Raw genomic sequence first — 127,525 nt, forward strand, 5'->3', positions numbered from 1 at the left:
CGGCACAGGATAATAAATAGAATTAGGGCTGATGACGTAAGCAAATGGCTGAGCTACTGACTGCACCAGCGCGTTTTCTGAACTGACCTATCATTTACATATTACAGGGCAAATGCTACAACATCTGCAAAACACCTTTCCAGTGGAGCCCTACAATTTAAAACCAGCATTTCAAAGTACTCAGCAGCAGCTTCTGGCGCTTATCAAAAGAACCAGCCTTCCAAAATGTCAATTCTAAATTCCCAATTCAAGTACACACCAATTTATCCTAAAGCTAATTTTCCTCTGAATCGTGGTTTTATCGTATCGAGTGTAGATACGTTCATATTTCGATCCATTTAACCCTGAATCCACATGGCTGGTGTGGAATCCGTGTCTCCCTCTGAAATCAATAATAAATGAAACACACAAAACTACACAAACTAAAAACGCCGCGAAGGCAAAGCAAATATCCGGGCTCACACTTGTCTTCCTTCAAAAGCATCGCAGGCAATTGGTGAATACAGAATAAACAATTTCAAAAGCTTCCATCTTCTCATGCTGTAACCATCCATTACCTCAGTCTCCATGCTTCAGTGTGTGCAAGGACAGAGGGATAAAACAGTATCAACGACTTTCTAGATTGGTCGGTGCTGTGGGACACTGAAGCTCTAACCCAGACATACAGTCAGACAGCCAGAGGAAAGCACTGCACAGAAACAGGGTCTTCAGCCTGTCCAGTCAGTGAGGAATTATTTAAACTGCCTACTGTCATCGACCTCACCCGGACCGTGGCCATCCATATCCCTCTCATCCGTGTGCTCATCCAATCACTCCTTAAACGTTGAAATCGGAATCTCAATTACCATTTGTGTTGGCAGCACTGTCTACACTCTACCGACCCTCTGGGTGAAGAAATTTCCCCTCATGTTTCCCTTAAACATTTCACATTTCACCCTTCACCCAATGATCTCCGGTTGTATTCTCGCCCGACATCAGTGGAGAAAGCCCGCTTGCATTTACACTGTCTATACGCCTCATACTGTTGTATACCTCTATCAAATCTCCCCTCAGTCCCCTACCCGCTCGGGAATAAAGTGCTAACTTATGTAATATTTCCTTTTAATTCAAAACATTCAGTTCCGGCAATGGCCGTGTTGATTTTTTAAAGCTTATTTGCATCTTTCCTTCAGGTAGTTGAGCCCAACCGCACACAATATTCCAAATTGGGCCCCAATAAAGCCTGAAACCATAACAACGTAAGATCCCAACTCCTGCACTCAGTACCTTGGTCTATGAGGGCCAAAGTGCGAAAAGCTGTTTTTACGACCCTGTCTAACTGCGCCGCAACTTTCATTGAATTTTGGACCTGCATTCCCAGATTCGTTTGTTCTATCGTACTCCTCAGTGCCCTATTTCTCATTGTGTCAGACCCACCCTGGGTGGTCCTCACAAAGGGCAATATCTAACAGTTGTGTGTGTTAAATCCGATCTGATAATTCAACCCATTTTTCCAGCTCTCCAGATCCCGCTTCATGCTCCGGTACTCTTCCTCGCTGTGGCCTATACCCGTAATGTTGCTGTCATTGGCAAATTTGCTGATCTAGCTAACGGCATTATTATCCAGATCATTGATATAGATGAGAAACAAGACGGACGCAACAACGATCCCTGGGGCACTCCGCTCATCACAGGTCCCCAGTCAGAGAGACAACCATCCATTACCACACTCTAGCTTCCCCAACGTACCCAAAGGCCAATCCAATTTACTTCCTCATTGTGAAAACCGAGCGATTGAATCTTCTGAAGCATCCTCCCACACGGAAACCCGACACATTTTTTCAACCGCATTGCGGGTAACTACCTAGTGAAGCTCTGTGAGAGTCGTTAGACATGACCTACTACGCACTGGCCCAGACGGACTATCGCTAATGTTCCTGTTTGTCCAAATACTTCCCTTCATACCCCATGACTAGCGTAGTCCGAAAACCGAGAGCAGCAGGAGCTCAGCGGTATATTTGATGCGATACTTGATATTCTTCATGATTGGTCAGGGCTTCAAAGGATATGATGAGAAGGAATGTTTATGGGTCTGAGTGAGATCCGGGATCAGCCATGATGGAATGGCAAAGCAGACTCGATGGGTTGAATGGCCTGTTCTGCTCCTGTGTCATCTGGTCTTAGGTGTTCAACGGTGGCAAGGGATTTTCCGGACTGTTGGCGTTGGTGTTTCCTGTGATGGAATGGGCTGTATCCAAGTCTTTTATAGACAAAATGCTGGAGGAACTCAGCAGGCCAGGCAACATTTATGGAAAAGAGTACATTCGACGTTTCGGGCTGAAGGCCTTCTGTACGACTGGAGAAATAAAAACAGTTGAGGAGTAAGGTTTAAAGATCGAGAGAGGGCAAAGAGAAACTCAAGGTGATAGGTGAAACATGAAGGGGAAGGGAGAAGGTAAAGAGCTGGGAAGATGATTGATGTGATGGGCGGACAAAGGGATAAGGTGGGAGAGGGAAAGAGGGATGTTAAGTGGTGAAGGGGGTGGTATTGGGCATTACCGGAAGTTAGAGAAATCGATGTTGATTCCATCAGTTTGGATACTACCTACACGGCATATCGATAGGGTAAATATGAGCGGACATTTTCCCTGGGGTTTGATTAGAGAAAAACGAAGACTCATAAGTTAAGAAAGAAAGGTGAAATATTTCGGGGCGATACGCTGCGGAACATCCTCATACAGCGGTGAGAGTGTTGTACGAGCTTCCCGAGGAAGTGGTGGATGAGGTCCGATGTCAACATTTAATAGGAAATTTGATACAACATGAATGCGGGGGGCGGGGGGGGGGGGCGTTATGGACGGCATGGTCCAGGTGCAATCTCCATGGGACTAGGGCGGGTGTTAATTCGACGCTGACGGATGATCAGAAGAGCCTGTTTCAGTGCCGTACTGCTCTATGATTCTCTGCTCTGTGACTCTGACACCAAATGCAACCGCGAAATGATCTCCAGAGGGATAAAGATCATCTCAATTGGCAAAAACTAAATATTTTTTCCAAATACGAACTAGAAATTACCTGCTGAATTTGGTGTCTCCTGACTTGGCCTTGAGCAAGCCCGCCAACTCATTTGGTTGAATGTATGAGGAACCGGGACGACGCTGAAGGAACCGAACATGCCGGCAGCATCTGTGGGGGAATATCGACCTTTCTGGTGGAGACACTTTATCTTGATTAGTCCTACAATTCATGATATACAGATCCTCGTGGAGGGGGATCGCTGAGCACAATTAATCATTTTATTTTCATGTCCGTACAAAGGGGTTCGACAGTTTCTGCCCGACTGCTCCCGGATATACCATTAATCCACTTTCCCGGCACGCAGATATTTAAGCAGCTGTAATTTCAAGCCACTGCACAGACAGAAGCTCAGCTATTGATGCTGGTTTCACAATGCTGCGTTCTTTCGAATGCGACTCTCACTCTGTTCTTAATGCTGAATTGACGCAGAATTCCTGTTGTAAACTGATGTTTCATGAAATGTCAAAGACCACCCGTCCCCTGCTTCTGCATGTTCCTCTGTCTAAACACGATGAACAGCATGCTTCAGGAATATTTCGCATTATATATCCTGATGCTTTACTGTGCACCTGAATTATGTCCCATTACACAGTCCATCTCTGTTCAGCAGCTTAATACACACGTTATCTTCTTCCCTCAGTTACCTTGTCAAGTCCAACTTTCGAAATTGTCGGGTAACTCAATAACATATTAAATATCGTTACTAGCATTGTTATGCATTAAAACCAACGTTGTAGAATGTTTTCTGTTATTTTCCCTGTCTCTGGGAGTAAACGCGACAGCAGCGGTGGAGGATCGGGTCTGTAATACAGGGTATTTATTTTCTACCTCGGGCCGCATACTTGCCAGCATCTGTGTTTTCGGCTGACTCCGGGAACAGCGCAGACAGTGACGGTTTGCGCCAATAACGTTAATGTTGATGTGTCATATCGTGAAAAATTTATCACCGGCAGAAAGAAACAGTGAATCATATTAAGGATGCGTGATCACAGAGAAACAAGGGAGTGCTGACTTTATTGTTCAATTAAAGTTTCGATCATTTGCACCGGAGCAGAGTCTCCACTCGCAAGGTTAGAGTGGAATCAGCGCTGAGGACTCACCCACAGGATTACACACTACTACCTGCTCTGATAACGTCCTGTCATTACACCGGAGCAGAGTCTCCACTCGCAGGGTTAGAGTGGAATCAGCGCTGAGGACTCACCCACAGGATTACACACTACTACCTGCTCAGATAACGTCCTGTCATTACACCGGTGCAGAGTCTCCACTCGCAGGGTTAGAGTGGAATCAGCGCTGAGGACTCACCCACAGGATTACACACTACTACCTGCTCAGATAACGTCCTGTCATTACACCGGAGCAGAGTCTCCACTCGCAGGGTTAGAGTGGAATCAGCGCTGAGCACTCACCCACAGGATTACACACTACTACCTGCTCAGATAACGTCTTGTCATTACACCGGAGCAGAGTCTCCACTCGCAAGGTTAGAGTGGAATCAGCGCTGAGGACTCACCCACAGGATTAAACACTACTACCTGCTCAGATAACGTCCAGTCATTACACCGGAGCAGAGTCTCCACTCGCAGGGTTAGAGTGGAATCAGCGCTGAGGACTCACCCACAGGATTACACACTACTACCTGCTCAGATAACGTCCTGTCATTACACCGGAGCAGAGTCTCCACTCGCAGGGTTAGAGTGGAATCAGCGCTGAGGACTCACCCACAGGATTACACACTACTACCTGCTCAGATAACGTCCTGTCATTACACCGGAGCAGAGTCTCCACTCGCAGTGTTAGAGTGGAATCAGCGCTGAGGACTCACCCACAGGATTACACACTACTACCTGCTCAGATAACGTCCTGTCATTACACCGCAGCAGAGTCTCCACTCGCAGGGTTAGAGTGGAATCAGCGCTGAGGACTCACCCACAGGATTACACACTACTACCTGCTCAGATAACGTCCTGTCATTACACCGGAGCAGAGTCTCCACTCGCAGGGTTAGAGTGGAATCAGCGCTGAGGACTCACCCACAGGATTACACACTACTACCTGCTCAGATAACGTCCTGTCATTACACCGGAGCAGAGTCTCCACTCGCAGGGTTAGAGCGGAATCAGTGCTGAGGACTCACCCACAGGATTACACACTACTACCTGCTCAGATAACGTCCTGTCATTACAGCGGAGCAGAGTCTCCACTCACAGGGTTAGAGTGGAATCAGCGCTGAGGACTCACCCACAGGATTACACACTACTACCTGCTCAGATAACGTCCTGTCATTACACCGGAGTAGAGTCTCCACTCGCAGGGTTAGAGTGGAATCAGCGCTGAGGACTCACCCACAGGATTACACACTACTACCTGCTCAGATAACGTCCTGTCATTACACCGGAGCAGAGTCTCCACTCGCAGGGTTAGAGTGGAATCAGCGCTGAGGACTCACGCACAGGATTACACACTACTACCTGCTCAGATAACGTCCTGTTATTACACCGAAGCAGAGTCTCCACTCGCAAGGTTAGAGTGGAATCAGCGCTGAGGACTCACCCACAGGATTACACACTACTACCTGCTCAGATAACGTCCTGTCATTACAGCGGAGCAGAGTCTCCACTCGCAGAGTTAGAGTGGAATCAGCGCTGAGGACTCACCCACAGGATTACACACTACTACCTGCTCAGATAACGTCCTGTCATTACACCGGAGCAGAGTCTCCACTCGCAGGGTTAGAGTGGAATCAGCGCTGAGGACTCACCCACAGGATTACACACTACTACCTGCTCAGATAACGTCCTGTCATTACAGCGGAGCAGAGTCTCCACTCGCAGGGTTAGAGTGGAATCAGCGCTGAGGACTCACCCACAGGATTACACACTACTACCTGCTCAGATAACGTCCTGTCATTACACCGGAGCAGAGTCTCCACTCGCAGGGTTAGAGTGGAATCAGCGCTGAGGACTCACCCACAGTATTACACACTACTACCTGCTCAGATAACGTCCTGTCATTACACCGGAGCAGAGTCTCCACTCGCAGGGTTAGAGTGGAATCAGCGCTGAGGACTCACCCACAGGATTACACACTACTACCTGCTCAGATAACGTCCTGTCATTACACCGGAGCAGAGTCTCCACTCGCAGGGTTAGAGTGGAATCAGCGCTGAGGACTCACCCACAGGATTACACACTACTACCTGCTCAGATAACGTCCTGTCATTACACCGGAGCAGAGTCTCCACTCGCAGGGTTAGAGTGGAATCAGCGCTGAGCACTCACCCACAGGATTACACACTACTACCTGCTCAGATAACGTCCTGTCATTACACCGGAGCAGAGTCTCCACTCGCAGGGTTAGAGTGGAATTAGCGCTGAGGACTCACCCACAGGATTACACACTACTACCTGCTCAGATAACGTCCTGTCATTACACCGGAGCAGAGTCTCCACTCGCAGGGTTAGAGCGGAATCAGAGCTGAGGACTCACCCACAGGATTACACACTACTACCTGCTCAGATAACGTCCTGTCATTACAGCGGAGCAGAGTCTCCACTCACAGGGTTAGAGTGGAATCAGCGCTGAGGACTCACCCACAGGATTACACACTACTACCTGCTCAGATAACGTCCTGTCATTACACCGGAGTAGAGTCTCCACTCGCAGGGTTAGAGTGGAATCAGCGCTGAGGACTCACCCACAGGATTACACACTACTACCTGCTCAGATAACGTCCTGTCATTACACCGGAGCAGAGTCTCCACTCGCAGGGTTAGAGTGGAATCAGCGCTGAGGACTCACCCACAGGATTACACACTACTACCTGCTCAGATAACGTCCTGTTATTACACCGAAGCAGAGTCTCCACTCGCAAGGTTAGAGTGGAATCAGCGCTGAGGACTCACCCACAGGATTACACACTACTACCTATTCAGATAACGTCCTGTCATTACAGCGGAGCAGAGTCTCCACTCGCAGGGTTAGAGTGGAATCAGCGCTGAGGACTCACCCACAGGATTACACACTACTACCTGCTCAGATAACGTCCTGTCATTACACCGGAGCAGAGTCTCCACTCGCAGGGTTAGAGTGGAATCAGCGCTGAGGACTCACCCACAGGATTACACACTACTACCTGCTCAGATAACGTCCTGTCATTACACCGGAGCAGAGTCTCCACTCGCAGGGTTAGAGTGGAATCAGCGCTGAGGACTCACCCACAGGATTACACACTACTACCTGCTCAGATAACGTCCTGTCATTACACCGGAGCAGAGTCTCCACTCGCAGGGTTAGAGTGGAATCAGCGCTGAGGACTCACCCACAGGATTACACACTACTACCTGCTCAGATAACGTCCTGTCATTACACCGGAGCAGAGTCTCCACTCGCAGGGTTAGAGTGGAATCAGCGCTGAGGACTCACCCACAGGATTACACACTACTACCTGCTCAGATAACGTCCTGTCATTACACCGGAGCAGAGTCTCCACTCGCAGGGTTAGAGTGGAATCAGCGCTGAGGACTCACCCACAGGATTACACACTACTACCTGCTCAGATAACGTCCTGTCATTACACCGGAGCAGAGTCTCCACTCGCAGGGTTAGAGTGGAATCAGCGCTGAGCACTCACCCACAGGATTACACACTACTACCTGCTCAGATAACATCCTGTCATTACACCGGAGCAGAGTCTCCACTCGCAAGGTTAGAGTGGAATCAGCGCTGAGGACTCACCCACAGGATTACACACTACTACCTGCTCAGATAACGTCCTGTCATTACACCGCAGCAGAGTCTCCACTCGCAGGGTTAGAGTGGAATCAGCGCTGAGGACTCACCCACAGGATTACACACTACTACCTGCTCAGATAACGTCCTGTCATTACACCGGAGCAGAGTCTCCACTCGCAGGGTTAGAGTGGAATCAGCGCTGAGGACTCACCCACAGGATTACACACTACTACCTGCTCAGATAACGTCCTGTCATTACACCGGAGCAGAGTCTCCACTCGCAGGGTTAGAGCGGAATCAGTGCTGAGGACTCACCCACAGGATTACACACTACTACCTGCTCAGATAACGTCCTGTCATTACAGCGGAGCAGAGTCTCCACTCACAGGGTTAGAGTGGAATCAGCGCTGAGGACTCACCCACAGGATTACACACTACTACCTGCTCAGATAACGTCCTGTCATTACACCGGAGTAGAGTCTCCACTCGCAGGGTTAGAGTGGAATCAGCGCTGAGGACTCACCCACAGGATTACACACTACTACCTGCTCAGATAACGTCCTGTCATTACACCGGAGCAGAGTCTCCACTCGCAGGGTTAGAGTGGAATCAGCGCTGAGGACTCACGCACAGGATTACACACTACTACCTGCTCAGATAACGTCCTGTTATTACACCGAAGCAGAGTCTCCACTCGCAAGGTTAGAGTGGAATCAGCGCTGAGGACTCACCCACAGGATTACACACTACTACCTGCTCAGATAACGTCCTGTCATTACAGCGGAGCAGAGTCTCCACTCGCAGAGTTAGAGTGGAATCAGCGCTGAGGACTCACCCACAGGATTACACACTACTACCTGCTCAGATAACGTCCTGTCATTACACCGGAGCAGAGTCTCCACTCGCAGGGTTAGAGTGGAATCAGCGCTGAGGACTCACCCACAGGATTACACACTACTACCTGCTCAGATAACGTCCTGTCATTACAGCGGAGCAGAGTCTCCACTCGCAGGGTTAGAGTGGAATCAGCGCTGAGGACTCACCCACAGGATTACACACTACTACCTGCTCAGATAACGTCCTGTCATTACACCGGAGCAGAGTCTCCACTCGCAGGGTTAGAGTGGAATCAGCGCTGAGGACTCACCCACAGTATTACACACTACTACCTGCTCAGATAACGTCCTGTCATTACACCGGAGCAGAGTCTCCACTCGCAGGGTTAGAGTGGAATCAGCGCTGAGGACTCACCCACAGGATTACACACTACTACCTGCTCAGATAACGTCCTGTCATTACACCGGAGCAGAGTCTCCACTCGCAGGGTTAGAGTGGAATCAGCGCTGAGGACTCACCCACAGGATTACACACTACTACCTGCTCAGATAACGTCCTGTCATTACACCGGAGCAGAGTCTCCACTCGCAGGGTTAGAGTGGAATCAGCGCTGAGCACTCACCCACAGGATTACACACTACTACCTGCTCAGATAACGTCCTGTCATTACACCGGAGCAGAGTCTCCACTCGCAGGGTTAGAGTGGAATCAGCGCTGAGGACTCACCCACAGGATTACACACTACTACCTGCTCAGATAACGTCCTGTCATTACACCGGAGCAGAGTCTCCACTCGCAGGGTTAGAGCGGAATCAGAGCTGAGGACTCACCCACAGGATTACACACTACTACCTGCTCAGATAACGTCCTGTCATTACAGCGGAGCAGAGTCTCCACTCACAGGGTTAGAGTGGAATCAGCGCTGAGGACTCACCCACAGGATTACACACTACTACCTGCTCAGATAACGTCCTGTCATTACACCGGAGTAGAGTCTCCACTCGCAGGGTTAGAGTGGAATCAGCGCTGAGGACTCACCCACAGGATTACACACTACTACCTGCTCAGATAACGTCCTGTCATTACACCGGAGCAGAGTCTCCACTCGCAGGGTTAGAGTGGAATCAGCGCTGAGGACTCACCCACAGGATTACACACTACTACCTGCTCAGATAACGTCCTGTCATTACACCGGAGCAGAGTCTCCACTCGCAGGGTTAGAGTGGAATCAGCGCTGAGGACTCACCCACAGGATTACACACTACTACCTGCTCAGATAACGTCCTGTCATTACACCGGAGCAGAGTCTCCACTCGCAGGGTTAGAGTGGAATCAGCGCTGAGGACTCACCCACAGGATTACACACTACTACCTGCTCAGATAACGTCCTGTCATTACACCGGAGCAGAGTCTCCACTCGCAGGGTTAGAGTGGAATCAGCGCTGAGGACTCACCCACTGGATTACACACTACTACCTGCTCAGATAACGTCCTGTCATTACACCGGAGCAGAGTCTCCACTCGCAGGGTTAGAGTGGAATCAGCGCTGAGGACTCACCCACAGGATTACACACTACTACCTGCTCAGATAACGTCCTGTCATTACACCGGAGCAGAGTCTCCACTCGCAGGGTTAGAGTGGAATCAGCGCTGAGCACTCACCCACAGGATTACACACTACTACCTGCTCAGATAACATCCTGTCATTACACCGGAGCAGAGTCTCCACTCGCAAGGTTAGAGTGGAATCAGCGCTGAGGACTCACCCACAGGATTAAACACTACTACCTGCTCAGATAATGTCCTGTCATTGCACCGGAGCAGAGTCTCCACTCGCAGGGTTAGAGTGGAATCAGCGCTGAGGACTCACCCACAGGATTACACACTACTACCTGCTCAGATAACGTCCTGTCATTACACCGGAGCAGAGTCTCCACTCGCAGGGTTAGAGTGGAATCAGCGCTGAGGACTCACCCACAGGATTACACACTACTACCTGCTCAGATAACGTCCTGTCATTACACCGCAGCAGAGTCTCCACTCGCAGGGTTAGAGTGGAATCAGCGCTGAGGACTCACCCACAGGATTACACACTACTACCTGCTCAGATAACGTCCTGTCATTACACCGGAGCAGAGTCTCCACTCGCAGGGTTAGAGTGGAATCAGCGCTGAGGACTCACCCACAGGATTACACACTACTTCCTGCTCAGATAAAGTCCTGTCATTACACCGGAGCAGAGTCTCCACTCGCAGGGTTAGAGCGGAATCAGTGCTGAGGACTCACCCACAGGATTACACACTACTACCTGCTCAGATAACGTCCTGTCATTACAGCGGAGCAGAGTCTCCACTCACAGGGTTAGAGTGGAATCAGCGCTGAGGACTCACCCACAGGATTACACACTACTACCTGCTCAGATAACGTCCTGTCATTACACCGGAGCAGAGTCTCCACTCGCAGGGTTAGAGTGGAATCAGCGCTGAGGACTCACCCACAGGATTACACACTACTTCCTGCTCAGATAAAGTCCTGTCATTACACCGGAGCAGAGTCTCCACTCGCAGGGTTAGAGCGGAATCAGTGCTGAGGACTCACCCACAGGATTACACACTACTACCTGCTCAGATAACGTCCTGTCATTACAGCGGAGCAGAGTCTCCACTCACAGGGTTAGAGTGGAATCAGCGCTGAGGACTCACCCACAGGATTACACACTACTACCTGCTCAGATAACGTCCTGTCATTACACCGGAGCAGAGTCTCCACTCGCAGGGTTAGAGTGGAATCAGCGCTGAGGACTCACCCACAGGATTACACACTACTACCTGCTCAGATAACGTCCTGTCATTACACCGGAGCAGAGTCTCCACTCGCAGGGTTAGAGTGGAATCAGCGCTGAGGACTCACCCACAGGATTACACACTACTACCTGCTCAGATAACGTCCTGTCATTACACCGGAGCAGAGTCTCCACTCGCAGGGTTAGAGTGGAATCAGCGCTGAGGACTCACCCACAGGATTACACACTACTACCTGCTCAGATAACGTCCTGTCATTACACCGGAGCAGAGTCTCCACTCGCAGGGTTAGAGTGGAATCAGCGCTGAGGACTCACCCACAGGATTACACACTACTACCTGCTCAGATAACGTCCTGTCATTACACCGGAGCAGAGTCTCCACTCGCAGGGTTAGAGTGGAATCAGCGCTGAGGACTCACCCACAGGATTACACACTACTACCTGCTCAGATAACGTCCTGTCATTACACCGGAGCAGAGTCTCCACTCGCAGGGTTAGAGTGGAATCAGCGCTGAGGACTCACCCACAGGATTACACACTACTTCCTGCTCAGATAAAGTCCTGTCATTACACCGGAGCAGAGTCTCCACTCGCAGGGTTAGAGCGGAATCAGTGCTGAGGACTCACCCACAGGATTACACACTACTACCTGCTCAGATAACGTCCTGTCATTACAGCGGAGCAGAGTCTCCACTCACAGGGTTAGAGTGGAATCAGCGCTGAGGACTCACCCACAGGATTACACACTACTACCTGCTCAGATAACGTCCTGTCATTACACCGGAGCAGAGTCTCCACTCGCAGGGTTAGAGTGGAATCAGCGCTGAGGACTCACCCACAGGATTACACACTACTACCTGCTCAGATAACGTCCTGTCATTACACCGGAGCAGAGTCTCCACTCGCAGGGTTAGAGTGGAATCAGCGCTGAGGACTCACCCACAGGATTACACACTACTACCTGCTCAGATAACGTCCTGTCATTACACCGGAGCAGAGTCTCCACTCGCAGGGTTAGAGTGGAATCAGCGCTGAGGACTCACCCACAGGATTACACACTACTACCTGCTCAGATAACGTCCTGTCATTACACCGGAGCAGAGTCTCCACTCGCAGGGTTAGAGTGGAATCAGCGCTGAGGACTCACCCACAGGATTACACACTACTACCTGCTCAGATAACGTCCTGTCATTACACCGGAGCAGAGTCTCCACTCGCAGGGTTAGAGTGGAATCAGCGCTGAGCACTCACCCACAGGATTACACACTACTACCTGCTCAGATAACATCCTGTCATTACACCGGAGCAGAGTCTCCACTCGCAAGGTTAGAGTGGAATCAGCGCTGAGGACTCACCCACAGGATTAAACACTACTACCTGCTCAGATAATGTCCTGTCATTACACCGGAGCAGAGTCTCCACTCGCAGGGTTAGAGTGGAATCAGCGCTGAGGACTCACCCACAGGATTACACACTACTACCTGCTCAGATAACGTCCTGTCATTACACCGGAGCAGAGTCTCCACTCGCAGGGTTAGAGTGGAATCAGCGCTGAGGACTCACCCACAGGATTACACACTACTACCTGCTCAGATAACGTCCTGTCATTACACCGCAGCAGAGTCTCCACTCGCAGGGTTAGAGTGGAATCAGCGCTGAGGACTCACCCACAGGATTACACACTACTACCTGCTCAGATAACGTCCTGTCATTACACCGGAGCAGAGTCTCCACTCGCAGGGTTAGAGTGGAATCAGCGCTGAGGACTCACCCACAGGATTACACACTACTTCCTGCTCAGATAAAGTCCTGTCATTACACCGGAGCAGAGTCTCCACTCGCAGGGTTAGAGCGGAATCAGTGCTGAGGACTCACCCACAGGATTACACACTACTACCTGCTCAGATAACGTCCTGTCATTACAGCGGAGCAGAGTCTCCACTCACAGGGTTAGAGTGGAATCAGCGCTGAGGACTCACCCACAGGATTACACACTACTACCTGCTCAGATAACGTCCTGTCATTACACCGGAGTAGAGTCTCCACTCGCAGGGTTAGAGTGGAATCAGCGCTGAGGACTCACCCACAGGATTACACACTACTACCTGCTCAGATAACGTCCTGTCATTACACCGGAGCAGAGTCTCCACTCGCAGGGTTAGAGTGGAATCAGCGCTGAGGACTCACCCACAGGATTACACACTACTACCTGCTCAGATAACGTCCTGTCATTACACCGGAGCAGAGTCTCCACTCGCAGGGTTAGAGTGGAATCAGCGCTGAGCACTCACCCACAGGATTACACACTACTACCTGCTCAGATAACATCCTGTCATTACACCGGAGCAGAGTCTCCACTCGCAAGGTTAGAGTGGAATCAGCGCTGAGGACTCACCCACAGGATTAAACACTACTACCTGCTCAGATAATGTCCTGTCATTACACCGGAGCAGAGTCTCCACTCGCAGGGTTAGAGTGGAATCAGCGCTGAGGACTCACCCACAGGATTACACACTACTACCTGCTCAGATAACGTCCTGTCATTACACCGGAGCAGAGTCTCCACTCGCAGGGTTAGAGTGGAATCAGCGCTGAGGACTCACCCACAGGATTACACACTACTACCTGCTCAGATAACGTCCTGTCATTACACCGCAGCAGAGTCTCCACTCGCAGGGTTAGAGTGGAATCAGCGCTGAGGACTCACCCACAGGATTACACACTACTACCTGCTCAGATAACGTCCTGTCATTACACCGGAGCAGAGTCTCCACTCGCAGGGTTAGAGTGGAATCAGCGCTGAGGACTCACCCACAGGATTACACACTACTTCCTGCTCAGATAACGTCCTGTCATTACACCGGAGCAGAGTCTCCACTCGCAGGGTTAGAGCGGAATCAGTGCTGAGGACTCACCCACAGGATTACACACTACTACCTGCTCAGATAACGTCCTGTCATTACAGCGGAGCAGAGTCTCCACTCACAGGGTTAGAGTGGAATCAGCGCTGAGGACTCACCCACAGGATTACACACTACTACCTGCTCAGATAACGTCCTGTCATTACACCGGAGTAGAGTCTCCACTCGCAGGGTTAGAGTGGAATCAGCGCTGAGGACTCACCCACAGGATTACACACTACTACCTGCTCAGATAACGTCCTGTCATTACACCGGAGCAGAGTCTCCACTCGCAGGGTTAGAGTGGAATCAGCGCTGAGGACTCACCCACAGGATTACACACTACTACCTGCTCAGATAACGTCCTGTTATTACACCGAAGCAGAGTCTCCACTCGCAAGGTTAGAGTGGAATCAGCGCTGAGGACTCACCCACAGGATTACACACTACTACCTGCTCAGATAACGTCCTGTCATTACAGCGGAGCAGAGTCTCCACTCGCAGGGTTAGAGTGGAATCAGCGCTGAGGACTCACCCACAGGATTACACACTACTACCTGCTCAGATAACGTCCTGTCATTACACCGGAGCAGAGTCTCCACTCGCAGGGTTAGAGTGGAATCAGCGCTGAGGACTCACCCACAGTATTACACACTACTACCTGCTCAGATAACGTCCTGTCATTACACCGGAGCAGAGTCTCCACTCGCAGGGTTAGAGTGGAATCAGCGCTGAGGACTCACCCACAGGATTACACACTACTACCTGCTCAGATAACGTCCTGTCATTACACCGGAGCAGAGTCTCCACTCGCAGGGTTAGAGTGGAATCAGCGCTGAGGACTCACCCACAGGATTACACACTACTACCTGCTCAGATAACGTCCTGTCATTACACCGGAGCAGAGTCTCCACTCGCAGGGTTAGAGTGGAATCAGCGCTGAGGACTCACCCACAGGATTACACACTACTACCTGCTCAGATAACGTCCTGTCATTACACCGGAGCAGAGTCTCCACTCGCAGGGTTAGAGTGGAATCAGCGCTGAGGACTCACCCACAGGATTACACACTACTACCTGCTCAGATAACGTCCTGTCATTACACCGGAGTAGAGTCTCCACTCGCAGGGTTAGAGTGGAATCAGCGCTGAGGACTCACCCACAGGATTACACACTACTACCTGCTCAGATAACGTCCTGTCATTACACCGGAGCAGAGTCTCCACTCGCAGGGTTAGAGTGGAATCAGCGCTGAGGACTCACGCACAGGATTACACACTACTACCTGCTCAGATAACGTCCTGTTATTACACCGAAGCAGAGTCTCCACTCGCAAGGTTAGAGTGGAATCAGCGCTGAGGACTCACCCACAGGATTACACACTACTACCTGCTCAGATAACGTCCTGTCATTACAGCGGAGCAGAGTCTCCACTCGCAGAGTTAGAGTGGAATCAGCGCTGAGGACTCACCCACAGGATTACACACTACTACCTGCTCAGATAACGTCCTGTCATTACACCGGAGCAGAGTCTCCACTCGCAGGGTTAGAGTGGAATCAGCGCTGAGGACTCACCCACAGGATTACACACTACTACCTGCTCAGATAACGTCCTGTCATTACAGCGGAGCAGAGTCTCCACTCGCAGGGTTAGAGTGGAATCAGCGCTGAGGACTCACCCACAGGATTACACACTACTACCTGCTCAGATAACGTCCTGTCATTACACCGGAGCAGAGTCTCCACTCGCAGGGTTAGAGTGGAATCAGCGCTGAGGACTCACCCACAGTATTACACACTACTACCTGCTCAGATAACGTCCTGTCATTACACCGGAGCAGAGTCTCCACTCGCAGGGTTAGAGTGGAATCAGCGCTGAGGACTCACCCACAGGATTACACACTACTACCTGCTCAGATAACGTCCTGTCATTACACCGGAGCAGAGTCTCCACTCGCAGGGTTAGAGTGGAATCAGCGCTGAGGACTCACCCACAGGATTACACACTACTACCTGCTCAGATAACGTCCTGTCATTACACCGGAGTAGAGTCTCCACTCGCAGGGTTAGAGTGGAATCAGCGCTGAGGACTCACCCACAGGATTACACACTACTACCTGCTCAGATAACGTCCTGTCATTACACCGGAGCAGAGTCTCCACTCGCAGGGTTAGAGTGGAATCAGCGCTGAGGACTCACGCACAGGATTACACACTACTACCTGCTCAGATAACGTCCTGTTATTACACCGAAGCAGAGTCTCCACTCGCAAGGTTAGAGTGGAATCAGCGCTGAGGACTCACCCACAGGATTACACACTACTACCTGCTCAGATACGTCCTGTCATTACAGCGGAGCAGAGTCTCCACTCGCAGAGTTAGAGTGGAATCAGCGCTGAGGACTCACCCACAGGATTACACACTACTACCTGCTCAGATAACGTCCTGTCATTACACCGGAGCAGAGTCTCCACTCGCAGGGTTAGAGTGGAATCAGCGCTGAGGACTCACCCACAGGATTACACACTACTACCTGCTCAGATAACGTCCTGTCATTACAGCGGAGCAGAGTCTCCACTCGCAGGGTTAGAGTGGAATCAGCGCTGAGGACTCACCCACAGGATTACACACTACTACCTGCTCAGATAACGTCCTGTCATTACACCGGAGCAGAGTCTCCACTCGCAGGGTTAGAGTGGAATCAGCGCTGAGGACTCACCCACAGTATTACACACTACTACCTGCTCAGATAACGTCCTGTCATTACACCGGAGCAGAGTCTCCACTCGCAGGGTTAGAGTGGAATCAGCGCTGAGGACTCACCCACAGGATTACACACTACTACCTGCTCAGATAACGTCCTGTCATTACACCGGAGCAGAGTCTCCACTCGCAGGGTTAGAGTGGAATCAGCGCTGAGGACTCACCCACAGGATTACACACTACTACCTGCTCAGATAACGTCCTGTCATTACACCGGAGCAGAGTCTCCACTCGCAGGGTTAGAGTGGAATCAGCGCTGAGCACTCACCCACAGGATTACACACTACTACCTGCTCAGATAACGTCCTGTCATTACACCGGAGCAGAGTCTCCACTCGCAGGGTTAGAGTGGAATCAGCGCTGAGGACTCACCCACAGGATTACACACTACTACCTGCTCAGATAACGTCCTGTCATTACACCGGAGCAGAGTCTCCACTCGCAGGGTTAGAGCGGAATCAGAGCTGAGGACTCACCCACAGGATTACACACTACTACCTGCTCAGATAACGTCCTGTCATTACAGCGGAGCAGAGTCTCCACTCACAGGGTTAGAGTGGAATCAGCGCTGAGGACTCACCCACAGGATTACACACTACTACCTGCTCAGATAACGTCCTGTCATTACACCGGAGTAGAGTCTCCACTCACAGGGTTAGAGTGGAATCAGCGCTGAGGACTCACCCACAGGATTACACACTACTACCTGCTCAGATTACGTCCTGTCATTACACCGGAGCAGAGTCTCCACTCGCAGGGTTAGAGTGGAATCAGCGCTGAGGACTCACCCACAGGATTACACACTACTACCTGCTCAGATAACGTCCTGTTATTACACCGAAGCAGAGTCTCCACTCGCAAGGTTAGAGTGGAATCAGCGCTGAGGACTCACCCACAGGATTACACACTACTACCTATTCAGATAACGTCCTGTCATTACAGCGGAGCAGAGTCTCCACTCGCAGGGTTAGAGTGGAATCAGCGCTGAGGACTCACCCACAGGATTACACACTACTACCTGCTCAGATAACGTCCTGTCATTACACCGGAGCAGAGTCTCCACTCGCAGGGTTAGAGTGGAATCAGCGCTGAGGACTCACCCACAGGATTACACACTACTACCTGCTCAGATAACGTCCTGTCATTACACCGGAGCAGAGTCTCCACTCGCAGGGTTAGAGTGGAATCAGCGCTGAGGACTCACCCACAGGATTACACACTACTACCTGCTCAGATAACGTCCTGTCATTACACCGGAGCAGAGTCTCCACTCGCAGGGTTAGAGTGGAATCAGCGCTGAGGACTCACCCACAGGATTACACACTACTACCTGCTCAGATAACGTCCTGTCATTACACCGGAGCAGAGTCTCCACTCGCAGGGTTAGAGTGGAATCAGCGCTGAGGACTCACCCACAGGATTACACACTACTACCTGCTCAGATAACGTCCTGTCATTACACCGGAGCAGAGTCTCCACTCGCAGGGTTAGAGTGGAATCAGCGCTGAGGACTCACCCACAGGATTACACACTACTACCTACTCAGATAACGTCCTGTCATTACACCGGAGCAGAGTCTCCACTCGCAGGGTTAGAGTGGAATCAGCGCTGAGCACTCACCCACAGGATTACACACTACTACCTGCTCAGATAACATCCTGTCATTACACCGGAGCAGAGTCTCCACTCGCAAGGTTAGAGTGGAATCAGCGCTGAGGACTCACCCACAGGATTAAACACTACTACCTGCTCAGATAATGTCCTGTCATTACACCGGAGCAGAGTCTCCACTCGCAGGGTTAGAGTGGAATCAGCGCTGAGGACTCACCCACAGGATTACACACTACTACCTGCTCAGATAACGTCCTGTCATTACACCGGAGCAGAGTCTCCACTCGCAGGGTTAGAGTGGAATCAGCGCTGAGGACTCACCCACAGGATTACACCCTACTACCTGCTCAGATAACGTCCTGTCATTACACCGCAGCAGAGTCTCCACTCGCAGGGTTAGAGTGGAATCAGCGCTGAGGACTCACCCACAGGATTACACACTACTACCTGCTCAGATAACGTCCTGTCATTACACCGGAGCAGAGTCTCCACTCGCAGGGTTAGAGTGGAATCAGCGCTGAGGACTCACCCACAGGATTACACACTACTTCCTGCTCAGATAACGTCCTGTCATTACACCGGAGCAGAGTCTCCACTCGCAGGGTTAGAGCGGAATCAGTGCTGAGGACTCACCCACAGGATTACACACTACTACCTGCTCAGATAACGTCCTGTCATTACAGCGGAGCAGAGTCTCCACTCACAGGGTTAGAGTGGAATCAGCGCTGAGGACTCACCCACAGGATTACACACTACTACCTGCTCAGATAACGTCCTGTCATTACACCGGAGTAGAGTCTCCACTCGCAGGGTTAGAGTGGAATCAGCGCTGAGGACTCACCCACAGGATTACACACTACTACCTGCTCAGATAACGTCCTGTCATTACACCGGAGCAGAGTCTCCACTCGCAGGGTTAGAGTGGAATCAGCGCTGAGGACTCACCCACAGGATTACACACTACTACCTGCTCAGATAACGTCCTGTTATTACACCGAAGCAGAGTCTCCACTCGCAAGGTTAGAGTGGAATCAGCGCTGAGGACTCACCCACAGGATTACACACTACTACCTGCTCAGATAACGTCCTGTCATTACAGCGGAGCAGAGTCTCCACTCGCAGGGTTAGAGTGGAATCAGCGCTGAGGACTCACCCACAGGATTACACACTACTACCTGCTCAGATAACGTCCTGTCATTACATCGGAGCAGAGTCTCCACTCGCAGGGTTAGAGTGGAATCAGCGCTGAGGACTCACCCACAGTATTACACACTACTACCTGCTCAGATAACGTCCTGTCATTACACCGGAGCAGAGTCTCCACTCGCAGGGTTAGAGTGGAATCAGCGCTGAGGACTCACCCACAGGATTACACACTACTACCTGCTCAGATAACGTCCTGTCATTACACCGGAGCAGAGTCTCCACTCGCAGGGTTAGAGTGGAATCAGCGCTGAGGACTCACCCACAGGATTACACACTACTACCTGCTCAGATAACGTCCTGTCATTACACCGGAGCAGAGTCTCCACTCGCAGGGTTAGAGTGGAATCAGCGCTGAGGACTCACCCACAGGATTACACACTACTACCTGCTCAGATAACGTCCTGTCATTACACCGGAGCAGAGTCTCCACTCGCAGGGTTAGAGTGGAATCAGCGCTGAGGACTCACCCACAGGATTACACACTACTACCTGCTCAGATAACGTCCTGTCATTACACCGGAGCAGAGTCTCCACTCGCAGGGTTAGAGTGGAATCAGCGCTGAGGACTCACCCACAGGATTACACACTACTACCTGCTCACATAACGTCCTGTCATTACACCGGAGCAGAGTCTCCACTCGCAGGGTTAGAGTGGAATCAGCGCTGAGGACTCACCCACAGGATTACACACTACTACCTGCTCAGATAACGTCCTGTCATTACACCGGAGCAGAGTCTCCACTCGCAGGGTTAGAGTGGAATCAGCGCTGAGCACTCACCCACAGGATTACACACTACTACCTGCTCAGATAACATCCTGTAATTACACCGGAGCAGAGTCTCCACTCGCAAGGTTAGAGTGGAATCAGCGCTGAGGACTCACCCACAGGATTAAACACTACTACCTGCTCAGATAACGTCCTGTCATTACACCGGAGCAGAGTCTCCACTCGCAGGGTTAGAGTGGAATCAGCGCTGAGGACTCACCCACAGGATTACACACTACTACCTGCTCAGATAACGTCCTGTCATTACACCGGAGCAGAGTCTCCACTCGCAGGGTTAGAGTGGAATCAGCGCTGAGGACTCACCCACAGGATTACACACTACTACCTGCTCAGATAACGTCCTGTCATTACACCGGAGCAGAGTCTCCACTCGCAGTGTTAGAGTGGAATCAGCGCTGAGGACTCACCCACAGGATTACACACTACTACCTGCTCAGATAACGTCCTGTCATTACACCGCAGCAGAGTCTCCACTCGTAGGGTTAGAGTGGGATCAGCGCTGAGGACTCACCCACAGGATTACACACTACTACCTGCTCAGATAACGTCCTGTCATTACACCGGAGCAGAGTCTCCACTCGCAGGGTTAGAGTGGAATCAGCGCTGAGGACTCACCCACAGGATTACACACTACTACCTGCTCAGATAACGTCCTGTCATTACACCGGAGCAGAGTCTCCACTCGCAGGGTTAGAGTGGAATCAGCGCTGAGGACTCACCCACAGGATTACACACTACTACCTGCTCAGATAACGTCCTGTCATTACACCGGAGCAGAGTCTCCACTCGCAGGGTTAGAGTGGAATCAGCGCTGAGGACTCACCCACAGGATTACACACTACTACCTGCTCAGATAACGTCCTGTCATTACACCGGAGCAGAGTCTACACTCGCAGGGTTAGAGTGGAATCAGCGCTGAGGACTCACCCACAGGATTACACACTACTACCTGCTCAGATAACGTCCTGTCATTACACCGGAGCAGAGTCTCCACTCGCAGGGTTAGAGTGGAATCAGCGCTGAGGACTCACCCACAGGATTACACACTACTACCTGCTCAGATAACGTCCTGTCATTACACCGGAGCAGAGTCTCCACTCGCAGGGTTAGAGTGGAATCAGCGCTGAGGACTCACCCACAGGATTACACACTACTACCTGCTCAGATAACGTCCTGTCATTACACCGGAGCAGAGTCTCCACTCGCAGGGTTAGAGTGGAATCAGCGCTGAGGACTCACCCACAGGATTACACACTACTACCTGCTCAGATAACGTCCTGTCATTACACCGGAGCAGAGTCTCCACTCGCAGGGTTAGAGTGGAATCAGCGCTGAGGACTCACCCACAGGATTACACACTACTACCTGCTCAGATAACGTCCTGTCATTACACCGGAGCAGAGTCTCCACTCGCAGGGTTAGAGTGGAATCAGCGCTGAGGACTCACCCACAGGATTACACACTACTACCTGCTCAGATAACGTCCTGTCATTACACCGGAGCAGAGTCTCCACTCGCAGGGTTAGAGTGGACTCAGTGCTGAGGACTCACCCACAGGATTACACACTACTACCTGCTCAGATAACGTCCTGTCATTACACCGGAGCAGAGTCTCCACTCGCAGGGTTAGAGTGGAGTCAGCGCTGAGGATTCACCCACAGGATTACACACTACTACCTGCTCAGATAACGTCCTGTCATTACACCGGAGCAGAGTCTCCACTCGCAGGGTTAGAGTGGAATCAGCGCTGAGGACTCACCCACAGGATTACACACTACTACCTGCTCAGATAACGTCCTGTCATTACACCGGAGCAGAGTCTCCACTCGCAGGGTTAGAGTGGAATCAGCGCTGAGGACTCACCCACAGGATTACACACTACTACCTGCTCAGATAACGTCCTGTCATTACACCGCAGCAGAGTCTCCACTCGCAGGGTTAGAGTGGAATCAGCGCTGAGGACTCACCCACAGGATTACACACTACTACCTGCTCAAATAACGTCCTGTCATTACACCGGAGCAGAGTCTCCACTCGCAGGGTTAGAGGGGAATCAGCGCTGAGGACTCACCCACAGGATTACACACTACTACCTGCTCAGATAACGTCCTGTCATTACACCGGAGCAGAGTCTCCACTCGCAGGGTTAGAGTGGAATCAGCGCTGAGGACTCACCCACAGGATTACACACTACTACCTGCTCAGATAACGTCCTGTCATTACACCGGAGCAGAGTCTCCACTCGCAGGGTTAGAGGGGAATCAGCGCTGAGGACTCACCCACAGGATTACACACTACTACCTGCTCAGATAACGTCCTGTCATTACACCGGAGCAGAGTCTCCACTCGCAGGGTTAGAGTGGAATCAGCGCTGAGGACTCACCCACAGGATTACACACTACTACCTGCTCAGATAACGTCCTGTCATTACACCGGAGCAGAGTCTCCACTCGCAGGGTTAGAGTGGAATCAGCGCTGAGGACTCACCCACAGGATTACACACTACTACCTGCTCAGATAACGTCCTGTCATTACACCGGAGCAGAGTCTCCACTCGCAGGGTTAGAGTGGAATCAGCGCTGAGGACTCACCCACAGGATTACACACTACTACCTGCTCAGATAACGTCCTGTCATTACACCGGAGCAGAGTCTCCACTCGCAGGGTTAGAGTGGAATCAGCGCTGAGGACTCACCCACAGGATTACACACTACTACCTGCTCACATAACGTCCTGTCATTACACCGGAGCAGAGTCTCCACTCGCAGGGTTAGAGTGGAATCAGTGCTGAGGACTCACCCACAGGATTACACACTACTACCTGCTCAGATAACGTCCTGTCATTACACCGGAGCAGAGTCTCCACTCGCAGGGTTAGAGTGGAGTCAGCGCTGAGGATTCACCCACAGGATTACACACTACTACCTGCTCAGATAACGTCTTGTCATTACACCGGAGCAGAGTCTCCACTCGCAGGGTTAAAGTGGAATCAGCGCTGAGGACTCACCCACAGGATTACACACTACTACCTGCTCAGATAACGTCCTGTCATTACAGCGGAGCAGAGTCTCCACTCGCAGGGTTAGAGTGGAGTCAGCGCTGAGGATTCACCCACAGGATTACACACTACTACCTGCTCAGATAACGTCCTGTCATTACACCGGAGCAGAGTCTCCACTCGCAGGGTTAGAGTGGAATCAGCGCTGAGGACTCACCCACAGGATTACACACTACTACCTGTTCAGATAACGTCCTGTCATTACACCGGAGCAGAGTCTCCACTCGCAGGGTTAGAGTGGAATCAGCGCTGAGGACTCACCCACAGGATTACACACTACTACCTGCTCAGATAACGTCCTGTCATTACACCGGAGCAGAGTCTCCACTCGCAGGGTTAGAGTGGAATCAGCGCTGAGGACTCACCCACAGGATTACACACTACTACCTGCTCAGATAACGTCCTGTCATTACACCGGAGCAGACTCCCCACTCGCAGGGTTAGAGTGGAATCAGCGCTGAGGACTCACCCACAGGATTACACACTACTACCTGCTCAGATAACGTCCTGTCATTACACCGGAGCAGAGTCCCCACTCGCAGGGTTAGAGTGGAATCAGCGCTGAGGACTCACCCACAGGATTACACACTACTACCTGCTCAGATAACGTCCTGTCATAACACCGGAGCAGAGTCTCCACTCGCAGGGTTAGAGTGGAATCAGCGCTGAGGACTCACCCACAGGATTACACACTACTACCTGCTCAGATAACGTCCTGTCATTACACCGGAGCAGAGTCTCCACTCGCAGGGTTAGAGTGGAATCTGCGCTGAGGACTCACCCTCAGGATTACACACTACTACCTGCTCAGATAACGTCCTGTCATTACACCGGAGCAGAGTCTCCACTCGCAGGGTTAGAGTGGAATCAGCCCTGAGGACTCACCCACAGGATTACACACTACTACCTGCTCAGATAACGTCCTGTCATTACAGCGGAGCAGAGTCTCCACTCACAGGGTTAGAGTGGAATCAGCGCTGAGGACTCACCCACAGGATTACACACTACTACCTGCTCAGATAACGTCCTGTCATTACACCGGAGTAGAGTCTCCACTCGCAGGGTTAGAGTGGAATCAGCGCTGAGGACTCACCCACAGGATTACACACTACTACCTGCTCAGATAACGTCCTGTCATTACACCGGAGCAGAGTCTCCACTCGCAGGGTTAGAGTGGAATCAGCGCTGAGGACTCACCCACAGGATTACACACTACTACCTGCTCAGATAACGTCCTGTTATTACACCGAAGCAGAGTCTCCACTCGCAAGGTTAGAGTGGAATCAGCGCTGAGGACTCACCCACAGGATTACACACTACTACCTGCTCAGATAACGTCCTGTCATTACAGCGGAGCAGAGTCTCCACTCGCAGGGTTAGAGTGGAATCAGCGCTGAGGACTCACCCACAGGATTACACACTACTACCTGCTCAGATAACGTCCTGTCATTACACCGGAGCAGAGTCTCCACTCGCAGGGTTAGAGTGGAATCAGCGCTGAGGACTCACCCACAGTATTACACACTACTACCTGCTCAGATAACGTCCTGTCATTACACCGGAGCAGAGTCTCCACTCGCAGGGTTAGAGTGGAATCAGCGCTGAGGACTCACCCACAGGATTACACACTACTACCTGCTCAGATAACGTCCTGTCATTACACCGGAGCAGAGTCTCCACTCGCAGGGTTAGAGTGGAATCAGCGCTGAGGACTCACCCACAGGATTACACACTACTACCTGCTCAGATAACGTCCTGTCATTACACCGGAGCAGAGTCTCCACTCGCAGGGTTAGAGTGGAATCAGCGCTGAGGACTCACCCACAGGATTACACACTACTACCTGCTCAGATAACGTCCTGTCATTACACCGGAGCAGAGTCTCCACTCGCAGGGTTAGAGTGGAATCAGCGCTGAGGACTCACCCACAGGATTACACACTACTACCTGCTCAGATAACGTCCTGTCATTACACCGGAGCAGAGTCTCCACTCGCAGGGTTAGAGTGGAATCAGCGCTGAGGACTCACCCACAGGATTACACACTACTACCTGCTCACATAACGTCCTGTCATTACACCGGAGCAGAGTCTCCACTCGCAGGGTTAGAGTGGAATCAGCGCTGAGGACTCACCCACAGGATTACACACTACTACCTGCTCAGATAACGTCCTGTCATTACACCGGAGCAGAGTCTCCACTCGCAGGGTTAGAGTGGAATCAGCGCTGAGCACTCACCCACAGGATTACACACTACTACCTGCTCAGATAACATCCTGTCATTACACCGGAGCAGAGTCTCCACTCGCAAGGTTAGAGTGGAATCAGCGCTGAGGACTCACCCACAGGATTAAACACTACTACCTGCTCAGATAACGTCCTGTCATTACACCGGAGCAGAGCCTCCACTCGCAGGGTTAGAGTGGAATCAGCGCTGAGGACTCACACACAGGATTACACACTACTACCTGCTCAGATAACGTCCTGTCATTACACCGGAGCAGAGTCTCCACTCGCAGGGTTAGAGTGGAATCAGCGCTGAGGACTCACCCACAGGATTACACACTACTACCTGCTCAGATAACGTCCTGTCATTACACCGGAGCAGAGTCTCCACTCGCAGTGTTAGAGTGGAATCAGCGCTGAGGACTCACCCACAGGATTACACACTACTACCTGCTCAGATAACGTCCTGTCATTACACCGCAGCAGAGTCTCCACTCGCAGGGTTAGAGTGGGATCAGCGCTGAGGACTCACCCACAGGATTACACACTACTACCTGCTCAGATAACGTCCTGTCATTACACCGGAGCAGAGTCTCCACTCGCAGGGTTAGAGTGGAATCAGCGCTGAGGACTCACCCACAGGATTACACACTACTACCTGCTCAGATAACGTCCTGTCATTACACCGGAGCAGAGTCTACACTCGCAGGGTTAGAGTGGAATCAGCGCTGAGGACTCACCCACAGGATTACACACTACTACCTGCTCAGATAACGTCCTGTCATTACACCGGAGCAGAGTCTACACTCGCAGGGTTAGAGTGGAATCAGCGCTGAGGACTCACCCACAGGATTACACACTACTACCTGCTCAGATAACGTCCTGTCATTACACCGGAGCACAGTCTCCACTCGCAGGGTTAGAGTGGAATCAGCGCTGAGGACTCACCCACAGGATTACACACTACTACCTGCTCAGATAACGTCCTGTCATTACACCGGAGCAGAGTCTCCACTCGCAGGGTTAGAGTGGAATCAGCGCTGAGGACTCACCCACAGGATTACACACTACTACCTGCTCAGATAACGTCCTGTCATTACACCGGAGCAGAGTCTCCACTCGCAGGGTTAGAGTGGAATCAGCGCTGAGGACTCACCCACAGGATTACACACTACTACCTGCTCAGATAACGTCCTGTCATTACACCGGAGCAGAGTCTCCACTCGCAGGGTTAGAGTGGAATCAGCGCTGAGGACTCACCCACAGGATTACACACTACTACCTGCTCAGATAACGTCCTGTCATTACACCGGAGCAGAGTCTCCACTCGCAGGGTTAGAGTGGAATCAGCGCTGAGGACTCACCCACAGGATTACACACTACTACCTGCTCAGATAACGTCCTGTCATTACACCGGAGCAGAGTCTCCACTCGCAGGGTTAGAGTGGAATCAGCGCTGAGGACTCACCCACAGGATTACACACTACTACCTGCTCAGATAACGTCCTGTCATTACACCGGAGCAGAGTCTCCACTCGCAGGGTTAGAGTGGAATCAGCGCTGAGGACTCACCCACAGGATTACACACTACTACCTGCTCAGATAACGTCCTGTCATTACACCGGAGCAGAGTCTCCACTCGCTGGGTTAGAGTGGAATCAGCGCTGAGGACTCACCCACAGGATTACACACTACTACCTGCTCAGATAACGTCCTGTCATTACACCGGAGCAGAGTCTCCACTCGCAGGGTTAGAGTGGACTCAGTGCTGAGGACTCACCCACAGGATTACACACTACTACCTGCTCAGATAACGTCCTGTCATTACACCGCAGCAGAGTCTCCACTCGCAGGGTTAGAGTGGAATCAGCGCTGAGGACTCACCCACAGGATTACACACTACTACCTGCTCAGATAACGTCCTGTCATTACACCGGAGCAGAGTCTCCACTCGCAGGGTTAGAGGGGAATCAGCGCTGAGGACTCACCCACAGGATTACACACTACTACCTGCTCAGATAACGTCCTGTCATTACACCGGAGCAGAGTCTCCACTCGCAGGGTTAGAGTGGAATCAGCGCTGAGGACTCACCCACAGGATTACACACTACTACCTGCTCAGATAACGTCCTGTCATTACACCGGAGCAGAGTCTCCACTCGCAGGGTTAGAGGGGAATCAGCGCTGAGGACTCACCCACAGGATTACACACTACTACCTGCTCAGATAACGTCCTGTCATTACACCGGAGCAGAGTCTCCACTCGCAGGGTTAGAGTGGAATCAGCGCTGAGGACTCACCCACAGGATTACACACTACTACCTGCTCAGATAACGTCCTGTCATTACACCGGAGCAGAGTCTCCACTCGCAGGGTTAGAGTGGAATCAGCGCTGAGGACTCACCCACAGGATTACACACTACTACCTGCTCAGATAACGTCCTGTCATTACACCGGAGCAGAGTCTCCACTCGCAGGGTTAGAGTGGAATCAGCGCTGAGGACTCACCCACAGGATTACACACTACTACCTGCTCAGATAACGTCCTGTCATTACACCGGAGCAGAGTCTCCACTCGCAGGGTTAGAGTGGAATCAGCGCTGAGGACTCACCCACAGGATTACACACTACTACCTGCTCACATAACGTCCTGTCATTACACCGGAGCAGAGTCTCCACTCGCAGGGTTAGAGTGGAATCAGTGCTGAGGACTCACCCACAGGATTACACACTACTACCTGCTCAGATAACGTCCTGTCATTACAGCGGAGCAGAGTCTCCACTCGCAGGGTTAGAGTGGAGTCAGCGCTGAGGATTCACCCACAGGATTACACACTACTACCTGCTCAGATAACGTCTTGTCATTACACCGGAGCAGAGTCTCCACTCGCAGGGTTAAAGTGGAATCAGCGCTGAGGACTCACCCACAGGATTACACACTACTACCTGCTCAGATAACGTCCTGTCATTACAGCGGAGCAGAGTCTCCACTCGCAGGGTTAGAGTGGAGTCAGCGCTGAGGATTCACCCACAGGATTACACACTACTACCTGCTCAGATAACGTCCTGTCATTACACCGGAGCAGAGTCTCCACTCGCAGGGTTAGAGTGGAATCAGCGCTGAGGACTCACCCACAGGATTACACACTACTACCTGTTCAGATAACGTCCTGTCATTACACCGGAGCAGAGTCTCCACTCGCAGGGTTAGAGTGGAATCAGCGCTGAGGACTCACCCACAGGATTACACACTACTACCTGCTCAGATAACGTCCTGTCATTACACCGGAGCAGAGTCTCCACTCCCAGGGTTAGAGTGGAATCAGCGCTGAGGACTCACCCACAGGATTACACACTACTACCTGCTCAGATAACGTCCTGTCATTACACCGGAGCAGAGTCCCCACTCGCAGGGTTAGAGTGGAATCAGCGCTGAGGACTCACCCACAGGATTACACACTACTACCTGCTCAGATAACGTCCTGTCATTACACCGGAGCAGACTCCCCACTCGCAGGGTTAGAGTGGAATCAGCGCTGAGGACTCACCCACAGGATTACACACTACTACCTGCTCAGATAACGTCCTGTCATTACACCGGAGCAGAGTCCCCACTCGCAGGGTTAGAGTGGAATCAGCGCTGAGGACTCACCCACAGGATTACACACTACTACCTGCTCAGATAACGTCCTGTCATAACACCGGAGCAGAGTCTCCACTCGCAGGGTTAGAGTGGAATCAGCGCTGAGGACTCACCCACAGGATTACACACTACTACCTGCTCAGATAACGTCCTGTCATTACACCGGAGCAGAGTCTCCACTCGCAGGGTTAGAGTGGAATCTGCGCTGAGGACTCACCCTCAGGATTACACACTACTACCTGCTCAGATAACGTCCTGTCATTACACCGGAGCAGAGTCTCCACTCGCAGGGTTAGAGTGGAATCAGCGCTGAGGACTCACCCACAGGATTACACACTACTACCTGCTCAGATAACGTCCTGTCATTACACCGGAGCAGAGTCTCCACTCGCAGGGTTAGAGTGGAATCAGCGCTGAGGACTCACCCACAGGATTACACACTACTACCTGCTCAGATAACGTCCTGTCATTACACCGGAGCAGAGTCTCCACTCGCAGGGTTAGAGTGGAATCAGCGCTGAGGACTCACCCACAGGATTACACACTACTACCTGCTCAGATAACGTCCTGTCATTACACCGGAGCAGAGTCTCCACTCGCAGGGTTAGAGTGGAATCAGCGCTGAGGACTCACCCACAGGATTACACACTACTACCTGCTCAGATAACGTCCTGTCATTACACCGGAGCAGAGTCTCCACTCGCAGGGTTAGAGTGGAATCAGCCCTGAGGACTCACCCACAGGATTACACACTACTACCTGCTCAGATAACGTCCTGTCATTACACCGGAGCAGAGTCCCCACTCGCAGGGTTAGAGTGGAATCAGCGCTGAGGACTCACCCACAGGATTACACACTACTACCTGCTCAGATAACGTCCTGTCATTACACCGGAGCAGAGTCCCCACTCGCAGGGTTAGAGTGGAATCAGCGCTGAGGACTCACCCACAGGGATTACACACTACTACCTGCTCAGATAACGTCCTGTCATTACACCGAGTAGTTTGACAACATCGTACTTTGTGTTGCCGTCCCAGCATCGGCAGTCCCTAGAGGCTTCATGACAGGTGCTGCGTTTGCATCTACTAACTAAATTGAGTTATTTCCCCATTGACATTGCGGCTTGCTACAGCACAGAAAAAATTGTTAATTAGCGGTAATTGTTGCCAGTCACTGTACAGGTTGTTGCCATTATTGGTAACAGATTATTCTATAAAAGAATGTCATTCCGTGCTTCGACTCCACTTAGGACGGAAACATCCAGACGCGGTGGAATTTCAACGTCTGATCTGCGAAGCATTTTACCCGGCAGGCACAGAATATTGTTTCTGTGAGCCGCTTTCTGCGTTAAAATAGCTGCTGAATTTTCTATATACAAAAAAATACTGAGGTATGCACATGTGCTTGCAGAAACTGTTATTGGCACTGTGATTACCCTTAATGCCGTGCATTGAAAGTTTCGCCGGCGCTGAAGCATCGATGATATGCGCAGGCGTCAAAGTTGATGACGTTGGCGAATATCACGCATGCGCGCAGTTCCCAAAAAGGCCTCGGCAGCGCGGAAGCTGGACTCGGACGCAGGTAAGCGATTATCTCGGGGCGACTGTCTTAAACACCGAGTGAGGGTCAATTGCTGTGAACTGCGGGCACCGTGGCCCGCAATCCCGGCGCAGTCCTGCTCTCTTCCCTTTCTCTCAGCCCCACGAACCGTATACGGGCCCCGGGGTGCTTCCGGCCGCTGAGGAAATGGGAAGCGATGGATCTCTCAGACAGAGCTGAGCTCCAGCTATCTAAAAGTAAGAATTAGGAACTCGGAGAAAGGGAACAAAATCTTTTACATCACCAGTTGAGAAAATCACATTTGTTCCACTTCCAATCACAAACAAGAGAAGATCTGCAGATGCTGGAAATCCAAGCAACACATACAAAATGCCGGAGGAATTCAGCATTAGTACTCTTTTCCGTAGATGCTGCCCGGCCTGCTGAGTTCCTCCAGCATTTTGTGTGTGTTACTTGAGCTACCTCCTTTTGTTTTGGACTTTTCTACCCGTGACGACATGTTTTGACCCATTCTGTCTGGGAAGATAATGATATCAAAAACCGTTGGCCTGGGCAACAAGTAGCTTTCACATAACAAATGTGCCGGAGCCTGTTGGTCCTTTTGCTGTGGTACCGTTTCCTGGATGGTAGCAGCAGGAACAGTTTGTGGTTGTGGTGAACTGGGTCCCCAATATCCTTTGGGCATTTTTACACACCTGTCTCTGTAAATCAGGGGTGTCAAACTTATTTTAGGTCACGGGCAGGATTGAGCAAAATGCAGCTTCATGCGGGCCGGATCAGTCGGACGCGTGCGAACGCAGCTTTCGCTGCCTCCGTTTTTTCAGCCTGCTGTCATGTGTCTCAGTCTCTGCTATAACTACAAAGTGTTTCACTTTACAAATTCCGTTTCTTATGAAGAAGACTGCCAAATAAACACTAAAAACCCTGAAAACCTGGTACCTGAATAAACTCAGCATTAGCCATATCATACGCCATATGCGCTTCGATTACTGGGGCCAGCTTTAATAGTAATTAGATATTATCTCGCGGGCCAAAGATAATTCCACCGCGGGCCGGATTTGGCCCGCGGGCCTTGAGTTTGACATATATGCTGTAAATGGATTGAATAGTGGGAAGTTCATATCTGCAGATGCACTGGGCTGTCTGCAGTTTCCTGCGATTGAGGGAAGTACAGTTCCCATACCAGGCAGTGATGCAGCCAGTCAGGATGCTCTCAATTGTGTTCCTGTAGAAAGTTCTTAGTATTTGGGACCCCAACCCAAGCTTCTTCAGCTGTCTGAGGTGAAAGAGGTGCTGTTGTGCTTTTTTCACAACACAGCCGGTACGTATACACGAGGAAATCTGCAGATGCTGGAAATTCAAGCAACACACACAAAATGCTGGTGGAACGCAGCAGGCCAGGCTGCATCTATAGGAAGAAGTTCTGTCGACGTTTTGGGCCGAGACCCTTTGACAGGACAACATATGAGATCCTCGGTGATGTTTATGCCAAGGAGCTTAAAGCTGTTCACCTTCTTAACCCCAAATCCATTGATGTCAATAGGGGTTAGCCTGTCTCCATTCCTACTGTCGTCCACAATCAGCTCCTTTGTTTTTGTGACATTGAGGGAGAGGTTGTTTTCTTGACACCAGTCAGATGTGGTTCAGAGCTCAGATAGAGTCAGCAATCAAATGTTTGAGCATGGTGCGATGAATGTGCTGAGCCGTGTATATCACAATGCAAGAAGCATCGTAGGAAAGCCAGATGAGCTCAGGACAGGGAATTATGATATTGTAGCAGTTATTGGGATTTGTTTACACCCAACAGTCTGAGGGATTTAGAGGAACAAATTTGCAGAGAGATCACAGACTCTGCCAAGAAACAAAGGTTGAGATTGTAAGCAATTTTAACTTTCCATATATTGACTGGGACTCCCATACTGTAAAAGGACTAGATGGGGTAGAGTTTTTCAAATGTGCCCTTAAATCAGTACATAGAATTCCCGACGTAGAAGTATGCAATAAGCTGTTAGGAAATGATCAGGGCTAGTGACAGAAATTAGTGATCTTAATGCCATGAAATTCAAAATAAGGATGAAAAAGAGAGGTCTGGACCATGGGTTGAGATTCTATATTGGAGAGAGGTCAATTTTGATGGTATCAGAAAGGATCTGACAGGTGTGGTTTGGGACAGGCTGTTTTCTGACAAAGGAGTACTTAGTAAGTGGGAGGCCTTCAGAAGTGAAACTTTGAGGGTGTAGAGTTTGTATGTGCCTAACAACGTAAAAGTTGAAACGTAAATGGTGCAGGGAACCTTGGCTTTCAGGAGATATTGAGGTCCCGGGTATTTTGTTCCTCTAAATGCCTCAGACTTTTAGGTGCTATCAAGACTCATTAATCATCATTCCACGCCCTGAGCTGATCTGGCTTTTTTTTAGTTGTCTTCTATTGGTTTCTAAAAGCTTCCCAATAGTTTTTGCTCTTTTGTTTGCCCTCTCTTTGGGCTTTTTATGTTGGCTTTGTCTTCTCATTCCAGCCACGGTTGTGTCCTGACTTTCCAATGCTTCCATTTCTTTGGGATGCATCGATCACTCAGCTCCCGAGTTGCTCCCAGAAACTCCAGCCATTGCTGCTCCATTGTCACTCCTACCTTTTTCCTTCCAAACAAGTTTGGCCAGCTTTTCTGACATAGAAACATGGATAAGTTCAATACAGAAAGAAGCTATTTGGCCCATCTAGTCAATGCTGAAAAAACATTTAAGCTATGCAACTACCTGCACCAAGACCATCGCCCTCCATACCCCTACCATCCAGTCTCCCATCCAAACTTCTTTTAAATGGTGAAACCGAGCTGGCATCTCATTCCACACTCTCACAACCATTTCAGTGAAGAGCTTTTCCAAATATTCCCATTAAATTTTCACCTTCCCCACTTACCCATGACCTCTGGTTTTCATCCCACCCAACCTCAGTGGAAAAAGCTGCTTGCATTTATCCTATCTATACCCTCATAATTTTGTATACTTCTGACAAATCCTCTAAGCAATGTATAGTTTCATTCTTTATGTTTAGAGCCTTTTTTAGGTGTATAAGATGATGAGGGGCATTGAGCGTGTGGATAGCCAGAGGATTTTTCCCAGGACTGAAATGGCTAACACGAGGGGGCATAGTTTTAAGGTGCTTGGAAATAGATACCAAGGGGATGCCAGGGGTAAGTTTTCTACACAGAGAGTGGTGGGTGTGTGGAATGAACTGCAGGCTATTTGTGTGAGTGTGTTTTAGTTACTGTGGGGCCAGAAAGCCATGCAGCTCAGCAGGAACTTTATACTTTATACTTTATTGTCTCCAAACAATTGATACTATAGCGTACAAGCATCACAGTGATATTTGATTCTGCGCTTCCCGCTCCCTGAAGTACAAATCGAAGTAAATATAACAAAAAATTAAATTATAAATCATAATTAGAAAATGGAAAAGGGAAAGTAAGGTAGTGCAAGTCAGGTCCAGATATTTGGTAGGTACGGCTCAGATCTGGGTCAGGATCTATTCAGCAGTCTTATCACAGTTGGAAAGAAGCTGTTCCCAAATCTGGCCGTATTAATCTTCATGCTCCTTAACCTCGGGGAGGGAAGTGGGACAAAAAGTGGGTTGGCTGGGTGGGTCGTGTCCTTGATTATCCTGGCAGCACTGCTCCAACAGCGTGTGGTGTAAGGTGAGTCCAAGGATGGAAGATTGGTTTGTGTGATCATGGAATAATATGGAGCATGGAATAATACCAATAGAGAGAGTGAAACTGAGCCAGGTGACACATTGGAGATGGCAGAAATGCCCCATTCTTATAGAGACAGGAAGGACATCAGGGATTTTAACGGTCGTTCCAAATACCAGCACTGTGCCCAGTTAGAAGATGATTTCTCTCTGCAACTTGTGGTGAACTTCACTGTAATAGTGTGATGTCAGATTACACCTTGACAACTCAAGTGATCTCATCTGAAATGTTGTCTTTCACCCATTGATGGAATTTGTAAATCTTTTTACAGGTTACAAACAACAAGGAATTTGTCTACGGGAATCTCGAACACAACACGCCAGTTTTGCTGTCTCTGTCCAGATATTTAAGAAGTGGAGTAAGGGATTCACTCGATCATCCTTCCTGCTCAGACTGTCGAGAGGGATTCACGCTATCAACTGACCCACTGGCATGCCCGTCACTTTACACAGGCGGGACCTGATCATCTGCTCAGACAGTGGAAATGCATTCAGTCAATCATTTCAACTGAAAGGACATCAGCCAGTTCACACTGGGACAAGGCCATTCAACTGTTCTGTGCGTGAGAAGGCATTCAGTCGGTCTTCCCACATGTGGACACACCAGTCAGTACACACTGGGCAGAGGCTGGTCATCTGCGGAATTTGTGGGGAAGGATTCTCTCAGTCATCTGACCAAATGGCTCACCAGTGAGTTCACACCGGGGAGCGGCCGTTCACCTGCTCGGACTGTGGGAAGGGATTCACTTTGTCATCTTATCTGAAGGTACATCAGCAAGTTCACACTGGAGAGAGGCTATACACTTGCTCAGACTGTGGGAAGGGATTCACTTGGTCATCTGACCTACTGGTACACAAGTCCGTTCACACTGGGGAGAAGCTGTTCACCTGCTTAGACTGCGGGAAAGGATTCACTTCCTCAACTAAACTGGAGGAACATCAGCGAGTTCACACTGGCGAGAGGCCATTTACCTGTTCAGACTGTGGGAAGGGATTCACTTGCTCGTCTAAACTGATGGTACATCAGCGAGTTCACACTGGCGAGAGGCCGTTCACCTGCTCACACTGCGGGAAGCGATTCACTCAGTCATCCCACCTACAAGCACACCAGTCAGTTCACACTGGGGAGAGGCCATTCACCTGCTCGGAGTGTGGGATGCAATTCACTTGCTCATCTAAACTGAAGGTACATCAGCGAGTTCACACTGGGGAGAAGTCATTCACCTGTTCAGAATGTGGAAAGGGATTCACTCGGTCATCCACCCTGTAGAGACACAACTCAGTTCACACTGGGGAGAGGCCGTTCACCTGCTCAGACTGTGGGAAAGGATTCACTCTGTCATCTGAACTGCTGGTACATAAGTCAGTTCACACTGGGGAGTGGCCATTCACCTGCTCAGACTGTGGGAAGGGATTCATTTCGTCATCTAATCTAATGGCACACCAGCGAGTTCACACCTGGGAGCGGCCATTTACCTGCTTGGACTGTGGGAATGCATTCACTTCGTCATCTTATCTGAAGGTACATCAGAGAGTTCACACTGGAGAGAGGCCATACACCTGCTCTGACTGTGGGAAGGGATTCACTTGCTCATATAAACTGAAGGTACATCAGCGAGTTCACACTGGAGAGATGCCATACACCTGCTCGGACTGTGGGAAGGGATTCACTTGCTCATATAAACTGAAGATACATCAGGGAGTTCACACTGGGGAGTGGCCATTCACCTGCTCAGATTGTGGGAAGGGATTCATTCAGTCATCCCATCTACAAGCACACCAGTCAGTTCACACTGGAGAGAGGCCGCACACCTGTTTGGAGTGTGGGATGCAATTCACTTACTCATCTAAACTGAAGGTACATCAGCGAGTTCACACTGGGGAGAGGCCATTCACCTGCTCAGAATGTGGGAAGGGATTCACTCGGTCATGCATCCTACAGAGACACAAGTCAGTACACACTGGGGAGAGGCCGTTCACCTGCTCAGACTGTGGGAAAGGATTCACTCGGTCATCTGACCTACTGGTACACAAGTCAGTTCACACTGGGGAGAAGCTGTTCACCTGCTTAGACTGTGGGAAAGGATTCACTTCCTCATCTAAACTGAAGGTACATCAGCGAGTTCACACTGGGGAGAGGCCGTTCACCTGCTCAGAATGTGGGAAGGGATTCACTCGGTCATCCACCCTAAAGAGACACAAGTCAGTACACACTGGGGAGAGGCGTTCACCTGCTCAGACTGTGGGAAGGGATTTACTCGGTCATTCAGACTGAAGGTACATCAGCGAGTTCACACTGGGGAGCGGCCGTTCACCTGCTCACACTGCGGAAGGGATTTACTCAGTCATCCCACCTACAAGCACACCAGTCAGGTCACACTGGGGAGAGGCCATTCACCTGCTCAGACTGTGGAAAGGGATTCGGTCAACCATGGTACCTACTGATACACAAGTCAGTTCACACTGGGGAGAAGCTGTTCACATGCTTAGACTCGGGGAAGGGATTCACTTGCTCATCTAAACTGAAGGTACATCAGAGAGTTCACACTGGAGAGAGGCTGTTCACCTGCTCACACTGCGGAAAGGGATTCACTTGCTCATCTAAACTGAAGGTACATCAACGAGTTCACACTGGGTAGAGGCCATTCACCTGCTGTGTGTGAACGTGTGAATGGATTTACTCAGTCATCTAAACTTATTTCACTTTTGCATCGGCTAGCTGCTTAATATAGGATTGATAGCCCCCCAGCCTGGCCAAACTTAAGAAATCTCGTTTGGGTGGATGCTGTGCAATGCAAATCAGCACCCCAAAATAACAAACGGTACACAATATGTGATTAAATGACTGAGATGCATAATTCTTACTTTGACTATAGAGTTAGTGAAGAAAACAAAAAAAAAGAAAAGGGTCCCACTCTCTCCATTCACGTCTTCTCATCTCTCCCCAGCAAAAGACCACAAAATCTCTCTTCCAGACTCACAAGAAAGAATATTTCTCTCATTGGATAGCCCCACACTCCAAAACCCTGTTATCTCTAGTCGTAACCTAAACATTGCTGCTACGGAGAAACCATTACCTCAGCAGTGAAACATTACGGAGAGGCCATTACATGAGCAGTGAAACCTTACAGCACGTTACACTTGTTAATCACTACAGGGTTCACACTAGGGAGAAAGTTTCAATAAGCTGCATGCTGGATATTTGTCCATCACCGTTGCTGAATGCAATTTCGAGAGTGACTGTCGGTGCTGAACTCTGCAATTATTGCTGCTGCTCACCACACCCAGTTCTGCACCCTGGTCACTGGGCATGGGAGGAGTTTCTTCTGCTGCACATTCACCTTTAATGGGAATGGAGTTTAATATTCTGGATCTGAGACAAATAAATCAGTTCTGTTTTAAACTCTGTCTCAGGTACTTGGTGAATTTATAACACATAGTGTACAGTAGAGAGTCAACTCAGGCCGGCTGGACCTGGCCAGTGATTCTGTTCCAGGTCAGTCCTTTTCAATCCTTCCCTGTTGTTCATCTCCTGTTCCCCCTGTGGTGATGGGTTCCAAACAAGTCACCACTCTGTGGGTGAACAGGTTTCCCTTGAATTCTCTGCAGACGGAGCAGGGTCAGAAACCCGAGGGGGGTCTGCACAGGGTAGAGTTTGGGGCTCTGGACGATGGTCGATGTAAGAATGTATGATAAGGAGAAGGAATCAGCAGCGGGGCGTGGCAACGAATGACAGAGCAGCAACGTTTGGAAGCTGATTGGCAGAGAAAATCTTTTGGTTGTCAGACTGATGACACAAACTATACCCGTGGTGACATCTGTGTGTTGGGTATGGTTTCAGCTATCGAGGGAGTTGTTCCTGCTTGTTTATCCTGTAATATGCTATCCAGATGGTTATTATGGATTGTCCTATCTGAAATAATGTATTATAATTTGTAAGATTTTGACTCTAAAACTGGATCAAGCTTGAACTTACGGTGCCTGTATGAAGTGATGGAGGGCAATCATGAGTCAGTATTTTAAAGCAAGAATTTAGTGAATGATATTGTATCTTTATAAATAATCAGATTGAGTTAAATTCCTGCAGAATCCGGGAATGTGTTGGACTGTGTCTGGTTTCTCTTGGCATTTTCTGCACTTACTGCCTTGTTTGTTTGTATCTCATGTTTTTTTTCCCCTTTTGTTAACAGCTTTGTCCTGTATTTCTGCAAGGAACTCCTCTGTTTCTGGGAAGAGGTCTCCAACTCTCAGTCAGGTGCTCGATGCTTCTTTGTCACCATCTCGTCTGCTCAGATCGTTGGGATGTCTCCCGTGGAGGGTCATACTCATTCCACTGGTTAATGTTTTCTTCCAGAGTGATGATTCATTTTTCTGAGTTGACCTCTCATGTACGTGTTCTGGTCTGTATTTCTTATCACAATTGCATATACACACATGGAGTGCTGAATCCTGTTCAGTTTTGATGAAAATATATACTTAGAAGTTTTATCTGACTGTTGTGTGTTTTTTTTTTCATGTTTGTTATTCCTCTTCCTCCTTCTGTCCAAGGTCGTGTTTCAGTGTCGACTTTTCTAAAGTTTTCTAAATTTTTTAGAATGTGTTGGATTGTGTCTGGTTCTTCTTGGCATTTTCTGCACTTAAAGCCTTGTTTATTTGTATTTCATGTATTTTCGATTTTTTTTTCTTTTGTTAACCACCTTGTCCCATACTTCTGCAGGGAACCCCTCTGTTTCTGGGAAGAGGTGTCCAACTGTCAGACAGGTCCTCAATGCTTCTTTGTCCCCATCTCATCTGCTCAGATCATTGCGATGCCATACTCATCCCACTGGTTAATGTTTTCTTCCAGAGTGTTGATTCATTTTACTGAGTTGGCCTCTCATTTAATTTTTCTGATCTGTATTTCTTTTTACAATTACATGGAGTGCTGAATCCGGTAAATTTTTCTTGAAAATATAGAAGTTTTATCTGACTGTTGTGTGATCTTTCCTCAAGTGTGTTATTCCTCTTCCTCCTTCTGTCCAAGGTAGTGTTAATCTAAGTGGGTTTCAGTGTAAATACTCTTTTCTAAAGCTTTCTTGTTCTTATTGACCTTTGTAAATTTTACTGATTGAAATGGGACCAATATATTTTTTTATTAAAAATAAGTCAATGCCGGTATTGATGAAAGTGTTTATTGCCTTTGTTGTATTTGTTAACTACTGAGCTTTGTTTGGCAGGGCTTTTTAAGCCTTGAGCTAATTTTTTTCAAAGGTTTTTCCTATTTCGCACTACTTTCTATTTTATTTGCTTGTTGATATTCCAGATACATGGGTATCATCTGTCCTGATGAAGGGTCTGTCTTGACCCAAAATGTTGATTCGCATCCATAGATGCTGCCTGACATGCTGAGCTCCTCCAGCACTTTGTGTGCAGTTCTCAAGATTTCTAGCATCTGCAGGTCCTCCTCTTTCCCAGATACTTATATGTTTCTTGAGAGAACAAGCTCTGTTGGTAAAATATTAAATACAGTCATTAGAAAGAGGTGGCATCGGGTAGGAACATGTAGAATCTCTGTGGGTAGAATTAAGGAACAGCAAGAGTAAAAAAAATTTCTGATGGGAATTGGGTGGAGACCTCCAAACAGTAGTAAGTATGTGGTCCACAAATTAAAATGGGACATAGAAAATGCATGCCAAAAGGGCAATGTTACAGTAGTCATGGGGGATTATCATGCAGGTGATTAGGAAAATTAGGATGGTGTTGGTCTAAAGAGGAAAAATTCCTAGAATTCTTTTTTTAGAGCAGCTCGTGGTTGAGCCAACTTGGGGATCAGCTATTCTGGATTGGGTGTTGTAATGAATTAATTAGGTCACTTAAGTCCAAAGAATCCTTAGGGGCAAGTGATCTTAATATGATCAAATTCACTCTGATATTAGAGAAGGAGAAGCTAAAGTTGATGTGGAATAAAGAGAATTAGAGAGGCATGAGAGAAAAAATGCTCAAAATTGATTTGAAAAGAACATGGGCAGGGATGAAAACAGAGCAGCAATGGCTGGAATTTCTGGAAGCAATTTTGAAGGCACAGGATACATCACAAAGAGGAGGTACTATTCTAAAGCTAAGTTGACAAAACCGTGGCTGATAAGAGGAACCGAACACAACATAAAAACCAAAGAGAGAGCATAGAGCAAAAAATTCCAGGAAGTTAGAGGATTGGTAAGCTTTTAAAAAACAAACAGAATACAACTAAAATAATTAAGAAGGAAACGATGGAATACTTTGGTGAGCTAGCCAATAATAATAAAGAGGATACCAATTTCTTCTTCAGGTACCTATAGTGGAAAAGAGAGGTGGAAGTAGTTATCAGAACACTGGAAAATGATGCTGGAGAGGTAGTAATGGGGTGGGGGTGCAAGGTGATGGCAGATGAACAGAATAAATGTTGTACAAGCCCCATTTCCAGAAAAATTGGGATATTTTCCAAAATGCAATAAAAGCAAAAATCGGTGGTATGCTAATTCACATGAACCCTTATTTAACTGACAAAAGTACAAAGAAAAGATTTTCAATAGTTTTACTGACCAACTTAATTGTATTTTGTAAATATACACAAATTTAGAATGTGATGGCTGCAACACACTCAACAGAAGTTGGGACAGAGGCATGTTTACTATTGTGTTACATCACCTTTCATTTTAATAAGACTTTTTAATCATTTTGGAACTGAGGATACTAATTATTGTAGATTTGCAATTGGAAATTTTGTCCATTCTTGCTTGATATAAGACTTCAGCTTCTCAACAGTCCGTGGTCTCCGTTGTCTGATTCTCCTCTTCATGATGCGCCATACATTTTCAATAGGAGATAGATCAGTATGGCAGCAGGCCAGTCAAGCACACGCACTCTGTGTCTACAAAGCCATGCTGTTGTAGCCCGTGCAGAATGTGGTCTGGCATTGTCCTGCTGAAATAAGCATGGACGTCCCGGGAAGAGACGTCGCCTTGACGGCAACATATGTCTCTCTAAAATCCTAATATACGCTTCAGAGTCGATGGTACCTTCAAATACATGCAACTCACCCATGCCGTGGGTACTGATGCACCCCCATACCATCACAGATGCTGGCTTTTTCACCTTTCGCTGATAACAATCAGGATGGTCGTTTTCATCTTTGGCATGGAAAACTAGCTGAAATGTGGACTCATCTGACCACAGCACACGGTTCCACAGTCTTTCGGTCCATCTGAGATGAGCTCAGGCCCAGAGAACTCGCCGGCGTTTCTGCATAGAGTTGATGTATGGCTTCCTCCTTGCGTAATACAGTTTCAAGTTGCACTTCTGGATGCAGCGACGGACTGTGTTAAGTGGCAATGATTTTCCGAAGTACTCCCAAGCCCAGGTGGCTATAATTGTCACAGTAGCATGACGGTTCCTTAGGCAGTGCAGCCTGAGGGCTCGAAGATCACGCGCATTCAACAGTGGTTTCCGACCTTGCCCTTTACGCACTGACATGTCTCTGAATTCTCTGAATCTTTTAACAATATTATGTACAGTAGATGTTGAAATACCTAAATTCTCTGCAATCTTGCGTTGGGAAATGTTCCTTTTGAACGGACTAACAATTCTCTCACGAATTTTGGCACAAAGGGGTGAGCCACGACCCATCCTTGCTTACAAAGACTGAGCCTTTGATGGACGCTACTTTTATACCCAGTCATGATACCTCACCTGCTACCAATTAGCCTGCTTAATGTGGAGTCTTCCAAACCGGTGTTACTTGAATATTCTGATCCTAGATTAGGTAAAATATATTTATAGAAGGCAAGGAAGGAAGGTGTATTGGCATTGCCATTTTAGATTTTATTATTGGGCTGTTAATATCCGATATTTGATATGTTGGTTAAAGGATTGGGATATATCTTTTAGCCCTCATTGGGTGAACCTGGAAATTAAATCTGTACAAGGATTTGCATTGGGTTCTATTTTAGGGACTTCTCTTCACTTTGCTCTTTCTAAATTGCCGAAACGAATTGACAACCCGATAGTTAAACATACTTTACGTATATGGTTTCAATTTCGGAATTTTTTTGGGTTGACTCAGTTTGTTTTAAATATTCCTATTGTATCCAATTGCTTTTTTTATCCTTCTATTATAGACCAAGCTTATTCAGCTTGGAAGACTAAAGGATTACTACGATTTTCCGATTTATTTTTGGATAATTTTTTATGTCTTTTCAGCAATTATCTAATAAATATAATTTGCCTAGATTTCATTTTTTTAGATATTTACAGATTAGGAATTTCTTAAATACTGTACTTCCTACTTTTCCAAATTTTGTGTCTTCAGGTATTTTGGAGAATTTGTGTGAACTAAATCCTTCTCAGAAAGGGCTAATATCAAAACTTTACAATAATTATGAAGATACGTTCAGAGCCCTTCTATAAGATTAAAAATGATTGGGAAAGAGAATTTAACCTTACTATCCCTATTGAGAATTGGGATAAAATTCTTCAATTAGTTAATACATCATCTATATGTGCTAAACATTCATTAATACAGTTTAAGTTTGTGCATAGGGCTCATATGTCCAAGGATAAATTGGCTCATTTTTATTCCTATATAAATCCTATTTGTGACAGATGTCATTCTGAGATAGTGTCTTTAACTCATATGTTCTGGTCGTGTCCGCTTTTGAAAAAATATTGGAAAGACATTTTTGATATTATTTCTGTGGTATTGAACATTGTTTTACAACCACGTCCTAATACTGCAATTTTTGGTTTACCAATGATGGACTCACTCCATTTATCCTCTTCCGCTTGTCGATGATTGCATTTCTTACATTAATGGCTAGAAGATCTATTTTGTTGAATTGGAAAGAAATTAATCCTGCTACCGTATTTCATTGGTTTTCTCAAACAATGTTATGTCTAAATTTAGAAAAAAAATAGAAGTGTTGTATTTGATACTTCTATTAAATTTGAAAAGATATGGAGACCATTTATTCAATATTTTCATATGATGTAATATGACCCTGTTCCAAGCCTATTTGTTTTTCCAGTTTCGATTTTATATATGTTGAGAGGATTGGAGTTGATGACACTGATGATTTTGTATTTTTGTAAGATATTATAAACAGCCCTTCTTTTTTCCATTTTTTTCTTTTTCTCTTTTTTCTTTTTTGTTTTTTTTTCTTATTAGCTATTAGATTATTAGATTAGTTTTTTATTGCATTTTTTTCTTTTTCTTTTTTCTGTTTTTTTTTAATATATATTATGATATACCTAGGTTTGCCTTGTTTATTTGTAAATTGTATCGTCCATGATTTGGGAATACTCATTTATACTGTAATCATTGCTTATGTATTCTTTCATGTTCAGTTGAAATGTGTATGTTTGTAATCCTATTATCTATGTATCAATTTTATTTTGTTGATATTAATAATAATAATAAAAAGATTGAAAAAGACAGAAAGAAAAGAATATTCTGTGCACTTTTCAATCTTATTTTAACTCTGTCCCAACTTTTGTTGAGTGTGTTGCAGCCATCATATTCTAAATTTGTGTATATTTACAAAATACAATTAAGTTGGTCAGTAAAACTATTGAAAATCGTTTCTTTGTACTTCTGTCAGTTAAATAAGGGTTCACGTGAATTAACATATCACAGATTTTTGTTTTTATTGCATTTTGGAAAATATCCCAACTTTTCTGGAAATGGGGTTTGTACAGCACTCTTATCTGTCAAAGACGCAGGAATATGGAAGTCGCAGATGTCAGTGGTCAAAATTGGAAAGATATGTTACTCGGGAGAAGATTCTTGGGAAACAGAGATGGTTTGTAGGTAAATAGGTCACCTGGACCAGATGGTGTACACCCCAGAGATCTGAAAGAGGTGGCTGAAGAGATCTGGAGGCGTTAGCAATGATCTTTCGAGAAACGTTAAGGAAATTATATCCTAAGATGTTTTTTCCTTCACTTCTCCCAGTTTCACCTATCACCTACCATTTCTGCCACCCCTCTCACCCCCACACTTCTTCCTCTGACATCTCATCTGTTTTTTTCCCCCAGTCTTAATGAAGTGCCTCGCACCGAAACGTCGACTGTTTACTATTTCCCATATATGCTGCCTGGCCTCCTAGGTTCCTCCGGCATTTTGTGTATGTGTTGCTTGGATTCCCAGCATCCACACGTTTTCTCCTGTTTTTTTTTTGATAAAAGAAAAAGCGGTGTCATGTAATACAGCAAGAAAACTGTGGGAAGTTTAGAGGATTGGAAAGCTTTTACATAACCAACAGGAGACAACAAAAAACACACACAAGAGAGAGAAAATGATAAATTAGGGTAAGTGAGCCAATAATATCAAGTATCAGAAGTGTTTCAGATACATAGAGAGTAAAAGAGATGCAAGAGTTGATATTGTACCGCTGGAAGATGATGCTGGCGACTTTGTAATAGAGCAAAGAAATAGTGGCCGAATGTAATTTGTGTCAATCTTCACTGTGTCAGACACTTGCAGTATAAGACAATAAGACATAGGAGCAGAATTAGGCCATTCAGCCCATCAAGCCTGCTCCGCCATTCTATCATGGCTGATCTCGGTTCTCTCTCAACCCCATGCACCTGCCTCCTCAGCATATCCTGTAATGCCCTGATTGATCAGCAAACTATTAGCTTCTGCCTTAAATGTACCCACAGACTTGTCCCCCACCGCCGTCTGTGTCAGAGAATTCCACAGATTCACTGCTCTCTGACTAAATAAAATCCTCCTTAACTACTCTAAGAGATCGCTCCTCAGTTTTGAGGCTGTGCCCTCTGTTATGGCTACCCCCACCATATGAAAAGTCCTCTCCTCATCCACACTATCTAGACCTTTCCACATTTGGTGGGTTTCAGTGAGATTTACCCCCATCATCCACATTTATTAAACACAGGTCAGTGCAGGAGTACAGGCCCAAGGCTGGCAAATGTTCCTCTTATCTTAACCCCTTCATTCCCTGAATCATCTTCTTGAACATCCTCTGGACTCTCTCCAACGACAACACAACTTTTCTGAGATATGGGTCCGAAATATTCTAAGAGCGTCCTAAGTAGTGTCTTATAAAGTAACGGCATTATCTCCTTGCTTAGATATTCTACACTTTAAGCAAATACCTTCTTTACCTCAGACTCAACCTGTAAGTTAACCTTCTGGGAGACTTGCCCGAGGAATCACATTTCCTTCTGTAGTTCTGTTTTTGAACCTTCTCCCAATCAGATAATTATTCACCATTGTTCCTTTTTCACAAAATGCATTATCGTACATTTCGAAATATTGTATTACATCAGCCACTTTTTGCCAGTTCAGTATGAGCAGGTGAACAGTTTCTCCCCAGTGTGAACTTGCTGGTGTCCCGGTAGGTTAGATGACTGAGTGAATCTCTTCCCACAGACTGAGCAGGTGAAATCCCTCACTGCAGTGTGAACTGACTGGTGAGTCACTAGGTGAGATGATGTGGTGAATCTCTTCCCACAGTCTGAGCCACACAGCCGCATCAGTTCCATTATCCAGATCACTGACAAACCATGTAAAAAGTAGCGGACCGAATACTGAACCCTGAAGACCACAAGTCACTGCTAGCCAGCCAGAATGGGCTCCTTTTATTCCCACTCGCTGCCTCTTGGCTGTCAGCCATTCCTCTGTCCATCCCAGTATTTATTCTGATTTTTATCCTGTCAAGCAGTCTCATGTGTGACATTCCTTGACTTCTCTAGTGCCTTTAACACCATCCAGCCCAAGATCTTAAGGCACAAACTAACGGAGATGGGAGTAGACTCTCATATGGTGGATTGGATAGTGGACTACTTGACAGATAGACCTCAGTATGTGCGGTTGGGAGACTGTAGGTCTGACACGGTGGTCAGCAGCACAGGGGCGCCGCAGGGAACCGTACTCTCTCCGGTCCTGTTCACCCTGTACACATCAGACTTCCAATATAACTCAGAGTCCTGCCATGTGCAGAAGTTCGCTGATGACACGGCCATAGTGGGGTGTGTCAGGAATGGACAGGAGGAGGAGTATAGGAAACTGATACAGGACTTTGTGATATGGTGCAACTCAAACTACCTGCGTCTCAATATCACCAAGACCAAGGAGATGGTGGTGGACTTTAGGAGATCTAGGGCTCATATGGAGCCAGTGATCATTAATGGAGAATGTGTGGAGCAGGTTAAGACCTACAAGTATCTGGGAGTACAGTTAGACGAGAAGCTTGACTGGACTGCCAACACAGATGCCTTGTGCAGGAAGGCACAGAGTCGAATGTACTTCCTAAGAAGGTTGGCGTCATTCAATGTCTGTAGTGAGATGCTGAAGATGTTCTATAGGTCAGTTGTGGAGAGCGCCCTCTTCTTTGTGGTGGCGTGTTGGGGAGGAAGCATTAAGAAGAGGGACGCCTCACGTCTTAATAAGCTGGTAAGGAAGGCGGGCTCTGTCGTGGGCAAAGTACTGGAGAGTTTAACATCGGTAGCTGAGCGAAGGGCGCTGAGTAGGCTACGGTCAATTATGGATAACTCTGAACATCCTCTACATAGCACCATCCAGAGACAGAGAAGCAGTTTCAGCGACAGGTTACTATCGATGCAATGCTCCTCAGACAGGATGAAGAAGTCAATACTCCCCAATGCCATTAGGCTTTACAATTCTACCGCCAGGACTTAAGAACTTTTTAAAAGCTATTATTAATGCTTTTTGAGATGGTGATTTAGATGCATATCATATTTTTTTTTACTGAGTTAAGTATTGTATGTAATTAGTTTTGCTACAACAAGTGTATGGGACATTGGAAAAAAAGTTGAATTTCCCCATGGGGATGAATAAAGTATCTATCTATCTATCTATCTATCTATCTATCTATCTATCTATCTATCTATCTATCTATCTATCTATCTATCTATCTAAATCCAAGTAAATGATATCCGCCGCCTCTCGTTTGTCCATTCTGCTTATGACTTCCTCGAAGATCTGTAACAGACTTGTCAGGCAAGATTTCCCTGTACAGAAGCTATGAGGTTAAGCTAACTGGACTATAATTTGCTTTCTTTTGCCTTCCTCCCTCCTCAAAGAGTAAAATGACTTTTGCATTCTTCTGGTCCTCCGGGACCATGCCAGGATCCAGTGATTCTTGAGAAGTCATGACCACTGCGTCTGCTATCTCTTCAGCAACCTCTCTCAAGACTCTGGGATGTAGCCCATCTGGTCCAGGTGACTTATCCACTTTAAGAACCTGAGTTTGCCTAACACATTTCCGTTTGTAATAGCAATGACACTCTTTCTGGCACACTACTAGTGTCTTCCACGGAGAAGACGGATGCAAAATACCTACCAAGTTCATCTACCATCTCTTCCCCATTTCTACCAGATGAGCATCATTTTCCAGTGGTCCAATATCAACTCTCGCCACCCTTTCGCATTTTTATAATGGTTTTTTGAATTGTCTAGTTTGCTCTCATATTTCACCTTTCCCCTTCATATAGCTTTTTTTTTAGTTGCCTGTTCTAGATTTTGAAAGCTACCCAAGCGTAGACGCCAAGTCATTGAGTGTATTTTAAAGGGATGTTCAAAGATTATGGGGAGAAGGCAGGAGAATGGGGTTGCGAGAGGTAATCAATTGGTCAGGAAGGAATGGCGGAGCAGACTCGATTGGCTGAGCAGCCTCTGTCTCATATCTCATGGCTCATGGTCTGAAGAAGAGGCCAGTGAGGTTGCATTAGGGTTAGGGTATTGCTCGGGTATCCACGCCTGGATTATTGTATTCAGTTTTGGTCGTTCTGCTATAGGAAAGAGGACGCTAAGCTAGAATAAGTGCAGAAAAGATTTACGAGAATGCTGCCGATACTCGAGGGATTGAGTTCTGGAGAGAGGTTGGGCAGGTTGGGATTTCACACTTGAAGTGCTGGAGATTGAGGTGACATTATGCAGGTGTTCCAAACTATAAGTGTACAGAAATGGGGAATGTGCGCAGTTGAGTGAAATCAGCCTTGTCTCCTTGTAGCGACTGAGGATGAGAGGTGACCTGATAGAGGTGTATAAGATAATGAGAGGCATTGATCGTGTGGATAGTCAGCGGTTTGTTCCAAGGGCTAAAATGGCTGCCACAGTGGGCACAGTTTTAAGGTGTTTGGAAATAGGTACAGAGGAGATGTCGGGGTACGTTTTTACACAGCGAGTGATAAGTGCATGGAATGGGCTCCGGCAGTGTTCGTGCAGGGGGAAACGATAGGGTCTTTTAAGAGCCTCCTGGATAGTTGCATGGAGCATAGAAAAATAGAGGGCTATGGGTAACCCCAGTAATTTATAAGGTAGGGACATGCTCAGCACAACTTTGTGGGCTAAAGGACCTGTATTGTGCTGTAGGTTTTATATGTATTTCTGTTTATGTTTCTTCCGCCCCATTTTTGTAGAATCAACAACCAGAGAGCACCGGTTTTAAGGTGAGAGAGGATTGATTTAATAGGGATCACAGGGGAAAATTATTAATCCACTCTCCCTTCCGTTTCATTGTTTAACTAAGACGATGAGTGCACTCACAGGTTGGAGGAGCAACACCTCATATTACATCCGGATGGCATGAGCATCGATACCTTTAACTTCTATCTCCACCTTTTCGTTTCATCAACCCACACGCCAGTCTCCTCCATTCTGTCTCCTCACTTCTCTCTTCTCCACTGCGGATCGTCTCCCTCTGGTTCCCCTTTACTTTCACATTGTCCGCTCTCCTGTCCTATCAGATTCCTCCTTTTCAGTCCTTTGCATTTTCCACCTACCACCTCACAGCGTCTCACTTCATCTCCCACCTCGCCCACCCACTCACCTTCACTCTTATCTGGCTTCACCTATCACCTACCAGCTTCGACTCTTTCCACTCCCCACACCATCTTATTCCGGCTTCTCCCCACTTCCAGTCCTGATGAAGGGTCCCGGCAGGAAATCTCTGTTTTGCTTTATCCCCTCTATAGAAGCTACCTGACCTCCTGACTTCCTCCAACATTTTGTGTATGCTACTCTCCATCTCCAACATCTGCAGAATCTCATCGAGACAGAGAGCAGAATGCAGAGAGGACATCGGGTCTCACTAATGTCGAGGAGGCCACTCCTGGAAAACTGGAAACAGTAGATGACCCCAACAGTCACGATGTTGAAAAGTTGCCTCATATGGAAGGACTGTTTGGGACTCTGACTCGTGGTGAGGAGAGTGGTTAGGGGCAGGTCTGGAACTTCATCGACTTGCAGCCCCTGCACTCCTCCTTATCGCTGTAAATCTCTCCCTTTTGTGGACAACACTGCCACTTGGTGGTGATTTACCACAATAACCCCCTGATTTGTGGACTCCATTGTCACCAGGTGGCGCTCTGCCGCATTAACGCTGAGAGACAGAAATGTGACGCTGCAGCCTGCTGAAATATTAATAGATAGATAGATAGATAGATAGATAGATAGATAGATACTTTATTCATCCCCATGGGGAAATTCAACTTTTTTTCCAATGTCCCATACACTTGTTGTAGCAAAACTAATTACATACAATACTTAACTCAGTAAAAAATATGATATGATAATTCAAGATTCAGGGTTGTTTAATTCCATTTCCAGCAGACACTTGTAAATGATGTCGAAATAATTATTACTCCGGCTCCAATACAGCACAAAAACACAATAGTAACAACATATATCCACAGCTTATATACTGTGCACGGACTGATTGTATGTTCATAAAGTGACGCTCAGCATAGGATGCCTGCATATAAGATGACAGACAGGAAATGATAAAGTTGAGGTGTTTGGTGTTGTGGAAGGGTGGGTTAGAGGGTAGAGATATTTATTAGCTTTACTGCCTGGGAAAAGTAGCTGTCTCCGAGGCTGGTAGTCCTGGTGAGGATCCTGCGCATCTACCCACCAATGAGAGTGAAATGAGTAGTCCATGAGTGGGATGGGTGGAGGTAAATTGCGAAAATTAGATTGGTGCTTGATCTCAAGAGAGGGCATTTGGAAAATACTAATGAGATGCTTTTAGAATAGCTTGTAATTGTGGCCTCTTGAGAAATGTTGATTCTGGATTGGGTGTTGTCCAAAGAACCAAATTTGATAAGGGAGCTTATGGTAAAGGAACCATGTTGACGCTGTGATCATAACATGTTGCAATTCACCCTGCAATTTGAGAGGGGAAAGGTACAACAAGATGCATCATTATTAATAGGGTGAGGGGAACTACGGAGGCACAGGAGAGGAGATTACTAAAGTTGATTGAAGGGGACACTAGCAGGGATGATGGCAGAATAGCAATGGCTGCAGTTGCTCCACTTGACAGCCTCAGGGTTGAAGAGAAACACATCATATTTCAACTGCACAGCTCCAACCTGAAGGCATGAATATCGATTTCTCCTTCCAGTAAAAAAATTACTGCCCACCTTTCCTTCTACTTTCCCCCGAGTAACGTAACTTTACACATTCTGACCACTGACATCTGGGACTTTGGTACTCCTGGCAGTGTCTTCCAAAGAGTACGATACTGATTCAGTACATCAGCCATCACCTTTCATCCTCATCCCATTACTACCTCTCCAGCATCATTCTCCAGTGGTTTGATATCCACTTCTGCCTCTCTTTTGCACTGTATGTATCTGAAGAAAAAAATGATATCCTCTTTAATATTACCGGCTAGCTCACCTAAGTATTCCATCTTTTCCTTTTTAATGATTTTAGTTGCATTCTGTTCATTTTTAAAAGCTTCCCAATCCTCTAACTTCCCATTATTTTTTGTTCTGTGCACGCTCTTTGTTTTATATGGTGTCTTTGGTTTCTAATTTTCCTAATCGCCTGCATGGCATTCCCCCATGACTATTGTAACATTGCCCTTTTGGCACTCATTTTCTATCTCTCATTGAAATTTGTGGACCACATACTTACTACTGTTTTGGGGTCACTATACAATTCCCATCAGGGTCATTTTGTACATTTGCTATTCCTTAATACTACCCACAGATTCTACACCGCCCAACCCTATGCCACCTCTTATTTAATGATTTTATTTAATATTTCACCAACAGAGCCACACAACCCCACGACAAGCTTGTTATTTCACTAAACATATAAAGATCTGGGGAACAGGAGGACCTGCAGATGCAAGAAATCAAGAGAATTTCACACAAAGTGCTGGAGAAGCTCAGCAGGTCAGGCAGCATCTATGGATGGGAATCAACATTTCCGGCCATGACCCTTCACCGGGACTCGTGATAACCACGTATCTGAAAAATCAACAAGCAAAAACAACAGAAAGTAGTGCAATATTGGGAAAACCTTTGACAAAATTTATTTCAAGGCTTTAAAAAACTGCCGAACAGAGCTCAATAGTTAACAAATACAACAAAGGCAATAAACACTTCCATCAATACCGACAGTGACTTTTTTTAAATGAAAATATCTTAGTCCCATTTCGATCAGTAAAATTTACAAAGATAAGTAAGAACTGAAATGACAAGTTTAGAAAAGACTATTTACACTCAAACCCACTGAGATTAACACGACCTTGGACAGAAGGAGGAAGAGGAATAACACGCATGAGAAAAAAAATCACATAAGACCATAAGACACAGGAGCAGAATCGGCCATTTGGCCCATCAAGTCTGCTCCACCATTTCATCATGAGTGGATCCAATCTGCCCTTTAGTCCCATTCCCCCACCGTCTCACCATAACCTTTGACGCCCTGACTACTCAGATACCTATCAATCTCTGCCTTAAACACACCCAATGACTTGGCCTCCACTGCTACCCATGGCAACAAATTCCACAGATTCACCACCCTCTGACTAAAAAAAGATTCTCCACATCTCTGTTCTGAATGGGCGCCCTGCAAACCTTACATCATGCCCTCTTGTACTAGACTCCCCCAGTCACTCTCGAAATTGCATTCAGCAATGGGGATGGACAAATATCCAGCCTACAGCTTATTGAAGCTTTCTCTCCAATGTGAACCCAGTCGTGTATTACAAGGTTAGATTACTGAGTGAATGCCTTCCCATATTCACAGCAGGTGAATGGCCTCTCCCCAGTGGAACACAATGATGCAGCCTTGGTGGAGACAGTAGAGAGAATCTCTTCCCAAAGTTTGAGCGGACGATCGGCCTCTAAGTGGTGTGAACTCCCTGGTGTTTTAATAGATGAGATGATCCTGTGAATGCCTTCCCACATTCACAGGTCTACGGCTTCTCCCGAGTAGAACTCACTGGTGTGCCAGCAGATCAGATGACTGAGTGAATCCCTTCTCACAATCAGAGCGGGTGAAATCCCTCTCTGCAATGTGAACTGACTGGTGAGTCACTAGGTGAGATGATGTGGTGAATCCCTTTCCACAGACTGAGTAGGTGAACAGCCTCTCCCCAGTGTGAACTCGCTGGTGACTCTGTAGGTTGAATGATCGAGTGAATCCATTCCCACAGTCTGAGCAGGTGAACAGCTTCTCCCCAATATGAACTTGCTGGTGTCTCTGTAGGTTAGATGACTGAGTGAATCTCTTCCCACAGACCGAACAGGTGAAATCCCTCACTGCAGTGTGAACTGACTGGTGAGTCACTAGGAGAGATGATGTGGTGAATCTCTTTCCACAGTCTGAGCCACACAACCCCACCAGTTCCATTATCCAGATCACTGACAAACCATGTGAGAAGTAGCGGACCGAATACTGACCCCTGAAGACCACAAGTCACTGCTGGCCAACCAGAAAAGGCCCCTTTTATTCCCACTCACTGCCTCTTGGCTGTCAGCCATTCCTCTATCCATGTCAGTATTACTTCGGATTTTATCCTGTTAAGCAGTTTCATGTGTGACACCTTATCCGATGCCTTCTGAAAATCCAAGTAAATAATATCCACTGCCTCTCGTTTGTCCATCCTGCTTATGACTTCCTCGAAGATTTGTAACAGACTTGTCAGGCAAGATTTCCCTGTACAGAACCTATGCTGGCTTTGACTTATTATTTCATTAGTCTCCTAGTACCCCAAAACCTCATCTGTTATCAAGTGATTCTTAACGTGTCATGACCGATGCATCTGTTATCTCTCCAGCAACCTCTCTCAGGACTCTGGGATGTAGTCCATCTGGTCCAGGTGACTTATCCACTTTAAGAACCTGAGTTTGCCGAGCACGTTTTCCTTTGTAATAGCAATGGCACTCACTCCTGCTCCCTGACACTCACGGATCTCTGGCACACTGCTGGTGTCTTCCACAGACAAGACGGATGCAAAGTACCTATCAAGTTCATCTACCAGCTCTTCCCCATTTGTACCCCATGAGCATCATTTTCCAGTGGTCCAATATCAACTCTTGCCTCCCTTTCGTATATTTTATAACTGGTTTATATTATTGTATAGTTTGCGGTCATATTTCACCTTTCCCCTTATAGCTTTTATTTTAAATTTGCCTGTTGTTGGATGTTAAAAGCTACCCAATTATCCAACCTACTACTCACTTTTGCTACCTTATATGCTTTTATACAGTCCTTAACTTCCTTTTTCAGCCATGATAGCCTAGCCCCGCTGTTTGAGAACTACGTCTGTGGGACATATCTATCCTGTACATTATGAACTATTCCCAGAAACGTCAGCCATGTCTGCTCTGGCGTCTTCTCCACCAGCATCCTCCAATCCACCTGGGGAATCACCTTTCTCACGCCTCTGTAATTCACTTTCATTCCATGGTGATACTACTCATGTGACCTGTGCTTCTCCCTCACAAATTGCAGTAGGAATTCAATCATATTATGATCACTGCCTTCTAATGGTTCCTTTACATTAACCTCCCTCATAAGATCTGGGTTATTACACAACACCCAATGTAAGATAGAAGTTCCCTGAGTAAGTTCAACCATCATTTGCTCTAAAAAACCATTTCATTAGCATTCAATACATCCCCTCTTTTGCGATCTCACGCCAATCTGACTTTCCTAATCCTCCTGCAGATTGAAGTCACCCACTACAGTTGTGTCATTAAATTTATTACATAAATGCCAAACATTCAGCAGTACCTGGGGCAGAAGTGAGGATACATGCTTTTACCAAGGAGAGAAGGTGTTTTTGAAGCTGAAAGGCCTGAAGGTAGATAAAACACCGCAGAGTTCAGAAAGAGGACGCTGAAGAGATTGTGAAGGCATAAAACATAAAACAGTACAACACAGGAAAATGCCATTCGGCCAGTCTAGGCCATGCTAAAGCATTAATCTTCCGAGTTCCAACTACTTCCACCTGGACCATAGCCCTCCATATGCTTCTCATTCAGTGACCTAAGCAAATTTCTCTTAAAGATTACAATCGTCCCTGCCACTTGCTCTGGCAGCTCGGTGCACATTCTCCCCGTCTCTGAATGAAGAAGTTCCCCCTTAGTTTTCTCTTCAAGTGATCAGTAATGATCTATCACAAATCACTAGATTTTGGAACGGTTCTGGTGGACCAGAAATTTGCAAATGTCACTCCACTCTTTAAGAAGAGAGGGGGCACAAGAAAGAAAATTATTGGACAGTTAGTCTGACCTTAGTGGTCAGGAAGATGTTAGAGTGTACTAAGAGTGTGTGTTTTGGGTACTGTAATTGGGGAAACATGATGAAGTAGGCCAAAGTCAGCCGGATTCTTTTGAGGAAATCTTGACTGACAAATCTCTTGGAATACTTTGCGGAAATAACAGGCAAGATAGATAAAACAGAGGCAGTGTATGTCGTTTGCTTGGATTTTCAGATGATCTTCAACAAGGTACCCCATGCAAGGCTTATTGAGAAAGTAAGGAGGCATGGGATCCAAGGGCACATTGCTTTGTGCATCCAGAACTGGCTTGCTCACAGAAGACAAAGAGTGGTTGTAGACTGGTCATATTCTGCATGGAGGTCGGTGACCAGTGGTCTGCCTCAGGGATCGGTTCTGGGACCCCTACCCTTCGTGACTTTTATAAATGACCTGGATGAGGAAGTGGAGGTATGGGTTAGTAAATATGCTGATGACACAAAGGTTGGGTTAGGTTGCAGGGGGATATTGATAGTCTGCAAACCTGGGCTGAGAAGTGGCAAATGGAGTTCAACCCAAAGAAGTGTGATGTGGTTCATTTTCTTCGGTCAAATATGATCGAATATAGTATTAATGGTAAGCCTCTTGGCAGTGTGGAGGAACAGAGGGACCTTGGGGACGGAGTCCATAGGAGACTCAAAGCTGCTATGTAGGTTGACTCTGTGGTTAAGAAGCCATACTGTGCATTGGCCTTAATCAACTGCAGGCTTGAATTTAAAAGCCGAGGTGTAATGTTGCAGCTATATAGGACTTTGGTCAGACACCACTTGGAGTACTGTGCTCAGTTCTGGTCGCCAAACTACAGGAAGGATGTGGAAGCCATAGAAAGGGTGCTGAGGAGATTAACGATGATGTTGTTTGGATAGGGGAGCATGCCTTTTGAGAATAGGTTGAGTGAACTCAGTCTTTTCTCCTTGGAGTGATGGAGGATAAGAGGTGACCTGATGGAGGTGTACAAGAAAATGAGAGACATTGATCGTGTGGATAGTTCGAGGCTTTTTCCCAGGGCTGAAATTGCTAGCACGAGCGGGAATAGTTTGAAGATGCTTGGAAGTAGGTACAGAGGAGATGTCAGGGATAAGTTTTTTACACAGAGAGTGGTGAGTGCTTGGAATGGGCTGCCGGCAATGGTGGTGGAGGCGGACACGATAGGGTCTTTTAAGAGATTCCTGGATAGGTACACGGAGCTGAGTAAAATAGAGAACTGTAGGTAACCCTTGGCATTTCTAGAGCAAGGACATGTTCGGCATCGCTTTGTGAGCCAAAGGGCCTGTAACGTGCTGCAGGTTTTCTATGTTTCTAAGGTGCTGCACGTGAGGCTGCTTTACAGGATCACAGCTCATGGAATTACAGGAAAGAAACTTGTACTGACAAGGGAGAAAGAGTCAGAATAATGTGGGCAATTCTGTTTTGCTGTCGGTAACTAATGCTGTTCTGCAGGGGTCAGTATTGAGACCGCATCGTTTCATGTTAAATCTGAATGATATGGATGACGGAATTGATACCTTGGTGACGAACATTGCAGTTGTTACAAAGATAGGCACGGGACAGGTAGTTTAGAGCAAAGCGGGAGTCTGCAGAAGGACTTCGATAGGTCTGGAGAATGCCTGCAAAGTAGCAGTTGAAATATAGTCCTTGAGCAAGAGGCCCTAAAGGTTTGCTTGCAGATTGAGTTGATTAAGGATGACAACTGCAATGTTAGCAATATAAGAGCAAGGATGCGATACTATAGCTTTATAACGCATTGGGCAGATCACTGTTGGTGTATGGTGAGCAGATTCCGACCTGTACTTCCGACTTATTATCTGCGCAAAAGATGTGTTCGTATTGGAGTGGGTCCAGAGAAGTTTCAAAGAATGATTCCAGGAAGACCAAGAGTGGATGACTTGGATGAGGAAGTACGTGGGAAGAAATTCATTCAGTCATCCAACCTACAGAAATTTATCAATATCCACTGCTGCTGATTTCCACACACAAATAAATCAAAAGGGATTTCCCCAATCAAATCGATAATTAATCGATCAATAGCCCCCGAATTTGTTCAATTCCCAGACGCAGGCCCCAAATTTGTTATGAACCATAATGCTTTAGAAACAAGCCAGCAGCAATAGACTACACCTGGAGTCTGGTTTTGATGTTAAATCTATCTTTATTAGAATCTACTTGTAATGTTGCAACTTAAACAAGATAAACAGAAGTTAACAGTGTTAAGTTTATAAATGTGAGTAAATATAACTCCCAAACTATTGAGCTCGGAGGAAACAAGGCTTTGAGTCTTGAGATGGTAAAATATGAAAGTTCAGTTCAACTACAGAATAGGCGATGAGAGAGAGAGATTTGTAATCCAGGGTATATGGCGAGAGAATGCAAATATGTAGAATTCCACAGGTTCCACGGTGGTAAAATGAGAGAACAGTCGCTGCAGATTTTATCCGTCATCGTTTCAAATCCACATACAAATTATCACCGAAAGTGACTTGTCACAAGGTGTATCGTCTTCAAGTGAATTAGCCCAGGCAAGGGCTAACACATAAGTGGTCTCCACAGGATGCCCCAAATCCGATCCACTCCTATGGATCAAACGAGGTGACAAACACATATTCGATGTACGGTGAACGATAATTAACCCACCCTTGTGGGCATAGGAAAGTTCCAAACAGTGACCCTTGGCCACTAGTTCCCTGGTTTCGATTCTACCATTTTTCCTCCTTCGTCTCCGTCTGACTCTGAGTGTCTGTGTCCTCGGTTAAAACTAAACAAGCTGCGAGCGATGTAAACAAGCTGCAAGTCAGACTGATTCAGCATCCTAATCTCTGTCTCTCTCTCTTAAAATGACAGTCCACAGCAAAGGAAACCCAGGGATTCATAACAACGGCCAGTCCCCACTGTGAACTGACTTGTGTGCCAGTAGGGTGGATGACTGAGTGAATCCCTTCCCATAGACCGAGCAGGTGAACGGCTTTTCCCCAGTGTGAACTCGCTGATGATTCTGTAGGTGGGATGACTGAGTGAATCCCTTCCCACAGACTGAGCAGGTGAATGGCTTCTCCCCAGTATGAACTCGCTGATGACTCAGTAATGTGGATGACTCAGAGAATCCCTTTCCACAGACTGAGCAGGTGAACGGCTTCTCCCCAGTGTGAACTCGCTTATGACTCTGTAGGGTGGATGACCGAGTGAATCCCTTCCCACAGACTGAGCAGGTGAACGGCTTCTCTCCAGTGTGAACTCGCTGGTGACTCAGTAGGGTGGATGACTGAGTGAATCCCTTCCCACAGTCTGAGCAGATAAATGGCTTCTCCCCAGTGTGAACTCGCTGATGATTCTGTAGGTGGGATGACCGAGTGAATCCCTTCCCACAGACTGAGCAGGTGAACGGCTTCTCCCCAGTGTGAACTCTCTGATGATTCTGTAGGTTGGATGACTGAGTGAATCCTTTCCCACAGTCTGAGCAGGTGAATGGCTTCTCTCCAGTGTGAACTTGCTGATGACTCAGTAATCTGAATGACTCAGAGAATCCCTTCCCACAGTCAGAGCAGGTGAACGGCTTCTCCCCAGTATGAACTGACTGGTGTGCCAGTAGTTGGGATGACCGAGTGAAACTCTTCCCACAGTCTGAGCAGGTGAACGGCTTCTCACCAGTGTGAACTCGCTGATGACTCTGTAGGCTGGATAACTGAGTGAATCCCTTCCCACAGACTGAGCAGGTGAATGGCTTCTCCCCAGTGTGAACTCGCTGATGACTCTGTAGGATGGATGATCGAGTGAATCCCTTCCCACAGACTGAGCAGGTGAATGGCTTCTCCCCAGTGTGAACTCGCTGATGACTCTGTAGGCTGGAAAACTGAGTGAATCCCTTCCCACAGACTGAGCAGGTGAACGGCTTCTCCCCAGTGTGAACTCGCTGATGACTCTGTAGGATGGATGACTGAGTGAATCCCTTCCCACAGACTGAGCAGGTGAATGGCCTCTCCCCAGTGTGAACTCGCTGATGACTCAGTAGGGTGGATGACTGACTGAATCTCTTCCCACATTCTGAGCAGGTGAACGGCCACTCCCCAGTGTGAACTCGCTGATGATTATGTAGTTGGGATGACTGAGTGAATCCCTTCCCACAGACTGAGCAGGTGAACTGCCTCTCCTTAGTGTGAACTCGCTTATGACTCTGTAGGTGGGATGACTGAGTGAATCCCTTCCCACAGACGGAGCAGGTGAATGGCCACTCCCTATTATGAACTGACTGGTGTGCCAGTAGTTGGGATGACTGAGTGAATCCTATCCCACATTCTGAGCAGATGAACGGCTTCTCCCCAGTGTGAACTCGCTGATGATTCTGTAGGTTGGATGACTGAGAGAATCCCTTCCTACAGACTGAGCAGGTGAACGGTTTCTCCCCAGTATGAACTCGCTGATGACTCTGTAGGTGGGATGACTGAGTGAATCCCTTCCCACAGTCTGAGCAGGTGAACGGCTTCTCCCCAGTGTGATCTCGCTGATGTCTCTGTAGGTTGGATGATGCAGTGAATCCCTTCCCGCAGATTGTGCAGGTGAATGGCTGCCCCCTGGTGTGAACACGCTGGTGTGCCATTAGGTCAGATGACCGAGAGAATCCCTTCCCCAAAATTCAGCAGATGACCAGCCTCTGCCCAGTGTGATCTGACAGGTTTGTCCACAGGTGGGATGCCCGACAGAATCCTTTCTCACACACAGAGCAGGTGAATGGCCTTGCCCAGTGTGAACTTGCTGATGTACCTTCAATTGAAATGACCGAGTGAATCCATTCCCACTGTCTGAGCAGGAAGGATGGTCGATTGAATCCCTTGCTCCACTTCTTAAATATCTAGACAGAGACAACAAAACTGTTGTGCCGTGTTTGAGATTCCTGGAGACAGATCCCGTTTTTAACCTGTAAAAGATTTACAACATCAATCAATGGGTGTAGGACAACATTTCAGATGAGATTTCTTGAGTTGCCAAGGTTTGATTTGGTATCACACTGTTACACTGAGGTTAAACCCAAGTTGGACAGAGAAATCATCTCCTGACTGGGCAGAGTGCTGGTATCTGGAATGACCATCAATCACCATATGCGTTTCAAGTTCCAACTCCTTAAAGTGCAGGGTTACAAGCTGCAGCTGGGTTCATTTCTTGTAAGTGAGGGCATCAGGGACACTACAGGTCTCCCCATCTTCCCTCCAATACCCCCTCTAATTTGTAATAACCAGTGTGTACATAAATCTTGCACTGTGCATTTTTTTTACCCAGTGACAAGTTGTGCACAGTGAATTTTATATAGAGAGGTATTCATTTTCACAGCTAGCAAATCACTGTCAATAGGAACTTTGATCTCCTCTGGGTTCGATCCAGTTCATCTGCACTCTCACACAACCGATGTAGCAGGCCTGTAATGGGTAATGAAGGATTTTCTCACCAAAGTTTTTGTATATTGTCCATATGTGGTTAGCTTGCTAAGTTACACTAAAAAAAGTCAGATTTCCAAATATCACTCCACTTCTTCCCACTTGCAAATTCTCCAGAAACTTTTGCAACACCACAATACACACAGGGGACTCAAGTATCACCAGTTTCTATATTCTACATAAATATTTCCCCTGAACCCTCCCCCCCCCAATCCCCCCCCCCCCAATGACTGACAGTGGTTAACTCAGTTTCTATATTCCCCTGAAGCCTCCCACAATTCTCCAGCAACGTTTGCATCGCCACAATACACACATCAGACAAAGACTGACGGTGGTGAACTCAGTGATGGTAATGCCAATGAATATGAAGGGAGGGGCAGTAGTCTGTCTCACTGGAGTCTGGCACATTTGAGATGTGAAAGCTACTTGCTGTCCAAGGCAAAGGTGCTTGATATCATTATGTACCCAGAGAGAATGGGTCAAAACATGTTCTCACCGGTAGAAAAGTCCAGAACGAGAGGAGGGAGCTCAAGCAACACACACAAAATGCTGGAGGAACTCAGCAGGCCAGGCAGCATCTATGGAAAAGAGTACTAATGCTGAATTCCTCCAGCATTTTTTGTGTGTTGCTTGGATTTCCAGCATCTTCAGATTTTCTCTTATTAGTGATTGGAGGTAGAACAAAGGTGACTTCCTCAACTGGTGATGTAAAAGATTTTATTCCCTTTCTCCCAGTTCCTAATCCTTGCATTTAGATAGCTGGAGCTCAGCTCTGTCTGAGAGATCCATCGGTTCCCATTCACTCATCAGCCGGAAGCTCCCCGGGGCCCGTGTACGGATCGTGGTGCTGAGAGAGAGGGACGAGAGCAGGACTGTGCCGGGATTGTTGGCCACGGTGTCCGGATTTCACAGGAATCGTCCCGAAGTCGGTGTTTAAGATAAAAACACAGAGAATCGTTCTTACCTGGACCCGACATTTTCAAGGCCTTCAGTGTACTGCGCGCATGCGTGATACTCAGGGACGTCCTCAGGCTGAAGCCTGCGCATTTCATCGGCACTTCAGCGCCGGTGAAATTCTCAACGCATGGCCTTATGGGTAATCACGGTGCCATTAAACTTTTCTGCAAGCACCTGTTCAATGTCCATACCTCATTTTTTTCGTGTGTATAGAAAAATCTGCAGCTGTTTTAACGTAGAAAGCGGCTCCCATAAGCAATATACTCAATATCAACGTGATTCTAATGCCAAAGTAAAATGCAGTTATAAAACACAGGAGATTCTGCAGTTGCTCGGAATACAGAGACGCACACACACACAAAATGCTGGAGGAACTCTGCAGTTCAAGCAGCAACTAAGCAGCGGAGTACACAGGCTAGGCTCGGCCTAAACTTTGTCTATTTATTCCTCTCCACATTTGCTGCCTGACTGTTGATTTCCACCAGTATTTTGCAGAAATTTACCAGCTTTTTTTTTCAATCAACCAGTTTCCAAATGCTTCTAATCTTTCTTTTGCAGCTTTTCCTGCTGGTCTGATTCCTCCTCCTCGTCGTAAACTCTGGACCCCATCTCTCTTTGCAGCCCCAAAGCCCTGACTCAGGCTGGCAGCTCTTTGGTTTCTGACTCTGCTCCATCGAAGATACACTCGCTAGTCTGCTGTCAGACTTTAGAGGTGCATTGTGTAACGAGACCGCAGGTACGTTTACTGTGAGTGTCCCTTTAAGTGCCAGAGTGAGGCGGGTCTGTGACGTGAAACACAAAGGAGGGGAGAGAGAGAGAGAGAGAGAGAGAGAGAGAGAGAGAGAGAGAGAGAGAGAGAGAGAGAGAGAGAGAGAGAGAGAGAGAGAGAGAGAGAGAGAGAGAGAGAGAGAGAGAGAGAGAGAGAGAGAGAGGGGAGGGGAGGAAGGGAGGACAGGAGGAGAGGAGGGGAGGCGTGAGAGGGTTGGAGGGGGAGAGGGGAGGGTGTGGGGGTGGGGGATAGGGGAGGAGGGGGGTTAGTGGGGGGAGGAAGGAAGGAGGGGAGAGGGAGAAGGGGAGAGTGGGGAGGAGGGGAGGGGAGTACGGGAGGGGAGGGGAGTAGGGGAGTGGGAGAGGGGGAGGGGAGGGGCAGAGGGGAGAGGGGAGAGGGGCGAGGAGGGAGATGGGGGAGAGGGGAGAGAACGTCAAAACCACAGTGAGCTTATCGTCTTATTCAGACCGGAGAAAATCATGCAGGTGTATAAGATGATGAGAGGCATTGGTCGTGTGGATAGACAGAGGCTTTTTCCCAGGGCAGAAACAGCTAACACGAGGGGAATAGGTTTAAGCTGCTTGGAAGTAGGTACAGAGGAGATGTCAGAGCTAAGCTTTGTTTAAGCAAAGAGTGGTGTGTGTGTGGAACGCACTGCCAGCGACGGTGGTAGAGGCGGATACAATAGGGTCTTTTAAGAGACTCTTAGATAGGTACATGGAGCTTAGGAAAATAGGTGGCTACGCGGTAGGGTAATTCTAAGCAGATCTAGAGTAGGTTACATAGTCGGTACAACATTGTGGGCCAAAGCATCTGTAATGTGTTGTAGATTTCTGTAATTCTATGAAATTCAAGGGAAATCTCCTATCCCACGGAGTGGTGACTAGTTGCAACCAGTCATCTCAGGGAGGGTGAGAGGGGAACGGCAAGGATAGATTTTCATATACTGATATGGAACAGAAACATGGGCAGGGACCAGCTGGGCCGAGTGGCCTCTGAAGCGAGACACGGGATTTGATACAAACTTATTAATCTTTCACAGATCCATTGTATTAAACACTAGTCCAGTTTAAGGCTAACATCAGCAGAACAGACTCCTCCAATGCTCAGTGACCAGGGTTCAGTCCTGGGTGCGATGAGCAGCCGCAAGAACTGCAGAATCTGACAGTAACAGTCCCTCATGAACCTGCAGCTGCCTTCAGTCACCGTGATGGTTAAACATTTAACACGGAGCTGATTTGAACTTCCCTGATGTGAAGTTGCTGGTGTTGCAGCAGCTGGGATGATTGATAAAACTCTTTGCTCACTCCGGACAGAAATGTGGCCTCTATTTATTGTGAACTCACCGGAGCATCACAAGGTGGGTTAACTGAATGAGTCTCTTCGCACACACGGAGCAGGTGAACGGCCGCTTCCCAGTGCGAAGCTGTTGGTGTATCTGCGATGGCCGACCGAATCCCTTCCAAAATGAGAGCCAGTGAATGACGTCACACTGCTATAACGTCAGGGCGATGTATCCAATCAGATCACGGGCACGGGCACGTGATCGGGCTCTCCTTGTAGCGAGTGGGACGCTGTCTTCTCCAACATCTCCGCCTCCACATTCAAGGATCGGTGGCATTCAAGCGCTGGTGAACTAACGAGATGTTGTGTTTGAGACTCCAATAGAGAAATCCTTTGCCTTTTCTACACTGTTAAAATTTTACAAACCACGTCATTAGGAGGAGGACAACATTTCAACTGAGATAATTTTAGTCTCCAGGATGCCTACTGATACCTTGCCCTACTGTCCTGTTTATTAGTTATTGTAATGCCGGTACTGTTTTTGTGCACTTTATGCAGTCCTGGGTAGGTCTGTAGTCTAGTATAGCTTTCTCTGCGTTTTTTTTAATTACGTAGTTCAGCCTAGTTTTTGTACCGTGTCATGTAAACCATGGTCCTGAAAAACGTGGTCTCAGTTTTCACTATGCACTGTACCAGCAGTTATGGTCGAAATGACAATAAAAGTTGACTTGACTTGACTTGACTTGAAAAACACTGTCACAGCTCAAAACAAATTGGAGGAAAAAAAACTTAATCTTCTACATCAGGCACAACATCAAACGCTCTGCTTCCCTCTCTGTATCCAAATGGATCATTCCTCCCCTTCATCAGTCTATGACTTGGCTCAGTTTGTCTGTCTCCTTTGCATTCTGAGCATGCGCCACGCACCTACTGAGTTCACATTTTATTTACACGGCTGTGACTAGAGTCTTTCTGATTCTGACTAGAGTCCCTCCCGGCATTTGACGGTGGTAAACTCAGAGTCAGCAATGGTATTGAACATCGGGAGTAGGTGATTAGGCTTTTTCGTTGGAGATCGATAAACTGCCGGTATTGCGTGTCTGGATGAGTGGGTCGTTTTCAGACTGGAAGGAGGTAGCGTTTGCAGTACCCCAGAGATCAGTCCCCGACAACAGTTGTTCACAGTTTAATGTCCTGGCGGAAGCAGCGAGATGTGAGATGTCCCAGTCTGCTGGTGACGCAGAAAGACTGGACTTGGGGGAGGGGCGGCTATTCACATGCAATTTCGTAGCTTTGCAATCAGTACATAGTGCACTGTGGGGCTGCAGCGGCGGGTTCCAATCTGCTAATTACGTTTGCTGACAACACTCCATTGATCGGCCGAATCCCAAATAACGAGGCAGCCTACAGAGAAGAAGTCATCACCCGACACAGTGGTGTCAAGAAAACAACCTCTCCCTCATTGTGACAAAAACAAAGGAGCTGGTTGTGGATTACAGGAGGAATGGAGACAGGGAGCAAATTCAACATTTCCAAGTCTGTTATTGAGACAAAATGCACATTTCAATATTGATCATGACACAATGTATTATATATATTGTTAATGACATAAAGCATATTTATAGATTGTGACTGACAGAGAATCGTATAATTTGTGTTCCGTGTGTTATCTGAATGTACTTGCCTGTGATGCTGCCACAAGTCAGTGTTTCTCTGTTCCTGTACCTTCCCGTACTTGTGCACTTGGCAATAAATTCAGCAAGACCTGAGAAATCTCAGTGAGATTTGATTAGTGATGATCATCTTGGCAGCTCGGTAGGTCGAATGTATGAGACAGTACACTGTTAAATGCAAAACCCTGAACAGTGTTGATGATCAGAGGGATCTTAGACTCCAAGTTCAGCGCTCCCTGTAAGAGACTACACAGATTGATCGGGTGGTTAAGAAGGCAAATGACGTGGTTGTCTTTATTAGTTGAAGCACTGAGTTCAAAAGTCGGTAAGTTGTGTTGCGGCTGTTACGAGCCTGCGGTCGTACTGTGACTGTTTCTTTAACAGCGCAGGCGTGAGGAGGCGGGACTATGACGTCAGTCACAGGCTGACGGCGCTGACTGTTGACTGAACCATAAGAGAGAGAGCGATCTGTAGACAGGCAGTTGGCCAATCTAAAGAGAGAGAGAGACTGGAAAAGCTGATAGCTGATAGTCGCAGCTGAGGCTTGGAAATCTCCTATGCCCACAAGAGTGGGTTGATCATCGGTACACAGAACCACAACGAATGTATGGCTGTCACTTCGTATAATCCATAGGAGTGGAGTTTAGAATATATTGTGTGGTAACCCCTGGAAGACGGTATTCCTGTGACAGGTCACTTTCGCTGATAACTCATATCTGGACGGATTCAACGAAAAAGAACTTCGTCGACGGTTATTTTGAAGTAACGGCCTTTTCTCTACGTTTCACCCTGGATTACAAATATCTCTCTCCCGTCATTTATTCCGTGGATTACTGAACTTCCTGCTTTACCATCTCAAGACTCGAAGCTTTGTTCCCTCAGGCTCGATAGTCTGGGAATTATATTGACACATATATACACATAACACTGTTAACTTTATTTCATTGTTACTATAAGTAGATACTAATAAAGAGAGTGGTTTTAAGATCAAAACCAGACTCCAGTGTGAACTCTATTGCTGCTGGTTCGTTTCTAAAACGTTTCAGTTGGTAACACAGTTTTATAAAACTAGTTAGACCACATCTGGAGTGTTTCATACAGTTCTGGTCGCCCCCATTCTCGGAAGGATGTCGGGGCTTTGGACGGGGCGCAGAAGCGGTTTACTAGGACACTGTCTGGATTAGAGGGCATGAGCTATAACGAGAGGCTGGACAAACTTGGTTTGTTTTCTCCAGAGCGGCGCAGGCTGGGGTGTGACTGGATGGACGTTTATACGATTACGAGAGGAATAGAAAGAGTGAACAGACGATATATTTTTCATGGAATGAAAATACATTTTCATGAAATGTCTAATACATTTAAGGTGAGAGGAGATGTGAGCGGCAATCTTGCTTCTTTCCACAGAGTAGTGGGTAACTGGACATCTGTCTGGGGGTGGGAGACCAAACTGGTCACGTGATCCCGTTTACTGTTCACATTTTTCTTCAGATCTGCAGCATCTGCGGGTCACTGCTCTCCGTGTACGTGTAGCTTCACCTTTTGCCCCTTCAGACAAGGCAGTGAGATCCGGATCTGTCACGTCCTCTCGTTGTGGTGGACAATATGGATTTTCGGAAATATTTTCAGCATGTTTCATTTCACTGTTTTTATCTGCTGAAGTGCAGCCAATGTTTCTGCGTGTCTGACCCATTTATGTGAGAATTTAGCCTTTTCTATTTATCTGAGCTTCTCATAAATGTCTATAGTTCAGTTAAGCTTCACTTCACTACTTCCAAAGCAACAACCCAGTCAGTCAAATAGTCGACACAATTAAAATAGTTTATTACATCTTTTTTAATTTTGTACTATTTATATAATTTAACTATGTGATATTTATATTCTTATATTAAATCACAATTGTTAAAATCTATGGTTATGAATTAGGTTCTACTGCTGCCGCATGGACAACGAATTTTATGACATATGCCGGTGCTATTAAACCTGATTCTGATATTGATATGGGAGACCCACCACCGGTCACCTGATCCCAGTTACCGCAGATCGTAATGTGAGATTGAAGCCTTTTCTATTCATTTGCATTTCTCAGAAATGACAACAGTTCAGTTTCCTTCTGAAGTTCCAGAGCAGAAGCTCAGTCTGTCTTTTTTGTCAGTCCACACAATTAAAATGGGGAATTTGTTTATTCTTATCACGTGCTGAGCTACAGTAAAAATCTTGCCTGACGTACCATCCACACAGATCGACACATTACAACGGTACATTGAGCTGATATACGACAAAACAATAACTGTAACAAAGCATTCCGGCTGCAGAGAAAGTGCAGTGCAGATAGACATATGGTGCAGGGTCACTTCGAGTTACATTGTGAGGTCGGGTTCATTTTATCATTCATTTGGCTTCTAACCACAGACAGGAAGCCGTCTTTGAGCGGGGTGTTACGCGCTTTAAGGCTTTTTTATCTCTTCCCCGATGGGGCAGCGGGTTTGCAGCGAGAATGTCCAGGTTGTGAGGATCTTTGAGTACATGATCTGCTTTTCCGAGGGAGGGGAAGTGTAGGAAGAGTCCATGGAGGGGAGGCTTGTTTCACTGATGTTCTCTGCAGTTCCTTGCAGTCATGGGCAGAGCAGTAGCCATACGAAGGCGTGAAGTATCGACAAGAAGCTCAGAGACCTCGGCCTTCACCCTGCCTTGTGTAGATGGATCCTGGACTTCCTGTCAGATCGCCGGCAGGTTGTAAGAGTGGGCTTTATCTCCTCTGACCCTCAGCACACATACCCCACAGGGTTGTCTCTTTGGTCCCTCCTTTACTCTTTGTGCACCCATGACTTGTGTTGCCACCCACAGCTCCAATCTGCTAATTAAATTTGCTGACAGCACTACATTGATTGGCCTAATCTCAAATATTGATAAAAATCGGTCAAATGCCTTCTGACAAGGCTTGGTCCAAACAAACATTTCACCCTTCTTCAGGAGGAAGAGCGATAGCAGCAAAGTTCTTACAGAACTTACGATAATATCCATCCATTCCCAGAAACCTTCTAAGAGCCTTCTTAGCAGTCAGAATAGGAACTTAAGAAATTGCCTGGACTTTTGCCCGAACAGGAGCCAACTTGCTTTGACCTACAACGTAGCTAAGTTAACTGTAAGGCTGGCCTGGGAAAACCTGTCAAACAGCTTTTCTACTGCAGAGATATGCTCTTCCCAAGTGTCACTCCCTGTGACTAAGTCAGCAATATAGGCATCTGTGTGTTCCAACCCTCGAATTACAGAATCATTCATTCTCTGGAATGTTACTGGAGCATTTTTCCTTCCAAAAGGCAAAACATTGTATTCATACAACCCAGAAGGTGCCACAAATGCAGAAATTTCTCTACCTCTCTCCATCAATGGAACAAATCAATACCCTTTCAACAGATCAATCTTTGTAAGAAATTTAGTTTTTCCAACCTTATCGATGCAATCATCCACCCTAGGGATAGGATAGGCATCTGTTTTTGTTACTGGATTTACCTTCCTATAATCAGTGCAAAATCTAACACTACCATCAGGTTTGGGCACAATAACGGGGGGTGAGCTCCAATCTGATGCTGAAGGGCTAATAATACCATTTTCCAGCATATATTCAATTCCTTGCTCAGCCTGTTTACACTTTTCTACGTTCATGCAATATTGGTGTTGTTTAATCGGTTTGGATTGACCGATATCTGCGTCATGTACTGAGACCGTGGTTTGCTTGGGAACATCGGGAAATAAATCTTTAAACTTCAGAATTAATTCCTTCAGCTGTTGTTGTTGCTTTGGCTGCAGATGAGCCAACTTGTTATCAATGTTTTCTGGAACAACCGAGTTCATTCGCCTAACTGCGACCATGTTTGGCTTGTGAAGAGTCTCAGACAAGTAAATTGTTTCATTCTCAGGTTGCCAGATTCATATGATTTGACAACAACACTCACAGATGGTGCCTGCTTGTCAAAATAAGGCCTTATCATATTTATGTGTACCACCTATGTTAGTTTACGTTGGTCGGGTGTTTTAATAACATAATTCACATCATTAATTTGAGAGACTATTTCATGCGATCTATTGAATTTCACCTGGAGTGGATTCGTTAACATTGGAGATAAGGCAAGCACCTTATCTCCCACCTGGTATTTTCTTTCGTGAACCCACTTATCAAACCAACACTTCATTTTCTTTTGAGAAATCTTTAAGCTTTGTTTTGCTAGACTACAGACTTGGTGTAGTTTATTCTTGAAATTCTAAACATAGTCTAACAAGTTAACATGTACATCTCTATCAATCCACTGTTCCTTTAACAAGGTCAAATGGCCCCTCACTCTACAACCAAATACAAGTTCAAATGGAGTAAATCCCAGTGATTCCTGTACCGACTCTCTTACTGCGAACAAAAGCAAATGTATTCCTTCATTCCAGTCTTTTCCATTTTCAACACAATATGTCTTAATCATTGTTTTGAGGGCAGAATGAAATCTTTCCAAAGCCCCTAGTGATTCTGTATGGTAAGCAGATGATGCAGTTTGTTTAGTTTCCAGTTCATAAACTACCTGCTGGAATAATCCAGATGTAAAATCACTTCCTTGATCAGACTGGAATTCTTTAGGCAAACCAGATAAAGTAAAAAACTTGGTAAGAGCCTTCGCCAGTCTTAGCTTTAATATTTCTGAGAGGTATTGCCTCTGGGAATCTGGATGCAGTACACATAATAGTTAGCAGATACTGATGGCCAGCTTTAGTCTTTGGCAAAGGGCCAGCACAATCCACTATAGATTTTGAAGAGGACTCACCAAATGCAGGTTTAGACCACAGTGGGGCCACTAGGGTGACCTGAGTAGGTTTTAACAAGTGTGACAGGTTCTGCAAAAGGTTACAACATCTGTCCTCAAATTAGGCCAGTAACATTATTTCATAAACCTGTTTACAGTTATATTCACTCCGAAATGGCCACCTAAGGGCATACTGTGGGCCAAAGTTAAAATTTCAGTCCTATAAACGTTAGGAACTACAACTTGGTGAACAATTGCCCATTCCTCACTCGAAGGTATAGCAGGTGGCCTCCACTTCCTCATTATCACTCCATCCTTGAGATAATACCCTACTGGCACTTTCTTAATCTTATGATCTGAGAGAACTGTTTCTTTTAAAGCTTCAATCTCAGGGTCTCAGTTCTGTTCTGCTATAAACTCCTTCCCAGACAGGGATAAATCTTTCTCATCAGACTTACTACCTGAATCCTGTTGAAACAATGAAGGCAGAAAAGTCCCTGACATTCATCATAACCTGCATCCCGATTTTGGCTATCATGGGTATCAGAATCATGCTGCACAGAACCGCCTGCGTTGGCAGACTTTTTAGCCATACTTCGAGTTACTGGGCAGGAAGGATAAATGTTAAAATCCATCTGTGGGTCGTCAGTGGTTAGCTTAGTTGTCAACAGCACTGCAGGAAAAACTTTACCATCTGCCAGGTCATTCCCTAACAGCAAAGTAACATCTTCCACCGGTAAACTGGAGCATAATCCGATCTCAACAGGTCCCGAAACCAACCCTGACAGTAAAGTTACCTTGTGCAATGGCACGGAAACCATGCCGCCCCCAATGCCTTTAATAAGATTTACCTCAGCAGTGTCAGTCTCATCACCAAACTTTAGAATGCTGTCTAACGTACAGACAGACAGACATACTTTATTGATCCCAAGGGAAATTGGGTTTGGTTACAGCAGCACCAACTAAGAATAGTGAAGAAATATAGCAATATAAAACCATAAATAATTAAATAATAATAAGTTAATCATGCAAGCGGAAATAAGTCCAGGTCCAGCCTATTGGCTCTGGGTTTCTGACACTCCGAGGGAGGAGTTGTAAAGTTTGATGGCCAAAGGTAGGAATGACTTCCTGTGTTACATCTCGGTGGAATGAGTCTCTGGCTGAATGTACTCCTGTGTCTAACCAGTACATTATGGAGTGGGTGGGAGTCATTGTCCAAGATGGCATGCAACTTGGATAGCATCCTCTTTTCAGACACCACCGTCAGAGAGTCCAGTTCCACCCCCACAACATCACTGGCCTTACAAATGAGTTTGTTGATTCTGCTGGTGTCTGCTACCCTAGCCTGCTGCCCCAGCACACAACAGCAAACATGATAGCACTGGCCACCACAGCCTCCTAGAACGAATGACTGAGAAGCCCCAGTAACTCGAACAATTTTCACTGGTACCGTCATTTACTAATACAATCCCATCTGACATAAAATGTTTGAATCCCGTCTTAACTCAGTCAGACCTCTCAGACCTTAACTGAACCTCAACAGAATGTTCAGAACTCTGTGGGTTTATAGGTGTTTCAACACAGGCATTTGGGACTGCCTCCTTTTCCTTTTTCTTCTTCAGGACAGAACAATTAGCCATCACATAACCAGCTTTCCTACAACAGTAACAAGTAAGACCAGAATATTTCTCCTTCAACTGCATCCCTTCATCCTTACTCTTATCACTAGTCCAAACTTTAATTTCTGGTTTGCCCTGGTGATCCCTGCTACTCTTTTGGAAGCTCTTATTCGGGATAAACTTAACCATATGAGTTAAAGCAAACTCATCTGCTAATCCAGCAGACTCCTGCAAAGTGGCAGCATCCTTTTCATCTAAATATGTCTTTATGTCATCAGGGACGCACCTTTCGAATTCTTCAATTAAAACCAACTCTTTCTATCTGTAAAATCATCATTTATATTTTTATACATGCACCAGTGGTCAAAACACACAGACTTCTGAGAAGCAAATGCCAGATAAGTCTGATTCACAAATTTCCTCCAATTTCCAAATTTTTTCCTGTGTGATTCTGGGACCAACTCATAAGCTTTGAGCACAGCCTGTTTCACTATGTCATAATCAGCTGCTTCATCAACTATCAAAGCAGAATAGGCCATGGCCTCCTCTACTCTACATGGCCTCCAAAGCCATGGCCTCCTCTACTGTCAAGATGAAGCCACACTCAGGTTGGAGGAACAACACCTTATCTACCGGCTGGGTAGCCTCCAACCTGATGGCGTGAACATTGACTTTTCTAACTTCCGTTAACACCACTCCTCACCTTTTCACCCCATCCGTGATATATTTAGATGTTTTGTTCCCTCTTTCTCTGCCCATCACTCTGCCTGTTCTCCATCTCCCTCTGGTGCTCCCCTCCCCCTTTGTTTCTCCCTAGCCCTCCCGTCCCATGATGCTGTCCCTTCTCCAGTTTTGTATCCCTTTTGCCAATCACCTTTCCGGCTCTCAGCTTCACCCCACCCCCTCCGGACTTCTATCTTTCACATTTCCCTCTTCCCCTCCTACTTTCAAATCTCTTACTATCTTTCCTTTCAGTTAGTCCTGACGAAGGGTCTCGGCCCGAAACGTCGACAGTGCTTCTCCTTATAAATGCTGCCTGGCCTGCCGTGTTCCACCAGCATTTTGGGTGTTGCCCAAACTATTGAGCTCGGGGGAATCAAGGCTTAGAGTCTTGAGATAGTAAAGTAGGCAAGTTCAGTTTATCCACAGAATAGGTGATGAGAGAGATATTTGTAATCCAGGGTAAATGTTGAGAGAAGGCAATTATGTCAAATTCCTCAGGTTCCACGCTGGTAAAATGAGAGTACAGTCGCTGTAGCTTTTATCTGTCATCATTCCAAAATCTCACGTACTAATTATCACCCAAAGTGACTTGTCACAAGGGGTATCATCTTCAAGTGACTTACCACACCACACCCAGGCAAGGGTTAACACATCAGTGGTCTTCAGAGGATACCCCAAATCAGATCCATTCCTATGGATCAAACGAGGTGACCACCACACATTCGATGTACTGTGAATCGATGATACCCTTGTGGGCATAGGAAAGTTACAGACAGTGACCCTTGGCCATTAGTTCCCTGGTTTTGATCCTTCTATTTTACCTCTTTCATCTCCGTCTGACTCTGAGTGTCTGTGTCCTCGCTTAAAACCAAAACAAGCTGCAAATCAGACTGAATCACCTTAATCTCTCTCTCTTAAAATGACAGTCTACAGCAAACGAAACCCAGCGATTCATAACAACGGCCACTCCCCATTGTGAACTGACTGGTGTGCCAGTAGTTGGGATGCCTGAGTGAATGCTATCCCACATTCTGAGCAGGTGAATGGCTTCTCCTCGGTGTGAACGCGCTGATGTCTCTGTAGGCTGGATAAATAAATGAATCCCTTCCCACAGTCTGAGCAGGTGAACGGCTTCTCCCCAGTGTGTACTCGCTGGTGACTCTGTAGGGTAGATGACTGAGTGAATCCCTTCCCACAGACTGAGCAGCAGAACGGCTTCTCCCCGGTGTGAATTTGCAGATGTCTCTGTAGGCTGGATAAATGAGTGAATCTCTTCCTACAGACTGAGCAGGTGAACGGCCTCTCCCCAGTGTGAACTCGCTGGTGATTCTGTAGGGTGGATGACTGAGTGAATCCCTTCCCACAGACTGAGCAGGTGAACGGCTTCTCCCCAGTGTGAATTTGCTGGTGTCTCTGTAGGGTGGATGAATCAGTGAATCTCTTCCCACAGAGTGAGCAGGTGAATGGCCTCTCCCCGGTGTGAACTCGCTGGTGTCTCTGTAGGGTGGATGAATCAGTGAATCTCTTCCCACAGAGTGAGCAGGTGAATGGCCTCTCCCCGGTGTGAACTCGCTGGTGTCTCTGTAGGGTGGATAACTGAGTGAATCTCTTCCCACAGACTGAGCAGGTGAATGGCTTCTCCCCAGTGTGAAGTTGCTGATGTCTCTGTAGGGTGGATAACTCAGTGAATCCTCTCCCACATTCTGAGCAGGAGAACGGCCTCTCCCCAGTGTGAACTCGTTGATGACTTTGTAGGTTGGATAACTCAGTGAATCTCTTCCCACATTCTGAGCAGGTGAACGGCTTCTCCCTAGTGTGAACTCGCTGATGACTCTGTAGGTTGGATAACTCAGTGAATCCCTTCCCACATTCTGAGCAGGTGAACGGCCTCTCCCCAGTGTGAACTCGCTGATGACTCTGGAGGTGGGATAACCGAGTGAATCTCTTCTCACAGACTGAGCAAGTGAATGGCCTCTCCCCAGTGTGAACTCGCTGATGTACCAGTAGGGTGGATGACTCAGTGAATCCCTTCCCACAGACTGAGCAGGTGTACGGCTTCTCCCCAGTGTGAACTCGCTGATGTTTCCATAGGGTGGAAGAGTGAGTGAATCTCTTCTCACAGACTGAGCAGGTGTACGGCCGCTCTCTGATGTGAAGTCGCTGGTGAGCCATTAGGTCAGATGACTGAGTGAATCGTTTCCCAGAAATTCAACAGATGACCAGCCTCTGCCCGGTGTGGTGTGAACTGATTGGTGTGGTGTGAACTGATTGGTGTGTCCACAGGTGGGAAGACCAACTGAATCCTTTCTCACACACAGAACAGATGAATGGCCTTGGCCAATGTGAACTTGTTGATGTACCTTCAATTGTGTTAACTGAGTGAATCCACTCCCACTGTCTGAGCAGGTGAACAGCCTTTCTCCTGTGTAAAATGATGGTTGGTCAAATGACGAATGGTCGATTGAATCCCTTGCTCCACTTCTTAAATATCCGGACAGAGACAACAAAACTGGCGTGCCTTGTTTGAGCTTCCTAGAGACAAATTCCTTCTCATTTTTAACCTGTAAAAAGATTTACAAAATCCATCAATGGGGTTAGGACAACATTACAGATGAGATTACTTGAGTTGCCAAGGTTTGATCTGGTATCACACTGTTACAGTGAGGTTCTACCCAAGTTGGACAGAGAAATCATCTCCTGACTGGGCAGAGTGCTGGTATCTGGAATGACCATCAATTCGCTGATGCTCTTCCTGTCTCTAAAAGAATGGGGCATTTCTGCCATCTCCAATTTGTGTCTTGGCTCAGTTTGACTATCTCCATTGGTATTATTCCCTGTTCCTGCTGAGCAGCATGGGTGCCTGGCCCCACAGTATCTGAAACAGTCTCACGCAAACAATCTTTCTTGACGTGCAGCTGGGACCTTCTTTTATGTATTATTAACTTAAAGTGCCACAATTTTAAAGCAATATAAAAAATTCTTGCTGAAATGAATGGTTGGTCCACACAGCTGTTAAAAGATCTTAGAGTAAATTTTTGTAATATTTCAGGTTTCTGTAGAAAAGTACAACACAGAAACAGGCCCTTTGGGCCATCTAGTTTGTGCTGAACTATTTAAATTGCCCACTCCCACATCCCTACCATCCAGGTACCTATACGAACCTCTTAAATGTTGAAATTGAGCTCACATTCACCACTCATGATGGCTGTTCATTCCACACCCGGATGACCGTCTGTGTGAAGAAGTTTCCCCTCATGTTCCCCTTAACATTTCACCTTTCACGCTTAACCCATGGCCACTGGTTGTAGTCCCACATCAATCAGTGGTAAAAGCCAGCTTGAATTTAGACCTTCACTTTAGTCGAAAATACTCAACAGGCGCTTTCTAAATGGTCACCTATGTCGATGTCATTGATAGGTTGAATAAATGCTATAAAAATGGTTATTCTACCGAAATTTTTATATATATTTCAAGCAGTTCCCTCTTTTGTTCCAAAAACATTTTTTGATAAAATAGATTCTTTGATTTTATCTTAGGTTTGGAATAATAAAATCTCTAGAGTAAATAAACTTTCATTACAAAAATCAAAAAAGATGGAGGACTGGCTTTACCAAACTTTAGATTTTATTATTGGGCAATTAATATTAGTTATATTACTTTTTGGATTTATGATATAGACGACCACGATCGCCCTTCATGGCTACAGTTGGAGGAAAATTCAGTAATGGGGTTTTCGTTAGCTTCTTTATTAGGAGCTCCTCTTCCGTTTTCGTTCTCCAGAATAGGTAGACAAGCTCTTAACCCTATTGTTAAACATACTTTAAAAATTTGGTTTCAATTTTGTAGATTTTTTAAATTAAATGATTCTTTACTTCCTAGTAATATTTATTCTAATTTCTTTTTTATACCATCAACTTTAGGTAAGGCTTTTTTAACATGGAAAATTAAGGGAATTAAAACTTTTTTAGATTTGTTTTTACAAGACTGTTTAATGTCTTTCTCACAGTTAATGGATAAATATGGATATCTCTAATACACATTTTTTCAGGTATTTACAGGTTAGGAATTTCTTACGCGATTTTTTACCGAATTACCCCTTGGCCTGCTCTTCAAATTTGGCTTATGTTATTTTTCAGTTTAAACCTTTTCAAAAATGATTAATAGCTATCATTTATAAACAGTTAATGAATGCTCGCATGTCACCTAAAGATAGGGTTCAACGTACCTGGGAAGTAGAACTTTAACATTCACTTTCAAATAATCAATGGAGTAAAATTTATTATTTAGTCAATAGTTCATCTATCTGCACACAACATATCTGAATTCAGTTTAAGATAGTACATAGGGCCCATATGTCCAAAGATAAATTGGCGCATATATTTCTGAATATAAGCCCTATTTGTGACAGATGTAACACAGAAATGGCTACTTTAACTCATATGTTTTGGTCATGTGTAAGTTTAAATAATTTTTGGAGGGATGTGTTTGGAATATTATCTAAAGTTATAGATATAGATGTTCAATCTAATCCACTTACAGCAATTTTTGGGATTATTCCAGAGGAAGCAAGCAAAGTGTCTGCTTCCACCCAACATGTGATAGCTTTTTCAACTTTACTGGCGAGGACAGCTATTTTGCTACACTGGAAATAATCTAACCCGACTACTGTTTTTTATTGGCTCTCCTCCATTATGTCATGTCCAAGCTTGGAGAAAATTAGAAGTAGGATATTTGATACATCCTTTAATTTTGAACAAGTCTGGCGACCTTTTATTCAATATTTTCACATGATTTAATTTATTTTTATTTATTTATTTTTTAAATTCTCTTTGGGGAAAATCCTTATCCATGAAGGTTTGGAGATGACTGGAAGGATGTGTTTTTCTCTCTCTCTCTCTCTCTCTCTGCTTTCTTTAATTCTATCCTCAATTAGACTGCCCAATCTTTCTTTGTCTTTCCTTTTTTTCTCTTTCTTTTTTTTTGTTTTTTATTTCAGTTTAGTTAGTGTATTTTTTCCCTTATCAATAAAATCTCCAATCTTTTTTTATGATTATTATGAGGAATTGTAGTTCTTTTTTTGACCATTGTATAAATAACAGCATAATATTTTACTTATTTGATTTTGATATTATATACTTTTTGTTTTTACTATTGCTGTCTATATGTCTTTTAAATTATCTACTTGTTAAACTCCTCTTCCGATTTGTATATTCTTTATTTGGAAATCAATAAAAAAGATTGAAAAATGAATTTACACAATCTATGCCCCTCTTTCACAATCAAATCTCCCCTCAATCTTTGATATTCCAAGGAATAAAGTCCTGAGAAGATGAACTGATCTCCAAAAGTCATGAAGTTAAAGATGAAACATTCTTTTCAACATTTTAAGCAAGATTAGAGTATTTTTTTTTACAATTTCAGAGTGGAAAAAAAAAGGAAAGGAGCACCATGCAAAAGTTTGGGAACCCCAAGAGATTTGAGCTCTCAGATAACTTTTACCAAGGTCTCAGACCTTAAGTAGCTTGTTAGAGCAATGGCTTGTTCACAGTCTTCATTAGGAAAAGCCAAGTGTTGCAAATTTCAAAGCTCTATAAATACCCTGATGCCACAAACCTCGTCCCAACAATCAGAGCCATGGGCTCCTCTAAGTCCCTGCCTAGCACTCTGAAAATTAAAATACATGATGCCCACGAAGCAGCAGAAGACTATAAGAAGACAGCAAAGCGTTTTCAGGTAGCCATTTCCTTAGTTCGTAACGTAATTAAGAAATAGCAGTTAACAGGAATGGTGGAGGTCAAGTTGAGGTCTGGAAGACCAAGAAATCCTTCCGACAGAACTGCTCGTAGGATTACCAGAAAGGCAAATCAAAACCCCCGTTTGACTGCAAAAGACCTTCAGGAATATTTAGCCAACTCTGAAGTGGTGGTGCACTGTTCTACTGCGCAGGGACACCTACACAAATATGACTTTCATGGAAGAAACATCAGAAAAAAACCTTTCCTGTGCCCTCGCCACAAAATTCAGCATCAGGTGTTTGCAAAGGAACATCTAAACAAGCCTTATGCATTTTGGAAACAAGTCCTCTGGACTGATGAAGTTAAAAAAGAACTGTTTGGCTGCAATAAGCAAAGGTATGTTTGGAGATAAAAGGGTGCAGAATTTCATGAAAAGAACACCTCTCCACCTGTTAAGCATGGGAGTGGATTGATCATGCTTTGGGCTTGTGTTGCAGCCAATTGGCACAGGGAACATTTCACTGGTAGAGGGAATACTGAATTCCATTCAATACCTGCAAGTTCTGGAAGCAAACATCACACCGTCTGTAAAAAAGCTGAAAATTAAAAGAGGATGGCTTCTACAACAGGATAATGATCCTAAACGCACTTCAAAATCCACAATGGACTACCTCAGGAAGCGCAAGCTGAACATTTTGCCATGGACCTCACAGTCCCCCGACCGAAACATCATCGAAAATCTGTGGATAGACCTCAAAAGAGCAGTGCATGCAAGACGGCCCAAGAATCTCACAGAACTAGAAGCCTTTTGCAAGGAAGAATGGGCAAAAATCCCCAAACAAGAATTGAAAGACTCTGAGCTGGCTACAGAAAGCATTTAGAAGTTGTGATACTTGCCAAAGGGGTTGCTACTAAGTACTGACCATGCAGGGCGCCCAAACTTTCACTTCAGGCCCTTTTCCTTTTTTATTATTTTGAAACTGTAAATGATGGATACAAAAGAGTAATCTTGCTTAAAATATTAAAGAGTGTGTCATCTTTAACTTTATGCCTTTTGGAAATCAGGTCTTTGTTTTACTCGCTTAGCTATTCACAGGAACAGAAAGGTGCCCAAATTTTTGCATGTCACTGTATGCAATTTTCTTGCTAAATGATGCTTTAAAAAGTCGGACTTCCAAATATCACTCCCCTTCTTTCCACTTGCAAATTCTCCAGCAATTTTTGCATCACCACAATACACACAGGTAACACCAGTTTCTGTATTGGGCATAAATATTTCCCCTGAACCCTCCCTCAGGTGACTGACGGTGATGAACTTGGTGATGCCAATGAATATGAAGGGAAGGGCAGTAGTCTGTCTCATTGGAGTCTGGCACATTTGTGATCTGAAAGCTACTTGTTGCCCAGGGCAAAGTTGTTTGATATCATTATGTACCCAGACAGAATAGGTCAAAACATATCCTCACGTGTAGAAAACTCCAGAACAAGCAACACACACAAAATGCTGGAGGAACTCAGCAGGCCGGGCAGCATCTATGGGAAAGAGTACTAATGCTGAGTTCCTCCGGCATTTTGTGTGAAATTCCTCCGGATTTCCAGCAGCTGCGGTTTTCTCTTGCTGCGGTTGGAGGCAGAACAAAGGTGATTTTCTCAACAGCTGATAGAAAGATTTTGTTCTCTTTTTTCCGAATTCCTAATCCTTGCATTCAGATTGCTCGAGCTCAGCTCTGTTTGTGAGATCTATCTGCTCCCATTCCCTGATTAGCCGGAAGCTCCCCGGGGCCCGCGTACGGATCGTGGGGCTGAGAGAGAGGAAAAAGACCTGCCTGTGCCGAGTTTGCGGGCCACAGTCTCCGGTTCTCACAGCAATTGTCACTCAATTAGAGTCGAAAAAGCCCTTACCTTTCCGCTCCTCCCGACATTTTGTATACTGCGCGCATGCGTAGTTATCGGAGACGGCAGCAACCCTGCGCCTGCGCATTTGATCAGTGCTTCAAACAACAGCGAAATTTTAATCGCGCGGCTTTATGGGTACTCACGGTGCCATTAAAAAGTTCTGCAAGCTTCGGTTTCATGTCCATATCTCAGTTTTTTTTTGTGTGTAGAAAACTCAGCAGCTTTCTTAACGCAAAAAGCGGCTCCCATAAACGATACACTCAATATCAACAGGCATTTCGTGTATCTAATGCCAAAGTTCACTCCCCTTACAAATGCAGATGTGAAACAAAAGAGATTCTGCAGTTGCTGGAAATACAAAGACGCACACACACACAATACTGAAGGAGCTCTGCAGTTCAGGCAGCAACTAAGCAGAGGAGTACACAGTCTAGACATGCTGAAGGGGCTCGGATTTAATGCTGCCCATTTATTCCTCTCCACATTTGCTGCCTGACCTGCTGATTACCTGCAATGTTTTGTAGAAATTAACCATTTTGTTTTTCAATTAACCAGTTTCCAAATGTTTCTCATCTTTCATTCATAGCCACATCCTGCTGATCTGGTTCCTCTTCCTCCTAATGCTCGTAACCTCCAGACCCCATCTCTTTCCAGAGCCCCAAAGCCCTGATTGGTGCTGGTAACTCTTTGGTTTCTGACTCTGCTCCACTGAAGATTCACTCGATAGTCTGCTGTCAGGCTTTAGAGGTGCATTGCAGCAACCCAGCTGTCTGAGGCACAGTCCTTTGAAATTGGTGAAAATGACACAAAATTTGAAAAGAGCAGGGAAATAGGAGTTTAACCACCTTAGTCCAGAGCTCTGGGGAAGGTCAAATACTCAGCGAGATCATCGTGTTAATTAGCCTGGGGAAAATCATGCAGGAAATTCATGCAGGTGTATCAGATGATGAGAGGCATTGGTCGTGTGAGAAGTCAGAGGCTTTTTTCCCCCCAGGGCTGAGATGGCTAACACGTGAGGGGCATAGTTAAGGTGCTTGGAAGTAGTTCAATGGAGGTGTCAGAGATATATTTTTTTATACAGATGGTGGTGGGTGTGTGGACTGCACTGCCAGCGACGGTGGTATAGACGGGTACAATTGAGTCTTTTAAGAGAATCTTAGAGAGGTACATGGAGCTTAGGAAAATAGAGGGTTCTGTCGTAGTGTAATTCTAGGCATTTTCTAGAGTTGGTTGCTGTGGGCCGAAGGGCCTGTAATTTGCTGCAGATTTCTCTGATTCTAAGAAATTCAAGGGAAATCTCTTCTCCCACGGAGTGGTGACAAGTTGCAACAGGGAGAGTGAGAGATAATTTTTAAAATACTGATTTGGAACAGAAACCTGGGCAGAGAGCAGATAGACCGAGTGGCCTTTCTGGTGTACATTGTGAGTTTGGCAGTGACAGTAAGTTCCTGCGACATGGGATTTGAGACAGAATTGATTTATCTTTCGCAGATCCACAATATTAAACGCCAGTGGGGCGCTGTCTTCTCCCGCATCTCTAACTCCACATTCAAGGATCGGTGGCATTCAAACGCTGGTAAAGGCAACATGTACAACACACTGGACGAACTCAGCAGGTCGGGCAGCATCCATGAGAACGTTGTGTAGACGGGGTTTCTTATTAGTATAAGGGGATTTCTTCTTTGTGAGGGTTTATTTTTCTTTTTTTGTGACTGTGTATGTTAATCAAATGGCTTCTTTGTTTTGTTAAAAGTAGGAATGCTTCTTTGTTGCAAGGGAGTGCTGGAAGCTTGTTTGAGTTAAATTTACTGATAACGGGTATTGTATTCATTTGTTAACCAATTGGAATTAATGTTATTCTCTCTTCTGGGTCTATAAGCTATTGTTGGCGGGCTTTTGGGAGATCGCCGCGAGGGGGTGACAGAGAGAGAGGAAGCGATGCTGTAAACTGGGTGAGGAACGGACCCCGAGTGGGGGTCCGAGGCCAGGATGTTCGGCGAGGAGAGAAGACGAGGAGAGACGTGCTTGGTTGATCACTTCGAGTGGTCCTGAGCTACGAGTCGAGGAGTTCGGAGGGGATCGAATGGTGGCCAGAAGACTTTGTTAATTGAGCTCCAACGGTTGTACACGAAGTGGTTTGGACTTTGATGTCTTGGCGCCTTTTCTTTATTTTCTTTTCCTTTATATATATTGTATCATTATTAATCACATAGTTCTAGTAATATCTATAAAGTGTTATCATTTAATCGCATGTGGTGTGCTGTCTATTATTATTTATTAAACCCAGAGTTTCGAGCTGCTTGGGAGGACTTGTGTAATAGCCACGGGCCGGTACCGAATTCAAACGAGAGCCGGTGGTGGTACAGCCTGGGGCAAGTATCTGAGGGTGAGACCCTCTTAGTGGACGCTCCGAAATACCACAAGGGAGGGGAGTTGACCGCTGAAGACACCTCGGTGAGAGAGAGAGAGGTCGCGGCGACTGGGCCCTGAAGCCGTGGGAGACGTAGGCAGCGTGTGTGTGGAGTATATTGCGCTGAAGAGATGCACTGTCATTGATCAGAATACCGCCATGAGGGCCGAAGAGACGATGGCCTGTCTGAGTGGTGCGAAGTGGTTTAAGGTGCTGGATCTGAGGAGTGGATGTTGCCAGATCCCAATGAGTGATGCCGACAAGGAGAAGTCGGCCGTTATAGGTCCCCTATGATTCTTCCTGTACGAAAAGATGCCAGAGGGCATATCCGGAGCCCTTGCAACCTTCCCGCGGGGCATGTGGAAGACCATGTGGGATGTGGAGGTGTCTGGAGTTTTGGCGTATGTGGATGTTCTCCTGGTATTTGGATTTGCCTCGGGAGAATCTGAAGCGAGACTGTTGCAGGAGCGACTGAGAACTAAAGAGCTAAAGCTTTCTCTGGACACGTGCCAGGTCTGGCGAAGGTCGCAGCTCGTGAGTGACTGTCTCTACGGAATCAAGTTTGATGTGGAGATGGAGAGGCCAAATTCTCAGCACAGACCGGAGAAAGTGATCCGGAATCAGTTGGAAGACCAAGAAAGTTATCTGATTAAGAATAACAGCAAACCGAGAGCCCGGAGAGGGGAGTTTGAGGAGGTGAAGCAATTGCGGACAGATCTTGGAAGAGGGAAGCGGAAGCTTGAAGGGAACCTGAAGATGACCATCGACAGTCCAAATGAAGTGGAAACCCTGAAGGTTGACCTTGAAGAATTCATCAGGAAGGAAAAGCTGGAGATAAGTGCAGTGAATACAGAATTGTTGAGACTGTGGCGGGAGTTGGAGGAGCCAGAGAGGAAGCTGATATCTCGATTGCGGGAGGCTGAAGAGGCTGGGGGAGCAGTGCAGGCCACGTGCTTCCGTTTGGAGAAGATCAAACAGCAGCTACCGATCGCAGAAGTGAGGAAGAATACGGATTCGAAGGATGATGCGCTGGATGTGTGGTACATGCTGCCTTTTGCTAACTTCCCCTCGATTGAGGAAGAGTACTTTAGCCCTTCTACCACTGAGTCAGGTGTAGTGGGGAGGGTTAGCCGTGGACAGCAGGCGGATCAGAGTTGCAAGGGGTTATGAGTGAGAGATTGAGAGAGTAGTTGGCAAGCGGACCCGAGGTATCCCCGGTTGTGTCCGAGCCTGGAGGGTTTTGCTGAAGGGGTACGGAGGTCTCGGTGGGTTAAGGAACTCCCAGATAAGTTGACCTGTGTAGCGCCTGAGGTCTACTGTTTGGGGAGCAATGTCACTGTTTGTGCCTGGGTTAGTGTGTGTATTGGCAGGAAGGGTTGGGGAGTTATTTAGAAGTCATGAGGACATGACTTTTATTTGGTGGGGGGAGAGTGTAAAGGGCGATTCTTCTTTGTCACTCCGTCTGTTAATCAAAATGGCGTCTTTGTCTTGTTAAAAGTAAGAATGCTTCTTTGTTATAAAAGAGTGCTGGAAGCTTGTTTAGGTTAAAATTTACTGATAACGAGAATTGCATTCATTTGTTAACCAATTGGGATTAATGTTATTCTCTCTTCTGGGTCTGTAAGCTAGTTTTGGCGGGCTTTTGGGGAGTCGGCCCGAGGGGATGAGGGAGTGAGGACGCGAAGCTGTAAGCTGGGTGACGGAACCGCGGCCAGGTTGTAGATGTACATCTGTACAAAAATGACAGGAAGAATATAAATGGACCGTAAGCAATGGCTACAACCGCGACAATCTGGTGGTAAACTACATCTGCTCAGTTAGGACAGCAGAGATGTCAGGTGGGATAGTTGAGTGTTCCTCTTCAGTAATGTGGGTAGAGAGGGAGGCATTGAGTGTCCCAGGCCACTACAACTGCGAGAGGTGCATCCGGCTGCAGCTTCTAACAAACAGCATTAAGGAGTTGGAGCTGGAACTGGATGAATTCCGGATCATTCGGGCGGCGGCTGAATGGTGACAGATAGGACAAATAGAGAGGTAGTTATACCCAAGGTGCAGGACACTGGAAACTGGGTGACCATCAGGAAAGAGGAAAGGGATTATGGAGCCAGTGCAGAGCGTCCCTGTGGCCAGACCCCCTCACCACTTTGGATACTGTTGTGGGGCGGTGACCTAACAGAGAGAAGTCACAGTGGCCGAGTCTGGCACTGTGTCCGCCTCTCTGACATCTTATCTGTTATGCAAGTTCCTGCATATCAACCGCTGATGAAACTAGTCTAACGAGTTCAGAGGGACATACAAACCTGACCAGAGGAAGGAACCTCAGCATTTCGGGACTGTTTTGAAAACACGGACTGGACCATGTTCTGAAAGGCTACCTACCACCGCCACATTAACATCGATGAATATGCGAGATCTCCGAAGGGCATTGATGACGTCACCGTTATTAAACATATCTACGTGAAGACAAATCATGGCTGATGACGGGCAACAGAAGCCCGAGCACGGCTGAGAGATTGGGATGCTTCCGACACATATACGGAATAAGACAGCTCTCGGGTCTTTTCTGCTCAGTTTGGTACACGGAACGACGTGCCGAGGACGAAGGACCCCCATACTCCCAAGGAACAAGCACTCTGTCTGGCCGCAGCTGATGTGAGGAAGACGCCAAGCCAGGATCAACCCAGGTAAAGCTGCGGGTCCTGATAACTTACATGGAAGGATACTGTGGGACTGTGCTTCAACATCTCTCTGGTTGGTCGTTGTCCCCTCAGGATTCTAGGCGGCCACCATCATCGTGGTTCCCAAGAGGGCGACAGAATGACGTCTCACCGACTGCAGCCCAGAGACGCTGACCTCTGAAAAAAAAGAAATGAATTCCTTCAAGTGGCTCATTATTGATGGCATTAACTCCGATCTTTATTGGATGATTTCTAGTTCACATCGCTGAATTCGATCCAGTGATGATACGTCTGCACCTCCACTCCTTCCCGTCCCATCACGAACTGGGAACTGATCCACCAGGATACTGTTCTTCATCTTCAGCTTTTCAGCTTGGCGTTGAAGAAGATCATCGCTCAGAAACTGGTAGGTAAACTGTCCTTGTTGGATCTCAACAACTCTCTGTGCAACTGGATCCTGTTATTCTTAATAGAAAGGCCACAGTCAGTCCTGCTCAGAAAATTAATCAAGAAGGTGAAGATAGGACATGAAAGTAAGCTGAACAATAGTACTAAAGGCGATGCCGAAAGTTTCTTCAAACACAGAAAGTGTAAAAGAGAGGCGAGGGTGGATATAATACCGCTGGAAAACGATGTTGTAGAGGCAGTAATGTGAGACAACGAAGTAAGGGAAGAATTGTATAAATGTTTTGAACCAATCTGCACTGTGGAAGACAGTAGCAGTAAGGTAGAATTTCCATGTGACCGTGCTCATGAAGTGTGTGAAGTTACCATAATTAGAGAAAAGTCTCTTGGGAAACTAAAAAGTCTGAAGGCAGGTAACTCACCAGAATAAGATGGTGTACGCCCCGCGCTTCTGGATGTGGGGGGCTGAAGGGATCGTGGATCATTGGTTTTGATCTTTGAAGGATCACTATATACATAAAACCATATAACAATTACAGCACGGAAACGGGCCATCTCGGCTCTTCTAGTCCGTGCCGAACGCTTACTCTCACCTAGTCCCACTGGCCCGCACTCAGCCCATAGCCCTCCATTCCATTCCTGTCCATATACCTATCCATTTTTTTTAAAAATGGCAATATCGAACCTGTCTCTACCACTTCTACTGGAAGCTCGTTCCACACAGCTACCACTCTCTGAGTAAAGAAGATCCCCCTCGTTTTACCCCTAAACTTTTGCCCCTAACTCTCAACTCATGTCTTCTTTTTTGAATCTCCCCTGCTGTCAATGGAAAAAGCCTATCCACGTCAACTCTATCCCACTATTAATTTTAAATACCTCTATCAAGTTCCCCCCTCAACCTTCTACGCTCCAAAGAATAAAGACCTAACTTGTTCAACCTTTCTCTGTAACGTAGGTGCTGAAACCAAGGTAACATTCTAGTAAATCTCCTCTGTACTCTCTCTATTTTGTTGACATCTTTCCAATAATTCGGTGACCAGAACTATATACAATACTCTAAATTTGGCCTCACCAATGCCTTGTACAATTTTAACATTACATCCCAACTCCTATACTCAATGCTCTGGTTTATAAAGGACAGCGTACCAAATGCTTTCTTCACCACCATAGCCACATGAGATTCTACCTTCAGGGAACTATGCGCCATTATTCCAAAATAACTCTGTTCTACCGCATTCCTCAATGCCCTACCATTTACCATGTATTTCCTATTTTGATTAGTCCTACGAAAATGTAGCATCTTACATTTATCAGCATTAAACACCATCTGCCATCTTTCAGCCCACTCTTCTAACTGGCCTAAATCTCTCTGCAAGCTTTGAAAACCTACTTCATTATACACAACGCCACCTGTTACTATCATCTGCATACTTGCTAATCCAATTTACCAACCCATCATCCAGATAATTAATGCATATGACAAACAACATTGGACCCAGTACAGGCCCCTGAGGCACACCACTCGTCACCATCTTGACAAACATTTATCCACCACTACTCTCTGGCATCTCCCATCCAGCCACTGTTGAATCCATTTTACTACTTCAATATTAATACCTAACGATTGAACCTTCCTGACTAATCTTCCGTGTTGAACCTTGTCAAAGGACTACATCATGGAATGGTTCCTGAAGTCTGGAAAACTGCCAATGTCACTCCACACCTCATCAAGGGAGAGAGGCAGAAGACAACAAAGACCAGTTAGTCTGACCTCAGTTGCTGAGAAGATGCCAGAGTCAATTATTAAGGATAAAGCGTCAGGCTACTTAGAGTAACATTATAAAATAGACCGCAGTCAGCATGGCTTCTTCAAAGGAAAATTTTGCTTAACAAATTTGTTGGAAATGTTTAAAGACATAACAGGCAGCGTATGCAAAGGCGAATCGGTTGATGTTATATACTTGGATTTGTAGAAGACCGTTGACATGGTGCCACACAAGAGGCTGCTTAACCTATCGTTTTACCGGGAGGATTCTAGCATGGATAAAACAGTGGCTGATTGGCAGGAGGCAAAGACTGGAAATAAAGGTAGCAGTTTCCGGTTGGTTGCCAGCAACTAGTGGTGTTCCACAATGGTTTGTGTTGAGATCGATTATTTTTACGTTTTTTGTCAATGAGTTGGATGATGGAGCTGATGGCTTTGTAGGAATGTTTGCAGACAATATGAAGATAGGATGAGGGGCAGGTAGTTCTAAGGAAATAGAGAGGCTACAGAACGACAGACAGATTTGGAGAATGGGCAAAGGGACTTTGTGCAGAATTCACCAAAGTTTGGTTTGCAGGTGAGGAAGGTAAATCCAATGTGAGCATTCATTCCATGAGGACGAGAATATAGAAGCAAAGATGCAATGTTGAAACATTATAAAGCACTAGTGAGGCCTCAGTTGGAGAATTGTGAGCAGCTTTGGGCCCCTTGTCTTAGAAACGATGTATTGAAACTGGAGATTATTCAAAGAAGCTTCACGAAAATGATTCCAGGATTGAATGCCATTGTCATATGAAGAGAGTTTGAAGGCTCTGGGCCTGTATTCACCAGAATTCAGAAGAATGAAGGGTGACCTCATTGAAACCTATTAAATGGAGAACGTCCTTGACAGAGAGGAAGTGGAATTGATGTTTCCTATTATGGGAGAAACTACGACCAGAGGACGTAGCCTCAAAATAGAGGGGCGTGCTTTCAAGAGATGAGGACATGAGGAGGAATATCTTGAGCCAGACCGTCGGAGTCTGTGGAATTCATTGCCACAAGTATCTGTGGAGTCCAAGTCTTTGTGAATGTTGAGGTTGATAGCTGCTTTATTGATCAGGGCATGTAGGGATACGGGGAGAAGTCAGGGGATTGGAGCTGAAATGAAAATTGAATCGGACATGATAAAATGGTGCAAACTCGATGGGTCAAATGGCCTGAAGCAACTCCTACATCTTTTGGTCTTTTGTTGGCAGAAACAGCTCTAGCTCCATTACACTGACACCGGCGCCCCGGGACTGTGTTCTCAGTCCCGCTTCTGAATTGGAACTGCGCAGGGCATCCGGGACTGTGTGCTCAGCCCACTGCTGTACACGCTGCTGACTCGGAATTGCACTGCTAGGTCCACTTCAAACAGTTTTATTAATTTCGGTGATGACACAACAGTAGCTGGACTCATCAGCAACGAAGAAGAAACGGAGTAGATAGAGGAAGCAGAGCGGCGGGTAGAATAGTGCAAGCAGAAAAAAAGATCATGAATCTCAGCGTGGACAAGACCAAATAGTTGATTGTGGAATTCAGTAAATTGCAGACTGATCACTCTTCACTGCACATTCTCAGCTCCTCCGTGGACAGAGATAGGAGAACCTAGTATCTGGGAGTAGACACAACGGAGGATCTCTCCAGCTCCTTCAACACCATCTCTTTGGGCAATAACTCCTAGGAGTGTCTCACATCCTGAGGTTTAAGTGTGTGAACTCCCACCGCCATCACAATGCAAACCAATGTTTACAGACGCTCCGCCGAGTGTGCCCTGTCCAGCTGAATCACATTCTGGTACAACAGTTACAAGTCATCTGACCGCACGTCCCTGCAATCGACTGCAACGTCTGCTGGGAGGATCATCAGCTTTTCTCTTCTACCCATCAGAGATATTTATCAGAAGCGCTGCGTCCGCAGGACACTTAGCATTGACAATGATCCGTCCCATCAATGCAACAGACTCTTTGGCTTCTTACCATCAGGCGCGGGGGTTACTGTGTCATTAGGGCAAGAACTGTTAGGATGGGAAACAGTTTCTTCCCCCGGATGTAGGGCGATTATATTTTTCTCTTTTTAACTAGCGTTGTAAATGCACCTTAATATCTGTTAATTTATCTGTTGTAATAATACGTGATGGGTTATGTGTGTGAGTCACTTGGTCTATGTTGATTCGTTTGCCAGTATGCATGTGAGCAGCTGAATGACAATAAACAGAACTCGAACTGCAATTCTCGTCCTCAAAGACCAGTGGCGTTCAGGCGACACGGAGCTTGTGAATTCTTGATTTGGTATGGAGTGAAGAGCTATAACGCCGGTGATGGTATGTGAGGGAATGGGGAATGGGGCTGACGATCAAATAGCTGCTACTGCGTGTTCATATAATTTTATTCATAATATCACTTGAAATGTTTCGTCTGGTATCGTTCAGCACAGACAAGGTGGGACAAAGGGGATTTTCCTGTGTGTACTCTTCAATGTTCAATGGTACTGACGAATTAAGTTAGTATTTGCCTTCCTCTTTGTTTATAATGAAGTTTTAAATAGCAGAGCAGAAAAATGAATCATGTTACATTCATGGAAGAATATTAAAAATCGCATATAGTGTGATATATTATCTTAAATCAGGCGTGGGAATCGAAACTCTTTGGAGTCGCGGTGGAGGAGACGCACTCGCTGAAATGGGTGAGTCTAAGACCCGGAATAGAGGGGTGTCCGTTCAGAACGGAAACCAGGTGTAAAGTCTTCAGGTGGAGAGTGGTCAATCTGTGGAAGTCGTTGCCTCAAGCAGTTGTGGAGGCGGTCTTTGTGTATATTTAAGGCAGAGGCTGATGGATTCCTGATTGATCCGGACATGAAGCGATATAGGGAGAGGGCAGGAGAATGGGGTTGAGAGGAAAATTGCATCATCCTCGATGAAATGGCGAAGCAAACCCGATAGGACCAAAGGGCGTAATTCTGCTCCGAAATCTTATAGGATAATGGCCCTGAATGTGGTGGATGTTGTTGAAACATAGATAGGAATATCGTTGTTGTGGCAGCAGGTTAATACACACGATAAGTTACAATAATTACTATAGATTATCGTAAGAAATATTCTAATGGCCTGACCTGGAATCGAACTCGGCCGCGCCAGTGAGAGCGTTGAATCCTAACCGCTATATCACCAGGGAAGCGACTGAAACACAGCACACAGCGGTAGATAACCAATGACTGAGCAAATATAAAATAAAATGCATGCATTGTTATGAGTGCTGAACAGACCTGATGGAAATGGGGTGTAGAGTTAACCATTCCCCCCCCCCCCAAGAACTATGAACTGTTGCTATTGCTATGCTGCTAACAAGAGAAAGAGAGATGAAGCACAGAGGCAGGGTCATCTGCTACAGATATCAGCGAGAGACACACAGTTGATTTATGCATTATGGCTTCTTCCTGTATTATTGACCTTGCGCTACAAGGACGTTAACATTCCTAAGGAGACAGTAGGAGAGGCCTGATTTGATGGACACAGTCATTTAGAGTTGATGGATGGCTGATACCCCGTCAGTGGGGATAAAAGACAGGTGTGGGGAAACACCATTAGACACACCAGTGGACATTGACCGGATGTTGTGCACCCACGGGAAGGTGGGGGCTTGGAGGACCAAATCAGGAGATCGGTCAACAAAGCTCACAGTGTGACGGCAGGGCCGGTGGGGGCTTGTGTGTGTGTGCAGAGATGCCACTTCACATTTGCAATCGCTTTTCGGAGATCGTACCTGCCCCTCTTGTAATTTCCTTCGTTGCCGGACCTGAATGCCACGAATCTACCGCTCAGCAGATTGCAGATGTCTTCTTCATCCAGTGATTCTGGTTGGGGAATAGTTTGTACTCTCAATGAATCAGTAGGGAACACTCGTTCATACGTGTCTTTATAAAGACTGTGACATCTGCTCTGGCTGTATGTAAAGTGTGGTTAGGATCACAGAGGAGAACCCTCTCGGTAAGCAGCACCGACTGAACTTAATCATTGGATGTTCCAGGTTGGGAGATCAAGGGTAAGGCAAGACCGCTACGTACAGAGAACATGAAGAGTTTATCATGAAACAGCACCCCCGAGCAGCACCACAATAACTTCTTCCTTTCTCTGAACGGTGGATCGAGAAGCCTTCCGGCTGTTCTACTGAAGTGAGCCATGTCACCATGAAACAGTGAAGACAGCAGTCCCTCATTTCTCTCAGAAACAGCAATGTTGCACTTACGTCATGTATCTTGTTGTCTAGTAATTGGCCTTTTACTAAGAAGGTTCTGGGTAAAGGATGCTTAATAACCCGTCGATTTAGTTTGGCTTGAAGTCTTCCAAACTGACCTCTTTACCGGCAGAGGTAATGGCTGACCTTCGTTGATCGCTGGAAGGTGCCGAATCTGCATTCCTGAGAGTCAAGTACATCTGGTCCTCCAGGAGCTCGTTAAACTACCAATTAACTTAGACAGCTCAAAAGTACATTTCTTAAAGCGAAATTAGGGGTTTCAGATTCCAGCGTTAGTGGTTCAGAGGAAGTACATCTGGAAATTTTGCGAGCTCTCGGCTATACGTCGCGTGTATCGACAGTGCCATCGTGGATCTTTGGATTTATACACAAATCTCAAAAATCCCAAAATCCTTGTCAATAATATAGACATCCTGCTCTGACTTAAGCCTACACATGCATCAGCTCGCACATCATGGTTAACTACGATCTCTTTGATCTGCACAGCAAATTGAATAACGATGCATAAACTGCAGGTCATTGAGTCTAACAGATTTGGTGGAAGAGTTACAGGAGGGGATGCGGGTGTTGGGATCTGTCAGCATTTAAACAGGCAGAGACTAATTAGATATAATCATGTGGGTCCAACATTTGTAAATTACATCAATATTGGTGGTGTCGTGGACAATGAAGATGGTTGTCTAAGATTTCAAAGACCAACTTATAAAGGAGTCAAGGGATGGCAGGTGGAACTTAACTTGACAAAATGTAGCACTTTGTAAAGTTAAGGAAGGGCAGTTCTTTCATAGTAAATGGCAGGACACTGGGAATTTTGTAGAATTGGATGAACCAATCTGAGGGAATCAATTTCGCTGAAACTTATTTTACACGTAGACAAGGCTTAGGAAGGATGCCACTAGACGGGAAAGCAGACCGGAAACGTTTTATGAGAATGTTGCCTGGAACACTCGGTTTGAGCTCTAAGGGGAGGTTGTAAGCTGCGAGATTTCTCCCTGCTGCATAAGACGCTGAGGAGTTACATTAACGAGGTGTATACATCATGAGCGTCACAGATAGGTATCAATATGGCTGTTGTGATGCGTCTAGTGTGACAGTCTTGTGGGCAGTGTTTGTTCGCTCTCACGTTCAGCTTCCACCGCTGACAAGCAATCTCGCGAAGAGGAGAGCTGAACGTGTAAGCCTCTCCCTGCTAATGTAGCCTCTCCTGCTGCAAGACTCGTGCAGTGCCTACTCGCTGGCTAAACAGAGAAACTGAATACCTTTCGGACTCAGGTTGAACTACAGAGGACGGGGAAGGAGGTCTGGCCCCTGCAGGCTCACCGGTGTGTGGACATGCCCTGATACTCGTGAACCAGATCCGTAGCTATGGGTAAATAGCCCTACTGCCTTGTGGGCAGCCTCGGGAGAGACGAACGCTACGGGAGTAATGACAGACAGCAAATCCGGAATGGAGCTCCTAAGGCGGCTGGACGTCACAGAACGCCTTTCCGGCAGCTCCGGCAGCCAAGCTGGTGACAAACGTGTTGCGTCATAAGGTTTCCTTTGGACTACACTGGTGAGGTCGAAAGGGGAGATCTTGACGACTGGGCATCTCACGATCTCAATAATCTTCCGCCTAGGCCCTTGATGATGACGACCATCGCTCATTGTCCTTCCGAGACAGACGGATGCGAAACACCATCACAATTAAATGGCGGCTAAAATACCTGCTCAGCCAGTTTACTGATGCGTTTATCAAAACTCAAACCCCCACCCCCACTCCACCCCGACCCTGACCGCCGCGGACACACTGGGAAAGCTTTACAGCATCACCGGCTCTCCACCAGCATGCGGGCGGTCTATTCATAAATGCAGGAGTCTTCTGTCACGCTAACCTGCGAGTCATATTAGGCGTCAAGACGGCACAGCCGGTCTCGGCGAAAAACGAAAAAATGAAACAGCAACACCGTTCTGATAACGGGATGCAGCTGGGCAGCAGATACGTTATTGTCGATGCGGAAAACTGTACCAGTGACTGGCGACTCCCTACAGACTCTCAAGAAAATACTTTGCACAATTCGAGAGATGCAACATAACAACATCCAACTGAGCAGCCTCTCTCGGCAGCAGCGGCAGAGGCGAGAGCAAATCTGCAGAGAGCCAGTCTCCGTCAACATAACGCCTACCAGGTGAGCAGCCGCTCTCGGCAGCAGCGGCAGGGGCGAGAGCAAATCTGCAGAGAGCCAGTCTCCGTCAACATAACGCCTACCAGGTGAGCAGCCGCTCTCGGCAGCAGCGGCAGGGGCGAGAGCAAATCTGCAGAGAGCCAGTCTCCGTCAACATAACGCCTACCAGGTGAGCAGCCGCTCTCGGCAGCAGCGGCAGAGATGAGAACAAATCTGCACAGAGCCAGTCCCCGTCAACATAACGCCTACCAGGTGAGCAGCCGCTCTCGGCAGCAGCGGCAGAGATGAGAACAAATCTGCACAGAGCCAGTCCCCGTCAACATAACGCCTACCAGGTGAGCAGCCGCTCTCGGCAGCAGCGGCAGAGATGAGAACAAATCTGCACAGAGCCAGTCCCCGTCAACATAACGCCTACCAGGTGAGCAGCCGCTCTCGGCAGCAGCGGCAGAGATGAGAACAAATCTGCACAGAGCCAGTCCCCGTCAACATAACGCCTACCAGGTGAGCAGCCGCTCTCGGCACTAGCAGTGGCACATGAGAAGGACTCCGCAGAGAGCAAACTCACATGATCATGACGTCTAACAGGTTGGCAGCCGCCGTCTGCAGCACCGGTAGACATGGGAACGACTCTGCACGGAGTCAGTCCCCGTAAGGCTGCCGGATCAGTCAAAATCCCAGACCGACTACTCAGGCCATCTGGACCCCAGAGCACTGACGTCTCATGGACATCTTCACAGTTTTACAAGCTGTCGTCCCCATATGCATCAAATCCGCCACTATGCGATGTCAGCTTTCAGTTTGTGTGGACTAGATTATTAAATGCTAAGGCTTAATATGGTCAGACAGCATGTTCGGTACTATGAGCAATTTTGGGCACCTTATCTGAGGAAGGATGCACTGGCATTGGAGAGGGTCCCGGGGAAATACACGGCAATGATCCAGAAATTAAAGGGTTAACGTGTACGAAGCGTTAGATAAATGTGGGTGCATATTATTGAAAACTGTAGAATATTGAAAGACCGTGAGGGTGTAGATCTGGTGGGAATAATTCACATAGCCAAGGGAGTCTAGGACCAGACGGTACTGCCTCAGAATACAGGAACTTCCCTTCAGATGAAAGATTAGGAGAAATTTCTACTTTCAGCGTGGTGAATCTGTGGAACTCATTGCTATGGACGGCTGTAGAGGCGGAGTCAATGGGTGTTTATAAGGTAAAGGTTGGTAGGTTTGTGATCAGTCAGGGCGCCAAAGGTGACGGGCAGAAGGCGGGAAAATGGGGGTTGATGGGAATAATAAAGCAGAACAAGGTGTCAACTATCACCCACAATCCCCCCCCCCAAAGTTTCAGCAGAAAGCATCAGCGCCCACCGCCCACCGAATAAGCAATGTCCTCAGAGAGAGATGTGCTCAATGGTGGAAGAGCTTTACCGGACATGTACTGAGCCGAACCCATCACATTCTGTAGGAACTTCAGTTGACATTGATGTTTCCATACCTAGCCATGAGGCAGCCAGTCTATACGCTCTGTATCACATCGATAGAGATTTGTCATCGTTTCAGATGTCATGCCGATCTCCGCAGACGCCTAAGAAACTACAGGCGCTGTCGTTTCTTTCTTCGCATTTGCACTTGTGATGTGTCCAGGGCAAACCCTCTGAAATAGGAACATCCGGGGATTAAAGTTGCTCACCCTCACTGATCCTCCGATGAGGACTGGCTCGTAGACCTCTGGTTTCTTCTCCCTTTGTTTTGCTGGCATTGAGTGGGACGTTCAAGGGCGGGGTGGAAGTTGGAGGCGAAGTGGGTGACATTGTCGAGCTCAGTGTGAATACAGGAAGCGGCAGCAATACATTGGTTTCCTCTGGTTTCTTCTCCCTTTGCTTTGCTCGCATTGAGTGGGACGTTCAAGGGCGGGGTGGAAGCTGGAGGCGAAGTGGGTGACATTGTCGAGCTCAGTGTGAATGCAGGAAGCGGCATTGGTCGACGTTGCGGTGGGAGAGCTGGGGTGCATTACCGGGGAAGGTCTGGTACATTGGTTTGGTAGATTGATTTACTTAGGCAACGAAACGGGAGACATATCCGGGACCTATGCGAGTGTCCATGGCGACCCATTGAACTTGGAGTAAGTGGGAGGAAGCGGAGGAGAAACTGTTGAGGTGAGGACGGGTTCTGCCAGACGGAGGACGGTGGTGATAGAGCGGAACTGGTTGGATCTTTCCTTGAGAAAGGTGGAGAATTTTAAGGCCCTCTTGATGGGGGGCTGGAAATGAATTGAAAAAATGAGATGGTCATAGCCAGGGAATTGAAAGTCAGCGAGTTGATAGAGCGCATGGGAAAGGTTGCGAATGCGGGAGGGAAGCGACTGAATTACGGGGCATAGGATGGACTAGAGCTACGAGAACACAGGATCAGCGGGGCAGGAGCAGGCAGAGACAGTGTCCTTACCCGGACAATCAGGTTTGTGAATTGAGTAGGAGGTAGGGCAGTTCAGGGCAACGGAACCACGAGTTCTCCACAGTGAATGGTGGTTCACCAGAGTTGATGATATCAGTGATAACGTTGGAGACAGTTCTCTGATCGTCCGGAGACGGGCTTTTTCAAGGTGTAGGCGTGAGGATGTGTCCGAGGATTACCGCTTGGTCTCCACAAGGTAGAGGTCAGTCCGTCACTCTACAACAGCAGCACTTAGTCTGCGGGATTGAAGTAAGTTTGGGATGGTGGTTGAGAGTTGGGAGGGCAGTGTATTCAGGGGGGGTAGGGTTCGAGGAGAAGTGACGATTCCTGATGTTGAGGCGGTTGATGTCTAGTCGGCAATTAGTGATGAAGATATCCCAGAGCAGGCAGAGAACCAGTGCGCTGTGTCCAAGAAGAGGAGGAGGGTTGGAGACAGGAGAATATACCATCAGTGCTGTGTGGTGAATTCTTGCCGAAAAGGCGTGCTCGGAGACGGAACTGATTGTGAAATAAACTTCACCTTCCCAGCAGCAGCTCCTCCTGAAGGTCTGAGAAGATCCAGCGAATTGTTTATGAAAGTGTCTGCAGAAATACTTCACAGACTGGACACAATATTATATGTTGCGTACAACGATGACGAGGCATTACTTTTCCCCGGGGGTGGAGTACTCCGATTAATTCCCACACGGAATTGAGACAACCATCTCAAGTGCGATGGGAGTGAGAGACAGAATGGAACCGAATCCTCCAGTTTGGCAAAACGACCGTGGCAGGACTCGAAACTGCAATCTTCTGATAACTTCCACCAGTCAAGCACCGAAGTCAGACGCCTTATCCATTAGGCTACACGGCCGTATTTTGTGACCAAGGCCAAGGGGAACATGCTGACTGCTGCAAGGAGTTTCCACCTGTAAAATGATTTCTTGACCGAACTAAAAGTACTCGCCTGCAGTGATTTCATCCCAGGTGAGCATTCGACCATTGTTGTGTCAATATCTCTCCATGCATTCCTGCTTTGGGCTGTTCAATATTCCATTTCTGTCATACAGAAAGGAATTGTCAAAGGCACACACCACTGTCTTTTGCAGCGGCGTTATATTCTGGGATTGGAATCAGTGACAATGGTACACCACATTCAATACATTATTGACAGGGAACCCGATTTCTTTATAGCTATTTCAGCCGTTGGTTTGGTATTCCAGAACCTGGCGGCCATGTGTTTGTGTCGGTTCAGCGTTAGGATGTTCCGATCTGCGGCTGCGCAGATGCGGACGTTGCCTTCAGCACGTTCTAATGCGGTAGGTATCGGATTATTGCATTTGCCCAATACACGGAAAATCATCATTGCCGAACCAGATGGCAAATTCCTATAGCATCTGTTTACTTGAAATCGAGCAAAATGATAGCAACGCTATTGAAATTTTATTTAATTCAACATAAATTTATCTCATTTTACAACTTAAAACAGTTTCACTGAGTTACAGAGCAGGGAATGGATACTTATGCCACAGCAGGTCCATAGCGTCTAATGTCCATAAAATGCCTATTTCAATGTTTCCTGTGGTTGGCACAAATCTCTCTAAACTGTCCTTATCCACCTCCATGGATTCCTGATAAGCACGGCGAGCAAAGCAATCGGCAGAGAATCTGCATGGAAATATGTGGACATTAAGCAGAAGTTTTCAATGCTGTGAATAAATACAGAATTTCGGAACACAAGAGAGAGAAGAGCAGACGAGGTGGCCGAGAGGTTAAGGCGATGGACTGCTAATCCATTGTGCTCTGCACGCGTGGGTTCGAATCCCACCCTCGTCATCCCGATATTTATCGGGAGGGACCACCTTTAAAACTGTCACTTTAAAACATCCAGATTTAGTCACAGGGACGCCAGACGGTTTGTTATGCGAATCATGAAAAGCAATATTCATCATTAATTTCTCACCAAATTTGGCCGCGATGCCACAAGATATAGGAGCAAAATTAGGCTATTCGGCTCACCGATCTCCGCCATTCCATCACGCCTGAGGCCTCACCTTGAGTATTGTGAACAGTTTTGGGTCCCTCAGTTTATAAAATATGCACTAACATTGGGGAGAGTCAGGAGGACGTTCACAAGGATGATCGTTGGATTTGGGACTGTACTCGCCGGAATTCAGAAGGATGAGAGGGGAACCTCATTGAAACTATTCGAATACTGATAGGCAGAGTAGATGTGGAAAGGGCGATTCCCATGGTGGGGGAGTCTAGGACAAGATGGCACAGCATCAGGATAGAGGGGCGCCCTTTCAAAACCGGGATGGAGAGAAATCTCTTAGCCAAAGGCTAGTGAATTTGTGATATGTATTGCCACATCCAGTTATGCAGGCCAGGTCTTTGGGTGTATTTAAGGCAGAGATTGATAAGTGTTTAACTGGAAATGACACTAAAGGGTACGGGAAGAGGGCTGGGATCTGGAGTTCATGAGGAGAGAATAAGAAAGGATCAGCCACGATTGAATGACGGAGCAGACTCGATGGGCCAGATGGCCTAATTCTGCTCCTATGTCTTATGGTCTTATGGTCATACATATCACTCCTCTCAACTCCATTCCCCTGCCTTCTCCTCGACACAGTTGACTCCCTTATTACCTGTCCACCTCTTCAACCTCCACTTTAAATGTACCCAATTACTTGCCCTTCACGGCTTTCCGTGGCAATAAATTCCACAAATCCATAACTTTCTGGCTACATAATTTGTTTATCGTCCCTTTTCTAATTGGATGCCCTTATTTGAGTTTGTGCCCGCTGGCCACCGAGTCTAGCACTACATGAAAATCCTCTCCATGTCCATTCTAATTCAGCCTGATAATATTCGATTGATTTCAATGAGATCCCGGTCTCATTCTTCCACATTCCAGCGACCAAGCCCAGGGTCCTAAAATAATCCTCATATATAACTCTTCCCTTCCTGGCATCAATCTCGTGACCGCCCTCTGGACTCTGACCTTTGCCGGCACATCCGTTTTAGATAAGGGACGCAAACCGTTCACCAGATTCCAAGTGCGGTCTCACCGAAACCTAACAAAGGCTCAGCATTACACATTTGTTTTTATTTTCTATTTCCCTTGGAATAAACGCTGACATTGCATTTACCTTCCTCACTGCCGTCTCAAACTGGCAATGAATCTTTAGAGAATCCGCACTAAGTCTCCAAACTCCTGTTACACCTCTTCTTTGCCGATTTGTCCCGATTAGAGGATAGTCTTCGTCTAGATTACTTCGAGCTCAGTGCATTTCCATACAATTCCCTGCGGTATAGTCCATCTGTCACTTCATTGCCCGTCTCGTCATCTGCCCAAGGTCTTCCACACACTTTCTGCTTTCGCAAGACCACCGACCTTTCAACCGATATTTGGATTTTCCTCAGATTTTGACGCAAAGCCACCAATTACGTCATCCCGATTACTGACATATACTGTGAAAAGGTGCAGCCCTAATACCGACTAGTAACCGATAGCCAAGTCCTCTTTATTCTCACAGTTTGCCTCCACCCAGTCAGCCATTCGTCTATCAATGGCTGTATCTCTGCTGTATCATGAGGGGCGTTTATCTTTTGTTTATCAGACGTATGCGCTACGCTTTGTAAACGAGTACTGAAATTCCAGTAAGCAAAATTTAGTGTCTTTCCTTTGTTTATTCTGCCTGTTATTTCCTCAATGAATTCCAAACAATTTATCAGGCTAGATTGTTCCTTGAGGAAATCGTGCTGAGTTTGGCCTATTTTATTGTGTACCGCGAAGTGCCGCAGAACTTCATCGTTAATAAAGGACTGCAACATCGCCCCAAACACTGAGTCCCAAAACTATTCGAAAATACTGTGCTTCTCGAAGGATCACTAGTAATGCCTCCACAGTATCTTGGGGGCAAGAGGGTTGGCGTAAATGTCGACAAAACAAGCGATGGCGAATAGTTTCACTTTTTCGCTCTCTCTGCGTCTGTCCTTTAATTTATTATCAGAGTGTGCAGACTTTATACAGCCTTGGGATTCGTCTCCGTACAGGCGGAAAAGAAACCTAATGAAACTCATTAAAACAAAAGAGGACAGTCAAACACCCAGTGTGTGGAGAGAGAGAGAGAGAGAGAGAGAGAGAGAGAGAGAGAGAGAGAGAGAGAGAGAGAGAGAGAGAGAGAGAGAGAGAGAGAGAGATCGTTCAAAAATAAAAGCACGGAAACAGGAATCACAACTCACGGCCACAAAGTCAGGCATCACTGCAGCCGGACAAGAATCCACCAGTTGCAGGCTACAGTCTCAGGCCAGCACAGAGACGAGCTCAGCCCGCGGAGAAGCGAGCAGAGCCGAACGGTCCCTCGCCGGCGACTCCGACAACGGGCCATTTCGATCTGTCCAGTTTCTTAAATGGACAAAACCTTGGGTCATTCCTCGCTTTCTGTTACTTCCATAAGCACTCGGGCTCGGGTTTCGTCGCTTCGATTCGGCCAGTACCCGACAAGGACATCGTCTGTATTTCCACTTGTAAGCATGACTTAGAGAGTGTATCCAAGTTTGATGATAACCCGAAAAGAGGTCAGGGGGCCGGTTGCAACTTGCAACCTGCGTACTGATAGATATAAAGAGTAAATGAAAATTCTGCACATCCAGGTCAGTAATTGAAAATGTGAGGGAAGAAGCATCAAGTGGAGAATATTGCACGGAAGTGAAATTCAAAGGGATTGAGATATCCTTGCGTGTGAGATATAGAAAAGTTAGTATGATGGTGCATCAAATAACACTGTGATATTTATTACAACAGGGCTGGAGATTAGAAATACAACTGTGCAGAGTATTAACACAGGCACACCTCGACTACTATGTACGGTTCTGAATTCCCTATTTCAGAGAGAATACGTTCACGTTGACTGTTCAGAACCTATCACCTCAGCGAATTCCTGGATCAAAGGTGTGCTCTTATCACGAAAGGCTAAAGATTACAGAGTGAGGGGTGGCCTATTTGAACCAGACAGAACCTGAGAGGACACAGCCGGGTAGATGTTGAGAGGGAGGCAGAGAAACACACAGCATGAAAATAGGCTCTTCAACCTATTGACTCCTCGCCAGCCATCCAGGTCTATTTTAAAACTAAATATGCCCCAACCCTTCATATTCCCCTTACATTCCCACTTGTTCTAATCCACGGTCTGCCGCTCACCTGCATTTAAAGCGACACATAAAACAAACCGAAATCACACATATATTTGGGATGTTTGAGGAAACTGGAACATACGCGTTAAATATCTGAGATCCCGGGGATTCCGTGTAATCTCCACTTACCGCACCCAAGGGATATGTATCCACTTGCAATAGAGCTTTCAACAAGCGGACATAATGGGGCCGATTGACAACTGAGTTATATCGCAATTTCCTCTCGTGAAAAAGAGTGAATATCTGCAATTCTGTCCCTTAGATGTTTGCTGAGATTAGATCAATGGCTGTACATAATGAGGAAGGGGATACATTTTCAAAGTCTGGAGGATTCAGACCAATGGGGGCCTGGAACAGGAGAGAAGTTGCGAGATGGTAAAGATCCATGGATAGTATCGACTGTCAGGACTGGTTTGAGAGGCTGAATAGCCGACAAATGCACCTGTTTTATTATGATCCTGTCTAAAGTGAAAGGGGGATCCCGGGTGATAACCTCAGAACGCAGGTACTTGGAGGGAAGCTTTGGGGGATTTACTTTCAGGATGATATAATGAACAGGGTTGGGCAGGAGTGATATCCAGAGGGAATTCACGCCTTCCCCAGCCCATCGTCCCTCTTAAACCTCAGTCTCATTTATAATGGCTGTTGAAAGACTTGAGAAAGATCCTGGACACAAAATATTCACCGTCCATTCCTCTCCGTACAAGTAGTTGCCTGCTTGCATCAATATGTTATTTTTGATCCGGCTTTCCGTATCTGGAGTCTCACGTGTCTCTATGCTGCTCAGTGTTCTTGTGACTTGTACACCTTCCATTTGATTCTATTCTCAGCTTCTCTGACAAAACAAACACCACCTTCCTCTAAACAGTAGCAGCAAGCTGCAAAAAGAGTTACTTTTCTCCGACCCCATCCCCGGAAACTTGAGAGCACATGAATCCTTTGCTTGGCTGCTGTAATGAAATTAACCACAAGTTCATCCACATGGCCAGGAGAGATTAGTGATGTAAGACTTTGTGTTCAGGTCGCAGTTTCCACTGGAGAGGTAGTTTCCAATCCCGTCCATAACAATTCGTCATTCTTCCTCACTTTCGTTCTTTGTTTTCTTCGTTTTACACGCAGTATGGCTGAAGGAAAGTTTCTGTCATTGAGCAAATATCCACATCCTGTTGACTTTCACGATCTTCTCCTTTTCCCCTCGACTGTCAGCAAGATATGAATCATCCTTTGTACACTCTCTCTTTGTACACATCGCCATAACAGTTTTTACCCAAACAGCAATGTGGTGATGTCATCGGCGATGGTGATCATACTCGACGTGGAGTGGGGGAATGTAGATGGTAGATTTTACAGTTTGAATGGGAATCCTCTTCTGAGTTTCGACCTAGCTGCACCGAAAAGAGGTAAATACAGAGAGTAAAGTCGGAAGGTGACGTGACATGAGTTGGAAGGTCACGTGACAGAATAATGCTTGTCAGTGAAAGGATGATCAGCAGAATGTTAGACGAACTTGCGAAACGCTCACAACAGGCTGGAGGAACTCAGCGGGCCAGACAGCATCGACGTGTGAAAATTCGTCCTGAATAAAGTTCTTTTTGTGTGCCATTTATCAAACGTCTCCGCTGTTCATGGAACAAATACTTCTGTATACGCGCCTGAAGTAATTCTAATGATCCACCGTCCACCAGCCGCCGGGACAGGAAATTTCTGACAAGCATCACCTTATGCGAGAAAAATATGCTTGGAGTTTGCGTTTTGAACTAGTGTCCCATGTTTGGGTCCCTTCCATTGGCAAACGCATTCTGACGTGCACTACATCAGGGTCCGTTATATTCCTAATCGGACTGAATCAAGTAACGGATACTCTTGTAATCTCAAAGCAATACGGGCCCAACATATTTCGACATCACGTCGTCGTCTGAACAACGGAAAGGACAACGGGATTTCCACCAATTAACTTTAAATGGCTTCGGAGTTCAGTTGTGATGCAATCTGCGAATGCGGGCTCGTTGGTCTAGTGGTATGATTCTCGCTTCGGGTGAAAAAAGCATATGCGAGAGGTCCCGGGTTCAAATCCCGGACGAGCCCCGTTATTGGATATTATCAGCGATTTGCTTCACGATTTTTGCATTGACACTCGAGAGAATTGCCTATATCAAACAGAAACACTGAAGAAGGAATTGGAAATAGTTTTCAGGGAAGGTAAGTTTGAGGTGTCACATTTTGGAATGTCAAACCAGCTGAGTATTTATTCTAGGAATGATAGAGCACCGGGGAGTGAAATCAGCAGGGAGAGAGAGTCGGAGAAGGGCATAGTTTGCTGAAACCCGTCTCATGTGCAGAGAGAGTGTGGGAAAGGTGTTCGGCACGCTGGCCTCAGGAGATCAGTGTAGGAGTTGGGAGACTGTTTTGCTGTTACACTCTGTTGTGGAAATACGTGTAAAATGGAAACAGCGCAGCAGTTTTTGGAAAACGATGGGTCTGTATGTTGATGAGCACTGTGGACATTAATGTCAAAGAACGAGAAACTGGCGAGTGAACTTATATAGTTTAACCTCTTCCCTTTTTCCGACCAGGACACAAGTGCCTCTAACTTGCATAGAATATCGGCTTATACACTTCATAGGGTTGCGATTCGGTGCGGGCAGAAATTAGGTTGCAAGCGAAACTGCTCATTCCGGTCACATTGTTGTGCCAAACGCCTGGGATTTCGAGAGCTGGAATTTTACCACTGAACTCATTTTCTGCTGATCCAGATTGAGATTCCCAGTTCTGATCTACACCAACATCTGTCTTACGGATGTGACTTACTTCAAAATCAGAATCAGATTCGGGTTTAATACTTGGGACGTAGGTCGAGAAATCTGTTAAATTAGCGGCAGCAGTACAATCAATACATGATAAATATAGAAGTAAAAATCAATCAAACATTCAATTACAGTAAAATTGTTAAATTAAAAATAGAGCAAAACAGATAAAAGAGTGATGCAGTGTTCATAGGTTCAATGTCCATTTAGACATTGGATGACAGAGGGGAAGAACTGGTTCCTGAATCGCTGAGTGTGTGGCTTTAGGCTTCTGTACCTCCTTCCTGATGGTAACAGTGAGAAGAGGAATGTCCTGGGTGATGAAGTCCTTAATGACGGTAGCCACCTTTCATGAAGGTAGGCACCGCTACATGAAGATGTTCTGGACACAACGGAGGCCTGTCCCTAGGGCGGAGCTGACTAATTTCATAACTTACTGCCAGTCTCGCCGCTGGCTTTTCGGGGCCGCGCTGAAGATCCTTCATCCCTGTCAGTCGGCGACGTTCAGGGATTCATTCATCGTGTCTGTAGCGTCCTCTCGGTTTGCGTAATTGCCTGCCAAGTCCCGGGTAGCGATTCAGAAATACCGGCGGATACATATGTAGATGTATGTTTCACTGAAGTTTTCGTTGACCAGTTCGGCTTGTTATCTCTGAGCTGAACCCTGGAAATTGTGGGAGCGGGGGAACACTCTCAGTCTGCCCTCCACCATTTGACCTGTTTGGCTTGAGTGACCCTACCAAGAGTCAAAGCATCAACTCCTAACTCCAGCCAGCTTCGCTCTCCAGGTTACTGAGCCAGGCAAGCCTTCACACCGCGACTAGGTTGTGTTCTGTTTGGAGTCTGTGGATGTGATCACTAATTATAAGCCAACCCTGAGACGAATACCAGGAATGTCTGACAACAGACCGAGCTGAAACCAATCACGTGAAAGTGACAGTCTCAGCCCATCCTGCGTTTGCAGTGAAATGTGCAAACCCTTTCTGAAGAGTGTCGTTCTCCGTGACGCCACTCGCTGCTCCATTCTGTAGACACTGAACCATTTCAGCAACGACCAAGGACTGATTACACACAGTCACTCACACCGGGTGGCCCGGAAGAAAAGCCATTGCGTTGAATGTACTGCTGATCAATGACTGGGACGGGTGAAGCATCGAGGAGGCGGTCACTTTCCCTGCTACCCATGCTGCACTCGGAACTTGGAGGAACACATCGTTTACATTGACTCTGCAGGCAATCCCGTTTCTAATGACACCAGGCGTCTCAGCATCAGATGGATATGCTGGTTGGGTGGAGCCGAAGCAACAACCTTCTCATCAATTTTAGTAAGTCCAGGGAATTAATTGTACTCCCGGGAGAATGCGTCAGGTGAACAAACGCAAATCCTCACTGGAGGTTCAAAAGTGTGAATCTATGGAATTTGTTGCCACGGGCGGCAGTGGAGGCCGGGTCACTGTGTGTATTTAAGGCAGAGATTGATAGGTTTCTGAGTTGTCAGGGCATCAAAGGTTATGGTGAGAAGGCGGGGGAATGGGACTAAAGGGGAGATTGGATCAGCTCATGACGAAATGGCGGAGCAACCTCGATGGGCCGAATGGCCAACTTCTGCTCCTTTGCCGTATGGTCTTATGGTCTTCTGGGTGAATAACTTCAGGTTCCTGGGCGTCGACATCTCAGCGGATCCATCCTGGTCCCAACATGCTGACGCGGTCACTGTGCAGACGTCATAATTGTTCATTAATGCGATTTAGAGTGCTGTCGAAGAATCAAATGCATTTCTGTGGGCGTACCTGGACAGCATTGTCAGTCGTTGCGTCACAGTCTGGTGTGGGGCGGGGCTCCAATGCGTAGGATGGAAAGAAGGGGCAGAGTGCTGTAGTGACGGGCACGCCTCGCCAATATCGAGGACATGTTCTCATTACGGTGTCAAAAGAAGGCTGGGTGCATTATTCAGGACCATCACCAGACCAAACATGCCCTCTACATATTTCTACCCACGGGGGTGGGGAGTGGGGGAGTGTGGCGTGGGGTGCTGGATGTAGAGGAGTCTGAAAATAGAAAATCACATTTTTATTAAGAGCCGCTTTTTCTGCTCAGCTTAGACATTTCTCAACACATGAACACATGAACTCTCCCTAACAATTCCCTTTTTAAATTTCTATTTATTTTATTTATTGTAATTTATAGTGACGTACAGAAAATTTTAAAAAAATCCTTAGTGAGAGATAACATAGGATCAGAAGATGGAAGTTATATGCAGGCCTCTAGCAGTCGACGTTGAGTACAAATGACAACGGGAGATGCACAAGGCATGTGAAAATGGCAATATTACGATGGTCATTGTAGGATCTCCACATTCAGGTAGTTTGGGAATGCCTACTGGATGGTTTTTTTAGAGTACATTGTGGTTGAGCCCATTAGGAAAAGACAGTTGCGGATTGTGTGTTGTGTTGTGCTTTGACCAGGTAGATTAGTATACAGGAATGCTTCAGAGGCAATGATTGTAATGTGATCGATTTTATCCTGCAGTCTGAGAGCGAGAATCTAAAATTAGACGTATGAGTATTCCATGCAGTAAGTGGAACTGCAGTGGCACGAGTGAAGAGAATAGAAAGGTGCTAACGGTTAATATTATTCTCAAAGCCTGCATGTACAATACAACTCTGATATTTGTCTGCTCCGGACAACAACTGAATCCAGACAGGTCATGGGTGTTGATGTAAGGACAGACATCAACCCCGGCACGATAAAGGAAATGAAACAAATCTCACAAACCCCAAACTGTCTACTCCCCCGCAGCAAAATAATAATAATAATAATAATAATAATAATAATAATAATAATAATAATAATAATAATAATAATAATAATAATAATAATAATAATAATAATAATAATAATAATAAAACAGACAATAGCAGTCCCCCAAATCATCACTGGCAGAAAGAAGTCAGGGATGATAACAATCCTCGACCCCGTCACTCGCATGGAAACACAACAGCAATAACAGTTCCCGACCACGTCATTCGCAGAGAATAAAGTCTGGGACGATAACAGTCCTCGACCCCGTCACTCGCAGAAAACAACAGCGACCTAAGTCTAGGGCTGGCCAAGTCGATTGGAAAGGGGAACCAGCAGGGTTAACGGCAGATCCAGCAGGGCTGGTGTTCTAGGGGCAATTGGAAAGGCGCAGAATAGATGCATCACAAATAAGAATAAATATTCGACAGGAAGGATGAGGCAACAGTGGATGATACTGGAAAGTAAAGACAGAATAAAGGCAAAAGTGAGGGTTTATAATATAGCAAGCATTAGTGGGAAGCTAGAGGTTTGGGATGCTTGGAAAATACAAAAGAAAGCAAATAAAATTTGATGAGAGCAAAACATAAATGGCTAATAATAGAGAAAATACCATTTTTTCAGACATATGAAGGATAAAAGGGATGCGAGTGTGGGTATCAGAAAGCTGGAAAATGACACGGAAGAGGGGGGAAAAGAAAAGACGGACGAACTGAATGAATATTCTGCTCTGTGGAAGACACCAGCATAATGGCACCGATGAACATGTGTCAGAGGGCATCAGTGAGAGTGGATGTTATGACTCTGGAGAAGGTGCCTGTGAAGCTGAAAGCTCTGAAGCTGTATGTCAACGGGACCAGTTGGACTACACCCCAGGGTTCTAAAAGTGGGAACTGAAGATTCTCGAGGAAATAATAGTACTCCTTCACGTATCATTACATTCTAGAATAGATCCTGATGGTTGGAAAATTGGGATTGTCACTCCACTCTGACAGAAGGAAGGGAGGCTAAAGAAAAGAAAATATAAAAAAGGTAGCCTGACTTCAACGTGTTCAAAAACTCAAAAGATTAAAACACATTTAAGATCAAAGACAGTTGAGAAGAATGGGAGAAGATTTGTCAAATAGATCATCGTGTGGTACGGTGATGCACATTGGAAGGACGGATACGGTGGGATACAAAGATTTGGGCACCGATGCTCAAAATTTCTGTTCCTGTCAATAGCTAAGCAAGTAAAAGATGACCTGATTTCCAAAAGGCATAAAGTTAAAGATGACACATTTCTTTAATATTTTAAGCAATGTTACTTTTTTTAAATTTCCATCTTTTACAGTTTCAAAATAAGATAAAAGGAAAAGGGGCCGAAGCAAAGGTTTGGGCCACCTGCATGGTCAGTACTTAGTTACACCCCCTTTGGCAAGTATCACACCTTGTAAAGGCTTTCTGTAGCCAGCTAAGAGTCTTTCAATTTTTGTTTGGAGGATATGCGTCATTCTTCCTTGCAAAAGGCTTCACGCTCTGTGAGATGCTTGGGCCAGCTTGCATGCACTGCTCTTTTCAGGTCTGTCCACAGATTTTTGATGATGTTTAAGTCGGGAGATTGTGAGGGCCATGGCAAAATCTTCAGCTTGTACCTCTTGTAGTAGACCTTTGTGGATTTTGAGGTGTGTTTAGGATCATTATCCTGTTGTAGAAGCCATCCTCTTTTCATCTTCAGCTTTTTTACAGACGGTGTGATCTTTGCTTCCAGAATTTGTTGGTATTTAGTTGAATTTATTCTTTCCTCTACCAGCGAAATGTTCCCTGTGCCACTGGCTGCAAGACAAGCCCAAAGCATGATCGATTCACCATTTCCGTTACCGAAAATAAATCAAGTACAACCCTCACTTCAGGTGCAGAGCTACGGTAGGTGCTGAACATTGATGGAGCTGCGATGGCCGAGTGGTTAAGGCGTTGGACTTGAAATCCAATGGGGATTCCCCGCGCAGGTTCGAACCCTGCTCGCAGCGCTCACACTACAAGCAGCAGCGTGTAGTGTGCCAATAAAATTTAACACCCTGGATGCTGTCTGAGCGCTGCCCCCAAATGTGTTCAGTTGACAATATGCAGTTGCCTTGCAAAATACCTGATCCACCCATCGGCTCGCCATCTCTGTTTCGTGAACAGTTTCCTTTGACAGTCTCACCGCAACCGATCGTCCTTTATTTTAATCCCAACGAAGTACATGACCTCACACATTCCTGCATTCCTGTTTATTCAAAATAAACACTCTTGTCCAGTTTCCGCCCTCACTGAACGAACCAATTGCAGCCTAAATATTCTCATTGCAACCCGCTGTCCGGCAATTCACGTCATCAGCCTCTCACCGTAAGGACAGCCATTAATGAGGGCGATAATAGACCGTCATGACACCGCCGATAAAAATTCTTCCAATCTGCAAAGGAGCAACGTCGACACAGATAGCACCGGATATTGGGGTTGACCTTGGGTGTCTAAGGTTATGAGACAGAAACACACGTTCATCGGTTCAGGAACAGCTTCTTCCCGTCTGCAATCAGAATCACGAATAGACTTTGAAGCTTAGAACACTACCTCACTTTATTAGTATACAGTATTTCTGTTTTTGCATATTTTTCATAATCTATTCAATATAAGTAATTGATTTACTTGTGTATTTATTATTATGTTTTATTTCATTTGTTGTTATTATTATTATTTTCTCTCTCTGCTAGATTATGTATTGCATTGAATTGCTGCTGCTAAGTTAACAAATTTCACATTACCTGCCGGAGATAATAAACCTGATTCTGATTCTCTGTTCAACGCGGTACTTTCCCGATTCGATTTTCATTAACGACATGGATTTCGAGGTACTGAGTTCTGGTATCGTATCCAGCACAGATCTGGAGCCGGTAACACGTTCTTCAATAAATCCTATTCCCTCGGCTGGGGAGATTCGAGAATTTGTGGAGTTGACATTCCATATTTCTGTCAGTTCAATTCTCGCAGCATTTTTAGCGGAGAATATATACCAGATTAGGAGGTCCTGATTCAGTATTTCAACGCAAAACGCTGAAAATTTCTTCTACCACACACCCCACACACCCGCATTTGCTGGTCGACGTCTTGATGGGTGGGGACAGGTGGAAACTAGCCAAATCGACATGCCAATACAGTTTATTTAGCGACGATATTTTTACTTTGCAACCGAGTGTCTAACAATAGATTCTGTGTAGAAACAGGACGATTGATGCCGGTGTGTTCTACAACTGTACGGATGCAGAGCGCCTCGCTTCGTTCACCAACGTACTTCCTTAAGTTAGACAGCGGGCGATTTATCGCACTGAGCAGAATCCTTGCGTCCAAATCAGACAACAACACACACAAAATTTGTGTCTGTTGTTGTTTGAATTTCCAGCATCTGCAGATTTCCTCGTGTTTGCAATCCAAATCAGAACTACCTTTGGAATTTTAAGAATTAATGGCGCTAATTTAATGTTAATTGCCTTTATAATTGAAGAAACTGGGAGAATGGCATCAATAAGTATAACGTGCTCCTGCTCCCTCTGTTAAAGGGAAATGTGTAAACGCATGAACCATTTCTCTTCCTCAGTACAAACGGTGATAATACTTACGAGTCCTGCAGCGTTCGGGTTTACATGAAGGGACGGAAAGATCCACTTCGTTTTGTCGGTGAGGTGAATTACTCTGGTGGTCAAAAAAACGCTGGGAGGAAAACAGTGGCCGAAAGTGAACATGAAATTGATAAATTGCCGTGTAACTCTCTCTCTCTAACTGCCTTTCAAATCTCCCTTGTTCTGTCTACGATGTGACTCTCTCCCCTGCCTCACATCCATGTTCCTCTCTCTCTAACACACCCATACATACATTCTCTCTCTCTCTCTCTCTCTCTCTCTCTCTCTCTCTCTCTCTCTCTCTCTCTCTCTCTCTCTCTCTCTCTCTCTCTCTCTCCACATCTCACTCCCTCACTCCCACACTTTCCTCACAAGTTGAAGCGAACGGTTAGCTATCAATATTCGTGTTCAGTGAAAGGACTGCGTGAATGCAGTGGGACGTTTATAGATTTTCCTTTACAAGACAGCTCGGGTGGAGCGCAGGGGAGTGGGTGTAAACTGGTGCTGAAATGTCGGTGCGAACAGGTAATATGACATGAAGGAGTAGCGATTTTTTAAACAAATCTGCTCCTGGACTTTGGTTTAGTGCTCCGTTAAGACATGACCACCATGTGAAATTTCGGTTAGCTGAAAACACTTGAATTGTCAACTTATAAAAATATTTCCATATTCAATAAGATATGTTGCTCAGCCGCGGCTGGGAGAGGGGTGATTGAGATTGTGACTGATTCGCTGAAGTGGGCAGCACGGTCTCTGAACGCGAAAAGCTTTCGCCGTTTCATATCACTCACTGTACAGACTCCCCATTGCTCTCTTGTCTAGCGAGCGACCCCGCCTATTGCCATAGACAAATCGGTTCGCTGACCTTCCGTCAAATCAACCTCGCCAATTGTCACTGACGCGGCGTCATGGTCCGACATCAACCAATCTCGTCAAAGTACGTGCAACTACCTAGCTCCCATTCGTGTATGCAGATGTCAATCCAATGTGTTATCCAATTGCGGAAAGGGTTTCACCCGAGTTGCTCGCTCCCACAGACTCTGACTGCCTCTGCCTGCCCAAAGTCCCGTCAATACTGAGCAAAACTCAGAACAATGTCCCATTATATAACATTCATATCCATATGCTTCTGATCGAAGCTGGGACGCTGTCAGGGCGTCGAAATAAAGGCGGGCGACAGAAGTTTATCTCCTCTCACCTGGGGAGACGGTAGAAGATTTGCTGGGGGACACCGACCGATTTTTGACTCGCAACTGCGGTATGGGGAGGGGGGAGGATTGAGAAAAAGTCTGGGCCAGCCTGATCTTACTGAATGCCAGGGCTGGCTGAAGAGGACTAGAGACTCGCCCTTCTCTCTGTTGTCTGTCTGTTTAAAGAAAAGGAATAAACAGGCCATTCTGGGGCCTGCATGCTACCCCGTGGATATAATAGTTCGCAATCTATGTCATCGGTTTGCCTGAGGAATTATTTCCGAGTCTGAAACTGGCACAAGATTTATATCTATCTTTTGTTAATGATGCAGAATTGTACAATTTATGTTCTGCGTACTGTCTGTCTTTTCGAGCCTGCAATGACGCTGCAAGTGTTTCATTGTACCTGTACCTCACCGTCCCTGTGCACACGGCAATAAACCCGACCGGACCTGACAATACTCACTGAGATTTGAGCAGTGATGACCCCGGGCAGATGAGTCAAGGTGATGTCGGCAAACTGAGTGAGTAGGACCAGAGTCCAATATGGGAAATGTATGGTCACCCTCTTCTACACAGAGACAGCATCTCTGCGTGGATTGAGGTACAGTGAGGAGTGAAGAAGATCAAATCTACATTGTATCGATTGCAAGTTATTGTCTGTAAGACCTCGCACAGTTATTTCCAGCTTTATTGAGACTGCACCTGCGATATTTTTCTCAATGTCATCTTCTGCTCATATATTTTGTGGTTTTATGGTGCTGAATCAGGCGGATGCAGGTTAAGCATAGAGAGGAATCGGGTTGTTGTGGAAGCAAGTTAATACACAAAATAATTTAAAGTAAGCACATTAAATTACAGCAGGAAATATCTTAATTCCCTGACCGGGAATCGAACCCGGGCCGCGGCGGTGAGAGCGCCGAATCCTAACCACTAGACCACCAGGGAAACTGATAATGTTCTGACTACAGCAATAGACAACTACCAAACCAGCAAAATATGAAACAAAACCTATAGATGAATAATAATGAATAAATGTGATAAATATTGTCACGAATCTACTGCTCATCACTTTGCAGACCGCGTGTTCACCCAGTGCTTCTGGTTAAGGAACACTCTGGACTCTGAATGAATCGGTGGGAAACACTCGTTCTCCGGTGTCTTTATAAAGATTGTGACACTTAGATTCTCTTATGAGCCCTGGGTCATTTTTGTTTCTGTCCTCGCCTCGAAACAGTTCAGTAGTCGGCCCCCGATTCCCGTGACATTGTCGCCGATATATCTGGTGTCTTGTTCCTCACCCTCCGCCTGGGTGGAGGTAGGAGAAAGAAAACCAGAAGTTCAGAATGCCCGAAATATGGTCTCGGGGAGGAATATGGTCTCGGGGTGGAATGCTGGGCTTTTCCTGATCGTGCTCTAAACGTGGTCGAGTGTGCGGGAGCCGCTGGTACTGAGGATGACGTGCTGATGATAAATAAGCCTAGAATTCTTTAAATAAGCTTCATAGAAAATCCGCAATTATTTGAAAGTCCTCAGGGTAGGCAGTTCCTTGTTTGCTGGTCGCGGCACTCAGTACATGGTATGCTTGCTTAACATCTCCTCTGGCGGTATGTGAAGTGTTGTCCGGATCAATGAGGAGAACCCTCTCGGTAAGCAGCACCGACAGAATTCAATCATTGAATGTTGTGATTGGGGGAGCAAGGGTGCGGCAAGACCGCTATGTACGGAGAGCATGAAGAGTTAGTCATGAAACAACACCGCCGTTCCACAGCCCCCCACCCCCAGCACCACAATACCTTCTTAATCTTCTCCGAACGGTGGATCGAGAATCCTTCCGGCTGTTCCACCGAACTGAGCCATGTCTCCATGAAACAGAGAAGACAGCAACCCCTCATTTCCCTCCGAAACTGCAATGTTGCGCTTACATAATGTATCTTGTTTTCAAGTAATTGGCCTTTCGCGAAGAAGATGCCGGGTAAAGGATGCTTCATAACCCATCGATTTAATCTGGCTTGAAGTCTTCCGAACCGACCTCTTTTCCGGCAATGGTAATGGCCGACCTTCGCTGATCGCTGAAAGGTGCCGCACCTGCATTCCCGAGAGTCAAGTCCATCTGGTCCTTCAGCAGCTCGTTAAACTGCCGATTAATTTAGACAGATCAACAGTACATTTCTTAAAGGGAAACTAGGGGTTTCAGATTGCAACCACAGTGGTTCAGCTGTAATACATCTAGACATTTTGCGAGCTGTCGGCAATACGTCGCGTGTATCGCAAGTGCCATCGTGGATCTTTGGATTTATAAACAAATCTCAAAATTCCTAAAGCCGTATCAATAATGTAGACATCTCACTCTTACTGGAGCCTACAAAATGCATCACCTCGCACTTTATCTCTCTCCTGTCTTTCCCCCTCCCGATTTCTACTGACACCAAACACCCGACTCCGATCTCTCTCCCCATCGAAAATCTTTCACCAACCCCCGATCTCTCTACACACCAGATTCCTCGACTTCCCCGGCCTCCCTCCACATGGTCTTTCTCTACCCTCCTCTATCTCTCGCTACCTCACCTGCCTCTGTCCCCGCTCTCTTTCTCCCCAGTCTCTATCCCTCGTCTCTCTGGCCAGAGTCGACTCCTTTCCCCGGTAATAACTTTTCTCTTCATTGACTGTTCATTGAGTGTCCTGGAGTGAAGATGGCGTGTGAACCTACGTGCTTGGTTAGTTGAAATAATAAAAATTACTTGTTGGCAAATGCAGATTCTCTGTTCCTCACTGATCATTATTACTGGGGGTGATTCTTGTAAGAGTGGCATCCATAATTAAAGTTACCCACCAACAGGACGTGCCCTCTGCACAGTGTTACCACCGGGATGGAGATACAGAACCCGGAAAGCTCAGGCTCAGCGATTCAGGAACAGACACTTCCCCTCCGCCTCCTGCAACTCATGTCTTTTTTTATCTCTAAATTTATTTATATTCTGTTTCATTGCAGTGCTACAGTAAAGTTAACAAATTTCACCACATACCCCGATGATATTAAATCTGGTTCTGATTCTGATTCAGATGAAGGGAGATGTGTTAGTTTGAACTTAAATTAGTTGAAAAGCTATCAGAACCTCGTGAGACGATGGGCTGTACTGTGCTGTAATATTCTATGCTCTATGCTCTATCTAGCTACAGTATCTCACTAATTAAGTCCAATCGATTAATTATTTAAAGCTACGACGCCTTCCTTTTCCGGATTACTCTCAATGCGTCTGGTAATCGTGCAGGAGAACTTAAAAACAAGAGGCCATAAATGTGAGTGCCGACCGCAGCATGATATCGATAGTTTTGCTTGGAAAGGACTCGTCAAGAACTACGAAATGGGGTGTTGAGACTACCCTGGTCATGGGGTATAACAAAAAGTATCTGGATAAACAGGAACATTAACGATAGTCATTATGGGCCAGTGCGTAGCAGGTCATGTCTGACCAATCTCACAGAGCTTTACGAGGTAGATACCAGGAATGGTGTGGAAGGCAAGGCAGTGGATGCCGTCTAACAGGGACTTCAGCCAGGAATTTCTCAAGGTTCCGTAGGGGAGGATGCTCGAAATGTTTATGTCGTTTGTCTTTCACGATGAGGTAGTAAATTGGATTAGCCATTGGCTATGTTGGGGAAGCTAGAGAGTGGTAATAGATGGGTGTCTCTCCGACTGGGGACCTGTGATGAGTGGAGTGTCCCAGGGATCGTTGCTGTGCCTGTTGTTGTTTGTCATCTATATCAATGATCTGGATAATAATGTCGGTAACTGGATCAGTAGATTTGCCGATGACAACAACATAATGGGTGTAGTCCCCAGCGAGGAAGAGTACCGGAGCATGAAGCGGGATCTGGCCCAGCTGGAAAAATTGCTGAAAAATAGCCGATCGGAGTTAACGCAAACAAGTGTTGGATTTTGCACTTTGGAAGGACCAGCCAGGGTTGGTCTGACACAATGAGAAATAGGGCACTGAGGAGTACGATCGAATAAACGAATCTGGGAATGCAGGTCCATAATTCAATGAAAGTTGCGGCACAGTTAGACAGGATCGTAAAAACAGCTTTTCGCACATTGGCCTTCCTAGACCAAAGTACTGAGTACAGGAGTTGGGACGTTACGTTGCTGTGGTTTCAGGCTTTATTGGGGCCCAATTTGGAATATTGTGTGCGGTTGGACTCAACTACCTGCAGGAAAGATGCAAATAAGATTGAAATAATGCAGAAAAAATATTGCACAGCTATTGCCGGGACTGAATGTTTTGAATTAAAAGGAAAGTTTACATAAGTTAGCACATTATTCCCGAGCAGGTAGAAGACTGAGGGGAGATTTGATAGAGGTACACAACACTATGACGTGTATAGAGAATGTATATTCTCCAATGGCCTGCGATGGTTTTGAAGGAAGACAAGCATTTGCTTTGCCTTCGCTGCGTTTTCAGTTTGTGCAGTTTTAAATGTTTCATTTATTATTGATTTCGGAGGGAGACATGGATTCCACACCGGCCCTGTGGATTCAGGGTTAAATGGATCGAAATGTGAGCGTATCTACACCCGTTACGATAGAACTACGATTCACAGATAAATTGGCATTAAGATAAATTGGTGTGTACTTAATTTGGGAAATTGGAATTGGCATTTTGGAAGGCTGGTTCTTTTAATAAGCACCAGGAGCTGCTGCTGAACACTGTGAAATGCTGGTTTTAATTTGTAGGGTTCCATTCGAAAAGAATGTTTTGAAGTAATTGTAGCAACTTCCCTGTAATAAGTAAATGATTGGTCAGTTCAGAAAACGCTCTGGTGCAGTCAGTCGCTCAGCGGTTTGTTTATGTCGTCAGCACTAATTCCATAAATTATCCAGGTGCTGCTGTGTGATCAGATTAAATCGATTATTTCCTCAGCCCTATTTCTTGCAGCACTGCAACTGCAGACTCGCAATAGAGTTGTAAAGTGTACCGAAGTTTCGGCTCTCCATGTGGAACACGGCTGCCCTTTGTCGTCCAGCCAGAATTCACTCTGTCTACCACATCATCTGCCTTCTGTCAGGAAGACAATTCTGAATCAGCGCAGCCAGGTTTCCCTCGATCCCATGCCTCCTGACTTTCGGAATAAGTACACTATGGGGAACTGATGAAACGCCTGACCAAGATTAATGCCCCCACATCGACTGTCCTGATTCTTCTGTTTGTTTTAGTTTCACTTTTTCAAATAATTCAATCGGACCCATAAAGGACAACATGCCATGTTGTCTCTCCGTAGCAGAGTACGTTTCTCCAAGTACTCATAAGTTCCTTCTTCAATAATCCTCTCCAGTTGTTTACCCACTACTGTTGTAAGACTCCCTGGTCTATAATTCGAAAAACTATCCCTATTATCTTTTGTCAACAAATGAATAACATTTTCCACCCTCCAATCATCTAGTTCTACTTCTGTGGCCAGCGACGCCACAAATATCCTGTCCAAAAGCTCAGCAATATCTGATCGCCTTCCAAAATTACCTGGACTATGTCTCTTCCGGTATCGGGGAATCATCTATTACAAAGACTATATCCCTTCCGGCACCAGGGAATCATCTATTACAAAGACTATATCCCTTCTGGCACCGTGGGATCATCTGTCATAATGCTTTCCAAGTTTCCAGCGCATCCTCTTTTCAGCGTCCGCATGTTCGAGCATATCTGCCTTTTGACGCTGTTTTCACGTTCATCAATGTATTCAGTGAGGAGCTTTACCGCCTCCTTGGACTCCAGGCACTAGTTTTCCTCTTTTAGCTCTGACCTGCACGCACTCTCCCCAGTCTCCTCCTGTTCTTCACAGTGCAACTCGTCAAGGATTTCTCAGATCCCCCATCACTTTTTTTAAGTCCATTCCTAAATTCCTTCTTGTCTGCATTGTGACTTGCTATAGGTTTACCTGATCCTTTCTTCCTGTTCTGTAAGTATCGTTCTTTCTTCCTCTTGACGTGTTGTTCCAACTTTCTTGTCTCCCAGGGTTACTTTACATTGTCATCCTTTCCTTGCGTCACTGAGACAAGCCTATACTGAACCCCATGTAGGTGATCCCTAAACAATCTCCACATATCTGTTGCGCAATACCCCGAGTGCATCATTTCCCAATGTACCTTCCTAAAATCCTGCCAGGCAGCACCATAATTCCCAGACCCTCAATTGAACTCGTTCCATACTCTCTGGATAAGGTAAAAAGAGGGGAGTACTGTCCTATTGTTCTGAAATGCTGACCCACCGAGAGATCTATCACCTGACCCGTTTCCTTTTCTAATATTAGATCCAGTACGCACTGTTCGATAGTGCGCCTGTCGACATAGTGACATGAATCCTTCCTGGACACAACTGAGAAATTATGCCATAATTAAACCTTTTACCCTGGGGAGATGCCAAAGAATATTGTGGAAGATTCAGTTACCCATGCCAATAAAATGGCAAATGTCCAAGTCCCGCTTCCCGATCGGTTCCTCACTGTTCCTGTTGCAGGGACGGCTGTATAGAATACTCCAGATGGGGTTATCATGTTTCTGTGTTCGTCTCCCAGTCTATTCACAAACGAAAGCTCCACGTTGTCCTCCCTTTCTGCAGCTGCGATACTATCCCTGGTTTCCCATCGCACTCCCTTTACACTCTGTTACCCGACCCTTCCGTTTTGAAACATGTAAAACACGGAAATTCCTGCAGCCATCCCTGCCCTTGTGACAGTCGAGTGTCTGTGATAGTTTGGAACATACTTCAACCAATGCAACAATCACGCCAGCAGCATTGAGCGTTTGTATTGCTGCCTACCTGAACTGTATGAAGTCAGCAATCTTCCGCCGATTCTGCAATTCCCGGATGACCAGGCATATGAATGTTTGAATTCACGACTTTTTTTTGCCAAAGATGTTCATTGTAAAACGGCTTTATTTGAAAACTCCGCTGAATTGTCATTAGACGTGGGCGTTATCTACACAGATGGCCATTTAATGTAAACACATACTTCATTCCTTTCCTCAGCTCTTCTCTGAATTTCCTCTGTGTCAGTGTATAGATACAAGTATTGGTACACATGCTGAGTACTTGCATCATTAACCCAAATTGTTGTGGGATGTATACTGGGGAACGCAAATATCTGTCCTGGTAAAAATAGTTTTGCGCTTGCCATTTTAGAGAACGGGCTACATGGGGAATCCAAAATAATATGAAATTAGCAGATATAGAAAACAACAAAATCATCGATTGTCTGCGTTTTTCCACCTCGGCATCTTTCTGATTGTCGCTGCTGTGCCGAAGCCTTCTGCGGACTCTATTTGCCACAACGATATGTCTTACGGTTAACCCGTTAAAAACCAGGATTAATCCGATTGGTATCAATGGTGTTAAAATGCTCTGCAGTATTGTGTACCCCCTCCACACGGGTGAAGTAGCGTATTCATATGTGCCGATGCACCGCCACGGCGTGTTGTCAATGATGACGTAAGGTTCAATGGCAAAGTAAAACGGGGCACATTTCCCGCAGCTCACTATAACCACTGTCACGATAACCACCGTTGCTGTTCTCTCGGTGCAGTATCGTTCCCGCAGCTTTCGGCAACATATTGCGATAAAGCGATCGAAGGTAAAACTGACCGTGAACCAAACAGAACAGTCCCGCGTCACGGTCGCAAATACAAGTGTCAGAGCGCATACAGGAGTGATGAGCAAGAACCTGGAATAAATGTGGATATTGTTGGTCTGTTCCACTAAAGCAACAACGATAACCACCATCAGATCCGCTGTTGCCATTCCAACCAGGTAACGGGTGATGCATTTGGAGAGTCCGCATTTTCCCCGAGATAGGATCACAATCGCCGTTAAATTAACTGCAAGAAATTTGGAAATAAAATAGAAATACGGTCAGCTCCCTGAATGCCCCCATTCTACCGATGCTATGCAGGGTATGGTCTGTTTCGAAGTGGAAAGCGGGAATCCAGTGTGTGCGGTCTCGGTCGCTGCACTCCGGCTGGAGGACAATGACGGATGTGAGTGTCAGTGGATTGGCGACCTTCCCACAGTTTAGAGCGAGGCACCCGAGTTCCAGGACTCACGTACCGGTGAGCAGTCGATCGCTACTGTAAACAACATCATTTCCATTATTAGAGGTGAAATAGCTGACGGGATTATTTGTAGCGGTTACAACATGGAATCAAGGAGATATAAAGCACGAGTTCTCATTTACTGACTTACAGAACAGACCTACGTGTCGAAAATACACTGGTCCGTCATTTAAATAAGCTGCCACGTCTGTATAAGATCAAACTGTCTGCACTGATAAGATCGAACTTTCTGCACTGATAGAGACTCGGACTTAGAAAAGCAGAGACCAGCATCACTTCAGAAAGCCTAGCGAGGTGAAATTATGAAACAGTGACAACATCGGCACCAACTTAATTGACAAAAGTAGAAGAAAACACTGCGGTCAATGTATGGACAATGAAATTAAACTATTAGATGCCTGAATCCTCCATTCCGGAAACACGTTTCAGCCGACGGTAGCATCTGTGCTCAGTAACAGTGCGGATACCGCAGCAGAGTAACGACGGCACCATACATAAAGTAACCAGCTCCGGCATCTTACCGGGGACACCAACCGCTACAAGTGTGGGGTAGTAAATGCTCGCGATGTGGTAAATCGCCGGATATCCCATATTCCGTCAGAAGCAGCGTTCAGTTGTGCGGAGCTGCTCAGATGGACTGGTGATCGGTTTCCTAGACTTTTATCCAGGTTAAAGCAATTCCACTGAGGCAATTTGCGTGGCTATTACGCCAGGGACATTAGTGATAACGAACTGCACTAACAATTACGTCAACAATTTTAATCACTCTGTACCTGTGTCATCAATCTGACTCACCAAGGGATACTGCAATATTTTTACTTTTAAAATAATGATGTGAATTTTCCATGTTTTTTTCCATGATACCTTGCTTCAGCTATTTAAATTGGATATTTTTATGCCAGCGTTATTCTTAAAGTAGGCATTCATCTTGAAATCGATTTATTTTGTAACATTTGACGGAACACATTCGCTTCTGAAATTGAGGGAAGGAATTTGTTCTGGCAGGTGAAATGGAGAACACTTCATTATTAAAGGGGAACATTCGTTCATTCTTTTCTTTCGTTCGTTCCAGTCATTCCGGGGGGGGGGGGGGTGAGTGCTGGAAATCACCGTGACAGCTGACGTGTTACAATGACATGCACTGCACTTATATCCTTCGAAACTACTTAAAAGATCCACAGCGATATTCCAGAGATCTGTGATCAAAAAGGGAGCGTGTCTTCGGGAGATTAGCGAGGACTGTGGACAGTTTGAAGAACAATGTTTTCCAGCGCACACATGGGCAGTTTGGCAGGAACGACCTCTGCCAGTGAATGACCTGACCACCCCATACCCGTGACCTGTGATACAGTCCATTTAACTTTGAATATATTCGCAAACCTGCGACAATTCCACCGCTATTTCTCCATCCATTCTCTGTCCGAAACAAAGTAGCAAGTAAAATCTCTGAACTATCCGCAGGATCCCGGACTGTTCTATTATTTGCCACGAAGTTGTATTTTTTTCCTCCTGATTTACTGTCAGGTATATTGTCTTTCGAGCGTCACTATGAGTATGTGCAGAACAGCGGATGTGTTCAAGCTCACCTGTCAATCACACTTCCTTCTGCTCCTGCAGTGCATCGCTCCGTGCCGATTGTGGTTCTCGTACCGATGAGCGGCCCTCGGCTTATTGGAGAGAGTCCCATCACTCTGTTTCCATTGTGGAACTCGTACTAACGTGCGGCCCTCGGTTGACTGGAGAAAGTATCACCTCTGCCTTCAAATTCATCCTTCCAAAGTGAGTCGCTCTGTAACGTTCTGGGTTGAACCCCATCTGTAACTTCTCAGCTCTGCTTTGCGTCCTGTCACTGTCCTGGTGTAATCTCCACAAATGTGTAACCTGCAGGAAACTGCGAGGCAAGTTGGAAGCTCAACGTATGGCGGACGTCCTACCAGAACGCCTTGAAGCCTGCCCTCCTTTTGCATATGTGGGGCTCGATGTATTTGGTCCCTGGTCTATCGCTACGAGACGCACCAGAGGAGGACAAGCAGAGAGCAAGCGGTGGACCATCATGTTCAGCTGCATGAGTTCAAGAGCGGTACACATTGAGGTCATCGAATCTTTAGATACATCCAGCTGCATTAACGCTGTCAGGCGCTTCTTTGCGCTCAGAGGCCCTGCAAAACAGTTAAGGTCTGATTGCGGCACGAACTTTGTTGGAGCGTCCAAGGAGCTGGGGATGGACAAAACGGTGCTAAGGTACCTCAGTCAGCAGGGATGCAACTGGGAGTTTAACACACCACACGCCTCTCACATGGGAGACGCATGGGAGCGGATGATTGGTATCGCCAGAAGAATTATTGATTAAAAGTTTCTGCAGCAACGCACCCGACTGACCCACGAGGTACTGTGCACACTAATGGCAGAGGGCACGGCCATTATAAATGCACGACCACTCCTACCTGTGTCTTCTGACCCGGAAACCCCCTTCATACTCTCGCCATCAATGCTCCTTACGCAGAAGGCAGGAGCTCCCCCTCCACCTGGGGACTTCTCTGATAAGGATTTGTACACAAAGCAATGGAGACAGGTTCAGCCTCTTGCAAATCGTTTCTGGTCTAGTTGGAGACATGAATATCTACCGTTGTTGCAACACAGACAAAAGTGGACAGAACCCTGCAGGAATCTTCAAGTTGGAGATTTAGTCCTGCTCAGGGACAAGCAAATCGCCCGCAACTGCTGGCCAATGGCCAGAATCACTGCCACATTCCCTAGTAGGGATGGACATGTCAGGAAGGTTGAGTGGAAAACTTCTGACCAAGGTGATGTGAAAACTTACTAAAGGCCAGTTGCAGAAGTCATTCTACTTCTACCTGAGGACTGATTTAGAGACTGAAGTTTTGTTTTATATTCATAGTGACCTTACGAAGGCCAGGCGGGGAGTGTGTTGCCTTTAAGGCATTTGTTTAGTTTATTATATTTTCGCTTTAATAATTCGTTTGTAATAGTTTTCTAGTTAACGTTAAGGTTGTTTAAAGTAAATTCGTGGTCTGTGATATATCGCGGCATGCGATGACGTCACACCCGGTTTCGCCGCGTCTTGTGGGAAAATACCGGTTTGGAGAAACGGGGAGGAGGGGGCTTATGTGTGCAGGATCAGCGCGAGAAAAGTTTTCTTTCTACGCACTAGAAACATCAGAGAAGCAAAGCCGTAAGTTAATAGGATAATCGATATGTTGAATTAAAAATGTTAATGCTGATTCTGTTAAAAGTAATAACAGTCGATAAAGTTTATGTTTTTTGTTATTAAAAGAGTTGCGGATAGCTTGTGTTGATGTATTTAAAGCCAGTCGATGGCGTAGGTAGATTCTGACTGTATGTTGCTCTTTAATGTAATATAGTTGTTGTAGTTTTACTTTTGCAAGTATTTATGATGTAAATGTGATGTCAAGAAGGAAACAAATGCTGTATATATTTTGTATTGTTTTATCAACAGTTTTCACCATACGTTAATGTGGAAGAGTGAACAGTATACGGTTAATCTTACTGGGACCGCCTCATTGACTGGTTTATACTTGGTGTTTAGTTCAGAGTTCTTTTACACCTGTGCGAGAACACTACATAATGAATAAATGTGATAAATATTGCCACGAATCTACTGCACAGCACTTTGCAGATCTCTTGTTCACCCAGTGCTTCAGGTTAAGGAACACTCTGGACTCTGAATGAATCAGTGGGTAACACTCGTTCTCCAGAGTCTTTATAAAGATTGTGACATTCAGATTCTCTGCTGAGTCCTGGGTCATTTTTGTTTCTGTCTATCGCCTCGAAGCAATTCAGAAGTCGGCCCTCCGATTCCCGCGACATTGTTGCCGATGCATCTGGTGTCTTGTTCCTCACCCTCCGCCTGGATGGAGGTAGGAGAAAGAAAACCAGACGTTCAGAATGCCCGAAATATGGTCTGGGGGTGGAATAGTAGGCTTTCCTGATCGTGCTCCATCAGTGGTTGAGAGTGCGGGAGCCCTTGGTACTGAGGATGATGTGCTGATGACAAATAAGCCAAGAATTCCTTAAATAATCCTGTTAGAAACCCCCTCAATGATTTGAAAGTCCTCAGGGCAGGCAGTTCCTTGCTTGCTGGTCGCGGCACTCAGTACATGGTATGCTTGCTTAACATCTGCTCTAGCGGTATGTGAAGTGCCGTCCGGATCAATGAGGAGAACCCTCTCGGTAAGCAGCACCGACAGAACTCAATCATTGGTTGTTGTGATTGGGAGAACGAGGGTGCGGCAAGACCGCTATGTACGGAGAGCATGAAGAATTTATCACGAAACAACACCGACGATCCACCAACCACCCTCCCCCCCCCCCCCCCCCCCACGCACAACAATACCTTCTTATCAACTCCGAACGGTGGACTGAGAATCCTTCCGGCTGTTCCACCGAACTGAGCCATGTCTCCATGAAACGGAGAGGACAGCAGTCCCTCATTTCCCTCCGAAACTGCAATGTTGCGCTGACGTAATGCATCTTGTTTTCAAGTCATTGGCCTTTGGTTAAGAAGATGCCGGGTAAAGGATGCTTCATAACCCGTCGATTTAGTCTGGCTTGAAGTCTTCCGAACCGACCTCTTTTCCGGCAATGGCAATGGCTGACCTTCGCTGATCGCTGAAAGGTGCCGCACCTGCATTCCCGAGAGTCAAGTCCATCTGGTGCTCCAGCAGCTCGTTAAACTGCTGATTAATTTAGACAGCTCAACAGTACGTTTCTTAAAGGGAAACTAAGGGTTTCAGATTGCAGCGACAGTGGTTCAAAAGAAATACATCCAGACATTTTACGAGCTGTCGGCTGTCGGCAATACGTCGCGTGCATCGCCTTTGCCATCGTGGATATTTGGATTTATAAACAAATCTCAAAATCGCTAAAACCTTATCAATAATGTAGACATCCCTCTCTTACTTTTGCCTACAAAATGCATCACCTCGCACATCATGGTTAAATACGACCTGTCTTTGATCTGTACAGCAAATGGAACAACGATGTGTAAAATGCAGGCCATTGAGTCTAACAGCGTTGGTGGAAGAGTTACAGGAGAGGATGCGGGTTTTGGGATCAGTCAGCATTTAAACAGGCAGAGGCTGATTAGAGGCAATCAGGTGGTTCCTAAATTTGTAAATGACATCAGTATCGGTGGTGTCTTGGACAATGAAGTGGATAGACCAACTTAGAAAGTTGTCAAGGATTGGCAGGTGGAATTTAATTTGACAAAATATAGCACTTTGTAAAGTTAAGGCAGGGCAGTTCTTGCATAGTAAATGGCAGGACACTGGGAATTTTGCAGAATTGGATAAACCAAGCCGAAGGATGCATATTCGCTGAAACCGGTTACACACGTAGAAAAGGCACAGGAAGGATGCCATGAGACTGGAAACATACCGGGAACGTTTCGTGAGAATATTTCTTTGAACACTCGATTATTATATAAGGATAGTTTGTGTAAGCTGAGAGATTTCTCCTTGCTGCATAGGACGCCGAGGGGTGACATTCACGACGGTCACAGATAGGCGTCATTAAGTTTGTTGTGATGCGTCTGGTGTGATAGTATAGTGGGTAGTGTTTGTGGCTCTCACTTTCGGCGAGGAGAAAAGGAGAGCTGAACGTGTAATTCTCTCCCTGCCAGCGCATAGCCTCTCCGACAGAAAGCCTCATGTAGTGTCTACTCGCTGGCGACACAGGCAAACTGAATTACTTTTGGACGCAGGCTGAACTACAAAGGGCAGGGAGGACGTCTGGCTCCTGCACACGTAGCTGGCAGGACCACCGGTGCGTGGACGCGTCCTGGTGCTCGTGTACAGATCCCTATGGGCAGCCTCGGGAGAGACGGACGCTATGGGAGTAGCACGGACAGCAGATCCGGAATGGAGCTCCTTACCGGCTGAACGTCACAGAGCGCCCTTCCGGCAATAGCCCCTCACGCTTATCTGGGTTGAACTCCATTTGCCACTTCTCAGCCCAGTTTTGCATCCTATCAATGTCCCATTGTAACCTCTGACAGCCCCCCACACTATCCACAGCACACCCAACCTTTGTGTCATCATCAAATTTACTAACCCATCCCTCCACTTCCTCATCCAGTTTATTCATAAAAATCACAAAGACTTGGGGTCCCAGAACAGATCCCTGAGGCACTCCACTGGTCACCGGCCTCCATGCAGAATATGACCCGTCTACAACCACTCTTTGCCTTCTGTGGGCAAGCCAGTTCTGGATCCACAAAGCAATGCCCCTTTGGATCCCATGTCTCCTCACTTTCTCAATAAGCCGTGCACGGTGTACCTTATCAAATGCCTTGCTAAAATCCATATACACTACATCTACTGCTCTACCTTCATCGATGTGTTCAGTCACATCCTCAAAAAAATCAATCAGGTTTGTAAGGCACGACCTGCCTTTCACAAAGCCATGCTGACTATTCCTAATCATATTATGCCTTTCCAAATGTCAATAAATACTGCCTCTCAGGATCTTTTCCATCAGCTTACCAACTACTGAAGTAAGCCTCACTGGTCTACAATTTCCTGGGCTATTTCTACTCCCTTTCATGAATAAGGGAAGAACATCTGGCAGCCCTCCAATCCTCCGGAACCTCTCCTGTCCCCATTGATGATGCAATGGGGACGGTGTGATCCCGAAATTAAAGGGATTACGTGTGAGAAGCGTTTGATTAAATGTGGGTGCATATTACTGACAACTATAGAATATTGAAAGACTGCGAGAGTATGGATGTGGTGGGAATAATTCACATAGTGGAGGGAGTCCAGGACCAGACGGCACTGCCTCAGAATACAAGGGCGCCCCTTTAGAAGAAAGATGAGGATAAAATTCTGCCATCTCGGGAACTCATTGCTATGGACGGCTGTAAAGGCGGAACAATTGGGTTTTTTATATAGCAAAAGTTTCTGATCAGTCAGGGCGTCAAAGGTCACAGGCAGAAGGCGGGAAAATGTGGGTTGAGGGGAATAATAAAGCAGCACAAGCAACAACAAAGGTATCAATAGCCCCCCCCCCCCCCAACGTTTCAGCAAAAATCGTCAGCGCCCACCACCCACCATGTAAGAAATGGCAAAGTCACTAAAGATAGATGTGCTCAATGGTGGGAGAGCTTTACCAGACATGTACTGGGCCGAACCCACCACATTCTGTAGGAGCTTACGTTCATTGACATTGATGTTCCCATACCGAGCCATGAGGCAGCCAGTCGATACACTCGGTATCACATCTACAGAAATGTGTCAAGGTTCCAGATGTCCTGCCGATCTCCGCA

The 127,525-nt window shown here is 46.3% G+C and overlaps 1 protein-coding gene and 5 non-coding genes across 6 annotated transcripts; 3 read left to right on the forward strand and 3 right to left on the reverse strand.

Annotated features, from left to right (window-relative positions):
* Nucleotides 1–57,823: 57,823 nt before the first annotated feature.
* Nucleotides 57,824–80,408, reverse strand: LOC140721261 (uncharacterized). The gene is made up of 5 exons (XM_073036111.1): nt 80,365–80,408; nt 74,409–75,288; nt 73,713–73,811; nt 61,883–62,007; nt 57,824–59,818 (listed from the first exon to the last, which is right to left on the reverse strand). The coding sequence occupies exons 2-5, from the start codon at nt 74,897–74,899 to the stop codon at nt 58,362–58,364; spliced, it is 2,172 nt and encodes a 723-aa protein (XP_072892212.1). The 5' UTR covers nt 74,900–75,288; nt 80,365–80,408; the 3' UTR covers nt 57,824–58,361.
* Nucleotides 80,409–97,270: 16,862 nt separating this feature from the next.
* On the reverse strand, nt 97,271–97,362 carry trnar-ucg (transfer RNA arginine (anticodon UCG)). Its single transcript is given in 2 exon segments — nt 97,271–97,306; nt 97,326–97,362. It is a non-coding gene; the product is annotated as a tRNA-Arg (tRNA).
* An 880-nt stretch (nt 97,363–98,242) lies between these two features.
* Nucleotides 98,243–98,324, forward strand: trnas-gcu (transfer RNA serine (anticodon GCU)). Its single transcript has one exon. It is a non-coding gene; the product is annotated as a tRNA-Ser (tRNA).
* A 5,363-nt stretch (nt 98,325–103,687) lies between these two features.
* Nucleotides 103,688–103,772, forward strand: trnap-cgg (transfer RNA proline (anticodon CGG)). The gene is given in 2 exon segments: nt 103,688–103,723; nt 103,737–103,772. It is a non-coding gene; the product is annotated as a tRNA-Pro (tRNA).
* A 5,445-nt stretch (nt 103,773–109,217) lies between these two features.
* On the forward strand, nt 109,218–109,299 carry trnas-uga (transfer RNA serine (anticodon UGA)). The gene has a single exon. It is a non-coding gene; the product is annotated as a tRNA-Ser (tRNA).
* Nucleotides 109,300–112,991: 3,692 nt separating this feature from the next.
* trnae-cuc (transfer RNA glutamic acid (anticodon CUC)) lies at nt 112,992–113,063 on the reverse strand. Its single transcript has one exon. It is a non-coding gene; the product is annotated as a tRNA-Glu (tRNA).
* Nucleotides 113,064–127,525: the final 14,462 nt, after the last annotated feature.

Source organism: Hemitrygon akajei, unplaced genomic scaffold (genome assembly GCF_048418815.1).
Source record: "Hemitrygon akajei unplaced genomic scaffold, sHemAka1.3 Scf000053, whole genome shotgun sequence".
In the NCBI taxonomy this organism is placed as follows: domain Eukaryota; kingdom Metazoa; phylum Chordata; class Chondrichthyes; order Myliobatiformes; family Dasyatidae; genus Hemitrygon; species Hemitrygon akajei.

What these genes read in the sequence shown, in the direction of transcription:
- LOC140721261 (XM_073036111.1), bottom strand. Translation starts at nt 74,899, where the DNA reads ATGGCTCACCAGCGACTTCACATCAGAGAGCGGCCGTACACCTGCTCA. An exon ending in TCCCAACTACTGGCACACCA is followed by an intron (nt 62,008 to 73,712) that starts GTCAGTTCACAA and finishes ATTACCCATAAG; the next exon opens with GCCATGCGTTGAGAATTTCA. An exon ending in CTTGAAAATGTCGGGTCCAG is followed by an intron (nt 59,819 to 61,882) that starts GTAAGAACGATT and finishes ATCATCAGCGAG; the next exon opens with TTCACACTGGGGAGAAGCCG.